The following is a 144,179-nucleotide window of genomic DNA, read 5'->3' on the forward strand; positions in this document are numbered from 1 at the left end:
ACAGAACTAGAACAAAACTAGAACAGAACTAGAACAGAACTAGAACAAAACTAGAACAGAACTAGAACAGAACTAGAACAGAACTAGAACAGAACTAGAACAGAACTAGAACAGAACTAGAACAGAACTAGAACAGAACTAGAACAGAACTAGAACAGAACTAGAACAGAACAGAACAGAACAGAACAGAACAGAACAGAACTAGAACTAGAACAGAACTAGAACAGAACTAGAACAGAACTAGAACAGAACTAGAACAGAGCTAGAACAGAACTAGAACAGAACTAGAACAGAACTAGAACAGAACTAGAACAGAACTAGAACAGAACTAGAACAGAACTAGAACAGAACTAGAACAGAACTAGAACAGAACTAGAACAGAACTAGAACAGAACTAGAACAGAACTAGAACAGAACTAGAACAGAACTAGAACAGAACTAGAACAGAACTAGAACAGAACTAGAACAGAACTAGAACAGAACTAGAACAGAACTAGAACAGAAACTAGAACAGAACTAGAACAGAACTAGAACAGAACTAGAACAGAACTAGAACAGAACTAGAACAGAACTAGAACAGAACTAGAACAAAACTAGAACAGAACTAGAACAGAACTAGAACAAAACTAGAACAGAACTAGAACAGAACTAGAACAGAACTAGAACAGAACTAGAACAGAACTAGAACAGAACTAGAACAGAACTAGAACAGAGCTAGAACAGAACTAGAACAGAACTAGAACAAACAGAACAGAACAGAACAGAACAGAACAGAACTAGAACTAGAACAGAACTAGAACAGAACTAGAACAGAACTAGAACAGAACTAGAACAGAGCTAGAACAGAACTAGAACAGAACTAGAACAGAACTAGAACAGAACTAGAAAGAACTAGAACAGAACTAGAACAGAACTAGAACAGAACTAGAACAGAACTAGAACAGAACAGAACTAAACAGAACTAGAACAGAACTAGAACAGAACTAGAACAGAACTAGAACAGAACTAGAACAGAACTAGAACAGAACTAGAACAGAACTAGAACAGAACTAGAACAGAACTAGAACAGAACTAGAACAGAACTAGAACAGAACTAGAACAGAACTAGAACACAACTAAACACAACTAGTACACAACTAGTACACAACTAGAACACAACTAGAACACAACTAGAACACAACTAGAACAGAACTAGAACAGAACTAGAACAGAACTAGAACAGAACTAAACAGAACAGAACTAGAACAGAACTAGAACAGAACTAGAACAGAACTAGAACAGAACTAGAACCGAAGTGGAACAGAGTTAGAACAGAACTAGAACAGAACTAGAACAGAACTAGAACAGAACTAGAACAGAACTAGAACAAACTAGAACAGAACTAGAACAGAACTAGAACAGAACTAGAACAGAACTAGAACAGAACTAGAACAGAACTAGAACAGAACTAGAACAGAACTAGAACAGAACTAGAACAGAACTAGAACAGACTAGAACAGAACTAGAACAGAACTAGAACAGAACTAGAACAGAACTAGAACAGAACTAGAACAGACTAGAACACAACTAGTACAGAACTAGAACAGAACTAGAACAGAACTAGAACAAACCTAGAACATAACTTGAACTAAACTTCATCTTTACTATAACTGAATCTAAAATTGAAGTAGAACTATACTTGTATTGATCCAGAACGGATTACGAATTTAATTTGAATTGATTCCGAAATCACGTTTTCATTACTCATTAGATAATGATGTAAATTTTAAACAGCAGCTAAACTGATGAATTGGCAAATAATGTCAACATTCATGCCAGGCACTTCACTGGTTACTAATTTGGTTGTTAATTTATTAACATGTTTTTTTTTTTTTTTGTTTCTTTTTAAAACAGGACTGGATTTCGTGACTGGCTACATGACTTTTAAAAATTTATGTGTATTAGCGTATAGGTGATATTTAAGGCCTTAGTAACCAGTTGAATGGTTACTTGTCAATTCGTTGCTTATGGGAATACAATTTTTTTATTTTAGTAATATTTAACACTTTTTCAATGAAATGATAAAATGTAAAAAATTTTCACTCACTTCCTTTTTGTATTTCTGAGAACAAAAATAAATATTATTTACAAGGAACTATGGTCATGGTAAATTTGAAGTTTCTAACTAAAATTGTCACTTGATTTTGACTCACCGCTAATAATTTCACCCTCAATTAACAAACTATTTTAATAAGAGAGGAAAAAAACTCAATTTTAATGAATGAATGTTGTTTGAACATTTAAAAGATAAATAAATCAATATTAAATTAAACACATTTCGCCTCTCTCTATAGATTCGGCCCATACAACTCAGTTATCTATGTCTCTGCAAATAAATGTGATGATCATAACCGATTAACAGACGTTAAATAACTGCTATAAAATGTATATCTCACTGATAATTGAAATTAGTATCACATTGACAACGGAGACAAACGGAGTCCTTAACATACGTCAAATAATTTAACAGTATTACAAAAAAAGCTTAATAATATATTTAAACAAAATGTTGAAAAAACTTTTCGTTTTGATTCTTAATGTTTGTCATTGGTCAATTCCAAACGGTGGAATGTGGCATCAAAGAAGTACCCTTAAATTGTGAATATGTGGATTATAAAGGAAAATGTGTTTATAAAAGTTCAACTCCTAAGCCAACTAAACCATTAGTGTTAAAACCTTACCCAAAGAAGGTACAGTTTACAAAAAAGAAATAGTTTAAAACAATTTCAAAACTAATTTTAATATTAATTCCTTTTTAGAAGCATATTTATCAATGAGTGATCGCAGTGGAAATTTGAAAACTGATGTTCCTGCTTTTTAATTTATTTATAAGATTTAAATTAAAAACTTAATTTATTTGTGAATATTTAAATATTTATTAAAAAATATGATGTTATTTTGCTAATTTTAAGCAACAAATATATTGGTTTTCCTAAATTTTCAATTTAAATCCTAGTTCTACAAAAGTTCAGTTCTAGTTCAGTTCTAATTCAGTTCTAGTTCAGTTCAAGTTCAGTTCTAGTTCAGTTCTAGTTCAGTTCTAGTTCAGTTCTAGTTCAGTTCTAGTTCAGTTCTAGTTCAGTTCTAGTTCAGTTCTAGTTCAGTTCTAGTTCAGTTCTAGTTCAGTTCTAGTTCAGTTCTAGTTCAGTTCTAGTTCAGTTCTAGTTCTGTTCTAGTTCTGTTCTAGTCTAGTCTATAGTCTAGTCTATAGTCTAGTCTATAGTCTAGTCTATAGTCTAGTCTATAGTCTAGTCTATAGTCTAGTCTATAGTCTAGTCTATAGTCTAGTCTATAGTCTAGTCTATAGTCTAGTCTATAGTCTAGTCTATAGTCTAGTCTATAGTCTAGTCTATAGTCTAGTCTATAGTCTAGTCTATAGTCTAGTCTATAGTCTAGTCTATAGTCTATAGTCTAGTCTATAGTCTAGTCTATAGTCTAGTCTATAGTCTAGTCTATAGTCTAGTCTATAGTCTAGTCTATAGTCTAGTCTATAGTCTAGTCTATAGTCTAGTCTATAGTCTAGTCTATAGTCTAGTCTATAGTCTAGTCTATAGTCTAGTCTATAGTCTAGTCTATAGTCTAGTCTATAGTCTAGTCTATAGTCTAGTCTATAGTCTAGTCTATAGTCTAGTCTATAGTCTAGTCTATAGTCTAGTCTAGTCTATAAGTCTAGTCTATAGTCTAGTCTATAGTCTATAGTCTAGTCTATAGTCTAGTCTATAGTCTAGTCTATAGTCTAGTCTATAGTCTAGTCTATAGTCTAGTCTATAGTCTAGTCTATAGTCTAGTCTATAGTCTAGTCTATAGTCTAGTCTATAGTCTAGTCTATAGTATAGTCTATAGTCTAGTCTATAGTCTAGTCTATAGTCTAGTCTATAGTCTAGTCTATAGTCTAGTCTATAGTATAGTCTAGTCTATAGTCTAGTCTATAGTCTAGTCTATAGTCTAGTCTATAGTCTAGTCTATAGTCTAGTCTATAGTCTAGTCTATAGTCTAGTCTATAGTCTAGTCTATAGTCTAGTCTATAGTCTAGTCTATAGTCTAGTCTATAGTCTAGTCTATAGTCTAGTCTATAGTCTAGTCTATAGTCTAGTCTATAGTCTAGTCTATAGTCTAGTCTATAGTCTAGTCTATGGTCTAGTCTATAGTCTAGTCTATAGTCTAGTCTATAGTCTAGTCTATAGTCTAGTCTATAGTCTAGTCTATAGTCTAGTCTATAGTCTAGTCTATAGTCTAGTCTATAGTCTAGTCTATAGTCTAGTCTATAGTCTAGTCTATAGTCTAGTCTATAGTCTAGTCTATGGTCTAGTCTATAGTCTAGTCTATAGTCTAGTCTATAGTCTAGTCTATAGTCTAGTCTATAGTCTAGTCTATAGTCTAGTCTATAGTCTAGATAGTCTAGTCTATAGTCTAATCTATAGTCTAGTCTATAGTCTAGTCTATGGTCTAGTCTATAGTCTAGTCTATAGTCTAGTCAATAGTCTAGTCAATAGTCTAGTCTATAGTCTAGTCTATAGTTTAGTCTATAGTATAGTCTATAGTCTAGTCTATAGTCTAGTCTATAGTCTAGTCTATAGTCTAGTCTATAGTCTAGTCTATAGTCTAGTCTATAGTCTAGTCTATAGTCTAGTCTATAGTCTAGTCTATAGTCTAGTCTATAGTCTAGTCTATAGTCTAGTCTATAGTCTAGTCTATAGTCTAGTCTATAGTCTAGTCTATAGTCTAGTCTATAGTCTAGTCTATAGTCTAGTCTATAGTCTAGTCTATAGTCTAGTCTATAGTCTAGTCTATAGTCTAGTCTATAGTCTAGTCTATAGTCTAGTCTATATCGTCTATAGTCTAGTCTATAGTCTAGTCTATAGTCTAGTCTATAGTCAGTCTAGTCTCTAGTCTATAGTCTAGTCTATAGTCTAGTCTATAGTCTAGTCTATAGTCTAGTCCATAGTCTAGTCTATAGTCTAGTCTAGTCTATAGTCTATAGTCTATAGTCTAAAGTCTATAGTCTATAGTCTATAGTCTAGTCTAGTCTATAGTCTAGTCTATAGTCTAGTCTAGTCTATAGTCTAGTCTATAGTCTAGTCTATAGTCTAGTCTATAGTCTAGTCTATAGTCTAGTCTATAGTCTAGTCTATAGTCTAGTCTATAGTCTAGTCTATAGTCTAGTCTATAGTCTAGTCTATAGTCTAGTCTATAGTCTAGTCTATAGTCTAGTCTATAGTCTAGTCTATAGTCTAGTCTATAGTCTAGTCTAGTCTAGTCTATAGTCTAGTCTATAGTCTAGTCTATAGTCTAGTCTATAGTCTAGTCTATAGTCTAGTCTATAGTCTAGTCTATAGTATAGTCTATAGTCTAGTCTATAGTCTAGTCTATAGTATAGTCTATAGTATAGTCTATAGTCTAGTCTATAGTCTAGTCTATAGTCTAGTCTATAGTAGTCTATAGTCTAGTCTATAGTCTAGTCTATAGTCTAGTCTATAGTCTAGTCTATAGTCTAGTATATAGTCTAGTCTATAGTCTAGTCTATAGTCTAGTCTATAGTCTAGTCTATAGTCTAGTCTATAGTCTAGTCTATAGTCTAGTCTATAGTCTAGTCTATAGTCTAGTCTATAGTCTAGTCTATAGTCTAGTCTAGTAGTCTATAGTCTAGTCTAGTCTATAGTCTAGTCTAGTCTATAGTCTATAGTCTAGTCTATAGTCTAGTCTATAGTCTAGTCTATAGTCTAGTCTATAGTCTAGTCTATAGTCTAGTCTATAGTCTAGTCTATAGTCTAGTCTATAGTCTAGTCTATAGTCTAGTCTATAGTCTAGTCTATAGTCTAGTCTATAGTCTAGTCTATAGTCTAGTCTATAGTCTAGTCTATAGTCTAGTCTATAGTCTAGTCTATAGTCTAGTCTATAGTCTAGTCTATAGTCTAGTCTATAGTCTAGTCTATAGTCTAGTCTATAGTCTAGTCTATAGTCTAGTCTATAGTCTAGTCTATAGTCACGTCTATAGTCTAGTCTATAGTCTAGTCTATAGTCTAGTCTATAGTCACGTCTATAGTCTAGTCTATAGTCTAGTCTACAGTCTAGTCTATAGTCTAGTCTATAGTCTAGTCTATAGTCACGTCGTGATAGTACACTATCAACTAGTGGCCCCACGAATACCTCCCCGTCTCAGGTATTCGTGGGGCCACTAGTTGATAGTGTACTATCACTTAGTCCTATAAAAAAAAAAAAAAAACTATAGACTAGACTATAGACTAGACTATAGAGAGACTATAGACTAGACTATAGACTAGACTATAGACTAGACTATAGACTAGACTATAGACTAGACTATAGACGTGACTATAGACTAGACTATAGACTAGACTATAGACTAGACTATAGACTAGACTATAGACTAGACTATAGACGTGACTATAGACTAGACTATAGACTATAGACTAGTCTAGTCTATAGTCTAGTCTATAGTCTAGTCTATAGTCTGGTCTATAGTCTAGTCTATAGTCTAGTCTATAGTCTAGTAAATAGTCTAGTATATAGTCTAGTACATAGTCTAGTCTATAGTCTACTCTATAGTGTAGTCTATAGTCTATTCTATAGTCTAGTCTATAGTCTAGTCTATAGTCTGGTCTATAGTCTAGTCTATAGTCTAGTCTATAGTCTAGTCTATAGTCTAGTCTATAGTCTAGTCTATAGTCTAGTCTATAGTCTAGTCTATAGTCTAGTCTATAGTCTAGTCTATAGTCTAGTCTATAGTCTAGTCTATAGTCTAGTCTATAGTCACGTCTATAGTCTAGTCTATAGTCTAGTCTATAGTCTAGTCTATAGTCTAGTCTATAGTCTAGTCTATAGTCTAGTCTATAGTATAGTCTATAGTATAGTCTAGTCTAGTCTATAGTCTAGTCTATAGTATAGTCTATAGTCTAGTCTATAGTCTAGTCTATAGTCTAGTCTATAGTCTAGTCTATAGTCTAGTCTAGTCTATAGTCTAGTCTATAGTCTAGTCTATAGTCTAGTATATAGTCTAGTCTATAGTCTAGTCTATAGTCTAGTCTATAGTCTAGTCTATAGTCACGTCTATAGTCACGTCTATAGTCTAGTCTATAGTCTAGTCTATAGTCTAGTCTATAGTCTAGTATATAGTCTAGTCTATAGTCACGTCTATAGTCTAGTCTATAGTCTAGTCTGTAGTCTAGTCTATAGTCTAGTCTATAGTCACGTCTATAGTCTAGTCTTAGTCTAGTCTATAGTCTAGTCTATAGTCTAGTCTATAGTCTAGTCTATAGTCTAGTCTATAGTCTAGTCTATAGTCTAGTCTATAGTCTAGTCTATAGTCTAGTCTATAGTCTAGTCTATAGTCTAGTCTATAGTCTAGTCTATAGTCTAGTCTATAGTCTAGTCTATAGTCTAGTCTATAGTCTAGTCTATAGTCTAGTCTATAGTCTAGTCTATAGTCTAGTCTATAGTCTAGTCTATAGTCTAGTCTATAGTCTAGTCTATAGTCTAGTCTATAGTCTAGTCTATAGTCTAGTCTATAGTCTAGTCTATAGTCTAGTCTATAGTCTAGTCTATAGTCTAGTCTATAGTCTAGTCTATAGTCACGTCTATAGTCTAGTCTATAGTCTAGTCTATAGTCTAGTCTATAGTCTAGTCTATAGTCTAGTCTATAGTCTAGTCTATAGTCACGTCTATAGTCTAGTCTAGTAGTCTATAGTCTAGTCATAGTCTAGTCTATAGTCTAGTCTATAGTCTAGTCTATAGTCTAGTCTATAGTCTAGTCTATAGTCTAGTCTATAGTCTAGTCTATAGTCTAGTCTATAGTCTAGTCTATAGTCTAGTCTATAGTCACGTCTATAGTCTAGTCTATAGTCTAGTCTATAGTCTAGTCTATAGTCTAGTCTATAGTCTAGTCTATAGTCTAGTCTATAGTCACGTCTATAGTCTAGTCTATAGTCTAGTCTATAGTCTAGTCTATAGTCTAGTCTATAGTCTAGTCTATAGTCTAGTCTATAGTTAGTCTATAGTCTAGTCTATAGTCTAGTCTATAGTCTAGTCTATAGTCTAGTCTATAGTCTGGTCTATAGTCTAGTCTATAGTCTAGTCTATAGTCTAGTATATAGTCTAGTATATAGTCTAGTATATAGTCTAGTCTATAGTCTAGTCTATAGTCTAGTCTATAGTGTAGTCTATAGTCTATTCTATAGTCTAGTCTATAGTCTAGTCTATAGTCTGGTCTATAGTCTAGTCTATAGTCTAGTCTATAGTCTAGTCTATAGTCTAGTCTATAGTCTAGTCTATAGTCTAGTCTATAGTCTAGTCTATAGTCTAGTCTATAGTCACGTCTATAGTCTAGTCTATAGTCTAGTCTATAGTCTAGTCTATAGTCTAGTCTATAGTCTAGTCTATAGTCTAGTCTATAGTAGTCTATAGTATAGTCTATAGTCTAGTCTATAGTCTAGTCTATAGTATAGTCTAGTCTAGTCTATAGTCTAGTCTATAGTCTAGTCTATAGTCTAGTCTATAGTCTAGTCTATAGGCTAGTCTATAGTCTAGTATATAGTCTAGTCTATAGTCTAGTCTATAGTCTAGTCTATAGTCTAGTCTATAGTCTAGTCTATAGTCTAGTCTAGTCTATAGTCTATAGTCTAGTCTAGTCTAGTCTATAGTCTAGTCTATAGTCTAGTCTATAGTCTAGTCTATAGTCTAGTCTATCTAGTCTATAGTCTAGTCTATAGTCTAGTCTAGTCTAGTCTATAGTCTAGTCTATAGTCTAGTCTATAGTCTAGTCTATAGTCTAGTCTATAGTCACGTCTATAGTCACGTCTATAGTCTAGTCTATAGTCTAGTCTATAGTCTAGTCTATAGTCTAGTCTATAGTCACGTCTAGTCTAGTCTATAGTCTAGTCTATAGTCTAGTCTATAGTCTAGTCTATAGTCTAATCTATAGTCTAGTCTATAGTCTAGTCTATAGTCACGTCTATAGTCTAGTCTATAGTCTAGTCTATAGTCTAGTCTATAGTCTAGTCTATAGTCTAGTCTATAGTCTAGTCTATAGTCTAGTCTATAGTCTAGTCTATAGTCTAGTCTATAGTCTAGTCTATAGTCTAGTCTATAGTCTAGTCTATAGTCTAGTCTATAGTCTAGTCTATAGTCTAGTCTATAGTCTAGTCTATAGTATAGTCTATAGTCTAGTCTATAGTCTAGTCTATAGTCTAGTCTATAGTCTAGTCTATAGTCTAGTCTATAGTCTAGTCTATAGTCTAGTCTATAGTCTAGTCTATAGTCTAGTCTAGTCTAGTCTATAGTCTAGTCTATAGTCTAGTCTATAGTCTAGTCTATAGTCTAGTCTATAGTCTAGTCTATAGTCTATAGTCTAGTCTATAGTCTAGTCTAGTCTATAGTCTAGTCTAGTCTATAGTCTAGTCTATAGTCTAGTCTATAGTCTAGTCTATAGTCTAGTCTATAGTCTAGTCTATAGTCTAGTCTATAGTCTAGTCTATAGTCACGTCTATAGTCACGTCTATAGTCTAGTCTATAGTCTAGTCTATAGTCTAGTCTATAGTCTAGTCTATAGTCACGTCTATAGTCTAGTCTATAGTCTAGTCTATAGTCTAGTCTATAGTCTAGTCTATAGTCTAGTCTATAGTCTAGTCTATAGTCACGTCTATAGTCTAGTCTATAGTCTAGTCTATAGTCTAGTCTATAGTCTAGTCTATAGTCTAGTCTATAGTCTAGTCTATAGTCTAGTCTATAGTCTAGTCTATAGTCTAGTCTATAGTCTAGTCTATAGTCTGGTCTATAGTTTAGTCTATAGTCTAGTCTATAGTCTAGTCTATAGTCTAGTCTATAGTCTAGTCTATAGTCTAGTCTATAGTCTAGTCTATAGTCTAGTCTATAGTCTAGTCTATAGTCTAGTCTATAGTCTAGTCTACAGTCTAGTCTATAGTCTAGTCTATAGTCTAGTCTATAGTCTAGTCTATAGTCTAGTCTATAGTCTAGTCTATAGTCTAGTCTATAGTCTAGCCTATAGTCTAGTCTATAGTCTAGTCTATAGTCTAGTCTATAGTCTAGCCTATAGTCTAGTCTATAGTCTAGTCTATAGTCTAGTCTATAGTCTAGCCTATAGTCTAGTCTATAGTCTAGTCTATAGTCTAGTCTATAGTCTAGCCTATAGTCTAGTCTATAGTCTAGTCTATAGTCTAGTCTATAGTCTAGTCTATAGTCTATATAGTCTAGTCTATAGTCTAGTCTATAGTCTAGTCTATAGTCTAGTCTATAGTCTAGTCTATAGTCTAGTCTATAGTCTAGTCTATAGTCTAGTCTATAGTCTAGTCTATAGTCTAGTCTATAGTCTAGTCTATAGTCTAGTCTATAGTCTAGTCTATAGTCTAGTCTATAGTCTAGTCTATAGTCTAGTCTATAGTCTAGTCTATAGTCTAGTCTATAGTCTAGTCTATAGTCTAGTCTATAGTCTAGTCTATAGTCTAGTCTATAGTCTAGTCTATAGTCTAGTCTATAGTCTAGTCTATAGTCTAGTCTATAGTCTAGTCTATAGTCTAGTCTATAGTCTAGTCTATAGTCTAGTCTATAGTCTAGTCTTAGTCTAGTCTATAGTCTAGTCTATAGTCTAGTCTATAGTCTAGTCTATAGTCTAGTCTATAGTCTAGTCTATAGTCTAGTCTATAGTCTAGTCTATAGTCTAGTCTATAGTCTAGTCTATAGTCTAGTCTATAGTCTAGTCTATAGTCTAGTCTATAGTCTAGTCTATAGTCTAGTCTATAGTCTAGTCTATAGTCTAGTCTATAGTCTAGTCTATAGTCTAGTCTATAGTCACGTCTATAGTCTAGTCTATAGTCTAGTCTATAGTCTAGTCTATAGTCTAGTCTATAGTCTAGTCTATAGTCTAGTCTATAGTCTAGTCTATAGTCTAGTCTATAGTCTAGTCTATAGTCTAGTCTATAGTCTAGTCTATAGTCTAGTCTATAGTCTAGTCTATAGTCTAGTCTATAGTCTAGTCTATAGTCTAGTCTATAGTCTAGTCTATAGTCTAGTCTATAGTCTAGTCTATAGTCTAGTCTATAGTCTAGTCTATAGTCTAGTCTATAGTCTAGTCTATAGTCTAGTCTATAGTCTAGTCTATAGTCTAGTCTATAGTCTAGTCTATAGTCTAGTCTATAGTCTAGTCTATAGTCTAGTCTATAGTCTAGTCTATAGTCTAGTCTATAGTCTAGTCTATAGTCTAGTCTATAGTCTAGTCTATAGTCTAGTCTATAGTCTAGTCTATAGTCTAGTCTATAGTCTAGTCTATAGTCTAGTCTATAGTCTAGTCTATAGTCTAGTCTATAGTCTAGTCTATAGTCTAGTCTAGTCTAGTCTATAGTTAGTCTATAGTCTAGTCTATAGTCTAGTCTATAGTCTAGTCTATAGTCTAGTCTATAGTCTAGTCTATAGTTAGTCTAGTTAGTCTAGTCTATAGTCTAGTTATAGTCTAGTCTATGTTCTAGTCTATAGTCTAGTATATAGTTCTAGTCTATAGTCTAGTCTATAGTCTAGTCTATAGTCACCTCCTAATGTCTAGTCTATAGGTCTATTCTATAGTCTATAGTCTATGTCTAGGTCTATAGTCCTAGTCCTATAGTCTAGTCTATATCTAGTCTATAGTCTAGTTATAGTCCTAGTCTATAGTCTAGTCTGTCTATAGTCTAGTCTATAGTCTAGTCTATAGTCTAGTCTATAGTCTAGTCTATAGTCTAGTCTATAGTCTAGTCTATAGTCTATCTATGTCTAGTCTATAGGTCTAGTCTATAGTCTAGTCTATAGTCTAGTCTATAGTCTAGTCTATAGTCTAGTCTATAGTCTAGTCTATAGTCTAGGTCTATAGTCTAGTCTATAGTCTAGTCTATAGTCTAGTCTATAGTCTAGTCTATAGGTCTAGTCTATAGTCTAGTCTATAGTCTAGTCTATAGTCTAGTCTATAGTCTAGTCTATAGTCTATAGTCTAGTCTATAGTCTAGTCTATAGTCTATCGTATAGTCTAGTCATATAGTCTAGTCTAGTAGTCTGTCTTATCGTCTAGTAGTCGAGTCTATAGTCTAGTCTATAGTCTAGTCTATAGTCTAGTCTATAGTCTAGTCTATAGTCTAGTCTATAGTCTAGTCTATAGTCTAGTTATAGTCTAGTCTAGTCTAGTCTATAGTCTAGTCTATAGTCTAGTCTATAGTATAGTCTTATAGTCTGTCTAGAGTCTAGTCTATAGTCTAGTCTATAGTCTAGTCTATAGTCTAGTCTATAGTCTAGTCTATAGTCTAGTCCTATTAGTCTAGTCTATAGGTCTAGTCTATAGTCTAGTCTATAGTCTAGTCTTATAGTCTAGTCTATAGTCTAGTTCTATAGTCTAGTCTATAGTCTAGTCTATAGTCTAGTCTATAGTCTAGTCTAATAGTTAGTCTATAGTCTAGTCTATAGTCTAGTCTATAGTCTAGTCTATAGTCTAGTCTATAGTCTAGTCTATAATCTATTCTATAGTCTAGTCTGTAGTCTAGTCTATAGCATAGTCTATAGTCTAGTCTATAGTCTAGTCTATAGTCTAGTTATAGTCTAGTCTATAGTCCTAATCTATAGTCTAGTCAATAGTCTAGTCTATAGTCTAGTTTATAGTCTATACTCTAGTCTATAGTCTAGTCTGTAGTCTACCTTTAGGAATAAGATTTAAATTCCGTTTTTGAGTTTGTTGTGTTAAAATTCCTTTTAAGTTTTCCATTTTATTGCTTAACTTGTTTGCATTTCACCTGTCGTGAGGATTGTTATTGTTTTTTATTGAGATTCCTGTTTTTATCAAACATTGCCTTTATTTGTTATTGTCACATTTTTTCCAGTATCTCATACCATCTCCCTCTCTGTTAATTAGCAGGATATTGTTTTTGTTTCAGCTGTTTATTTAGGTTGGGCAGTTTTGTTTTAGTTTTTATGCTTCTTCATAACAAGTGGTTGTTGTTATTATTACTCAGAGTTGTGTACCTGATTTTTCGTATTAAACAACTGTGAGCGCAAAAGTTGAGTGATTTAATAAAGTTGTTGTAAACTGTAATTGCAACTAAATATTCCAAACAATTGAGAGTAGTTTTTACAAGACATTTATTTATGTTTTTGTTGTTGCTGTTGTAGGATTTTAATCATTTAAATTTGACTTTAAAAGGCCTGGAATTATTTGCTGTTTCTTTGTTGCTTGTTAGGGATTCTATACACTTTTGGTATAAATCGTGAACATTTTCATTTTCAAGTATTTATTTTTATAAACTAGTGATGGTATTGTTTTTTTAATGACAATATAGTAAAATTGTTCTACATTTTATTTACTTTAATAAGGAAAATTATTTTTGTCAACTTAACAAAACTTTGTACGTATATTTACATCTCTTTTACTTAAACAATATCGGAAAATTACATTGTTTACATCAGTTGTGTTTTGGTTTTTGTCTTTGCTAACCATATAACAGCTTAAGGGTTAATTGAAATTTAATACTGGTAATGCTGAATACTTCTGAATACCCGATGTAAAAGTAATTGTTCTGACATGTACTGACGCAAACACTCACATTATCGAGAAGTTTTCTTTTACTTTACACGAGATTAACTCGTTCTTTTACCATTTTGAACTTGCATCATCCAGACGTGTCTTAATTAATATTCGAAACCAAAGATATAAGTAATTTTTAGTGTCCAAAAATAATATCAGGTTATATAGTTTTATTCCAAAGATCAAATTAAGTGTCTTCCAACCATAATTTAAACCGAAGTATCAACCAAAATTATCCGAAGGTAATATTTTGTTACTGATTATTTATGTGATTTAATTAACATTACAAATCCCGTATAGTGAAGTGATCTTAACCTAAAATTAAGGGACACACGTGGACACGTAGCCTATTAAGGCTCCCAATGATATGGTCTTCACGATATATCTTTTAAAGTAATTGAAAACTTCGTATAAATTTAATTTAAAAGAAAGCTTCAGAAGATCAAGATTATACCTGACTCTAAATAAACTATCCCTGATAGATGAGTAGAAAGTGGAAGTATAATTTCCACCAGAACTGTGTTGATATTTACGCATTTAATAAACTGAGAATTGGACAAAACACGCATTATGACGTCATGAATGAATGGGTATATGCTTAGTCTACAATAAATATAAGAATACAGAGGAAAACACACAAAGTCATAAAATCGAAATTTGGAAAAAGGGTACCAAAATAATTTAACACTAACCGTACCAACTGAAACAATTCTCTACAACTAAATCTGTACTTCAATTCAATCACCAAACCAGAGTCTGAATTATACGAACATATTGTATTTCTTCCCAAATTCATAAGATCATCTATTTCCAGTAAAACTTATATAATACCTATTTGAAATCCGCTTGTAGTACGTGCATATTAGATGTAATTTGATTACACTACATTTTAAAAGTAAAATTCCTTAATAACATTTGATATAAAACTCATATTTGAAATCATGCACATACAACAATACATGTATTTAGTTATAATTAGCTATAGTCAATAAGTAATGTAAATAAGTCTGGTATGGTATGTATAATTAAGTTAACCCGTATTTTTTATTATTAACTGTTATACTTCTTAATATTTACTTAGAAATATGCAACAAATTACTTTTCTCCAGCCCCAATAGTATAAAAACAACTGGATGCAGATGTTCGAGAGGCCTCTACGTCATCAAACCAGTAAAACTTCAAACATATATGATGTAAGTTGTAAGTCCCAACAACAACAAATTTTTAAACTTTGGTGAGTGATCAAAAGTAATTATTTATTTATTTTACATGTTTGCATATTTCTTCTTTATTATTAGTATAAACAAAAGCAACAACAAAACATAATTATTTTGTTTGAATTTATTTTTATTAACTTTTATTGATTCCTCACAGAGAGAACCTTTAATGATTTCTTTTGCTAAAATTATATTTTGTTTTTGCTTTTGATAAGACTATTCTAATTATTTCTTTAGGGAAAATTAACCCTTTAGGGCATAGCTTAGTATATTTAAGATCTAGTTAAGATTAAAATTTACTTAATCCCAATGAAGTAATAATTTTTTTTTTTTTAATAATTTCCGTACAATTGTACTCATGTAACTTAAAGATTCTATTACATACATTTTTTAATGGTATAATGTACTGTTTATATAAGTCAGTTTTTTATGAATATTCAGATACATAATAGTTTCTACCTATATATTTTTCCAATTTTGTTTAATATTTAATGAATAAAATTTCATCTACTATGAATTGCTAAAAGTCTATTTCAATTGAGGAATTATACTAACTAACATGAAGGCTACTTAACTTCGATACTCTCACCTAAAAGGGGTAATCTTAGTAAAATGAAAAGTGTGTAGGTTACCATAGGAGTACCATAGGTAATTTTGGGTGGGAAAAATGCACTTCGAGCGACTTAACATCTTGTCTCTCTTAAAGATTGGATTTATATTAAAATGTTGAATATTTGTAATGATTGCTCAATAATTTGTGGTATTTATTAAATGGCATGAGACATTTTTCTATGTTTACACGTTATTGTAAAATTTGGTGTAAGAACCACACCACAGCCGACAGAGCTAGTCGATGGAACACCAGCATGCCGCCGACGCTAGATTTTACAGTTTAGTTTCAAATCGTTGAAATGAATCTACGCGTAACATGCTATGTTGCGGTAATATTTTGAGAAGTGATGAGTGTTTGACAAGATGCGTGGAATGAATTTATACTCATTAGAAATGATATCGTGGGTGGATTTTAAATTTCTTTAAATATAAACAATTGATACTTTTTATATTTTTTTTTAATAAAAAGAGGAGTTATTTTATAAAATGTTTATATAATTTTCATATTGGTTATATTAATAATATTTTTTGTTATATTGAAAGAAAATATATTTTTAATATTTAATAATAAATTTATAAATTAATTATAAGATTAATAAGAATTTTGTGCACAATCGATTAAAAAATATGACTCTTTATCTAGACTGTAATAAACTTTTATTTTTTAAAAATTTCTTATAAATTTTAAATGTTTCATTGACTATTATAATCGCGTATCACGTTTTCTTCACAAATTTCACATTATTCATCAAAAATTATCAAGAACAGACAAAATGGCGCCATTATTTTGTCTTTATTAAATTAAATTTACTTTTCAAATTATGATGCGTCATTTCAAAAACACAGTTTTTGAAATTCTCAAAAATCAGCATTATTCACTATGGAATTAAAAAAAAGCAAAAAACAAAATTAACATTTGCTAGTGACATTTTTATTGATTTATCTAACTGTCAAAGTAAATAAAATGTAATATATTATTTTATTTTAATTAAATATTTTTTATTTGTATTTTATTGTTCTTAAAAAATGAGATTTATTTTAAAAATGTTTTTATCTTAATTAAAAGTTGTTTGTAAATCGATTTATTTTTAACTAGAACAGAACTAGAACAGAACTAGAACTAGAACAGAACTAGAACAGAACTAGAACAGAACTAGAACAGAACTAGAACAGAACTAGAACAGAACTAGAACAGAACTAGAACAGAATAGAACAGAACTAGAACAGAACTAGAACAGAACTAGAACAGAACTAGAACAGAACTAGAACAGAACTAGAAGAACTAGAACAGAACTAGAACAGAACTAGAACAGAACTAGAACAGAACTAGAACAGAACTAGAACAGAACTAGAACAGAACTAGAACTAGAACAGAACTAGAACAGAACTAGAACAGAACTAGAACAGAACTAGAACAGAACTAAAACAGAACTAGAACAGAACTAGAACAGAACTAGAACAGAACTAAAACAGAACTAAAACAGAACTAGAACAGAACTAAAACAGAACTAGAACAGAACTAGAACAGAACTAGAACAGAACTAGAACAGAACTAGAACAGAACTAGAACAGAACTAGAACAGAACTAGAACAGAACTAGAACAGAACTAGAACAGAACTAGAACAGAACTAGAACAAACTAAAACAGAACTAAAACAGAACTAAAACAGAACTAAAACAGAACTAAAACAGAACTAGAACAGAACTAGAACAGAACTAGAACAAACTAGAACAGAACAGAACTAGAACAGAACTCAGAACTAGAACAGAACTAGAACTAGAACAGAACTAGAACAGAACTAGAACAGAACTAGAACAGAACTAGAACAGAACTAGAACAGAACTAGAACAGAACTAGAACAGAACTAGAACAGAACTAGAACAGAACTAGAACTAGAACAGAACTAAAACAGAACTAGAACAGAACTAGAACAGAACTAGAACAGAACTAGAACAGAACTAGAACAGAACTAGAACAGAACTAGAACAGAACTATAACGGAACTAGAACAGAACTAAAACAGAACTAAAACAGAACTAAAACAGAATTAAAACAGATCTAGAAAAGAACTAGAAATCCGATTCATTTTAAAATCTCTTAAGCTTGAACCCAAATATTTTGAAAATTTGTTTAAAATCCCATATTTATTAAAATTTCTTTAGAAAATTTTAACAAATTAAATTTATTTAAAAATAATAGGTAATAATAATAATTTTACCAACTAATTAAACATTTGTCACTGTTATTCATTAATTATTTAACCAAGCCGCTAAAGTATTGTAAATATGATATTTTTCCTATATTAATTAAATATTTTTAATTTGCAATTAATTGTTCTTAAAAAATTTGACATTTTTTCTAAAGAAAAAACATGTTATTTTTTTTTCTTTAATTACCTCGCCAATTAATCTAGAAGCAATAAAAATTCCAATTGTTTACATTTCAAAATACTACACCACGTTTTTCTCACTGTATAATTACGGTATAATTTGTATTGTTACCCTCACAATCATAAATTTACTCAAAACAAATTTAACAAATTCCACAAAAACAATAACAATTCCCTAAATCAAATGAGTAAATTCGAACAATAACAACATTATTAAACGTGCTTTCAATAGAAGTGATTACTATTAATCCAAAAAAGCAAAAACACCAATGTAAACAACATTCTAACACCATTTCACTCATAAACTTATCTCAACTCTCAGAGTTCAAAACAAAGAGAAACAATCACACATACATAAAGTAACAGAAACAGGTACTTGCAGTATGTACTATGTAATAATAACAACAACCTGTTAAACAATTAACGGTATTATGAAAAAACAATAACAAAAACTTACTAAAACTAAATTAACACCAAAACAAAAAAATTACTTTTACAAAATAACAGTATAACAGTTCGTACACAACAGCTGGCATATTAACAGTGAACAAATGCAATGTAAACAATGTTAAGTAGATCTACATTGAAAAGGTAAATAATAAAACATTGCAAAAGTACAATGGAAAACAGACATGGTAAATTCAGTCTAGTCTATAGCCTAGACCATAGCTAATATAATAAAGAATCAAAAACAAATTATTCTTGTTATTACAAATCACTAACCTTTTTCTTTTGTTGTTTTAATAATGATATTCTCCCGTTTGTATTTCCTTGCATACAAAAACAATATTTCCATTTGGCATCGCATACATATTTACATACTTGCTTATCCACCAACTCTTTTTCTTTAACTTTTTTTCATCATTTTTTACACTTTTTCGCCTCAGACTTTTTTTCAAACAATTTGTTTCTTTCCAAATTCTCCCACCACCCTCTATGATTAACACTTTCTCATCACTTAACAAAACGAATGGCAAGACAAAAGAAAACAAGCGACCGGCGCTCGGCCTAAGAAAATTGCATTGGGTTTTTGGCAAATTTTAAAATACTTTTTTAAACTAATAATTTAACAATTTTTATAAACATTTTTTCATAACGGTATTAATAAACAATATGCAACAAACATATGTAAATATTAACAATTAATTAACGCTTTAGATTAATCGAAACAGGACTATTAGCAATAAACAACCGAACACTTTAGAAATTTATAGCAACTAAAGAGGAATGGAAAAAACTAAAGCAACAAATGGTTATAGAAATTGTCATTGTTGTTGTTATTGTTATTATTAGTACTCCATTTAAAGAGCAAATGTCTAATAACAATAACAACAACTGCAACAAGTGATAAATACTTTTTTGTTATTGTTCCCTTTCATTAGTTTTCTTATTATTTCTAAAGTGTTTGGTTGTTTAGGGTTAGTGATATTGTTTAAATTAAGCTAAAACATTAATTAATTGTTAATAATAAAATAATTTTGTTGTATAATATTAAACAAATGTTAATTTATATCATTATATAAAAATATTTATGGAAAAAGTTTTAGAAATTAGTGAGAAAAGTATTAGAAAATTTCGTTTTGTTAAGTAATGAAAAAGCGCTAATCAAAGTGGGTATTGGGAGAATTTGGAAAGAAAAAATTGTTTGAAATAAGTCTTAAGGGAAAATGTATGAAAAATAATGAAAAAAGTTAAAGAAACAGAGTTGGGTATGCATGAATGTGTAAACTATAGTCTAGTCTATAGGTTAGTCTTGTCTATAGTCTATAGGTTAGTCTAGTCTATAGTCTATTCCATAGTCTATTCCATAGTCTAGTCTAGTCTAGTCTAGTCTATAGTCTAGTCTATAGTCTAGTCTATAGTCTAGTCTATAGTCTAGTCTATAGTCTAGTCTATAGTCTAGTCTATAGTCTAGTCTATAGTCTAGTCTATAGTAGTCTATAGTCTAGTCTATAGGCTAGTCTATAGTCTAGTCTAATAGTCTAGGTCTATAGTCTAGTCTATAGTCTAGTCTATAGTCTAGTCATTAGTCTAGTCTATAGTCTAGTCTATAGTCTAGTCTATAGTCTAGTCTATAGTCTAGTCTATAGTCTAGTCTATAGTCTAGTCTATAGTCTAGTCCTATAGTCTAGTCTATAGTCTAGTCTATAGTCCTAGTCTATAGTCTAGTCTATAGTCTAGTCTATAGTCTAGTCTATAGTCTAGTCTATAGTCTAGTCTATAGTCTAGTCTATAGTCTAGTCTATAGTCTAGTCTATAGTCTAGTCTATAGTCTAGTCTATAGTCTAGTCTATAGTCTAGTCTATAGTCTAGTCTATAGTCTAGTCTATAGTCTAGTCTATAGTCTAGTCTATAGTCTAGTCTATAGTCTAGTCTATAGTCTAGTCTATAGTCTAGTCTATAGTCTAGTCTATAGTCTAGTCTATAGTCTAGTCTATAGTCTAGTCTATAGTCTAGTCTATAGTCTAGTCTATAGTCTAGTCTATAGTCTAGTCTATAGTCTAGTCTATAGTCTAGTCTATAGTCTAGTCTATAGTCTAGTCTATAGTCTAGTCTATAGTCTAGTCTATAGTCTAGTCTATAGTCTAGTCTTAGTCTAGTCTATAGTCTAGTCTATAGTCTAGTCTATAGTCTAGTCTATAGTCTAGTCTATAGTCTAGTCTATAGTCTAGTCTATAGTCTAGTCTATAGTCTAGTCTATAGTCTAGTCTATAGTCTAGTCTATAGTCTAGTCTATAATCTAGTATATAATCTAGTCTATAGTCTAGTCTATAGTCTAGTCTATAGTCTAGTCTATAGTCTAGTCTATAGTCTAGTCTATAGTCCAGTCTATAGTCTAGTCTATAGTCTAGTCTATAGTCTAGTCTATAGTCTAGTCTATAGTCTAGTCTATAGTCTAGTCTATAGTCTAGTCTATAGTCTATTCCATAGTCTAGTCTACAGTCGAATCTATAGTCTAGTCTATAGTCTAGTCTATAGTCTAGTCTATAGTCTAGTCTAGTCTATAGTCTAGTCTATAGTCTAGTCTATAGTCTAGTCTATAGTCTAGTCTATAGTCTAGTCCATAGTCTAGTCTATAGTCTAGTCTATAGTCTAGTCTATAATCTAGTCTATAGTCTAGTATATAGTCTAGTCTATAGTCTAGTCTATAGTCTACTCTATAGTCTAGTCTATAGTCTAGTCTATAGTCTAGTCTATAGTCTAGTCTATAGTCTAGTCTATAGTCTAGTCTATAGTCTAGTCTATAGTCTAGTCTATAGTCTAGTCTATAGTCTAGTCTATAGTCTAGTCTATAGTCTAGTCTATAGTCTAGTCTATAGTCTAGTCTATAGTCTAGTCTATAGTCTAGTCTATAGTCTAGTCTATAGTCTAGTCTATAGTCTAGTCTATAGTCTTCTATAGTCTATAGTCTAGTCTATAGTCTAGTCTATAGTCTAGTCTATAGTCTAGTCTATAGTCTAGTCTATAGTCTAGTCTATAGTCTAGTCTATAGTCTAGTCTATAGTCTAGTCTATAGTCTAGTCTATAGTCTAGTCTATAGTCTAGTCTATAGTCTAGTCTATAGTCTAGTCTATAGTCTAGTCTATAGTCTAGTCTATAGTCTAGTCTATAGTCTAGTCTATAGTCTAGTCTATAGTCTAGTCTATAGTCTAGTCTATAGTCTAGTCTGTAGTCTAGTCTATAGTCTAGTCTATAGTCTAGTCTATAGTCTAGTCTACAGTCTAGTCTATAGTCTAGTCTATAGTCTAGTCTATAGTCTAGTCTATAGTCTAGTCTATAGTCTAGTCTATAGTCTAGTCTACAGTCTAGTCTATAGTCTAGTCTATAGTCTAGTCTATAGTCTAGTCTATAGTCTAGTCTATAGTCTAGTCTATAGTCTAGTCTATAGTCTAGTCTATAGTCTAGTCTATAGTCTAGTCTATAGTCTAGTCTATAGTCTAGTCTATAGTCTAGTCTATAGTCTAGTCTATAGTCTAGTCTATAGTCTAGTCTATAGTCTAGTCTATAGTCTAGTCTATAGTATAGTCTATAGTCTAGTCTATAGTCTAGTCTATAGTCTAGTCTACAGTCTAGTTTATAGTCTATTCTAGTCTAGTCTATATTCTAGTCTAGTCTGTAGTCTAGTGGAAAATTAATTTAGTATTTAAAACTTCAAAAGTACTATTTTCGTATAAATATTCAAAATTTCAATTTTCCATGCCTGATGTAATGTTAAGTATAATAACAGTAGAAAAGTTAAAATGAATTTTAACAAAAGAAATTTTAAGTTCAAACTAATTTTAATCCATATTCTAACTTAAATACATACAATTAATATAAATAATATTTATTTAACAAAAAAGCTAACAAATTATTAACTTACTCTTTACTTAAACTCCTTTTTATTTATCTTTTAAGCATTACTTTACTTATCTCACATAAACAATCAACTATTAAGCCTGATTTATTAAATAAATCTTAAATACAACTTGTATTTTTTATAAAAATTATTAATTAAACATTTTAATTTATTTGCTTCTTAAAGCTTAACTATGCTTTAAACTAAACTATTTATTTATCCATATTTCCTGTTACTTTTTTAGACAAAATCTTTATTAATAAGAAAATTAGCAACATTCTTTGATTTATTGTTTAAAAACACAACTATTATTTGTTTGTTGTTGTCTTCTATATATTGTTTTTGCTTTTTGACTTGGCAAATACACCTCTTTTTTCTTGGCATTCTAAAGATACAGGTTTGTTTATGTGAATTATTAAACCTAACAGTGTTAACATAATAGCGGCCAAAGAAAATGGAAATGAGGGAAAAAAGCACCAATATAAAAATAATTTTCTAAAAATCGAGTTCAGTTCTAGTTCAGTTCTAGTTCAGTTCTATTTCAGTTCTAGTTCAGTTCTAGTTCAGTAGTTCAGTTCTAGTTCAGTTCTAGTTCAGTTAGTTCAGTTCTAGTTCAGTTCTAGTTCAGTTCTATATCAGTTCTAGTTCAGTTCTAGTTCAGTTCTAGTTCAGTTCTAGTTCAGTTCTAGTTCAGTTCTAGTTCAGTTCTAGTTCAGTTCTAGTTCAGTTCTAGTTCAGTTCTAGTTCAGTTCTTGTTCAGTTCTAGTTCAGTTCTAGTTCAGTTCTAGTTCAGTTCTAGTTCAGTTCTAGTTCAGTTCTAGTTCAGTTCTAGTTCAGTTCTAGTTCAGTTCTAGTTCAGTTCTAGTTCAGTTCTAGTTCAGTTCTAGTTCAGTTCTAGTTCAGTTCTAGTTCAGTTCTAGTTCAGTTCTAGTTCAGTTCTAGTTCAGTTCTAGTTCAGTTCTAGTTCAGTTCTAGTTCAGTTCTAGTTCAGTTCTAGTTCAGTTCTAGTTCAGTTCTAGTTCAGTTCTAGTTCAGTTCTAGTTCAGTTCTAGTTCAGTTCTAGTTCAGTTCTAGTTCAGTTCTAGTTCAGTTCTAGTTCAGTTCTAGTTCAGTTCTAGTTCAGTTCTAGTTCAGTTCAGATTCTAGTTCAGTTCTAGTTCAGTTCTAGTTCAATTCTAGTTCAGTTCTAGTAGTTCTAGTTCAGTTCTAGTTCAGTTCTAGTTCATTCTAGTTCAGTTCTAGTTCACATTTAGTTCAGTTCTAGTTCACTTTAAGTTCAGTTCTAGTTCAGTTCTAGTTCAGTTCTAGTTCAGTTCTAGTTCAGTTCTAGTTCAGTTCTAGTTCAGTTCTAGTTCAGTTCTAGTTCAGTTCTAGTTCAGTTCTAGTTCAATTCTAGTTCAGTTCTAGTTTAGTTCTAGTTCAGTTCTAGTTCAGTTCTAGTTCAGTTCTAGTTCAGTTCTAGTTCAGTTCTAGTTCAGTTTCTAGTTCAGTTCTAGTTCAGTTCTAGTTCAGTTCTAGTTCAGTTCTAGTTCAGTTCTAGTTCAGTTCTAGTTCAGTTCTAGTTCAGTTCTAGTTCAGTTCTAGTTCAGTTCTAGTTCAGTTCTAGTTCATTTCCAGTACAGTTCTAGTTCTAGTTCTGTTCTAGTTCTGTTCTAGTTCTGTTCTAGTTCTGTTCTAGTTCTGTTCTAGTTCTGTTCTAGTTCAGTTCTGTTCTAGTTCTGTTTATTCGAAATTATTGGCGTTTTAATCTCTCAAATAAATAAAAAACCCGCTCAAGTGATTAACACTACACTTAGCGTTCATTCAACTTCTTTAAGCTGCTGCCGCTGTCGCAAATGCTGCTCTTTCTGCTGCCTGTCTTTGTTGACCATCCAATCATTATACCTGTCTTACCTTTTAGTTGTTAACTGAGCGCCATGCCGAAGACGTCACTAACAGATAGATACCAAACATCAACGCTTAAAACGATCAAGCCATAATTTATTTAGTCAAAGATTTGTTATTGTACAACTGTGTGTGTGTGTGATCGTGGTAATTTCAAAAAAAAAGAAGTGTAGACAATTTCATAAGAAGTCTGTCAAAGAAAAATTAAACATTTAAGAAGATTTTACTACTAAGTAAACATTACGTGAAAGAAAAAAATGTACCGATCATGACCCAGTGATCTACAAAAGAAAAGAAAATTTTTAAATAAGAGATTTTTTTTGAAGAATCACTATGGAAAGTGTTCTAATACAAAGTAATATAGATGATAGGCCTAATGATCATATAGAACATTTAAAATGTGGTGAAGTTTTTACTTGGCAATGTGCTGGAGAATCTTATGCGGTAGAATGTAAACTCTGTGACGATCATCCGTTATGTCCACTCTCAGAATTTCCACAACACATGGAGATATGGCATACAGATTGGCAGCAGGATCTTGAAATAGATAAGGAGCCTAACGAAGACCTTCACAATACAGATGACGATGATGAAGAAGATCAATTTTTTAATTATGAAGATCATAATGATGATCAAGCCTTATCATTTACCACTGAAGATAGTGGCTGTTTATTTGAGTCAGACGATAATTTTCAACAAAATGAAAGAGTGTTAAACGTTGATCCAATAAACAACAAAGAAGAAATTCTAGAACCGTTTGAACAGGTATTAATAGAACAAGAAAACAACAATTGCCCTAATGAAGATTCTATACAAATTAGAGAAGATCTTAATGCCGCAGAAGAATGTTTAAACGAAGTAAACAAACAGGTAGCAGAGGTGTTAGCAGCTGTAACTGAGAGCGAGCAAAGGTCAAATTTTAATATAAACAAAACATTGAACGAAAGAAAATGTAAACAAAAAGATCTTGCTAATGAATTAGCAGAAAAAGAGAGAGACTATGGAAATTTACCAAAAATAACAGAGAGTAAAAGAGAACTAAATGTAAAAGAAACAAATGTTGCAAAAGAAAATGATAATGTTGAGAAAGTAACAAACAAATTTAAAAATTCTAGAAGAATTTTAAAGAATATAAAAGAAATTGAAGAAAATTTAGAGGAATTAAGTGGAAATGAAACAAGTGAAGAAAAATATCAAGAATTTACGATTAACGAAATAAATCTAGGTGAAAATGAAACGGAAATAACAAAATTTGAAAGTGAAACAAATGAAAATGAAACAGATGTTTTAAAAAATTTGCAAAAATTACAAAATTCTTTAAAAATTTGTAAGAGAACTAGAAAATCTAAAAGAAATGTCAAAGAAAATAAAGAATCAACGAATGAATTGAAAGAAATTAAAGAAACAGCAATAGGAATAAGTGAAAATGAAACAAATGAACTCGGAAACATTGAGATTATAGAATCTAAAAGAAATTTAAAAGAAAATGTAACAAAAATAAAAAATGTTAAAAAAATTAGCAGAAAATCAAAGAAACCAATAGAAAATGACGCCGGAATTAGTGAAAATGAAACAATTGTTATTGAAAACTTTAAAACAAATAGAAAAACTAAAAAATCTTTAAGGAATTTTACAGAAAATTTAATAAACCGAAAAGATTTAAAAGAAAATTACAAAGAATTAAGAAAACTAAGAGATTATGAAACAGAAACAATTGAAAATGAAACAGTAACAAGTGAAAATGAAACAGAAAAAAGTGAAAATGGAAAAATTAAAAAATGTATAAGAAATTTTAAAGAAAATATAAGAAAATCTAGAGCTTTAGAGGAATTAAAAGAAAAATTAATAGAAACAAGTGAGAATGAAACAGCAATAAAAAATGAGGGAAACAATAAAAATTCTCAAAAAAATTTTAAAGAAAATTCAATAAAATCAAAAGATTTCAAAGAAAATGTAAGAAAACTCACAAACTCGCATAAACTAATAGAAAATGAAACAGAAACAAGTGAAATTGAAACAGTAATAAGTGAAAATGATACAATAACTAGTGAAAATGAAAGCGAAACTTCAACTAAAGCAAATGATCTCAAATACAGTACAAATTCTAACAAATTAACATTTTTCGATAATTCCTTTAAAAATACTCAAGATAATTTTAAAAATATACGAAATTTTTCTATAAATTTAAGAAAAAATTTGAAATATTTACAAGAATTACAAGAAAAGAAAGCAAAACCAAGAAGAAACCATAAAAAATTCGAAGAAATCGGACATAGTACAAGATACAAGAGAAAACTTATAGGAAATCAAGAGAAATTAAGAAAAGAGGAACGACACGAATTGAAACAGGTGGAATCTATTAGCAGAGACAGAAATGAAAGAGAATTTTTACAAAAATTTACAAAATTAGATAAAATTACACAAAATGTAACACAAAAATCTTGCAAAACTAGATCGAGCAAAAGAAATTTAAGAAATTGTTCCAGAGAGTTTTCAGAAGAGGAACAAGGAGAAAGAGGATTACGTGATTTGTATAAGAAAGTAATTAAGCTTCAAGAGAGTTTTGAAAATTATACAAAATCTTCCCGATTTCCGAAAACAAATGTCACAAGAACTAGAAAATCTAAAATGAAATTAAACCACGAGCAACTGTTCACGCAAAGTGATTTGAGTATTGAAGAGAGTAGTTCAGATTGTTCTAGAGAAACTAAGAGAAAACTTCAAAATTATGAAAGTGAATTAGAGGAGTTAGATTTAAGTTCCTTTGAAGCTCTAAAACAAACTAAGGAGCCGCTTAAAAAACCCACCAGACATGGATACCGATCAAGTAAAAGAAGACTAACAACATTAAATGAAGATCTTACGCCCAACAAGAGAACAAGAAGAGAAAGTTCCAGCGAAACATCTGACATTTCAGAGGAGATATCTTCTAACAACTCTGTAAAGGAAGGAGTTAATAAAACTGCAAAACAGACTTTGGTAACCCAATTTTTTAAGAATGAAAATGTTAAAACTAAAGTTTCAGTTAGTCCTACTTCCATGGATATAACCGACACCTGCTCTCTTAATTCCTTTAATTCTTCACCAGACTACGCTTCCAGTAAAGACAACTCTTCGCCTACACCCTTGTCTCCTTTCTCCCCCAAAACTGAGGACGAACATTTTGAATTCTGTGGACCCAAGAGAGAGCAACTAAACAAACATCATATTGAACATTTAATCAAACTCTATCAGGAACATCCCCGCCTCTGGGAACAAGCCCATCCGGAATTCTGTGAACCTGAACTTTGTCGCAAATCCTGGCAACAGATCACCGATCAATGGAATGCAATTTGTCAACGTAAATTCACAACTGCTGAAGTACGCATACGTTTGGGCACTCTTTGTCAAAGATATGTACAAGAAAGAGAACGTCTTGCTTTAGAGGGAGAACTAGATGAGTTTACCAAATTCCCCCACTATGAACAAATGCAATTCCTGGAGCAGCAAGAGTCTCTGCAAAAGAGAACTGAGTTGCTGGAGCAACAAAATGAGAAGATCTTGAAAATTTATCAACTATTTCCTCTACTCTGGCACATCAACTCTTATAAAGTGCGCCAAAGCAAAGAGCGAGCCGAGGCTTTTGAGAACATTAGCCAGTCTTTGAAATTATCAGGTTTACACTTATCCTCCCAGGCGGTTCAGAAACGCATACGTTCTCTTAGGAAATGTTATCGTTTAGAGAAAATACGCTTCCTTAATGCTCAAGTAGAGCAAACACCCTTCGAGTCCAACTTTTGCCATTATGAGAGAATGAAATTTTTACACCAGCACATCGAACCTTTTAGGTGTCGCATATGTGGTAGAATATTTGAGAATTTATCACGATTCCGTGAGCATTTGGAAGAGGAAAATCATGGTGATGTACTGCAGGAGGACTGTGAAAGTGAGCGGGAAGACGATGAGAAGGAAAAAGACAAGATTGTAAAAAATTTGGGGGATATATTAGAATCAGAAAATTCTCCTGCTTCGTTGGAATTAGAAATTTCTTCAGATGTTTTACAAACTTTTACTCCCCTGTCCACTAGCCCATTACCTAATGAGGAACCTGTCACTACTGTAAACCTGGATACTGCACCCACAATCCAGGAAGTTATTATATTTCCTCCGCCCACCCCCGCCGCATCCTTTGTAGATTCTTTAAATCTGGAAAATCAACTCATGGAGGAAATAATGGAAAATGTTAGCAATGAGAGTAGTTTTTCTCAAAAATCTTTGGATCAGGTAAGTCTCAGACGTCTATTTTAACTCTAAAAACTTTAATAATGCCTTTTTGATTCTAAAAAAAAACTTAACAGTACATAAACTCGGTTACCAATTCAGAAGAGTTGAGTTCAAATGGTGATAACATAGAAGAAACTATATCTTCTGAAGTAATGGATATTGCAATAGAGGATTTAAGCGATAATAATATTATAATCATGGAACCTATAGCCTCTGATATTTTTGAAGTAGGAAATCCTATAGTTTGCAATGAAACCTTGAAGGTAAAAGATCAATCTTTTGAGGTTTCCAGTACAGTAACAAATGCTGAAGAAATGTTATCAGGATCTCAGGAAATACAGCTAGAATCCACGGAAACTGTAAGTATTTAACATTTTCAACAATATTCGATATATTACTGAGATTTTTTTTGTAAAGAAAATAAAATATCTCCCTCCCTTTTCAGTCCTCCTTACCCTCTCCCCTAGTGGTTAATGTTCCATGTAATGACTTTTCTCTCGATCTCAACTTAAACTCACCGCCTTACGAAATTCTCAATCCAAACTCCAACGATTCTGATAATGAGCTGCACTCCTCAGGGGATATATCCACCCTACCCCTGCCCGATCAGGAAATCCGTAAAATGATTGCTTTATATCGTAAATATCCTCAGATTTGGAATCCAAATCATTTGGATTATAATTCACGTAACCTAAGACGTCAGGCCTGGTGTCAACTTACTAAAGAATTTAGCGTAGCAGTGGGTAAACAGTTCTCTTGGCGTACTTTGCATCGCAAGTTGACGGATTATGCCAAATACTATAAGAAATTGATAACGGAACAGGAGAACTATGAGGAATTGGAGAATAAGTGGGCTTTCTATGAGGATTTCAAGTTTTTGGATGATGTGGTAAGTGAATTATACAAAATCTTTATAAATTTGTAGACTATATAGTCTATCTATAGTCCAGTCTATGGACTAGTATATAGTCTAGTCTAAAGTCTAGTCTATAGTCTAAAGTCTAGTCTAAAGACTAGTCTATAGTCTAGTCTAGTCTAGTCTAGTCTAGTCTATAGTCTAGTCTAGTCTATAGTCTAGTCTAGTCTATAGTCTATAGTCTAGTCTAGTCTATAGTCTAGTCTAGTCTAGTCTATAGTCTAGTCTAGTCTATAGTCTAGTCTAGTCTATAGTCTAGTCTAGTCTAGTCTATAGTCTAGTCTAGTCTAGTCTAGTCTATAGTCTAGTCTAGTCTATAGTCTAGTCTAAAGTCTAGTCTATAGTCTAGTCTAGTCTATAGTAAAGTCCAGTCTATAGTAAAGTCTAGTCTATAGTAAATTCTAATCTAGTCTATAGTCTAGTCTATAGTCTAGTCTATAGTCTAGTCTATAGTCTAGTCTATAGTCTAGTCTTGTCTATAGTCTAGTCTATAGTCTAGTCTTGCCTATAGTCTAGTCTATAGTCTAGTCTATAGTCTAGTCTATAGTCTAGTCTATAGTCTAGTCTATAGTAGTCTATAGTCTATAGTCTAGTCTATAGTCTAGTCTATAGTCTAGTCTATAGTCTAGTCTATAGTCTAGTCTAAGTCTAGTCTATAGTCTAGTCTATAGTCTAGTCTATAGTTCTAGTCTATAGTCTAGTCTATAGTCTAGTCTATAGTCTAGTCTATAGTCTAGTCTATAGTCTAGTCTATAGTCTAGTCTATAGTCTAGTCTATAGTCTAGTCTATAGTCTAGTCTATAGTCTAGTCTATAGTCTAGTCTATAGTCTAGTCTATAGTCTAGTCTATAGTCTAGTCTATAGTCTAGTCTATAGTCTAGTCTATAGTCTAGTCTATAGTCTAGTCTATAGTCTAGTCTATAGTCTAGTCTATAGTCTAGTCTAGTCTATAGTCTAGTCTATAGTCTAGTCTAGTCTATAGTCTAGTCTATAGTCTAGTCTATAGTCTAGTCTATAGTCTAGTCTATAGTCTAGTCTATAGTCTAGTCTATAGTCTAGTCTATAGTCTAGTCTATAGTCCTAGTCTATAGTCTAGTCTATAGTCTAGTCTATAGTCTATTCTATAGTCTATTCTATAGTCTATTCTATAGTCTAGTCTATAGTCTAGTCTATAGTCTAGTCTATAGTCTAGTCTATAGTCTAGTCTATAGTCTAGTCTATAGTCTAGTCTATAGTCTAGTCTATAGTCTAGTCTATAGTCTAGTCTATAGTCTAGTCTATAGTCTAGTCTATAGTCTAGTCTATAGTCTAGTCTATAGTCGTCTATTCTAGTCTATAGTCTAGTCTATAGTCTAGTCTATAGTCTAGTCTATAGTCTAGTCTATAGTCTAGTCTATAGTCTAGTCTATAGTCTAGTCTATAGTCTAGTCTATAGTCTAGTCTATAGTCTAGTCTATAGTCTAGTCTATAGTCTAGTCTATAGTCTAGTCTATAGTCTAGTCTATAGTCTAGTCTATAGTCTAGTCTATAGTCTAGTCTATAGTCTAGTCTATAGTCTAGTCTATAGTCTAGTCTATAGTCTAGTCTATAGTCTAGTCTATAGTCTAGTCTATAGTCTAGTCTATAGTCTAGTCTATAGTCTAGTCTATAGTCCTAGTCTATAGTCTAGTCTAGTAGTCTAGTCTATAGTCTAGTCTATAGTCTAGTCTATAGTCTAGTCTATAGTCTAGTCTATAGTCTAGTCTATAGTCTAGTCTATAGTCTAGTCTATAGTCTAGTCTATAGTCTAGTCTATAGTCTAGTCTATAGTCTAGTCTATAGTCTAGTCTATAGTCTAGTCTATAGTCTAGTCTATAGTCTAGTCTATAGTCTAGTCTATAGTCTAGTCTATAGTCTAGTCTATAGTCTAGTCTATAGTCTAGTCTATAGTCTAGTCTATAGTCTAGTCTATAGTCTAGTCTATAGTCTAGTCTATAGTCTAGTCTATAGTCTAGTCTTTAGTCTAGTCTTTAGTCTAGTCTTTAGTCTAGTCTTTAGTCTAGTCTTTAGTCTAGTCTTTAGTCTAGTCGTTAGTCTAGTCTATAGTCTAGTCTGTAGTCTAGTCTATAGTCTAGGCTATAGTCAAGTCTATAGTCTAGTCTATAGCCTAGTCTATAGCCTAGTCTATAGTCTAGTCTATAGCCTAGTCTATAGTCTAGTCTTTAGTCTAGTCTTTAGTCTAGTCTTTAGTCTAGTCTATAGTCTAGTCTATTGTCTAGTCTATATTCTGGAAAATAGTTCTAAAATTTAAAAGAAACAGGTTTATTTAACAAAATTTCTTTAATGTTTTAACAGCTCGTTGTCCATGACGAACTACAGCGCAGTGTCCATCATCGTGATAACAATTTCAAAATCATTAAAATCTACGAAACCCTACCCCAACTGTGGAACATAAAACATCCCGATTATAGTAAACGTTCCAGCAAACAGCGGCTCATCGAACTAATGTGCAATCGTTTGCAAGAGGAATACAATCTCCAACTGACAACAGAACGTTTAAAAAATCGTCTTATAGAACTACGGGCCCAGTATAGAACAGCGAAAAAGCAACGCTTGAAATGTGAAAAGAATCAACAAACTTTTACAACCGATTTGGAGTTTTATGAAGCTTTCAAGTTTCTCGATCCCCACATAGATCCCTTTATATGTGAGAAATGCGGAAAGGAATTTAAAAAATTAACCGATTATAATCAGCACATAAAGAGGGAACATGAAAAGTCAATTAAAGAGAAACCAGCTCCTCTAACCCTGTTACCTCTGGAACCGGGTGTAGATAAAAATTTACAAAATATTTGCCACATCTGCGGCATTAAGTTTAGTACCCGCAGTAATCTAGTGCATCATGTTAGACGTCATGAGGGCGTACGCAACTATGAATGTCCCATGTGTCCGAAGAAGTTTTTTGCCTCCCATCCACTCAAAGTGCATATTAGGTCCCACACCAAAGAATGCCCTTATACTTGTGAAAAATGTGGCATGTCTTTTGTTAGTGCTAGTAAACTGAATCAACATGTTAAGAGACATTTAGATCGAAAAGACTATCAATGTGATTATTGTCCTAAACGATTTTTTACGGGCTTTGAAAAGAACCGCCACGAAAGGAGACATTTAAATATTAGAGATAAAGTGTGTCCCATTTGTGGAAAAACATTTGTAGTGGGTTCTTCGTATTATGCTCACATGATGCTGCACAATGATACGAAACGTTTTGAATGTGGGATTTGTAAAATGAAATTTGCCCAATATGCGGGTCTGTATAAACATAAAAAGAAATATCATCCGACGTAAGACGATTAAAGGGGAGATTTATCGGTTTTTTAAACTATAGTTTGACTTGTAAACTGACCCATAATCCGGTCTGAAGTTAGTAAATTTATGGTCTATAAGTAGTCTATAGTCTTGTCTATACTTTGGTCTCTAATCTATTAGTAATTGGTTTGAAAGCCTTCTTTTTCTGTTGTTAAAAAAATAGGAACTTTCGAACCAAAATTGCAATTCTTCAAAATTTTTTGTATTTTAAGAAAATTATTTATAATGTTAAGATAAATTTTACATTAATTAATTGTTAATAAATGTGCAATAAATACAAAATATTAATAAATATAAATATTAAACAATTCGTTCTTTTTCTTAAGGAATCTAGACAGAGTTTTGTTTTAAAAAAGTTTGTCTAGACTCTAGACCGAAAGAAGAAAGTTTGATTAAAACTCTGTTCAGTTTTAGTTCTAGTCCAGATCACATCTAGTTTCGGTTCCAGTTCACACCTAGTTCAGTTCTTGTTCCGGTCTAGTTCAGTTCTAGTTCAGTTCTAGTTCAGTTCTAGTTCAGTTCTAGTTCAGTTCTAGTTCAGCTCTAGTTCGGTTCTAGTTCAGTTCTAGTTCAGTTCTAGTTCAGTTCTAGTTCAGTTCTAGTTCAGTTCTTGTTCAGTTCTAGTTCAGTTCTAGTTCAGTTCTAGTTCAGTTCTAGTTCAGTTCTAGTTCAGTTCTAGTTCAGTTCTAGTTCAGTTCTAGTTCAGTTCTAGTTCAGTTCTAGTTTAGTTCTTGTTCAGTTCTAGTTCAGTTCTAGTTCAGTTCTACGTTCAGTTCTAGTTCAGTTCTACTTTCAGTTCTAGTTCAGTTCTAGTCAGTTTCTAGTTCAGTTACTAGTTCAGTTCTAGTTCAGTTCTACTTCAGTTCAGTTCTAGTTCAGTTCTTCAGTTCAGTTCTAGTTCAGTTCTAGTTCTGTTCTAGTTCAGTTCTAGTTCAGTTCTAGTTCAGATTTTAGTTCAGTTCTAGTTCAGTTCTAGTTCAGTTCTAGTTCAGTTCTAGTTCAGTTCTAGTTCAGTTCTAGTTCAGTTCTAGTTCAGTTCTAGTCAGCTCTAGTTTCAGTTCTCGTTCAGTTCTAGTTCAGTTCTAGTTCAGTTCTAGTTCAGTTCTAGTTCATGTTCTAGTTCAGTTCTAGTTCAGTTCTAGTTCAGTTCTAGTTCAGTTCTAGTTCAGTTCTAGTCAGTTCTAGTTCAGTTCTAGTTCAGTTCTAGTTCAGTTCTAGTTCAGTTCTAGTTCAGTTCTAGTTCAGTTCTAGGTCAGTTCTGTTCAGTTCTAGTTCAGTTCTAGTTCAGTTCTAGTTCAGTTCTAGTTCAGTCTAGTTCAGTTCTAGTCAGTCTAGTTCAGTTCTAGTTCAGTTCTAGTTCAGTTCTAGTTCAGTTCTAGTTCAGTTCTAGTTCAGTTCTAGTTCAGCTCTAGTTCGTTCTAGTTCAGTTCTAGTTCAGTTCTAGTTCAGTTCTAGTTCAGTTCTAGTTCAGTTCTTGTTCAGTTCTAGTTCAGTTCTAGTTCAGTTCTAGTTCAGTTCTAGTTCAGTTCTAGTTCAGTTCTAGTTCAGTTCTAGTTCAGTTCTAGTTCAGTTCTAGTTCAGTTCTAGTTCAGTTCTAGTTCAGTTCTAGTTTAGTTCTTGTTCAGTTCTAGTTCAGTTCTAGTTCAGTTCTAGTTCAGTTCTACTTCAGTTCTAGTTCAGTTCTAGTTCAGTTCTAGTTCAGTTCTACTTCAGTTCAGTTCTAGTTCAGTTCTGCTTCAGTTCAGTTCTAGTTCAGTTCTAGTTCTGTTCTAGTTCAGTTCTAGTTCAGTTCTAGTTCAGTTTTAGTTCAGTTCTAGTTCAGTTCTAGTTCAGTTCTAGTTCAGTTCTAGTTCAGTTCTAGTTCAGTTCTAGTTCAGTTCTAGTTCAGTTCTAGTTCAGTTCTAGTTCAGTTCTAGTTCAGCTCTAGTTCAGTTCTAGTTCAGTTCTAGTTCAGTTCTAGTTCTAGTTCAGTTCTAGTTCAGTTCTAGTTCAGTTCTAGTTCAGTTTCTAGTTCTGTTCTAGTTCTGTCTAGTTCATTCTAGTTCAGTTCTAGTCAGTTCTAGTAGTTCTAGTTCAGTTCTAGTCAGTTCTAGTTCAGTTCTAGTTCAGTTCTAGTTCAGTTCTAGTTCAGTTCTAGTTCAGTTCTAGTTCAGTTCTAGTTCAGTTCTAGTTCAGTTCTAGTTCAGTTCTAGTTCAGTTCTAGTTCAGTTCTAGTTCAGTTCTAGTTCAGTTCTAGTTCAGTTCTAGTTCAGTTCTAGTTCAGTTCTAGTTCAGTTCTAGTTCAGTTCTAGTTCAGTTCTAGTTCAGTTCTAGTTCAGTTCTAGTTCAGTTCTAGTTCAGTTCTAGTTCAGTTCTAGTTAGTTCTAGTTCTAGTTCTAGTCAGTTTCTAGTTTCAGCATTTAGTTCAGTTCTAGTTCACTTCTAGTTCAGTTCTAGTTCGCAGTCTAGTTCAGTTCTAGTTCAGTTCTAGTCAGTTCTAGTTCAGTTCTAGTTCAGTTCTATTCAGTTCTAGTTCAGTTCTAGTTCAGTTCTAGTTCAGTTCTACGTTCAGTTCTAGTTCAGTTCTAGTTCAGTTCTAGTTCAGTTCTAGTGCAGTCTAGTTCAGTTCTAGTCCAGTTCTAGTCAGTTCTACTTCAGTTCGTTCTAGTTCAGTTCTAGTCAGTTCTAGTTCAGTTCTAGTTTAGTTCTAGTTCAGTTCTAGTTCGCATTTAGTTCAGTTCTAGTTCACTTTAGTTCAGTTCTAGTTCCGTTCTAGTTCAGTTTCTAGTCACTTAGTTCAGTCAGTGCTTAGTTCAGTTCTAGTCAGTTCTAGTTCAGTCTAGTTCAGTTCTAGTTTTAGTTCAGTTCTAGTTCAGTTCTAGTTCAGTTCTAGTTCAGTTCTAGTTCAGTTCTAGTTGTTAGTTCTAGTTCTAGTCAGTTCTAGTTCGATTTAGTTCAGTTCTAGTTCACTTTAAGTTCAGTTCTAGTTCCGTTCTAGTTCAGTTCTAGTTCAGTTCTAGTTCAGTTCTAGTTCAGTTCTAGTTTCAGTTCTACTTCAGTTCTAGTTCAGTTCTAGTTCAGTTCTAGTTCAGTTCTAGTTCAGTTCTAGTTCAGTTCTAGTTCAGTTCTAGTTCAGTCTAGTTCAGTTCTAGTTCAGTTCTAGTTCTAGTTCAGTTCTACTTCAGTTCAGTTCTAGTTCAGTTCTAGTTCAGTTCTAGTTCACATTTAGTTCAGTTCTAGTTCAGTTCTAGTTCCGTTCTAGTTCAGTTCTAGTTCAGTTCTAGTTCAGTTCTACTTCAGTTCAGTTTTTAGTTCAGTTCTAGTTCTAGTTCTAGTTCAGTTTTAGTTCAGTTCTAGTTCAGTTCGAGTTCAGTTCTAGTTCAGTTCTAGTTCAGTTCTAGTTCAGTTCTAGTTTAGTTCTAGTTCAGTTCTAGTTCAGTTCTAGTTCAGTTCTAGTTCTAGTTCAGTTCTAGATCAGTTCTAGTTCAGTTCTAGTTCAGTTCTAGTTCAGTTCTAGGGCAGTTTTAGTTCTAGTTCAGTTCAGGTTCAGTTTAGATTCAGATTCTTTCGCTATTTCTCTCCGGAGTGACATTTTCCTTTCTTCCACTAATTAAAATCACTTTTCATTACTTTCCTTTTATAATTTAATTTGTATTTTATTTTATTGTTTAAAAATACTTATTTTTTACCAATTTTCTTTTTTGCGTTTAGTGTAATATTTAAAGGTAAACATTTTTTTAAAAAATATCCTTAATTAATTTGCTTAAACAAACAACGTTACATTAAAAATGTTTGCAGAAACACCTTTAAAAAAAGACCTAATTTCATTTGGAAAAGCGTTTCTGTTGCCTCAGACGATAGATATCATTTGCTGGTGGTGCAGGAGCGGGTGTTTCTTCATCACTGTCATCACCGCCGGGCAGCATGCGTCGACGTTTTACACCCGATCCGCCTGAAGTGTCACCCGTCAAAGAGCTTTCGTCAACAATCCAGTGAACAGATTTGGCTAAATCAAAGATTTTGATATCGCAACCAGGATCACCGGAGGGTAAGGGAGCAGCTGAAAAGAAAATAAAAGTTTTTCTAAATTGTTCTGTTTTTATGGGATTTAAACTTACCATCTGTTAATTTTATACGATTAAATATGTCAAACAACATTTCAATGGAAACAAATGGCCCTCTAAAGCATAAGGGAGGTGGCAAAGAAGCACACAAAGCCGCCAAGGCGGGTGGTTGAGGAAAAGTGCCACCCGCTAGGGGATGTGCGCCGGGATATGCATTTGCCTTGGGCTTGAAGGGTATGTATTGACCAAAATCTGGCTTTGGCAGTTGCACAGCTGGTTCAGACTCTGGTTCTTCCTTGATGGCAGCCGCTGCTGCGTTACCAGGACCCGCAGCCAGTTTATTGGTGGTAATACCCACATTCTATTAAAACAATAAACATTTTCCATATATATTTTTCATCTCTCTTAAGCACACTTACCTCTGTATAACCTATAGATCTTAATTCCACTGTTGTACAGGGATATAAATCCAAAAACTTATAACGATCCACCAATTGGGCAGTTTCCTTACCCTCATATTCTTTAAGCTAGAAAAAAAGTAATAAAAATAAAGAAAACTTTTCTCTTTTTTCAACAACTTATACCCACATTTTCCAACACAGCACTTCTCCGTCTCTCCACCTTTACAATACTCGATAGGTCACCAATATTCGATTCAAATTCCAAAAATCTATTCCAAACATTAACACTCAATTGTGGCGTTAGACCACCCGATGATAACACCCGTTCAAACAACACCCTGGTGTTGTTATCTTCATTCAGATGCGATAAATAGTCTATATAACACATGACATATTCCGGGCTGCCACCAAAACGTTTTAAACCCAATTCGAATATACGAAAGGCAATATCTTTATCTTTCGAACAGTAGTATTCCATGAGGGCAGCCGCCACAAAGACATGATAACGAGAACGTATGTCTTCACGGGCCTTTTTGAAAATAGCACGGGCAGACTTGATGCCTTCAGCACGGCGAGCAAATTTCATATACTGGACATAGGCCTGAAGGTAAAAAGAAAATTAAAAAAAGTTTCTACAGAAAAGTCTGTCTAGAACGAAAACTGAACTGGAACTGAACTAGAACTGAACTAGAACTGAACTAGAACTGAACTAGAACTGAACTAAAACTGAACTAGAACTGAACTAGAACTGAACTAGAACTGAACTAGAACTGAACTAGAACTGAACTAGAACTGAACTAGAACTGATGTAGAACTGAACTAGAACTGAACTAGAACTGAACTAGAACTGAACTAGAACTGAACTAGAACTGAACTAGAACTGAACTAGAACTGAACTAGAACTGAACTAGAACTGAACTAGAACTGAACTAGAACTGAACTAGAACTGAACTAGAACTGAACTAGAACTGAACTAGAACTGAACTAGAACTGAACTAGAACTGAACTAGAACTGAACTAGAACTGAACTAGAACTGAACTAGAACTGAACTAGAACTGAACTAGAACTGAACTAGAACTGAACTAGAACTGAACTAGAACTGAACTAGAACTGAACTAGAACTGAACTAGAACTGAACTAGAACTGAACTAGAACTGAACTAGAACTGAACTAGAACTGAACTAGAACTGAACTAGAACTGAACTAGAACTGAACTAGAACTGAACTAGAACTGAACTAGAACTGAACTAGAACTGAACTAGAACTGAACTAGAACTGAACTAGAACTGAACTAGAACTGAACTAGAACTGAACTAGAACTGAACTAGAACTGAACTAGAACTGAACTAGAACTAGAACTGAACTAGAACTAGAACTGAACTAGAACTGAACTAGAACTGAACTAGAACTGAACTAGAACTGAACTAGAACTGAACTAGAACTGAACTAGAACTGAACTAGAACTGAACTAGAACTGAACTAGAACTGAACTAGAACTGAACTAGAACTGAACTAGAACTGAACTAGAACTGAACTAGAACTGAACTAGAACTGAACTAGAACTGAACTAGAACTGAACTAGAACTAAACTAGAACTGAACTAGAACTGAACTAGAACTGAACTAGAACTGAACTAGAACTGAACTAGAACTGAACTAGAACTGAACTAGAACTGAACTAGAACTGAACTAGAACTGAACTAGAACTGAACTAGAACTGAACTAGAACTGAACTAGAACTGAACTAGAACTGAACTAGAACTGAACTAGAACTGAACTAGAACTGAACTAGAACTGAACTAGAACTGAACTAGAACTGAACTAAAACTGAACTAGAACTGAACAGAATGCATTTTCGAGTCCGTTAGGGCTTCAAGTTTTGAAGAAATCGAATATGGGAATTCTTACAAAGATTTTCTATCCCATTGCATTCAATTTATAGTGATTTAGATCAAAGTTTACCAGCTTTTTCAGTGGCTTGTAAAGTTTTCTTTAAAAAATTTTATCTAGTGTGAGGTGTTCCTTAGAAAAAAAATTAAAAATTTGTATTTTCCACTTACCAATGTTGGATCTATATCCGGTATGGATAAAAACTTATTATACATAGCATGTACTTTATCATATTTCATGCGTCCTTCCTCAAAATCAGCATAAGCAAAATACAACAAAGAATTCTTATTTAAAACACCATTAATGGAACGTTCCAAGATATTGGCACATTCATCGCCAAAGATTTTGGCCGCTTGGGTATCCTAAATTAATAGAAAAAGAAATATAAAGAAGAAATAAGTAAAATTTTGATACATTTTATAAAAAAGAGGAATATTTTTAAAGAATTTGATACAAATAAGAAAAAATACACATTAATAAACATGATGTCAACATAAGCATCAAAGAAATTGCATTTTTTAAGGGAAATAATAAAAATTTTAATCGAAATAAGTTTTGCTCTTAATTGAAAATAATTTTTGGAAACATTTTTTTTTAGATTTCGTAATGCAAGTTCTTTAATACAAATAGACATTCGTTTTGCATGAAATAAAAAGATCCATTTGTTTTAAGTGTTTTTAAGCTAATAAGAGTTTTTAGAAACTCTAAATTTATTAACACATTTATCAAGCAGTTGATCAATAGGCTGTTGTTGTTTTTCACTTCATTGAGTATAAACTGAAATGGAGAAATTTTATGATAGAAAAACACTATACGCACGCCTTTATCTGCCAAAGCTTTAGAACTTTGATCTAAAAATTGTGCTGCTTGATGCCAAACAGCCGGATGGTGAGTTAGCACTAGCAAACATTGCTCAGTGGCAAACATAACACGTCGGGTAATGAGGGCAGTATCTTCAGTTCTCAAAGGATTGGATTTTTCAAAAGCAATGAATTTTTTCCATAGTTCAACCTAGAAAGCAAAAACATTTAAAATTTTCTTTAGGGAATTACAAAAGTTTGTTAAAAACCTGTTTAACTTCCTCTTTGGCTAGGGTGGGTGGTATAGCGGGTAAATTGCGGTTCAAGCCCTTGGTAATATTCTCCAATTCCTTGGCCACTCTTCGCGCATTCATGTAATCTCTATTTTTTAAGGAATAAATATAAATTTTACAATTTGTTTTATTTTCTCTTTAAATTTGAACTTACTTAGATCTTTCCAAGCTCATCTTCTCGGATATAATGGGATTAATGTTATGCTCAAAGGCTATATAATCTTTCCATAATATTTCTATGCCTACAATGGGTGTAATGACCGCCTTTTGATAGACTCTGCGTACAGCAGTGATTTTTTGATTTTCTGCATAACTGCCCACTGCCTCCACACTGCGCAAGAAAGAAATATAATCCTGCCATATAGAGAATGAATGTAAATCCATGCCTATCTTTTCCAAAGCAAAATCATAAGCCTGGGCCAGTTTTTCTCTAAACAAGAACAACACTTGTTAATATTGCTTTTCTAACTAAAGCAAAACTAATAATTTTCTACTCACTTGTGCGTACTCAAACCCGCCTTAGTTTCCTTAACATAGGTCAAGTATAATTTCCATAAATCTATATTTAAAATCTTCACCAAGGAGCGCTGAAACAACTTTTCCACTTTTTCAAAATTGCGTCCTTTCATTTCCTGTTCTATGTAAATCTTCCAATAACGTGCGGTGGTGGGAAATACATTAACCAAAGATTCATATAAAGTGCGCACCTCATTGACCGGTCGCGTCTGAGCCTCACGCAGCAAGGTGGACCAAGACTCTATATCATAAGGGCGCATTTCCACCACTTGTTGGGCGCGCACTAAGCGCTCGTGGCCCCATTCCTTATATATAAAAAGAAAATTAATTAATATTTGTTAATCAAAACCAATTTTATCTATATTTTTCTACTTACAATATCAATTTTTATTTGATCTCTTACTGACATGTTGGCTGTTTCTTACTTTACCGGATTTTTACTATATTTTTATAAATTGCAGTATATTTTTGATAAATTTATATAGTAAACTTAATCTATTTTCCTTTTTATATATTTTTTTGTTTAAAAAAACTAATTTAATTATATATTTTTGTAAAAAAAAAGCCGCTTTTGTAAATTTACGGCGTTATGTTGGAGAAAAAAATTAATTGCAAATGTCAAAACCACCTTTTGTCAAAGGAAACTTCAAAAGTTTACAGAGATGCCATATTAATTAGTAAAGAAAGTCAAAGTCGCTAGAAATTTTTAACGCCGTTATATTTGTGTGGCGAAACAGATAAAATTGAAGTTTAGCTGTAAATTAAATGATTTTATTTAATTTTTTGGAACTTTCGTTAAATAAAATAACGAATTAGGGTGATAAATGATTTTATAATAAATTTAAGGCTATTTGGTAATGTTTTCTGTAGAAAAGTCTTCATAAAAGTTTTTAAAAAAGCTATATAAATTTATATTTTCTTTACAAAAGTTTCACTATATAGGATTCTTACAGAAATAACACAAATCTTTAAAAAAGTCTTGAGAGTATTTTCTAGTGTATATGTAGTAGGGTTCTATAGTTGAAACGAAAAGTCGACTTTTCGACTTTTTTCATTTAAATAAAAGTCGACTTTTATACTATAAGTATTTTCGACTATAAGTATTTTATAAATTGTCGACTTTTCGACTTTTTCGACTTTTTTCGACTTTTTCCGACTTTTTTCGACTTTTTGACTATTTTCGACTTCTTTCTACTTTTTTCCGACTATTTTTTGACTTTTTTCGAGTTTTTCCGACTATTTTAGAGTTTTTGACTTTTTTAAAATTTTTGACTATTTTTGACTTGTTTCTACAATTTTCGACTTTTCGACTTTTTTCGACTTTCTTCGACTTTTTTCGACTTATCGACTTTTTTCGACTTTTCGACTTTTTTCGACTTTCTTCGACTTTTTTCGACTTATCGACTTTTTTCGACTTATCGACTTTTTTCGACTTATCGACTTTTTTCGACTTTTCGGCTTTTTTCGACTTTTATTCACAAAGTCGACTTTTCGACTTTTTTCACAGACGATAGTCGAGTTATCGACTTTTTTGGAACAAAATAGTCGACTTCGACTTTTTTCGACAAAAAGTCGATTGTTCGATTATTCGAAAGTCGATTTATAGAACCCTAATATGTAGATAGTTTTTTAAGATTATTTCTCTACAAAAGTTGAAAAAAGTATCAATTTATTATATTTTCCATTGATTTTTTTTGTATTTTATTAAAGGTATTTTTAGACTACAATACTGAGTATTAATACTTGTCAAAAATGTTTGTATCATAATACAATTTACTAGTCTAAATATAATTTGTAATTTGATTTTCAAAAATATTACTGATTTTTTTGGCATACGGTCGGTATTCATAAATTTTTTAAAACAATTCAAAAACTTTTTATTTTCAAACGTATTCGGGATGTATTTTATAAATACAATAAAAAACAAACAAAAATTGTAAAATACATTAAAAATAAGAACGAAAAGTGCATAAATAATTGAAAATTGAAGTGTGTTAATACTCAGTATTGTAGTCTGAAAATACCTTAAACATTAAAAAATATTTTTTTTTAACATTTCGCTTTAAATCAAAATAAAAATTACCGTTAAATTGTTTAATCAACATCTGTCATCTCAATTTTTCTTAGTATTTAACAATTTCTCAGTGTATTTGACACACAGCTGTTGGCATAAATGGCCTTGTAAACGTCACTTTTTTGACAATGAATCAGTGTGGAGAGAAGAAGAAGCTGTTTATAAAGAAAAAAATCTGTATTGACGAACGAAAAACTGGAAAAATTACGATAAAAACCACGAAAAATAAGAAATTTTGGTGAAATTTTTACTCGAACAGGTCTGCTAATATGGCAGACAAATTTTCCTATCAAAGGACCGTGCAAAGTTTAGCACGAGTGCTAGCACAGATAAAACCAACGCCCTGGGAAAAGGTAAGGAAAAAAATTTTGCGTTGTTTTTTTTTCTGGTTGAGACTTATGGGGCCATCAATTATAAGATATTGACTTTTCAACTGCTTTATGGCGTTAATGGAATTTGACCTTGTTGTAATGTTTGTTATTATTTTTTAGGTGCAAGCTTTGTTTCGCTATTGCCCTCAAGAAAATGCTGCCGGGGTGTTTTGTTTAGATTCTCGTTCCCAAGATGCAGTCATAGCCTTGGGTCTCTACTTCCTGGAGAGTGGTTGTCAACATGAAGAACGTATTGTACCCTATTTACTGAGATTGGCCAAGTGTTTGCCTAAAGCTGTTTGGGTGGATGATGGCAAATGGAGTAAAAGTGATAGTAAGTTATTGTTTTTGTTGTTGGAAGATGATTAATGCGAATTTATTAATAAGTCATTTCTTGGGTTTATTAATATTCAAGGTGTAAAGTTTATTTTTATTAAGAAAATTTACTTTCATTAGTTCAAAAATTCCTAAATTTTAATTAAATTGTTTTTAAGTTTGGGTAATCTCAAACATATGTATGGCTTCCTTAAGTATTTTATATTAGTAGCTAAATTTTGTATTCTAATAAGAATTAAAAAACCAAATTTTAATTTCCTTTTCTTACATTTTCTTTTCTCTTTTAGGAATCCCCTCTGCCGAAAAGTTTAGTTTCTGCTTGAACACTTTGCTCTCTGATATTGTGGTAAAATGTCCTGATTTAAGGGAAGAAATCATACTAAATCAAGTGGAAACTTTAGGTGCTTTAGCCAATATCATCAAATCGAGCAAAGAAAGCAGTTCTGCACCACCACCCATTATATTATGCAAAGCTACAGTACCTTTGCTTTTCGGTTTGGCTAGATCCATGGGTCGCTATGCCTCACAGGAACCTCCTCTACTCTGTCGCATTTATCCCAGAGAAGAAATGCCAGTTGTTCGGCCTAATTCACGTGAGGGTGGTAGTTATAGCTCCAGTGAACGTCTGGCTTTTACACAATTTCGTCCCATTATACCGCGCTCCATGTCGGGCAGCTTAAGCCAGGATTCCAATGAAATACGCATGCGTCAGATATCGGTTATAGCCAATTTGAATAAACAAAAACCTCAACTACACACCTATTTCTCGGTGCCCTATGATCCTCGCACCCATTTTTTTACACGCTATGGTTCCAGTTTCAATCAATTTCCCAATATGCGTGTCACTGATACTCCCACGAAAACCCAGAAACCAGTAACAATGCCTCCTTTTCCCATACAACATCTGCAGACCATTTTTTCGGTGGCGAAGAAACTCCTAACCAAAGAAACTCTTGAACATTTAGATGAACAAGCCAGTGATATCTTTGCTTTACATCAGATTAAGGGTTATTGTTATAAAAGTTTTTCGGAAACTTTAAATCTAGTATTGGTTACTTTGCTAAGAGAAATTCTACAGCATCAAATCGATTTGCCTGCCCCCTTTACCAAAGATGTGCAGGAGTTTGTTAAACGTTTATTCCTTAATGGTCAAACGGAATTGCAAAATAAACAACAAGATCAAGAACGTGAAAAACGAGAAGAGAATGGCATTCCCGTAGTCAATAAATATAAAGTAAATGTTATGGCCAATGCCGCCTGTGTGGATTTATTAGTTTGGGCCATACGAGATGAGACCGGTAAGTTGTTGTTTTAGTATTTTTCTTTAGATTTTTGGATTTTAGCTTTAATAATAACTTTTTAAGTAGTTTCTAGTTTTAGTTTTATCCAGTAGTTTTTTTATTATGATCTAAATTTATGTTTTGGTTTTTTTTTAATTTTTTTCTCAATTTTCAGTTGATGAGGAGTACAATGTACCTTCATTGCAGTATGCTTTATCTTATATAATACAAAGAGGTTTAGTTTTTTTGTTTAATTGTTTTGTTGGTTTAATTTTTTTATTTTAAATTATTGTTTATTTTGTATGCAAAATTTTTTCTTTAAATGTTTAAATTTTTCATCTTTCAATGTTTCTTTGTCTGGACAAATTTTTCTAAAGAAAACTCTTTCGAGACAAACATTTCTGAAGACAACTCTAACCGTTTTCATGTTTCTTTCTATTTGTTCTTCCTCCTTGGATCTGTAGAATATTTCCTTTTTTGTATATTTTGTTGTGATTTTAAGATTTCTATAAGTTTTTGTCATAAATCTTTGTAAAAATTCATATTTTTCACGACTTGTGTTGATCCAGGATATGAAACATTTTGTTAAACTAGTAAAAAGACTTGACTGTAGACTAGACTAGACTATAGTCTAACTATAGACTATAGACTAGACTATAGACTAGACTATAGACTAGACTATAGACTAGACTATAGACTAGACTATAGACTAGACTATAGACTAGACTATAGACTAGACTATAGACTAGACTATATACTAGACTATAGACTAGACTATAGTCTAGTCTATAGACTAGATAATAGACTAATCTATAGACTAGACTATAGACTAAACTCTAGACTAGACTATAAACTAGACTAGAGAACTAGAACTGAACTAGAACTGAACTAGACTGAACTAGAACTGAACTAGAACTGAACTAGAACTGAACTAGAACTGAATCTAGAACTGAACTAGAACTGAACTAGAACTGGAACTAGAACTGAACTAGAACTGAACTAGAACTGAACTAGAACTGAACTAGAACTGACTAGACAACTGAACTAGAACTGAACTAGAACAACTAGAACAACTAGACCTGAACTAGAACTGAACTAGAACTGAACTAGAACTGAACTAGAACTGAACTAGAACTGAACTAGAACTGAACTAGAACTGAACTAGAACTGAACTAGAACTGAACTAGAACTGAACTAGACTGAACGAACTGAACTAGAACTGAACTAGAACTGAACTGAACTAGAACTGAACTAGAACTGAACTAGAACTGAACTAGAACTGAACTAGAACTGAACTAGAACTGACTGAACTAGAACTGAACTAGAACTGAACTAGAACTGAACTAGAACTAGAACTGAACTAGAACTGAACTAGAACTGAACTAGAACTGAACTAGAACTAGAACTGAACTAGAACTGAAACTAGAACTGAACTAGAACTGAACTAGAACTGAACTAGAACTGAACTAGAACTGAACTAGAACTGAACTAGAACTGAACTAGAACTGAACTAGAACTGAACTACTAACTAGAACTGAACTAGAACTGAACTAGAACTGAACTAGAACTGAACTAGAACTAACTAGAACTGAACTAGAACTAGAACTGAACTAGAACTGAACTAGAACTGAACTAGAACTGAACTAGACTGAACTAGAACTAAGAACTGAACTAGAACTGAACTAGAACTGAACTAGAACTGAACTAGAAACTGAACTAGAACTGAACTAGAACTGAACTAGAACTGAACTAGAACTGAACTAGAACTGAACTAGAACTGAACTAGAACTGAACTAGAACTGAACTAGAACTGAACTAGAACTGAACTAGAACTGAACTAGAACTGAACTAGAACCGAACTAGAACTGAACTAGAACTGAACTAGAACTGAACTAGAACTGAACTAGAACTGAACTAGAACTGAACTAGAACTGAACTAGAACTGAACTAGAACTGAACTAGAACTGAACTAGAACTGAACTAGAACTGAACTAGAACTGAACTAGAACTGAACCAGAACGGAACTAGAACTGAACTGAACTAGAACTAGAACTGAACTAGACTATAGACTAAACTGTAGACAAGGCTATAAACTAGACTAGAGACTAGACTATAGACTAGATTATAGACTAGACTATACTATAGACTAGACTATAGACTAGACTATAGACTAGACTATAGACTAGACTATAGACTAGACTATAGACTAGACTATAGACTAGACTATAGACTAGACTATAGACTAGACTATAGACTAGACTATAGACTAGACTATAGACTAGACTATAGACTAGACTATAGACTAGACTATAGACTAGACTATAGACTAGACTATAGACTAGACTATAGACTAGACTATAGACTAGACTATAGACTAGACTATAGACTAGACTATAGACTAGACTATAGACTAGACTATAGACTAGACTATAGACTAGAACTATAGACTAGACTATAGACTAGACTATAGACTAGACTATAGACTAGACGATAGACTAGAACTATAGACTAGACTATAGACTAGACTATCAGACTAGATTCTATAGACTAGACTATAAGACAGACTATAGACCTAGACGATATACTAGACCTATAGACTAGAAACTATAGACTAGACTATAGACTAGACGATAGACGAGACTATAGACTAGAACTATAGAACTAGACTATAGACTAGACTATAGACTAGACTATAGACTAGACTATAGACTAGACTATAGACTAGACTAATAGACTAGACTATAGATAGACAATAGACTAACTAGAACTACGACTAGATAACTAGACTAGAGACTAACTAGAGACGACTATAGACTAGACTATAGACAGACGAGAGACTATACGACTAGACTATACGAAACTAGACGATAGACTTAGACTATAGACTAGACTATAGACTAAGCATAGACTAGACTATAGACTATAGACTAGAGACTAGACTAGACTACAGACTAGACTATAGACTAGGCTATAGACTAGACTATAGACTAGACTTTAGACTAGACTATAGACTAGACTATAGACTAGACTATAGCTTAGACTATAGACTAGACTATAGCTTAGACTATAGACACTAGACTATAGACTAAACTATAGACTAGACTATAGACTAGACTATAGACTATATTATAGACTAGACTATAGACTAAACTATAGCCTAGACTATAGACTAAACTATAGACTAGACTATAGACTAAACTATAGACTAGACTTTAGACTAGACTACAGACTAGACTGTAGACTAGACTATAGACTAGACTATAGACTAGACTATAGACTAGACTATAGACTAGACTATAGACTAGACTACAGACTAGACTATAGACTAGACTATAGACTAGACTATAGACTAGACTACAGACTAGACTATAGACTAGACTATAGACTAGACTATAGACTAGACTACAGACTAGACTATAGACTAGACTATAGACTAGACTATAGACGAGACTATAGACTAGACTATAGACGAGACTATAGACTAGACTATAGACTAGACTATAGACTATACTATAGACTAGACTATAGACTAGACTATAGACTAGACTATAGACTAGACTATGAACTAGACTACAGACTAACTATAACTAGACTATAAACTAGACTATAGACTAGACTATGGACTAGACTATAGACTAGACTATAGACTAGACTATAGACTAGACTATAGACTAGACTATAGACTAGACTATAGACTAGACTATAGACTAGACTATAGACTAGACTATAGACTAGACTATAGACTAGACTATAGACTAGACTATAGACTAGACTATAGACTAGAACTAGACTATAGACTAGACTATAGACTAGACTATAGACTAGACTATAGACTAGACTATAGACTAGACTATAGACTAGACTATAGACTAGACTATAGACTAGACTATAGACTAGACTATAGACTAGACTATAGACTAGACTATAGACTAGACTATAGACTAGACTATAGACTAGACTATAGACTAGACTATAGACTAGACTATAGACTAGACTATAGACTAGACTATAGACTAGACTATAGACTAGACTATAGACTAGACTATAGACTAGACTATAGACTAGACTATAGACTAGACTATAGACTAGACTATAGACTAGACTATAGACTAGACTATAGACTAGACTATAGACTAGACTATAGACTAGACTATAGACTAGACTATAGACTAGACTATAGACTAGACTATAGACTAGACTATAGACTAGACTATAGACTAGACTATAGACTAGACTATAGACTAGACTATAGACTAGACTATAGACTAGACTATAGACTAGATTATAGACTAGACTATAGACTAGACTATAGACTAGACTATAGACTACAATATAGGCTAGACTATAGACTAATTCCATTTTTCAACTTTAAATTTCTGCGTACTAGTTTTTGTATAAACAATTAGCCTTTAGATGTATAAATATTTCAAACAATCCGATTTACTGGAACTTGTCTTTGTTCTTCGATTTTCATTTTGTTTAAAACTCACTTTTGTTTTACCCCTCATCATGTTTGGAATGATTTTTTTGCTATGCCTCCTCTCAAAACTCCCAGTTTTATATATTCTCAAATAAATCTTTACTCTACCACATTTTTATTAATTTTATTTAAATTTCTTTCCCTTTTCCTGCTGCTCACACCAGAGGCCGATAAACTATGTGGTCGTCTCTCACAAAAACTTAACTCTCAACTTTCACACAAAATCGTTATGGATCATATGCCTTTACTAATGGTCTGTCTAGAGGGTCTAGGCAAATTGGCACAGAAATTTCCCAATATTGCTAATACATCAATATCTTATTTAAGAGATTTTCTAGTTGATCCCAGTCAAATACTGGCCAAACTACATGCTCACTCACAGCAACTAATGGCTTTGCAGAAAAAGGAAAAAGAAGTGACCCCCTTTAAGATTGTCGTGCAAAATAGTGAATCCCGTTCGACGGTGGATATATTTGGTGAAAGTAAGAAATATGCACCTTTAAGGACAGGACAAGCTGCCTTTGAGGCTTTACGAGATGCAGCCATAGAAAACTTGAGTATAGCTTTGCGAGCAGCACAACCAGTAGATCAATTTTGTGTACCCGCATTGGTGGCCAATGTATCAAATCGTTTATTTACCGCCGAAAAACATGAATCGTGAGAGCTTTTTAAATAAGAAACAAAATGGAATCAAATACTAAATTCATTAAATTTACAGAGAATCCACCTTGGTTAGCTTGAACATTATAGTCATGTTGGGACATGTGGCGGTCGCCTTAAAGGATACCTCTAAAACTACCCAAAATATTCTACAGTTCTTTATACAACGTTTTTGCAAAGTCCCCTCCGAACAGAATGCCCTAATTGTCGATCAATTGGGCTGTATGATCATCTCCCAGTGTGAGACGCATGTCTTTGAGGAGATTATGAAAATGTTTTCACGCGTTACCGTACAATCGGCTTCGCTGGCCTATACCTCGGATCCGGAGCACCGCAAACAATTCTTTAGTGTTTCGGATGCTGTAGTCAATGCTCTGGGTAATATTGCGGCCAATATACAAGGTGACGACGAGAAATTAGAACTATTGGGCAAGCTGCTCGAACTCTTTGTACAAATCGGCCTTGAGGGAGAGCGTTCCTATGACAACACGCCTGGGGCGCCCAAGGCCAGCTCTAGTGCCGGCCATTTAGGTATGTTAATACCGGTAATTGCTGTACTATTGCGACGCCTGCCGCCCATAAAAAATCCTCGTTTGCGTTTGCACAAACTATTCAAAGATTTTTGGGTTTACTGTGTAGTCATGGGTTTTACAAACGCTCGTCTCTGGTCACCCGAGTGGTATATGGGAGTTCAGCAAATTGCAGCCAAGTCGCCACTATTGATATCTCAAACTACCCACAAATCCGATATGCGTGAGCTAAATTATACATCGGCCATTAAAAGTGATTCGGTTAGTTTGAATGAATTGCGCACTCAAATATTATTATTGCTGGAGCATCCTACAGCCGAGGTAACAGCCTGTATAAATAAATTAACCTTTGCTCAATGCACGTATCTATTGAGTGTTTATTGGTTGGAAATGTTGCGTGTGGAGAATGCCGAAGAGCCCAGTTTGGAGCCGATTTTGACGTATTTGTGTGATCCGGCTTTGCAAAAAGATAAATCGGGCATTTGGCAGTGTGTGAAATGGTGGGTATTTCATATTAAGCAACCTGTAAAGATTTTCCTTTTATTTCTATATTTACAGTGTGGCCGATCAAGTATTCGAGAAATTCCGCAATGTTTTATTTACTCGTGATGAAATTCGCGAAAAGGTCTTGGAATCCCAGGCCACTCTACTGTTGGTGTATTTTAATCATATACACAAACAAATACAAGTGGTAGCCGATCAATATCTTTCTCAACTGGTGGATAAATTTCCTCATTTATTATGGAATCGCCGTGTTCTTTGGTGCATGCTGGATATTTTGCAATTACTAGCCTTTTCTTTGACTTTGGATCCCAATGAAGAGACACCCACTCTAAGGGTTGTCTCCACCCCCTATACTCTACAATTAATGGATTCTCTACCCGCTCGTGAAGGACGTCTCAAGGATTTTGCTGACCGTTGCCAGGGCATAGTCAACGAAGCCATGAAATGGGCTCCCCGTTCCACTAAATCCCATTTGCAAGAATATCCCAATCAAATACCCACCCAAGTATTGGCTCATCATAGTGGCTTGGCATTAGCATTTGATTCTGTAGTTAGTACGAATACCTTCTATCCCAATGCTTTACCTTCCATTAGTAAGCGTCCCAATTGTGTACGCTCGGATACTCCCCGTTTTGTGTCCGTCTTATGTTTACGCAGTAAATATGCTGGTGAGATATCGGGTCTTCTATCGGTGCTAAGTGAAGAGGAAAAAGCCGGACTAGCTGATCGTTTGGTTAAGGATGTTTGGGATGCCTGTAAGGAGAAAAGTGATGCTAGACATCGTGGCGCATTGTGGAGAGCTACGGCATATTTGATTATATGCTCGGATATCAATCGTAAACTTTTACATGCTGTGGGTAAGTTTGGGATGAAAGGAGTCTAGACTATAGAACTGAACTAGACTATAGAACTGAACTAGAACTGAACTAGAACTAGAACTGACTAGAACTGAACTAGAACTGAACTAGAACTGAACTAGAACTGAACTAGAACTGAACTAGAACTGAACTAGAACTGAACTAGAACTGAACTAGAACTGAACTAGAACTGAACTAGAACTGAACTAGAACTGAACTAGAACTGAACTAGAACTGACTAGAACTGAACTAGAACTGAACTAGAACTGAACTAGAAACTGAACTAGAACTGAACTAGAACTGAACTAGAACTGAACTAGAACTGTACTAGAACTGAACTAGAACTGAACTAGAACTGAACTAGAACTGAACTAGAACTGAACTAGAACTGAACTAGAACTGAACTAGAACTGAACTAGAACTGAACTAGAACTGAACTAGAACTGAACTAGAACTGAACTAGAACTGAACTAGAACTGAACTAGAACTGAACTAGAACTGAACTAGAACTGAACTAGAACTGAACTAGAACTGAACTAGAACTGAACTAGAACTGAACTAGAACTGAACTAGAACTGAACTAGAACTGAACTAGAACTGAACTAGAACTGAACTAGAACAGAACTAGAACTGAACTAGAACTGAACTAGAACTGAACTAGAACTGAACTAGAACTGACTAGAACTGAACTAGAACTGAACTAGAACTGAACTAGAACTGAACTAGAACTGACTAGAACTGAACTAGAACTGAACTAGAACTGAACTAGAACTGAACTAGAACTGATACTAGAACTGAACTAGAACTGAACTAGAACTGAACGAGAACTGAACTAGAACTGAACTAGAAACTGAACTAAACTGAACTATAACTGAACTAGAACTGAACTAGAACTGAACTAGAACTGAACTAGACTGAACTAAGACTGAACTAGAACTGAACTAGAACTGAACTAGAACTGAACTAGAACTGAACTAGAACTGAACTAGAACTGAACTAGAACTGAACTAGAACTGAACTAGAACTGAACTAGAACTGGAACTAGAACTGAACTAGAACTGAACTAGAACTGAACTAGAACTGAGACTAGAACTGACAACTAAAACTGAACTAGAACTGAACTAAACGAACTAGAACTGAACGAACTAGAACTAACTGAACTAGAACTGAACTAGAACTGAACTAGAACTGAACTAGAACTGAACTAGAACTGAACTAGAACTGAACTAGAACTGAACTAGAACTGAACTAGAACTGAACTAGAACGAACTAGAACTGAACTAGAACTGAACTAGAACTGAACTAGAACTGACTAGACTGAACTAGAACTGAACTAGAACTGAACTAGAACTGAACTAGAACTGAACTAGAACTGAACTAGAACTGAACTAGAACTAGACTAGAACTGAACTAGAACTGACTAAACTGAACTAGAACTGACTAGAACTGAACTAGAACTGAACTAGAACTGAACTAGAACTGAACTAGAACTGAACTAGAACTGAACTAGAACTGAACTAGAACTGAACTAGAACTGAACTAGAACTGAACTAGAACTGAACTAGAACTGACTAGAAACTGAACTAGAACGTGAACTAGAACTGAACTAGAACTGAACTAGAACTGAACTAGAACTGAACTAGAACTGAACTAGAACTGAACTAGAACTGAACTAGAACTGAACTAGAACTGAACTAGAACTGAACTAGAACTGAACTAGAACTGAACTAGAACTGACTAAACTGAACTAGAACGGAACTAGAACTGAACTAGAACCTGAACTAAACTGACTAGAACTGAACTAGAACTGAACAGAACTGAACTAGAACTGAACTAGAACTGAACTAGAACTGACTAGAACTGAACTAGAACTTGAACTAGAACTGAACTAGAACTGAACTAGAACTGAACTAGAACTGAACTAGAAGAACTGAGAACCTAGAACTGAACTAGAACTGAACTAGAACTGAACTAGAACTGAACGAAACTGAACCTACGAACGGAACAGAACTGAACCAGAACCTAGAACTGAACTAGAAGCTGAACTAGAACTGAACTAGAACTGAACTAGAACTGACTAAGAACTGACTAGAACTGAACTAGAACTGAACACTAGAACTGAACTAAGAACTGAACTAGAAACTGAACTAGAACTGACTAGAACTGAACTAGAACTGAACTAGAACTGAACTAGAACTGAACTAGAACTGAACTAGAACTGAAACTAGAACTGAACTAGAACTGAAACTAGAACTAGTAACTAGAACTAGAACGAACTAGAACTGAAACTAGAACTGAACTAGAACTGGAACTAGAACTGAACTAGAACTGAATTAAACTGAACTAGAACTGAACTAGAACTGAACTAGAACGAACTAGAACTGAACTAGAACTGAACTAGAACTGAACTAGAACTGAACTAGAACTGAACTAGAACTGAACTAGAACTGAACTAGAACTGAACTAGAACTGAACTAGAACTGAACTAGAACTGAACTAGAACTGAACTAGAACTGAACTAGAACTGAACTAGAACTGAACTAGAACAGAACTGAACTAGAACTGAACTAGAACTGAACTAGAACTGAACTAGAACTGAACTAGAACTGAACTAGAACTGAACTAGAACTGAACTAGAACTGAACTAGAACTGAACTAGAACTGAACTAGAACTGAACTAGAACTGAACTAGAACTGAACTAGAACTGAACTAGAACTGAACTAGAACTGAACTAGAACTGAACTAGAACTGAACTAGAACTGAACTAGAACTGAACTAGAACTGAACTAGAACTGAACTAGAACTGAACTAGAACTGAACTAGAACTGAACTAGAACTGAACTAGAACTGAACTAGAACTGAACTAGAACTGAACTAGAACTGAACTAGAACTGAACTAGAACTGAACTAGAACTGAACTAGAACTGAACTAGAACTGGACCAGAACTGAACCAGAACTGAACTAGAACTGAACTAGAACTGAACTAGAACTGAACTAGAACTGAACTAGAACTGAACTAGAACTGAACTAGAACTGAACTAGAACTGAACTAGAACTGAACTAGAACTGAACTAGAACTGAACTAGAACTGAACTAGAACTGAACTAGAACTGAACTAGAACTGAACTAGAACTGAACTAGAACTGAACTAGAACTGAACTAGAACTGAACTAGAACTGAACTAGAACTGAACTAGAACTGAAGAACTAGAACTGAACTAGAACTGAACTAGAACTGAACTAGAACTGAACTAGAACTGAACTAGAACTGAACTAGAACTGAACTAGAACTGAACTAGAACTGAACTAGAACTGAACTAGAACTGAACTAGAACTGAACTAGAACTGAACTAGAACTGAACTAGAACTGAACTAGAACTGAACTGAACTAGAACTGAACTAGAACTGAACTAGAACTGAACTAGAACTGAACTAGAACTAGAACTGACTAGAACTGAACTAGAACTGAACTAGAACTGAACTAGAACTGAACTAGAACTGAACTAGAACTGAACTAGAACTGAACTAGAACTGTACCAGAACTGAACTAGAACTGAACTAGAACTGAACTAGAACTGAACTAGAAATGAACTAAAATTGAACTATATCCAAAAATTACCTTTGTTTTCTAATTGCTTAGCCACCTCCCAAGTGGAACTATTTACCGAATTGGCCATGGAGACTGCTGTCGAGTGTTGGCAATGGGTTTTAACTGCTCGCCAAGATTTAGAGTTATGCTTCATACAAGAAATGGTCTCGGCCTGGCAGACTACATTCGAAAGAAAATTGGTTTATTCGCAGAAGAGGGTGAAATTACCAGCCCTTTGGCTGCCTATGAAGGATGTAAATTGGTGCCCAAACCCATTTTGATTTCGCCACATCTTATCTGGCTGCAATTACTCGCCGAAATGGTTGACACCGCCAAATACTGTAATCGTGATAAAGTGGAAATGTTTTGTCTACTACTGCATCGTTGTCTACCCATAGCCAAGAATAGCAAACAAAATAGACAAGTCGCCACCATAGGCTGTCGTTTTAAGCTACTGCAATGTGGCTTGTCTCTGCTGCAGGGTAATACCATACCCAAATCTTTGGCTCGAAATATTTTAAGAGAACGTATTTACAGCAATGCTTTGGATTATTTCTGTGGTCCTCCTACTTGCCCCAATCAGGGTAAGGAACAGTTGCTAGATGACATTTTGATTTTATTGAAATTCTGGCAAACCATGCGCAGTGAAAAGAAGCACTTGGTAACCTCAGAAGTGGGTGATTATGACATACCCTCAGCTACACCCAATCATATGCTGACAGTAAATAAAAACCCAGAAACAGCTTCTCTTATTAGCACCGGAGAAATGGGTAGATCTTCCTCGATAGCAGGGGGAGGGGGTGGAGGTTGGTATAATACTATACCACACTCGACATCGACTTTATCCAAAAGATCGAATCGTTCCAAACGTTTGCCTTACCAAAAGGATTCTTATGATAAGGATTACATGAAGAAACGTAATTTGATTTTGGAGTTATTGGCGGTGGAAATAGAATTCTTGATTACTTGGTACAATCCGAATAGTCTACCCGATTTGGCCATACCAGGCGAGGAGCAAATCACCGAATGGCGCAATCGTCCTTATAAGGTTAATGTCTGGCGTGATTATGCCCGTTTGGCCTGGAATTATAATCCTGCTTTAGCCGTCTTCCTACCCTCACGCATTAAGAATGCCGATTCCATTGAAGAAGAAGTGACACGTTTGGTATGTTCTGATCCCATAGCGGTATGTGAAATACCCGAGGCTCTTAAATATCTAGCCACAACCAAGAATTTACTACAAGAAAGTCCCGATTTAATGTACATACTCGCCTGGTCTCCAGTCAATCCCATACAAGCACTCTCCTACTTTTCACGTCAATATCCTTCTCATCCCTTAACGGCTCAGTATGCCGTCAAGACTTTAAATTCCTATCCGGCAGAATCAGTTTTACCTTACATTCCACAACTGGTACAAGCTTTACGGCACGACACTATGGGCTATGTCTCTGAGCTCATTAAGAACATTTCCAAGAGATCACAAATTGTTGCCCATCAGTTGATTTGGAATATGCAAACGAACATGTACATGGATGAAGATCAACTGCATAAGGATCCTTATCTCTATGACGCCCTCGAAGCTTTAAGTCAAAATATTATATCCTCCTTTTCGGGTGCGGCTAAACGTTTCTATGAACGTGAATTTGATTTCTTTGGCAAGATAACCGCGGTATCGGGTGAAATACGTTCTTATCCCAAAGGACCCGAACGTAAAAATGCATGTTTGGCGGCTTTAAGTAGGATTAAAGTGCAATCGGGTTGTTATTTACCCTCCAATCCAGAGGCTATGGTATTGGATATTGACTATAATAGTGGTACTCCCATGCAGAGTGCTGCCAAGGCTCCCTATTTGGCCAGATTCCGTGTCTACAGATGCGGCATAACAGAGTTGGAAACTAGAGCCATGGAGGTGTCTAATAATCCGGTAAGAAGCTCTTGATATACATAAGTTAAAAAAGACAAATGTTTTAAATTTTATATATTTGTGTTCTTGTAGAACTCCCAAGAAGACGCCAAAATGACTTTGGGTGTAGAATCCTGGCAGGCGGCCATTTTCAAAGTGGGTGATGATGTACGTCAGGATATGCTGGCTTTGCAAGTGATAACTATTTTCAAAAATATATTCCAACAAGTGGGTTTAGATCTTTTCCGTTTCCCTATCGTGTGGTGGCTACAGCTCCAGGGTAAGTAAAAGAAACAAAGTTTTCTTTAGAAAAGTTCTAGTTCAGTTCTAGTTCTGTTCTAGTCCTGTTCTAGTTCTGTTCTAGTTCTGTTCTAGTTCAGTTCTAGTTCAGTTCTAGTTCAGTTCTAGTTCAGTTCTAGTTCAGTTCTAGTTCAGTTCTAGTTCAGTTCTAGTTCAGTTCTAGTTCAGTTCTAGTTCAGTTCTAGTTCAGTTCTAGTTCAGTTCTAGTTCAGTTCTAGTTCAGTTCTAGTTCAGTTCTAGTTCAGTTCTAGTTCAGTTCTAGTTCTGTTCTAGTTCAGTTCTAGTTGAGTTCTAGTTAAGTTCTAGTTGAGTTCTAGTTCAGTTCTAGTTCAGTTCTAGTTGAGTTCTAGTTCAGTTCTAGTTGAGTTCTAGTTCAGTTCTAGTTCAGTTCTAGTTCAGTTCTAGTTCGGTTCTAGTTCTGTTCTAGTTCTGTTCTAGTTCTGTTCTAGATCTGTTCTAGTTCTGTTCTAGTTCTGTTCTAGTTCTGTTCTAGTTCTGTTCTAGTTCTGTTCTAGTTCTGTTCTAGTTCAGTTCTAGTTCTGTTCTAGTTCTGTTTTAGTTCTGTTCTAGTTCTGTTCTAGATCTATTCTAGTTCTGTACTAGTCCTGTTCCAGTTCTGTTCTTGTTCTGTTCTAGTTCTGTTCTAGTTCTGTTCTAGTTCTGTTCTAGTTCTGTTCTAGTTCTGTTCTTGTTCTGTTCTAGTTCTGTTCTAGTTCTAGTTCTGTTCTAGTTCTGTTCTAGTTCTGTTCTAGTTCTGTTCTAGTTCTGTTCTAGTTCTGTTCTAGTTCTGTTCTAGTTCTGTTCTAGTTCTGTTCTAGTTCTGTTCTAGTTCTGTTCTAGTTCTGTTCTAGTTCTGTTCTAGTTCTGTTCTAGTTCTGTTCTAGTTCTGTTCTAGTTCTGTTCTAGTTCTGTTCTAGTTCTGTTCTAGTTCTGTTCTAGTTCTGTTCTAGTTCTGTTCTAGTTCTGTTCTAGTTCTGTTCTAGTTCTGTTCTAGTTCTGTTCTAGTTCTGTTCTAGTTCTGTTCTAGTTCTGTTCTGTTCTAGTTCTGTTCTAGTTCTGTTCTAGTTCTGTTCTGTTCTAGTTCTGTTCTAGTTCTGTTCTAGTTCTGTTCTAGTTCTGTTCTAGTTCTGTTCTAGTTCTGTTCTAGTTCTGTTCTAGTTCTGTTCTAGTTCTGTTCTAGTTCTGTTCTAGTTCTGTTTTAGTTCTGTTTTAGTTCTGTTTTAGTTCTGTTCTAGTTCTGTTCTAGTTCTGTTCTAGTTCTGTTCTAGTTCTGTTCTAGTTCTGTTCTAGTTCTGTTCTAGTTCTATTCTAGTTCTGTTCTAGTTCTGTTCTAGTTCTGTTCTAGTTCTGTTCTAGTTCTGTTCTAGTTCTGTTCTAGTTCTGTTCTAGTTCTGTTCTAGTTCAGTTCTAGTTCTGTTCTAGTTCAGTTCTAGTTCAGTTCTAGTTCTGTTTAATTTCTGTTCTAGTTCTATTCTAGTTCTGTTCTAGTTTTGTTCTAGTTCTGTTCTAGTTCTGTTCTAGTTCTGTTCTAGTTCTGTTCTAGTTCAGTTCTAGTTCAGTTCTAGTTCAGTTTTAGTTCAGTTCTAGTTCAGTCTAGTTCTAGTTCAGTTCTAGTTCAGTTCCAGTTCATTTCTAGTTCAGTTCTAGTTCAGTTCTAGTTCAGTTCTAGTTCAGTTCTAGTTCAGTTCTAGTTCAGTTCTAGTTCAGTTCTAATTCTGTTCTAATTCTGTTCTAGTTCTGTTCTAGTTCAGTTCTAGTTCAGTTCTAGTTCAGTTCTAGTTCAGTTCTAGTTCTGTTCTAGTTCAGTTCTAGTTCAGTTCTAGTTCTGTTTAATTTCTGTTCTAGTTCTGTTCTAGTTCTGTTCTAGTTTTGTTCTAGTTCTGTTCTAGTTCTGTTCTAGTTCTGTTCTAGTTCAGTTCTAGTTCAGTTTTAGTTCAGTTCTAGTTCAGTCTAGTTCTAGTTCAGTTCTAGTTCAGTTCCAGTTCATTTCTAGTTCAGTTCTAGTTCAGTTCTAGTTCAGTTCTAGTTCAGTTCTAGTTCAGTTCTAATTCTGTTCTAATTCTGTTCTAGTTCTGTTCTAGTTCAGTTCTAGTTCAGTTCTAGTTCAGTTCTAGTTCAGTTCTAGTTCAGTTCTAGTTCAGTTCTAGTTCAGTTCTAGTTCAGTTCTAGTTCAGTTCTAGTTCAGTTATAGTTCAGTTCTAGTTCAGTTCTAGTTCAGTTCTAGTTCAGTTCTAGTTCAGTTCTAGTTCAGTTCTAGTTCAGTTCTAGTTCAGTTCTAGTTCAGTTCTAGATCAGTTAAAGCTCTATTCTAATACTGTTCTAGTTCTGTTGTATTCCTGCTCTAGTTCTGTTATAGTTCAGTTTTTGCCAGAAAATTTAATGTTTTCTTCTTTCCAGTGCGGTGTTATTGAATGTGTGCCAAATGCCAAATCACGCGATCAATTGGGTCGTCAAACCGATTCCGGCTTATACGAATATTTCCTGCATCAATATGGTGATGAAAGTTCCCGTGAATTCCAAGCTGCTCGCGCCAATTTCGTTAAATCAATGGCTGCCTATTCCTTAATAGGCTACTTACTACAAATCAAAGATCGTCATAATGGCAATATAATGATAGATAAAGATGGTCATATTATACACATAGGTAAAGAACATTTTTTTTAAACAATGATAATGAAATTACATTTTTTTGGTTTTTTTATTTTGCAGATTTTGGTTTCATGTTTGAGTCATCACCGGGCGGCAACATTGGCTTCGAACCCGATATGAAACTAACCGATGAAATGGTTATGATTATGGGTGGCAAAATGGAGGCACCCGCTTTCAAATGGTTCTGTGAATTGTGTGTACAGGCCTTCTTAGCCGTACGACCCTATCAGGATGCTATTGTTTCTCTGGTCTCCCTAATGTTGGACACTGGCTTGCCCTGCTTTAGAGGACAAACTATTAACTTACTGAAACAACGATTTGTTTCAACGAAAAATAATAAAGAGGCAGCAGCTCATATGCTCGCCGTTATACGTAATTCTTATCAAAATTTCCGTACACGCACCTACGATATGATACAATACTATCAAAATCAAATACCCTACTAAATAGTGAAACCAAAAAAATTATATATAACCGTATCAGTATTTTGTTAAATGGATACTGTTAGAAGTTTTGGTTTTAAGAACATTTTTCTGTCCTTTTTTTTTAGAAAAAAATGAGGTGCTTATGAATTTTTCTTATATTTAATTAAATTTTTTATTGACCTTTTGCTTATTATATTTGTGTTTAATATAAGTTTTTTTGTTTTTGTATTTAATATTAAAAAAAATATTTGAAAAATATTTCTGTTTAGTTTAAGTGTAGTTTGTTCCACTAAAAAAACATACTTTTAGTTTAAATCCTATAATTATTGTTGTATTTATTCTTTATGGTGTAATTTTTAATTCTAAAAAAATATGAATATGAATTTTAAATAAAACTTAATAATGTTATAGTTGAAAAGAATTGCTGAAATTATTGAAATTATTCTAAAATTTTGAGGTTAGTTTGCAATAAAAATTTCTTCAGTTTAGAATTTTAATAAAATTTGGAAAATTTCTAATATTTTTATAAACAATATTATAACAAATTTGACATTTTAAAATCATGTTCGAAAATTCGAACTTAATTCCGAAATTCCAAAGCCTTGCGTAAAACGATTTTAAAACGGTTCTAATCATTAATTTGAAAGATTTTTTTGTGTAAAAGCAAATTTGAACAAATTTTTCGAATTTCGAACATAAAATTTTTCATTAATTTTGACTTAATTTTTGATAGCAAATAACAATAAATTACTTTTATTGAGAAAAATAATGAAATTTGTGCATTTTCAGCCATGTTCGAAAATTCGAACTTAATTTCGAAATTCCAAAAACTAGCTTAAATTGTTATTTTATAAATGTAGAATTCAAATACAATAACAATTTTTATATTTTTACAATATTTCCCTTATTTTTTGATTTTCGAACATAGAAATATTTAAATTGCGAATAAAATTTTTAACTTTTAAATAAGAAATTGCATAACATTAATAAAATTTACTTTTTATGGGTAAAAATTTCAATTTTAATACATTTAAGCCATGTTCGAAAATTCGAACTTAATTTCGAAATTCTAAAATCCTGCTCGAAATGTTGCTTTGAGGCTAAAGAATGTAAATCAAAACTTTTTTCATGTTTTAACCACCATTTTTCCACATTTATCGATTTTCGAACATAGAAATTTTGTAATTTCGAATAAAAAAATGTTATTTTTAAATAGATTTTAAATAGTTTTTAACTAAAATCTTATTTCCCAAACAAAAATTTATGATTTTGAGCCTTTTAGCTTATGTTCGAAAATTCGAACTTAATTTCGAAATTCTAAAATCCTGCTCAAAATGTTACTTTAAGGCTAAAGAATGTAAATCAAAACTTTTTTCATGTTTCAACCACCATTTTTCCACACTTATAGATTTTCGAACATAGAAATTTTGTAACTTCGAATAAAAAAATGTTATTTTTAAACAGATTTTAAATAGTTTTTAACTAAAATCTTATTTCCCAAACAAAAAATTCTAATTTTGAGCCTTTTAGCTTATGTTCGAAAATTCGAACTTAATTTCGAAATTTCAAAATCCTGCTCAAAATGTAGCTTTAAATGTAAAGAATATAAATCAAAAATTTTTCCATATCTTTAGCAACATTTTCCCACATTTTTCGATTTTCGAACATAAAATTTTTTTAATTTCGAATTAAAAATTTCTAATTTTAAAAAGAATTTTAATAGTTTTTAACAGAAATCTATCTACGCAAGCAAAAAAGTGAGATTTAGAGCATTTTAGCTTATGTTCGAAAATTCGAACTTAATTTCGAAATTTCAAAATCCTGCTCAAAATGTTGCTTTAAATGTAAAGAATATAAATCAAAGCTTTTTCCATATGTTTAGCAACATTTTCCCACATTTTTCGATTTTCGAACATAAATTTTTTTATTTTCGAATTAAAAATTTCTAATTTTAAAAAGAATTTTAATAGTTTTTAACAGAAATCTGTCTACGCAAGCAAAAAAGAGAGCTTTTGAGCATTTTTGTTAATGTTCGAAAATTCGAACTTAATTTCGAAATTTAAATTCGAAATATTGAAGTTATTGAAATAAAACACATTTTCTTTTCTTTTGTTTCTTTGTTGCTTTATTATTTTTAATATTTTATTTTTTTTTTTGTTCGGTTTCTTTATTGCATTTTATCGTTTTGTTGAAATTTTAATTAAAATTAACTTAAAAAATAATTAAAAACAAATTAAACAACTAAATTACTTTTAAATAAAATTTACAACTTTGTTGTGTGTGTTTTTGAGTAGAGTGAGAGAGAAAGATTTATAAGGAATAGACATCAAATAGGACATTTTACAATAACAACATTTAAACTAAATGTTAACAATCATTTTCACGTTGGTTATTAGCAGTGTAGGTGGCAAATAAAAGATTATAGGAGGGGAAATTGCAACATTGCATATCGGCTCTTTGCCACTGGCTATAGCTGGTCGTCTCCAGCTCACGCATGGTGGCATAAGCTTCGGAAGATTTATTGGCAAATATGGTTATAATAAACTTAGCGGGTAAAAAGGTGGCCAAAACACGTTGTATCAATTCGGCATAATTGGCCATAGAAACATTCGATTCGAAGCTAACATAGGAGAATTCCTTTTCGGGGGTAATGTGTATGGTCATATATTCCCCCAGCTGGTTAATACCATTCATGGAATAGCCACAGGGCTCGAATAGGAAATCATCTATAACCATATCGGGTAAAATCTCATGGATTTTGGATTTTACCGTGGCTTCCTTGCCATCCTGGCAGCAGAGTTTGGTGAATACCTGCATTACCTGGGGATCTAGGTTTTCCATTAAAATTTCTATAGTTTGATCGGGTTCCGAGTGATGTTTACCCTCCACTTTTGGCAACTCTATTAATTCGCCCTTTAGCTCACGCTCCGGCTGGCTTAAGGTATACAGATACCAACAATCCTTATTGATTTGACCCAAACAATAGGTTTGGCCACCCTCAAAGATGCTATCCAAGAATTTAACTTCCTCACAGAACATTCGATGCGGCAATAGCTGCAATTCGGGGCGAGCAAAGTTTTTGCGTGAATAAAAGAAATCGGAAATTTCTACAAAACCCATTTCGGCTGCCATTTTCATTAAGGGTTTCAAACAATTCAAGGGGGTGGTAGTGCCACAGGTTTTTAAAATCCATCTCCTTTTCGACACAAACATACTGGATTCACTTAAAACATAAGCATCCACTTCGGAATTTTTGGTAAAACTTATTATTTCACATTTTACTGCCTTCAGCTTCTCGTCCCACACCTCCTTAGTTATCCTTCTCAAATCGGCCTCATCATCCATGGGAGGCTGCTTAAACCAAACCTCCACCAGCTTTTCTACTCCTTCAAAATAATGTTGTGTATTCTCACCCATTGTCTATATACTGGACTGCCGTTTAGCTATACGTCTATCACCAACTACTAGTTATCTCTTAATGAAATCTTGTCTTAGAACTTCCTCTTTGATTTGGTGTTGTTGCCTACACACACACGTGTTGTTTTTTATTAATAATTTTGTGTAATAATCTATTATCAGCTAAGCTTTCTTGTCTTTTTTCAATAATTTCGTCTAATTTTGTTTATATTTTTACAAGAATTTGTCATGTTTTATTGGGGCCTCCAAGTTTTTCTTTATCTGCTAACATTTAGTTGTTATATTTGTTGTTTTTTTCTTTTTAGTTTGCAAATAGTTTTGTTTTTCTGCTTGTAGGTCGTCTGCTGCTGCCCTCAACCGTTTTTACACAATAATTTGATAAGAATTCATTAATTTTTTTGTTTATTTTTTTGGGGGCCCCAGCAGAACATCTGTAAATTGAAAATATTGTGAAATTTTCTTACAGCAATGTTGTTAGCCACAAACTTGGCAGCACTTTTTTGACAGTACCTTTGAATGTTTATGTTTTTGTTTGAAAACTCAGTAACGGTTGTTTGTCATATATAAAGTAAATAGTTGCCAGATGACATTTCTTTATACATAATATTAATATTATGCAGTTTTTTTAATTTAAGGTAAACAATTTAATAATTTTATGCCAACACTTGTAAAATTTGCACTGTTTTCTAAAATTTTTAATATTTTTCATATACAATTAAATGTTACTGACGAAAACTTGCAATCTTTTTAATGAAAACTTACTTATAATACAAACATTCCACCTACACCCCTTTTACTTAAAATACTAAATTTATGTCAAAAGCTTTTAAAATTTTAGTTGCAAAACGTTTGTTAAAATAAATGTGGTAAATTCTATTACGGAATTTTGAAAATAATTTAAATTACATTAATTTGTTGATTTCTTCTTAAATTTCCTATGAATTTAACAAATTTCTAGCGATTTTTTACTTATTCAGCTAGTTTTTATAGGAAAGAGTTGGCAGCATTGGTTTACACCACAGCTGAATAGTAAACTTTAGGGTTCTATAGTTGAAACGAAAAGTCGACTTTTCGACTTTTCGACTTTTTGCATTTAGTTAAAAGTCGACTTTTCGACCTTTCGACTTTTTCCATTTTATGAAAAGTCGATTTTTCGACTTTTCGACCTTTTTCATTTATTTAAAAGTCGACTTTTAGACTTTTCGACTTTTAGTATTATATAAATGGTCGACTTTTCGACTTTTTCCGACTTTTTTCGACTTTTTCCGACTTTTTTCGACTTTTTTCGACTTTTCGACTTTTTTCGACTTTTCGACTTTTTTCGACTTTTTCCGACTTTTTTCAACTTTTCGACTTTTTCCGACTTTTCGACTTTTCGATTTTTTACGATTTTTTGACTATTTTCGACTTATTTCGACTTTTTTTCGACTTTTTTCGACTATTTTTTACTTTTTTCGAGTTTTTCCGACTATTTTAGAGTTTTTGACCTCTTTTCCACTTTTTTAAAATTTTCGACTTTTCGACTTTTTTCGACTTTTCGACTTTTTCCGACTTTTTCCGACTTTTTTCGACTTTTCGACTTTTTTCGACTTTTTTCGACTTTTCGACTTTTTTCGACTTTTCGACTTTTTTCGACTTTCCGACTTTTCGACTTTTTTCGACTTTTATTTACAAAGTCGACTTTTCGACTTTTTTCATAGACGATAGTCGAGTTATCGACTTTTTTGGAACAAAATAGTCGACTTCGACTTTTCGACTTTTTTCGACAAAAAGTCGATTGTTCGATTATTCGAAAGTCGATTTATAGAACCCTAGTAAACTTGATTAAAGTAGTGTTGACAAATAATGACACTTAAGAGTAATCATACAATTTCTAAAGGTATTCGTAATGAAAAAAATAGCTTTTAGTCCATTTTTATATATATTAAGGACCATAAAAGAAAATCGTGCACAAATTTCTATTGCAAAATATTATTAAAGTAGTTTGCATTTTAAATAACATTAAAATAATATTTTTTGTTAGGGAATACCTGCAAAAGTACACAATTACTTTACAACCAATTATTCAACAGTTTGGCAACACTTAACAAAAAATCCTCTCACTATCAGTGTATGCGTGCCAGTGCGGTAGTGGAAAGAAGAAAAAAATTATAATTTTTGTACAACGTCGTCCATCGTTCGTCGTCAGTATATAAAAAAATATTGCAGAAAAATTTGGTGTTTCTAAGCTTAATCAATAAAAGAAAATAAACAAATTAATTAAGGCCCCTAAAACGGCAACGCGCAGCTCGCTGATTACAAAAAAAGTAAACGGTAATTGTTGAAAAAGTTTTTTTTTTTTAAAAATCTAAACGCAAATATCCAAAAATTATTCTAACATACAGAATGAAAAATTTCTAAAGATTTTTTCTACATTTCTACGTGCGAGAAGGTGATGGCTGCCTTTTTTCTACCAAAAAAAGTTACACATATATAGATGAAGAAAAAAAATTATACATATACATTGCTGAAAAAAAGAGAGAGAGAGTGAGAAAGCTGCAAATAGAGTACATGAAAAAACAAAGTGTGAGACAAAGAGCCGCTATTATTAAAAACTAAAGAAAAACGGAATAGGGAATTAAAAGAAAAAATCGAACAAACGTTCAAAAAAAGTGACAAATCGAATAAAACGAAACGAAAAGAAAAACTTGACAAAACCAGGAAGAACAAGCAGCAGCAAAATTTATTACAGAAGTGAAAAAATTTTTATACGTGAAATTGTGTGAAGTTAAAGAAAAAAAATCAAAAAAGTGCAACTTAAAGCAAATTAATATAAAAGAAATTTAAGCAAAAGGTAAAAACTTAAAAAAGTTAAAGTTTTAAAGCCAAAAAAGTAGAAACCAAAGGTGGTGGTAAAAAACAAGTGAAAAAAAATTATACAAACGAATGGAAACTTAAAATGAAATTATGAAATCTAAAGCCAGGTTTTTGTGAAAAAAATTAATTTAAATATTTTAAAACAAAAGGAAAAAGTAATCATAAAGGGTGAGCTTTTTAAGTGAGAAAAAAATAGAAAGAATTATTCATTAAATGAAAACTAAATGTATAAGAATTTTTTCCATAATTTTTTTTTTTTGCCAAAAAATATCCTTGAAAATTTTCTATAGTGAAAGAGGAGAAAAAAAAACGCTTCAAGAGAGACGTATGATTTTGTAGGAAAAGAAAAAACATTTCTTTACTTAATATAGAAAAACAAGTAAGAGTGAAAGGGATAGCTAGAGACTAAATAAATTAAAGGAAAATGTGTTATAATGTTAAACAAAAATACAACTCTGTATAACAATTAGACTTTGGCACTTGTGTGTTTTTGTGTGTTGTTTTTAGCAAGTGTATGTCACCAACAGTGTTGGCAATTTCTTTTTATCATTTATAACCGCTAGAAAACGTCAAATTTAATCAATAGCGATACAATTAGTATTTTACCAAAAACTAAGACTAGACTAGAATATATACTAGATTATAGACTAGAATATATTTTAGACTATTAACTAGACTATAATCCATTAAATATTAGACTACACTATAGACCAAGCTATATACTAGACTATACACTAGATTATAGACTGGACTTATAGACTAGGCTATAGACAAGACCAGAAATCTTCAGTTTTCCGTTAACCGCTAAAATGTGTTTTTTCTGCAATATCCTGCTGGGAAAAACGTTAAATTGGCAACAGTGTTTTAAAATAAAGCAAAGAAGAAAAGAAATGAAACCAAGTGAGAAATGAAACAATTTAAAAGAAATATTAAAAGAGAAGTTAATACAAATCAGTTAAATTATTTAATATAAAAGTTTATTAAAAGATATTTATTACAAATAACTTAATCGTAAGAAAATTTTACTAAATGAAGCCATTTTTATTACTTTTCTGTGTGCTGCTTTTTCTTCTGTCAGCGTTGCTTTATTTGGGTATTTTCTGTTTCTACCAACAAAATTTGTTCCCTTTTTACTTTTATTGCGTCTTAATTTTTTTTATATTTGTGCTAATTTTTAATCTATCCATAATTTGTTGCTAGTTTTGGTGTTAAAAAACTAATAAACTAATTTTTTACAAAATTTTAATATTTTTAATTATAAAAAGTTTGTGTGTGTGTGCTTTTTCTACTTTTAAACAAATTCTTTTAATTCTGTTTTCTGTTGTAATTGTTCTTAGTGCAACAGAGATGACTGCTGTTAATAATTGTTATTAACTGTTATAAAATTGTTTTTGTATGCAAACTGCTGTCATTTTTTTTCCACTAATTTGTCATACAAATTTGTTATAATCTTGAGTTTAATCATAAATGTAATAAAAAAAATTAAATATTCTTTTAAATTATTGAACAATTATAAATTCTTAAATAAAGTTTAAAAAGTTAAGTGTTTTAGTAAAGTGATAATTATTGTAAAGGTCTAATAAAAGTCGACTTTCGGTTAATAATACGAGTCTAATGTAAAGCTGAGAACAGCGTCACTAGAAAATCTAGCAAAGAAAAACACTAGGTAACAATTTTATAGGTCAAAATCATTTATAAAACATAGCTATAACAAATTTAGTTAAATATATTCCTTTTCCAACTAACCCGTCACTTTTCACATTGGAACTCTCAGCTTTAACTAGGCAATGTGTGAAATCACCCACCCACACTGCTGCTAGGCGGAATACAATTGCCCGTTTCCTTTTGTATTTCACTTAAGAACACTTTATTTCGTTACTTTAGTATTTCTTTCTTAATAATTTTGCAGTTTTTATGGAAAATTTTGCTTTTAATATCCCAGCTGTTCCAGTCTTAGTCAATGCCACTAGAAAATCTCGCCAGAAAAACAATAAGGAACAATTATATAAGCTAATAACAATACTTGAACATGTTGCAATTTTTCTTAAGACTTTTCCTTCCTTAACTAACACATCACCTCCCACTGCGGGACTCTCAGCTCAAAGTTTTGTGTGAAATTTAACTTTCCCTCTGGCGCTAGATGAAGAAAACAGCTGTATACTTCCTTCTGTATCCCACTACCTTAAAATGTTATAATTTTGTTATTATTGTACTCCTTTCTTAATATTTTTTCCACATTTTCTAAACTTTCTTTACATTTCACTTTTAACAGGATTCTTTTTTAATTAGTAGCACATTTTCACACGTTACCTTATTTATTGTTTACTTGTTATGGGGTTTCTTAACAAATTAATATTTAAATCAATATGGCGTATTGCAATTTTATTTAACTATTTTTTTTTTTCTAATCTTATCAATAAATTAACTTTTCCGCTTTTTTTTTATTTGTATGTTAAGCTAATAGACTACCGGGCGTTGCTAGCAATAAAAAAATTAGTTAAATGTTATATATTTCTATAAAAGTAGGGAGTGTAGGTGTTATTATAGGGAATAATAGGGATCTCATGTTTGTTTTTATGTAAAGAAAATAGGTAGTTTATGGATTGATATATAGAAAGGTCTATAGATTAAAGAAAGTAAAAGTCTATAGACTTGAGTAATGACCAGAATATAGAGTGGTCTAAAGACTAGACTATAGAGTGGTCTAAAGACTAGACTATAGAGTAGTCTATAGACTAGACTATAGATTAGTCTATAGACTAGACTATAGAGTAGTCTATACTCTCTAGACTATAGTCTATAGACTAGACTATAGATTAGTCTTTAGACTGGACTATAGATTAGTCCTTAGACTATACTATAGATTAGTCTTTAGACTAGACTATAGAGTAGTCTATAGACTAGAGTAGGCTAAAGACTAGACTAGACCATAGAGCAGTCTATAGACTAGAGTAGGCTAAAGACTAGACTAGACTATAGAGTGGTCTATAGGCTAGACTATATAGTAGTCTATAGACTATAGAGTAGCCTATAGACTATACTATAGGATAGTCTATAGACTAGACTACAGAGTAGTCTATAGACTAGACTATAGAGTAATTTATAGAGTAGACTATAGATTAGTCTATTGAAAGACTATAGAGTAGTTTATAGACTACAGAGTAGTCTATAGACTAGACTATAGAGTAGTCTATAGACTAGACTATAGAGTAGTCTATAGACTAGACTATAGAGTAGTCTATAGACTAGACTATAGAGTAGTCTATAGACTAGACTATAGGGTAGTCTATAGACTAGACTATAGAGTAGTCTATAGACTAGACTATAGAGTAGTCTATAGACTAGACTATAGAGTAGTCTATAGACTAGACTATAGAGTAATCTATAGACTAGACTATAGAGTAGTCTATAGACAAGACTATAGAGTAGTATCTATACAAGACTGGAGCTTTCTTTAGAAACCTTTTGTGGTTTGCAATATTTATCTTTAATATAATCTATAAATTTTCCGAAAATAACCTTTTCCTACAACATCAGCTGACATACATTTCTTTTCATTTCATTGATTTCTTAGCCTAACAATTGCGTGTTTTAGGACAATAAATATACTTTTCTTTTAACATTTAATCAATAGTTTTTGTTACAAAGAATATAAAAAAGTCAAAAATATTATAGTTAAACATTAAAAACAAAAAGTTTTCATTAAATACAAATACATATATTACAAGGAAAATATCACATAACCCAAAGGCTAAAAAAGTAAGTTCTAGTAGAAGCAAACAATTTTAATTAAAACTCGTAAGGTTAGAGTTAGTTAGAAATAAAGTTAGTTAGAAATAATGTTAGTTTACTAAAACAAAATTTAATATCAAGTACAATTTTTTTATAAAAATAGAAAAATTTAATAAAATTTTAGAAACTTTTCTAAAATTTCTATAATAGTTGTTTAGTTCAACAGGTATTACTTTCATGCAACTAAAATCTAGTTTAAAACTTTTAAATTTTGCTTTAAACAACTAACACATATAACACTCTCTCTATGTTTATATTGATTTATATAAAAAAACCCTGGTTAGGTTTTCATAAAAACCCTTTTAGGCTTCCTAACCATAACCTTTACTCTTGCAATTAGTATATTTTTTCCTTATTGCACTGTTAGTTGTTGCTATTTTCTGCTATAGTTATAGTTATTTTACCCTTTGGCAAGTTTGTTACAAAAAATATGGTTTGATTCCTTTCCTTTTCTACTTTTTTTGTATTCTTAAAAAAAAGTTAATTGAATTTTATTGTTTCACACGAGTTTGACGTTGACAACACAACTAGTAGCAGAAATCTAGTAGAAAAATTCAAAAAAAAAAACCCTATTAAATTTAGATTTCTATAGCGAGAGGTTGTATTATTTGCTTTTTTCTTCACACATTTTTCAATATTATAGGATTCACAGAAAAACTCAATTGTTTTGTTGAAACAAAATGACGTAGTTTGCAGCAAGTGTTTTTAACACAAAAAAAACTTTTTTTAACGAAAACTTAAAACTGTTACAAACAAAACTATGCAATCAAATGTAAGCAATAAATATGCTTAAATAAAAATTCTTGACAAAAATGCAAATAACTTTTTTTTGTAAGGGGTATCTTTTGCATTTAAACTTTAAATAAATAATTTAAATAAAAAAGCTTTACACATGTTTATAAAATTAATAGATTCTTTTATTATATAAAAGAAATTTAATAAATTTTATATTTATTGTAATATTATTAAAGGGAATCCCTTTAATTTTAAGGTTTTATTATCTTACAACACTTTTTTTCTTTCAGTTTTCTTTACAACTGTATAATTTTCTTGTCATTCAGCTGTCTTTAACATATATTTAAATTATTATCCTTCCTGTTAGTTTGTTGTTGTTGTTGTTCTTTATATGTAATCATCGCTTTAGATTTCTTTTTAGTCCTTTTCTTTACATTATCTGTCTTAAAACGCCCACATATTTTGTAATCTTATTTACTTGTCATCTTATGATCTCAATTATTTAAATATAAAGTATTGAAAAGAGACTCACACTACCGTAATGTATAGAGCAAAGAAGAGGCAATAAAGCAAATTTTCATGGGGTTGCATAGGCTAGACTGTAGACTAGACTAGACTATAGACTATAGACTAGACTATAGACTAGACTATAGACTAGACTATAGACTAGACTATATACTAGACTATAGACTAAACGATAGACTAACTATAGACTAGACTATAGACTAGACTATAGACTAGACTATAGACTAGACTATAGACTAGACTATAGACTAGACTATAGACAGACTATAGACTAACTGTAGACTACACTATAGACTAGACTATAGACTAGACTATAGACTAGACTATAGAATAGACTATAGACTAGACTATATAGACTATATAGACTAGACTATAGGCTAGACTATAGACTAGACTATAGACTAGACTATAGACTAGACTATAGACTAGACTATAGACTAGACTATAGACTAGACTATAGACTAGACTATAGACTAGACTATAGACTAGACTATAGACTAGACTATAGACTAGACTATAGACTAGACTATAGACTAGACTATAGACTAGACTATAGACTAGACTATAGACTAGACTATAGACTAGACTATAGACTAGACTATAGACTGGACTATAGACTAGACTATAGACTAGACTATAGACTAGACTATAGACTAGACTATAGACTAGACTATAGACTAGACTATAGACTAGACTATAGACTAGACTATAGACTAGACTATAGACTAGACTATAGACTAGACTATAGACTAGACTATAGACTAGACTATAGACTAGACTATAGACTAGACTATAGACTAGACTATAGACTAGACTATAGACTAGACTATAGACTAGACTATAGACTAGACTATAGACTAGACTATAGACTAGACTATAGACTAGACTATAGACTAAACTATAGACTATACTATATTCTAGACTATAATATAGTCTAGACTATAATATAGACTAGATTACAGACTAGACTATAGACTAGATCATAGACTAGACTATAATCCAGGCAATAGTATAGACAATAGTCCGGTCTATAGTCTAATCTGTAGTCTAGTCGATAGTCTTGTCTATAGCCTAAACTGTAGTATAGTCTACATTATAATTTAGTCATATTTCAAACTATTCAGTAATTCAATTTATTATAGAAATTCCTGTAAAATTCTTCTCCCTTTTTCTTCCCTCGATAACATTTTTTCTTTGCTGTAATTAATATATTATACAATTTATTTGCCCAACACAAAAATTTCTTCATAATAGTTATTTGCCATTTAATGTATTGTAATTTAATGTGAGTTTATTTTCGGTCTTCATTTTATATCAAGTAAATTTCGCTTTAAATTACTTTAGAGTAGTGCCTTAGTTATAATTTCACTCCCCACATGTTCATCATGAGCATGCGCTAATCATTAAATATAATTTCTTCTTCTTCTGCTGCTGCTACTGTAACTAAGAGGGTTTCATTTCTTTTTTTTTATAGGTTTATATTATTAATATATTACATTTTTTCCTTTCCTTACATTTCAAACTGTAACTGCAGGAAAATGTATGTTAAGAAAATACCCACCAGAAAAAGAGAGAAAAAAAAAACTGTTTAAAACGCATACATTCGCACACTAAATGACTGAAAGACTGACATGTCATATGTCAAAATGACATGTTGTTTTTGTTAGTTGCAGTATGAAAAGAAAAACACATTCTTTTAGATGTTTAAAATATAAGTATCAAAGTAAATTATAGTAAAATGTTTTAAGTTTTAAATTTAATTTAGTTTTTGCTTTATTTTTTATTAAGAAATCAATAGAAAATGCCTTAAAGTATGCAGTATATTTGAGTATACTTGTAGGTATTGCTTGTGCCTAAAAGTATGCCACATATAAAAATTGTGTTTATAGATAAGCACAAGAAATATGATGACAAAACGATAAAGTGTCATCATTATTTATTTCGTTTTTAAAAAGAAAACTTTAAGTGTATTAAGGGAGAGGTTCTACAAATAGATTTTCTTAGAAGAAATTTTATTATAAATTTAAACACCTAAAAGTAGGCTAATAGGTTAAATAATTGTTAGTAGAAAGAGTTAAGTTTATTCCCCTCTAACAACTTAGCTTTTAAAGTTTTATTATTCATTTTAGTCTTTTTCAAATCGTGACTATAATGAAAGTTTGGCTGTTATTTTCTATTACGTTTAAGCACTTAAATTATTTAATTATTCACCATTTTATTTAATGATGATGCAAGTCTTATACTGTTTTATACCTCCTCCCCTTCTACTTTGATTTAGGTTTTTTTAGTTTTCATCATTGAGTCTTAATTCTTTTTAAACAATTAACTGAAATGTGAACAATTTGTTTTGTCTACGAAAGGTAATAACCATTAAAAGTATCCAATTTTTAATTAAAGTCTTGTTATAATATAAATAATAAATATTTTACAAGTTAATACATTTTTAGAGAAATTTAATAATGATTTGGCCAGTAAAGCAAAGTATCTTTAGAAATGTTCCAGTTCAGTTCTAGTTCAGTTCTAGTTCAGTTCTAGTTCTAATTCAGTTCTAATTCAGTTCTAGTTCAGTTCTAGTTCAGTTCTAGTTCAGTTCTAGTTCAGTTCTAGTTCAGTTCTAGTTCAGTTCTAGTTCAGTTCTAGTTCAGTTCTAGTTCAGTTCTAGTTCTAGTTCAGTTCTAGTTCAGTTCAGTTCTAGTTCAGTTCTAGTTCAGTTCTAGTTCAGTTCTAGTTCAGTTCTAGTTCAGTTCTAGTTCAGTTCTAGTTCAGTTCTAGTTCAGTTCTAGTTCAGTTCTAGTTCAGTTCTAGTTCAGTTCTAGTTCAGTTCTAGTTCAGTTCTAGTTCAGTTCTAGTTCAGTTCTAGTTCAGTTCTAGTTCAGTTCTAGTTCAGTTCTAGTTCAGTTCTAGTTCAGTTCTAGTTCAGTTCTAGTTCAGTTCTAGTTCAGTTCTAGTTCAGTTCTAGTTCAGTTCTAGTTCAGTTCTAGTTCAGTTCTAGTTCAGTTCTAGTTCAGTTCTAGTTCAGTTCTAGTTCAGTTCTAGTTCAGTTCTAGTTCAGTTCTAGTTCAGTTCTAGTTCTAGTTCAGTTCTAGTTCAGTTCTAGTTCAGTTCTAGTTCAGTTCTAGTTCAGTTCTAGTTCAGTTCTAGTTCAGTTCTAGTTCAGTTCTAGTTCAGTTCTAGTTCAGTTCTAGTTCAGTTCTAGTTCAGTTCTAGTTCAGTTCTAGTTCAGTTCTTGTTCAGTTCTAGTTCAGTTCTAGTTCAGTTCTAGTTCAGTTCTAGTTTAGTTCTAGTTCAGTTCTAGTTCAGTTCTAGTTCAGTTCTAGTTCAGGTCTAGTTCAGTTCTAGTTCAGTTCTAGTTCAGTTCTAATTCAGTTCTAGTTCAGTTCTAGTTCAGTTCTAGTTCAGTTCTAGTTCAGTTCTACTTCAGTTCTACTTCAGTTCTACTTCAGTTCTAGTTCAGTTCTAGTTCAGTTCTAGTTCAGTTCTACTTCAGTTCTAGTTCAGTTCTAGTTCAGTCCTAGTTTAGTTCTAGTTCAGTTCTAGTTCAGTTCTAGTTCAGTTCTAGTTCAGTTCTAGTTCAGTTCTAGTTCAGTTCTAGTTCAGTTCTAGTTCAGTTCTAGTTCAGTTCTAGTTCAGTTCTAATTCAGTTCTAGTTCAGTTCAGTTCTAGTTCAGTTCTAGTTCAGTTCTAGTTCAGTTCTAGTTCAGTTCTAGTTCAGTTCTAGTTCAGTTCTAGTTCAGTTCTAGTTCAGTTCTAGTTCAGTTCTAGTTCAGTTCTATTTCAGTTCTAGTTCAGTTCTAGTTCAGTTCTAGTTCAGTTCTAGTTCAGTTCTAGTTCAGTTCTAGTTCAGTTCTAGTTCAGTTCTAGTTCAGTTCTAGTTCAGTTCTAGTTCAGTTCTAGTTCAGTTCTAGTTCAGTTCTAGTTCAGTTCTAGTTCAGTTCTAGTTCAGTTCTAGTTCAGTTCTTGTTCAGTTCTAGTTCAGTTCTAGTTCAGTTCTAGTTCAGTTCTAGTTCAGGTCTAGTTCAGTTCTAGTTCAGTTCTAGTTCAGTTCTAATTCAGTTCTAGTTCAGTTCTAGTTCAGTTCTAGTTCAGTTCTAGTTCAGTTTCTACTTCAGTTCTACTTCAGTTCTAGTTTAGTTCTAGTTCAGTTCTAGTTCAGTTCTACTTCAGTTCTAGTTCAGTTCTAGTTCTAGTTCTTTTCTAGTTCTGTTCTAGTTCAGTTCTAGTTCAGTTCTAGTTCTAGTTCAGTTCTAGTTCAGTTCTAGTTCAGTTCTAGTTCAGTTCTAGTTCAGTTCTAGTTCAGTTCTAATTCAGTTCTAGTTCAGTTCTAGTTCAGTTCTAGTTCAGTTCTAGTTCAGTTCTAGTTCAGTTCTAGTTCAGTTCTAGTTCAGTTCTAGTTCAGTTCTAGTTCAGTTCTAGTTCAGTTCTAGTTCAGTTCTAGTTCAGTTCTAGTTCAGTTCTAGTTCAGTTCTAGTTCAGTTCTAGTTCAGTTCTAGTTCAGTTCTAGTTCAGTTCTAGTTCAGTTCTAGTTCAGTTCTAGTTCAGTTCTAGTTCAGTTCTAGTTCAGTTCTAGTTCAGTTCTAGTTCAGTTCTAGTTCAGTTCTAGTTCAGTTCGAGTTCAGTTCGAGTTCTGTTCTAGTTCTAGTTCTGTTCTAGTTCTGTTCGATTTGTATTTTAGTTTTGTTCTCGTCCTGTTATAGTTGAGTTTCAGTTCTAACTCAACGATGTTCAACGAAAATTTTATAGTCCTGTCTATAACCCACTCCATATTCTAGCCTATTGAGTAATTTAATGCGCAGTGGTTCTTTTATTTAATAAATTTAAAGCCTATTTTTAGGCTTCTTTTTATAGCTTTTATTGAACCCTTTTGCTATTGTTAGCATTGATAGAGCATTTCTTATTTTAATCTTTTAAATTGTATTTTTAGTTTTCCGTTTTCTTTCTATTCTTGTTCTTTTTGGTAAAATTCGGGTTCTCAGTATTGTTGAGCCAACAAAGACTTTCTGCTGAAATCACACTTGATTTATATTTTCTAAGAACTTTACTTATTAATGATTATTTGGCAAGAATTATTTTTTGGAATTTTATTAATATTGAGGTAGGAGTTAAGGGAATTCCTATTAATATTATACAAGAAAGTGATGTCTACTTACAAAAGTAAATGGTTTTGTTTTGTAAAATTTATTTGAGAGATTTGTATAGTTTTTGTTTTTAAGATTTTAAAGTATTTGTTTAAGTTGTCTACTTTTAGGTGCTTATAAATATAGCTTTTAATTGCCTACATTTAGGCTTTACTTTATAGCAATTTACTTTAATGTTTATACATTCTTTTATTTTCCTTTGTCTTTTGGTCTTTTTTTTTCTTAACTTACTCTACTCTATTTAACCGTGTTGTGCTTTGAACAATGGAGGTCACAATGACGACTTTATGTCTCCTAAACAATGACGTCAATTACGTCATCAATATGTATGAGAATTTAAGTAAAAAACTTCTTACTCTTTTTTATAAAATTACAAAAAAAACTATCTCATTATAGAGAGTTATAAAAACTTAAACTTTAAAGTTTTTATAACTCTCTAGTTAAATTTTTGTTTAAATATGGCAACAATAAAGAGATTTTTGTTACTGTTTTTTTTTTTTGTTTTTTTTTTTTTTGTGGGGGAAAAAAGAGTTTTTCTTCTATTTTATTACTCTTTTATACTGCTGCCTCCAACTGCTAGCTCTGCTTCTTCAAATTCAAACAATTTTTCCAAACTCATTGTCGTTTTCATGTTAGTAGTTGTCTTGGTTTCCCTACAAACTGCTGTATAACACAATCATATAAAGATGGAAAAAAAGAAAATTTTGAAAAAAATGTGTTAAAAGAAAAAAGTTTAAATAATAAAAAAAATATTTATAAAAAAAATTTTTGGTGAAATAAATTGTTTATAAAATTATAAATAAAAATTTAATTTAAAAATTAAACTAAATAATAGTTTTTAACTCATAATGGATTGTAACTCATAAAAGTATTAAATAATCACGAAAAAACAGTGAATTTTGTATAAATTTTCTTTTGTATTACAAAAAAGTTTAAGTTTTAAATTAATTTCCAAGAAAATTTTTATATTTCTTATTCATTTTAAAGGTAATTTCTTTAAAATTTGTTTAAATAATTTCATTTGATTTTTTTTTTCTTAAAAAATTTTTCTTGCATATAATATGAATTTTCCTATACTCTTATTGTTAATTGGAAAATTCAATTTTTCTATGACTTTTAACGCTTCTGCGCTTTAACCAACTATTAAACAATAAGTTTCTCTCTCAAGCACAGCTGTTATTGTTATTTTCTCTTCGTACACTCACTCTTTATAACAGTTATTATCCTGTTAATCACCTATGCTCTTCAATTACTTTCTACTCTTTTAAACCTTAAAAGCTCTTTTTTTATTATTATTCTTCTTAAACCAACAAAAAAACCTATATATTGCAAATTCATACAAAATTCCAAAAAAAAAAAAAAAAAAAAAAAACAACAAAAATTTCTATCTAAAATTGTGTCATTGTCATGCTCAAATTATAACAACAACTAAAACACATTTCATTTTAGTGCAAGTGTACTTTACAATCATCCTTTATTTTTTTTTTTGTAAATAAATTTTATAATCTTTTACATGTTGCCAACAAACTCTTGTTTGGTATCCTTATAGGCCTATAAAGCCCTTTTTAAATCTTTTCTTTTTTTTTTTGTATTCAAACTAAATTGTGTTTTATCTCAAAAAGGATATGAATCAAAAAAGGATACCAAACAAGATTAAGTTCTAAGTAAATATAGATATACAAATTTTTGTTTGTATGTGACCATATTTAACCTGTCCCAGTTTGAAAGAGGTCAAGCGGTAATTTAAATTATTACAATCAGAACTTTTACTTAACATCTTTAAATCTTTAGTATAATATTCAAAAATTTTTTTAAGGCGTGACTTGAATATAAGAAACTTTCTTTAAGGAAAACTGTTAGCGAACTTAAAGCTAAGTTCTATTACAGTTATAGTTGAAATCTAGTTTAATGCTAGTTTAGTTGTAGTTGAGATCTAGTTCTAAACTAGTTCTGTTTTAGTTTAGTTCTTGAACAGTTCTAATTTGGCTCTAGTTCAGTTCTAGTTTAGTTCTAGTTCAGCTCTAGTTCAGTTCTAGTTCAGTTCTAGTTCAGTTCTAGTTCAGTTCTAGTTCAGTTCTAGTTCAGTTCTAGTTCAGTTCTAGGTCAGTTCTATTTCAGTTCTAGTTCAGTTCTAGTTCAGTTCTAGTTCTGTTCTAGTTCTAGAAATCTAGTTTAATGCTAGTTTAGTTGTAGTTGAGATCTAGTTTAATGCTAGTTTAGTTGTAGTTGAGATCTAGTTCTAATATAGTTCTGTTTTAGTTTAGTTCTTGAACAGTTCTAATTTGGCTCTAGTTCAGTTATAGTTTAGTTCCAGTTCAGTTCTAGTTTAGTTCTAGTTCAGTTCTAGTTCAGTTCTAGTTCAGTTCTAGTTCAGTTCTAGTTCAGTTCTAGTTCAGTTCAAGTTCAGTTCTAGTTCAGTTCTAGTTCAGTTCTAGTTCAGTTCTAGTTCAGTTCTAGTTCAGTTCTAGTTCAGTTCTAGTTCAGTTCTAGTTCAGTTCTAGGTCAGTTCTATTTCAGTTCTAGTTCAGTTCTAGTTCAGTTCTAGTTCAGTTCTAGTTCAGTTCTAGTTCAGTTCTAGTTCTGTTCTAGTTCTAGAAATCTAGTTTAATGCTAGTTTAGTTGTAGTTGAGATCTAGTTTAATGCTAGTTTAGTTGTAGTTGAGATCTAGTTCTAATATAGTTCTGTTTTAGTTTAGTTCTTGAACAGTTCTAATTTGGCTCTAGTTCAGTTATAGTTTAGTTCCAGTTCAGTTCTAATTTAGTTCTAGTTCAGTTCTAGTTCAGTTCTAGTTCAGTTCTAGTTCAGTTCTAGTTCAGTTCTAGTTCTGTTCTAGTTCTAGAAATCTAGTTTAATGCTAGTTTAGTTGTAGTTGAGATCTAGTTCTAATATAGTTCTGTTTTAGTTTAGTTCTTGAACAGTTCTAATTTGGCTCTAGTTCAGTTCTAGTTTAGTTCCAGTTCAGTTCTAGTTTAGTTCTAGTTCAGTTCTAGGTCAGTTCTAGTTCAGTTCTAGTTCAGTTCAATTCTAGTTCAGTTCTAGTTCAGTTCTAGTTCAGTTCTAGTTCAGTTCTAGTTCAGTTCTAGTTCAGTTCTAGTTCAGTTCTAGTTCAGTTCTAGTTCAGTTCTAGTTCAGTTCTAGTTCAGTTCTAGTTCAGTTCTAGTTCAGTTCTAGTTCAGTTCTAGTTCAGTTCTAGTTCAGTTCTAGTTCAGTTCTAGTTCAGTTCTAGTTCAGTTCTAGTTCAGTTCTAGTTCAGTTCTAGTTCAGTTCTAGTTCAGTTCTAGTTCAGTTCTAGTTCAGTTCTAGTTCAGTTCTAGTTCAGTTCTAGTTCAGTTCTAGTTCAGTTCTAGTTCAGTTCTAGTTCAGTTCTAGTTCAGTTCTAGTTCAGTTCTAGTTCAGTTCTAGTTCAGTTCTAGTTCAGTTCTAGTTCAGTTCTAGTTCAGTTCTAGTTCAGTTCTAGTTCAGTTCTAGTTCAGTTCTAGTTCAGTTCTAGTTCAGTTCTAGTTCAGTTCTAGTTCAGTTCTAGTTCAGTTCAGTTCTGTTCTAGTTCAGTTCTAGTTCAGTTCTAGTTCAGTTCTAGTTCAGTTCTAGTTCAGTTCTAGTTCAGTTTTAGTTCAGTTCTAGTTCAGTTCTAGTTCAGTTCTAGTTCAGTTCTAGTTCAGTTCTAGTTCTGTTCTATTACTGTTCTAGTTCTGTTTTAGTTCTGTTTTAGTTCTGTTCTAGTTCTGTTCTAGTTCTGTTCTAGTTCTGTTCTAGTTCTGTTCTAGTTCTGTTCTAGTTCTGTTCTAGTTCTGTTCTAGTTCTAGTTCTGTTCTAGTTCTGTTCTAGTTCTAGTTCTGTTCTAGTTCTGTTCTAGTTCTGTTCTAGTTCTGTTCTAGTTCTGTTCTAGTTCTGTTCTAGTTCTGTTCTAGTTCTGTTCTAGTTCTGTTCTAGTTCTGTTCTAGTTCTGTTCTAGTTCTGTTCTAGTTCTGTTCTAGTTCTGTTCTAGTTCTGTTCTAGTTCTGTTCTAGTTCTGTTCTATTCTGTTCTGTTCTAGTTATGTTCTAGTTCTGTTCTAGTTCTAGTTCTGTTCTAGTTCTGTTCTAGTTCAGTTCTAGTTCAGTTCTAGTTCAGTTCTAGTTTAGTTCTAGTTCAGTTCTAGTTCAGTTCTACTTCAGTTCTAGTTCAGTTCTAATTCAGTTCTAGTTCAGTTCTAGTTCAGTTCTAGTTCAGTTCTAGTTCAGTTCCAGTTCAGTTCTACTTCAGTTCTAATTCAATTCTAGGTCAGAACTAATTCAGTTCAATTCTATTTCAGTTCTAGTTCAGTTTAGTTTAGTTTTACTTCAACTCTAGTTCAGTTTTAGTTTAGTTCTACTTCAACTGTAGTTTAGTTCTAGTTCAGTTCTAGATCAGTTCAAGTTAAGTTCTTGTTCTGAAAAGATGATTGTGACGTACTTAATTTATTTCTAAATTGTTTTTAAGAAATTATCTTCAAATTTTTTCCTACTATTAAAGGAAATTGTTAAGATTGCAATACCTTTGTTAGTGTTAATTAAGCCGCTAAAGGGGAGTTACGGAGTTACCCTTCAATGATTATTAATGTAATCGTTAAAAAAAGTAAAATATAATATTACAAACACCATTACTTTTTTGTATTTAAAAATTTAATAGTATTAATTTTATTTCCTATCAGTTTATTGGCATTTAAAGCAATTAGCAACAACGACAATTGCACATTTCTATGCAACACCTGCTGTAATGGGAAATTTTTGTAAAAAAAAAAACTAAAGAAAAAAGTGAGAGTACAAGGGGGTTTTTTCAAATAGATTTAGAAAATAAATTTAAAAAATATATATTTAGTTGTTTTTCTAGTAGCTATATAATTTAATTTATTATATTACGTATAAATTTCCTTTTTTTGTTTTATAAAAATAGCCTTATATTGTTGTTTGCCTTTTGTTACAAATAGGCAGTAAAAGTGATTTATGTCCTGCGCCTAAATGTATACTAAACAGTTGAGGAAAAATAGCTTATACTAACAAAGTATATACAAAGTAGTTTATATTCTATGTTAAAGTTCTATTATTTTGGTAAAATATGAACTTTAAGCAAATGTTGTTTAGTTTAGCTGTTTGTTTTTCATAGTTTTATTTTTTGGCAACAAATGTAACTAAAGTTTGCCAACAATTTTAAATACAACAAGAAAAAAGAAAGGAAATTAAAGTGCCTCATAATGTTATAAACCCCAACGTCTTATACCACCACCAGTACCAGCAACATCTTCAACAACAACTATATACATGGGTTCTACTCATCTTTTAACAAAAATTAAAAAAAAAAGTGTTGTGAACAAAAAACCGATTAACAAAAACAATTCCGTATAAAAAATAGCGTCTAATTGTCTCATTGTTTTAAAAAAGTGACTGTGTATTCTTTAAAATAATTTAAATAAAATTTTAAACTGCAGCTGATTTTTACTTTTTAGTGTTTAGAATAACGTGATTGATTATAAAACACATAAAAAATAGAAATAAAATGTTTTTTTGTACAAAAATGTGACTCAATAACAAAAGTATTTAGAAAGAATTTACAGACAAGATTTCATAAATAGCACAACAACGAAAATAAACTTTTCTGAAGAAAACTTTCTGGGAATTGAAGCAACTTTTCTTCTGAAATAATTCAGTTCTAGTTTAGTTCAGTTCTAGTTCAGTTCTAGTTCAGTTCTAGTTCAGTTCTAGTTCAGTTCTAGTTCAGTTCTAGTTCAGTTCTAGTTCAGTTCTAGTTCAGTTCTAGTTCAGTTCTAGTTCAGTTCTAGTTCAGTTCTAGTTCAGTTCTAGTTCAGTTCTAGTTCAGTTCTAGTTCAGTTCTAGTTCAGTTCTAGTTCAGTTCTAGTTCAGTTCTAGTTCAGTTCTAGTTCAGTTCTAGTTCAGTTCTAGTTCAGTTCTAGTTCAGTTCTAGTTCAGTTCTAGTTCAGTTCTAGTTCAGTTCTAGTTCAGTTCTAGTTCAGTTCTAGTTCAGCTCTAGTTCAGTTCTAGTTCTAGTTCAGTTCTAGTTCAGTTCTAGTTCAGTTCTAGTTCAGTTCTAGTTCAGTTCTTGTTCAGTTCTAGTTCAGTTCTAGTTCAGTTCTAGTTCAGTTCTAGGTCAGTTCTAGTTCAGTTCTAGTTCAGTTCTAGTTCTGTTCTAGTTCAGTTCTTGTTCAGTTCTAGTTCAGTTCTAGTTCAGTTCTAGTTCAGTTCAGTTCTAGTTCAGCTCTAGTTCAGCTCTAGTTCAGTTCTAGTTCAGTTCTAGTTCAGTTCTAGTTCAGTTCTAGTTCAGTTCTAGTTCAGTTCTAGTTCAGTTCTAGTTCAGTTCTAGTTCAGTTCTAGTTCAGTTCAGTTCTAGTTCAGTTCTAGTTCAGTTCTAGTTCAGTTCTAGTTCAGTTCTAGTTCAGTTCTAGTTCCAGTCCTAGTTCCAGTTCTGTTCTAGTTCAGTTCTAGTAGTCTAGTCAGTTCTAGTTCAGTTCTAGTTCAGTTCTAGTTCAGTTCTAGTTCAGTTCTAGTTAGTTCTAGTTCAGTTCTAGTTCAGTTCTAGTTCAGTTCTAGTTCAGTTCTGTTCAGTTCTAGTTCAGTTCTTAGTTCAGTTCTAGTTAGTTCTAGTTCAGTTTTAGTTCAGTTCTAGTTCTGTTCTAGTTCAGTTCTAGTTCAGTTCTGTTCAGTTCTAGTTCAGTTCTAGTTCAGTTCAGTTCTAGTTCAGCTCTAGTTCAGCTCTAGTTCAGCTCTAGTTCAGTTCTAGTTCAGTTCTAGTTCAGTTCTAGTTCAGTTCTAGTTCAGTTCTAGTTCTAGTTCAGTTCTAGTTCAGTTCAGTTTTAGTTCAGTTCTAGTTCAGTTCTAGTTCAGTTCTAGTTCAGTTCTAGTTCAGTTCTAGTTCAGTTCTAGTTCCAGTTCTAGTTCCAGTTCTGTTCTAGTTCAGTTCTAGTTCAGTTCTAGTTCAGTTCTAGTTCAGTTCTAGTTCAGTTCTAGTTCGTTCTAGTTCAGTTCTAGTTCTAGTTCTAGTTCAGTTCTAGTTCAGTTCTAGTTCAGTTCTAGTTCAGTTCTAGTTCAGTTCTAGTTCAGTTCTAGTTCAGTTCTAGTTCAGTTCTAGTTCAGTTCTAGTTCAGTTCTAGTTCAGTTCTAGTTCAGTTCTAGTTCAGTTCTAGTTCAGTTCTAGTTCAGTTCTAGTTCAGTTCTAGTTCAGTTCTAGTTCAGTTCTAGTTCAGTTCTAGTTCAGTTCTAGTTCTGTTCCAGTTCTGTTCTAGTTCTGTTCTAGTTCTGTTCTAGTTCTGCTTTAGTTCTGTTCTAGTTCTTTTCTAGTTCTGTTCTAGTTCTGTTCTAGTTTTCTTCTAGTTCTGTTCTAGTACTGTTCTAATTCTGCTCTAGTTCTGCTCCAAACTACATGTAAAGAAAACAAATTTTCTGAAGAAATTTTTTTTCATTTTTTTATAATTTTTTCGAAAAATTTAAAATTTTCCTAAAATTTAATTCTTTTGCTTTATTTTTGCTTTATTTTTCTTTACAGATTTGTAAACAACAATAAAAAGTAAAATTGCATTTTATTTCTTCGATTGTTTTGCTTTCCTTAACATCTCCAACAACAACAACAATAATAAAACGTTATTAAACATAAAAAAAGAATAAAATCTTTTATTTTTTTTCTACATGCTGTGCTGTACTGCTGCTGTCTGTCTGTCACCAGTGTTATTAATATAAATGAAAAAAAGCTCTAAAAGAAATATTTTAAACAAATTTAAAAGAAATGTTTTAAAATAATGTAAATATTAAAACAAAATACAAATTGTTTTTTTAGGCTAAATAATTTCTAAAAAGAAAAAATCTAAAATATTTATAAGATTTTCAAAAAAACACAAAAAAACTAAACAATTTTTTGTTAAATGAGCCTAAAATACAAAAACATCCAACAACAAAAAAAACGTCTTCGCTTTAAAACATTACAATTTACTATAATAAATTAGAAAAAACATAAACGTGCAATCATTTAGTAAAAAAAAAAACTAATAAAAAAACGTAGTTAAAGCAGAAAAATCATATAACTGGAAATTTTTTGGAAATGAAAATGTAAGTTTTTATTTTAAACTATTATTAATCTATTTTTAGTTAGTAAATATTTATAAGTCTGCAAATTTTTTGTTTGGGTTTCTCAAGCATGCACTATTAATTACTTTCTTTAGATAAAACTGCAAAATATTAATTGTTTAAATTAGCAGACTTAAATTACAATTTAATTAAGGTATTTAAACTCATAAACTATCAAATTTTGTAAAAAAAAGTTGCCAGACTATATAGAGGCAGAAGATAGATAGATAGATAGTAGATAGCTAGATAGATAGAAGTAGATAGATAGATAGATAGCGATAGATAGATAGATAGATAGCTAGATAGATAGATAGATAGATAGATAGATAGATAGATAGATAGATTAGTAGATAGATAGATAGATAGATAGATAGATAGATAGATAGATAGATAGATAGATAATTAGATAGATAGATAGATAGATAGATAGATAGATAGATAGATAGATAGATAGATAGATAGATAGACTATACTATATACTAGACTATAGGCTAGACTATAGACTAGACTATAGACTGGACTATAGACAAGACTATAGACTAGACCATAGACTAGACTATAAACTAGACTATAAACTAGACTATAGACTAGACTATAGACTAGACTATAGACTAGACTATAGACTAGACTATAGACTAGACTATAGACTAGACTATAGACTAGACTATAGACTAGACTATAGACTAGACTATAGACTAGACTATAGACTAGACTATAGACTAGACTATAGACTAGACTAAAGACTAGACTATAGACTAGACTATAGACTAGACTATAGACTAGACTATAGACTAGACTATAGACTAGACTATAGGCTAGACTACAGACTAGACTATAGACTAGACTATAGACTAGACTATAGATTAGACTATATACTAGACTAGACTATAGACTAGACTATAGACTAGACTATAGACTAGACTATAGACTAGACTATAGACTAGACTATAGACTAGACTATAGACTAGACTATAGACTAGACTATAGACTAGACTATAGACTAGACTATAGACTAGACTATAGACTAGACTATAGACTAGACTATAGACTAGACTATAGACTAGACTATAGACTAGACTATAGACTAGACTATAGACTAGACTATAGACTAGACTATAGACTAGACTATAGACTAGACTATAGACTAGACTATAGACTAGACTATAGACTAGACTATAGACTAGACTATAGACTAGACTATAGACTAGACTATAGACTAGACTATAGACTAGACTATAGACTAGACTATAGACTAGACTATAGACTAGACTATAGACTAGACTATAGACTAGACTATAGACTAGACTATAGACTATAGACTAGACTATAGACTAGACTATAGACTAGACTATAGACTAGACTATAGACTAGACTATAGACTAGACTATAGACTAGACTATAGACTAGACTATAGACTAGACTATAGACTAGACTATAGACTAGACTATAGACTAGACTATAGACTAGACTATAGACTAGACTATAGACTAGACTATAGACTAGACTATAGACTAGACTATAGACTAGACTATAGACTAGACTATAGACTAGACTATAGACTAGACTATAGACTAGACTATAGACTAGACTATAGACTAGACTATAGACTAGACTATAGACTAGACTATAGACTAGACTATAGACTAGACTATAGACTAGACTATAGACTAGACTATAGACTAGACTATAGACTAGACTATAGACTAGACTATAGACTAGACTATAGACTAGACTATAGACTAGACTATAGACTAAACTATAGACTAGACTATAGACTAGACTATAGACTAGAGTATAGACTAGACTATAGACTAGACTATAGACTAGACTATAGACTAGACTATAGACTAGACTATAGACTAGACTATAGAACTGGCTATAGACTGGATTGACTAAACTATTGACTAGATTATAGACAGACTGTGAACTAGACAATAGACTCGACTATAGGCTAGACTATAGACTAGACTGATAGACTAGACTATAGACTAGACTATAGACTAGACTATAGACTAGACTATAGACTAGACTATAGACTAGACTATAGACTAGACTATAGACTAGACTATAGACTTGACTATAGACTAGACTATAGACTAGACTATAGACTAGACTATAGACTAGACTATAGACTAGACTATAGAACGGGCTATAGACTAGACTAGACTATAGACTAGACTATAGACTAGACCTATAGACTAGACTATAGACTAGACGATAGACTAGACTATAGACTAGACTATAGACTAGACTATAGACTAGACCTATAGACTAGACTATAGACTAGACTATAGACTAGACTATAGACTAGACTATAGACTAAGACTATAGACTAGACTATAGACTAGACTATAGATAGACTACTAGACTATAGACTAGACTATAGACTAGACTATAGACTAGACTATAGACTAGACTATAGACTAGACTATAGACTGGACTATTGACTAGATTATAGACTAGACTGTGAACTAGACAATAGACTCGACTATAGACTAGACTATAGACTAGACTATAGACTAGACTATAGACTAGACTATAGACTAGACTATAGACTAGACTATAGACTAGACTATAGACTAGACTATAGACTAGACTATAGACTAGACTATAGACTAGACTATAGACTAGACTATAGACTAGACTATAGACTAGACTATAGACTAGACTATAGACTAGACTATAGACTAGACTATAGACTAGACTATAGACTAGACTATAGACTAGACTATAGATTGAGACTCGACTATAGACTAGATTATAGACTAGACTATAGACTAGATTATAGACTAGACTATAGACTAGACTATAGACTAGACTATAGACTAGACTATAGACTAGACTATAGACTAGACTATAGACTAGACTATAGACTAGACTATAGACTAGACTATAGACTAGACTATAGACTAGACTATAGACTAGACTATAGACTACCTAGACTAGACTAGACTAGACTATAGACTAGACTATAGACTAGACTATAGACTATGACTATAGACTAGACTATAGACTAGACTATAGACTAGACTATAGCTAGACTATAGACTACTATAGACTAGACTATAGACTACATATAGACTAGACTATAGACTAGACTATAGACTACATTATAGACTACACTATAGACTAGACTATAGACTGGATTGACTAAACTATTGACTAGATTATAGACAAGACTGTGAAACTAGACAATAGACTCGACTATAGGCTAGACTATAGACTAGACTAGACTAGACTATAGACTAGACTATAGACTAGACTATAGACTAGACTATAGACTAGACTATAGACTAGACTATAGACTAGACTATAGACTAGACTATAGACTAGACTATAGTACTAGACTAGACTATAGACTAAACTATAGACTAAACTATAGACTAGACTATAGATTAAGACTCGACTATAGACTAGATTATAGACTACACTATTGAGTATCCTATAGATTAGAATATAGACCAGACTATAGTTTGGAATTTAGCCTAGACTATAGGCTAGATTATAGACTGGACCATAGTGCGGACTATATACTGGATAATGTACTAGGCTATTGATTAGACTTTTTAGAAAAGTTGCTTGTTTTGCAAGCAAGTTTCCTTTAGAAAACTTTTTATGCTTCCTTGTTAATTATTCTAAAATTTATAACTTTTAATTTTGTTATTGTAAAAATTTTTAAAGCAAAACCAAACCACAAAATAAAAAAAAAACTCCTTAAATTATGCAAATATTTTAGGTGTTTGTCTTATTTTATAAGTTCTAATGATAATAACAACAATAACAATCTATATAAAACTTAATTATATTTTAAAAGATTAATATAAATGTAAATTTTCCTATACTCTATTAAATTATATATTTTGCCGTTTTCTTTTCCTTGCAGCTTTTAAATTTCAACAAGAAAACTTTTCAAATTAAATTTGAGTCAAAAAGAAAATAAAAAAATAATAATTTTAACGGTTTTTTGTTACTAAACATTTAAATATAAAAATTTTAATTTGAAATATTAAAAAGACAAAACTCGTCCCCCTTTAAACGAAAGTGAAAACAATAAACTTTTTGGCTTTAATACTAAACTAAAAAAAACACCTAAAATTTCCTAAATTGATTAAGAAAGTAGAAAAAAAAACGCCAAGGAATCATCATCAACAACAAACCGCAACAACAACCATAAACCACCACACAAACAACAACTCAAATTAGAATTATTTTTCTTTCCCCCGGTGTTATAATAAAAAGCAGCCAACACGCAGGCATCAGGCGGCATTGATAAACCTTCAAAAGACACCACTGCATTAGGAGTCGCAGTCGACGACGCGGACGACGATATGAGTGGGCGTCCAAGGACAACCTCATTCGCTGAGGGCAATAAGCAGTCACCAAATTTAGTATTGGGAGGCGTTAAAACAAGCAGTAAGTCAGCAATTTTGTTTATGTTCTTTCTACTTTATTTCTCTATGTGTAATTGAAAATACTTTAAAGAAAATACAAGAGTGATATAATCAGTTAGTTGTTTTGAAAAGTCTGGCTTATGGTGAAGTCTACAAACTGGCCTATAGTCGAGTCTGTAGTGTAGTCTTTAGACTAGGCTATAGGCTAGTGTGGTTTATAGTACAGTTTATACTCTTGTTTATAGTTCATTCTATAGTCTAGTCTATTGACTAATCTATAGTCTAGACTATAATCTAGTCTATAGTATGGTCTAGAGTCTAGTCTTGCTAGTAAGGCAAAAAAGTTTTCTTTAAAAAAATTCCTTGTAATTCCAGCAATTCTTCCAATTTAAACGCAAAATATATGGAAATTAAACAACGAATAAAACCAATACTAATATGCAAAACAAATCCCAGGGCTGTATAAATGAAAATATTAAAATATTAGGTCAGCTTTCAATATTTCCCCATAGCTCACTTTACTATAACGTAAACTATAAAAAAACATTTTTCCAACTCTGCCTCCAGTGTCTTGCGTGTGTATGTGTATAAAGTACAAAAATAAATTGCACGCAATTTTTTTTATAATTTTCTTGTTGTTTTTGTTTATTACCATGCAAACAAAACAACAAATATAATATACAAAACACATACTCACTCACACATATGCTCGCATTAAGAACTGCACGAGTCAAAATCATGCAATAAAAATAAATTTAACATAAACAACAAAAACAAAAATGAATTATAATGAAAAATTTGCGAACAAAATACGTGAAAGAAACTTATACGTCTTTTGATCGTTTTATTCATTTTTTTCTAACGGAAACTTGCTTGGGGATCCAAGCAACGTACTAACCATTTTCTGCTAACGGAAACTTGCTTGGGGTCCAAGTAACTTTTCTAGACTAGACTATAGATTAGGCTAGACTATAGACTCGTCTATAGATTAGGCTAGACTATAGACTAGACTATAGACTAGACTATAGACTAGACTATAGACTAGACTATAGACTAGACTATAGACTAGACTATAGACTAGACTATAGACTAGACTATAGACTAGACTATAGACTAGACTATAGACTAGACTATAGACTAGACTATAGACTAGACTATAGACTAGACTATAGACTAGACTATAGACTAGACTATAGACTAGACTATAGACTAGACTATAGACTAGACTATAGACTAGACTATAGACTAGACTATAGACTAGACTATAGACTAGACTATAGACTAGACTATAGGCTAGACTATAGACTAGACTATAGACTAGACTATAGACTAGACTATAGACTAGACTATAGACTAGACTATAGACTAGACTATAGACTATAGACTAGACTTTATACTAGACTATAGACTAGACTATACTAGACTATAGACTAGACTAGACTATAGACTAGACTATAGACTAGACTAGACTACTATAGACTAGACTATAGACTAGACTATAGACTAGACTATAGACTAGACTATAGACTAGACTATAGACTAGACTATAGACTAGACTAGACTAGACTATAGACTAGACTATAGACTAGACTAGACTATAGACTAGACTAGACTAGACTATAGCCTAGACTATGGACTAGACTATAGACTAGACTATGGACTAGACTATAGACTAGACTATAGACTAGACCATGATACAACCATAGAAAGGTAGAATCAGTAGGGAGAGTTGTCAATTCTCTGCCTTGTTAAGTCAAACAAAAAAGAATTATAAAGAGAAAAACTTAAAAATCTTCAAATGAAAACCACGAAAAATACCATGAAATGATTCTTGAACGGCACACGCAAACAGCATTCCACACTTCTGTATCCTGTTTTTGATTTTTATTGGTTTTACAATCTTTTTGATTCAAATTATTCAATTTTATTTTCTTAACAAAAATTTTTCAATAATTTTTATTTGATGTTTTTCTTTATATTTTTTAATTTTCTTTTTTGTGACAATTCAAGGCATGTAAAATTGAGAACGTATTTTTCTACTGATTCTACCTTATTATTGTTTTATTATGGACTAGACTATATACTAGACTATATACTAGACTATAGACTAGACTATAGACTAGACTATAGACTAGACTATAGACTAGACTATAGACTAGACTATAGACTGGACTATAGACTAGACTATAGTCTAGTCTATAGTCAAGTCTATAGTCTAGTCTAGTCTATAGTCTAGTCTATAGTCTAGTATATAGACTGGACTATAGACTAGACTATAGACTAAACTATAGACTAGACTATTGACTAGACTATAGACTAGACTATAGACTAGACTATAGACTAGACTATAGACTAGACTATAGACTAGACTATAGACTAGACTATAGACTAGACTATAGACTAGACTATAGACTAGACTATAGACTAGACTATAGACTAGACTATAGACTAGACTATAGACTAGACTATAGACTAGACTATAGACTAGACTATAGACTAGACTATAGACTAGACTATAGACTAGACTATAGACTAGACTATAGACTAGACTATAGACTAGACTATAGACTAGACTATAGACTAGACTATAGACTAGACTATAGACTAGACTATAGACTAGACTATAGACTAGACTATAGACTAGACTATAGACTAGACTATAGACTAGACTATAGACTAGACTATAGACTAGACTATAGACTAGACTATAGACTAGACTATAGACTAGACTATAGACTAGACTATAGACTAGACTATAGACTAGACTATAGACTAGACTATAGACTAGACTATAGACTAGACTATAGACTAGACTATAGACTAGACTAGACTAGACTATAGACTAGACTAGACTAGACTAGACTATAGACTAGACTATAGACTAGACTATAGACTAGACTATAGACTGGACTATAGACTAGACTATAGACTAGACTATAGACTTGACTATAGACTAGACTATAGACTTGACTATAGACTAGACTATAGACTAGACTATAGAGTAGACTATAGACTAGACTATAGACTAGACTATAAACTAGACTATAGACTAGACTATAGACTAGACTATAGACTAGACTATAAACTAGACTATAGACTAGACTATAGACTAGACTATAGACTAGACTATAGACTAGACTATAGACTAGACTATAGACTAGACTATAGACTAGACTATAGACTAGACTATAGACTAGACTATAGACTAGACTATAGACTAGACTATAGACTAGACTATAGACTAGACTATAGACTAGACTATAGACTAGACTATAGACTAGACTATAGACTAGACTATAGACTAGACTATAGACTAGACTATAGACTAGACTATAGACTAGACTATAGACTAGACTATAGACTAGACTATAGACTAGACTATAGACTAGACTATAGACTATAGACTTGACTATAGACTTGACTATAGACTAGACTATAGACTAGACTATAGACTTGACTATAGACTAGACTATAGACTAGACTATAGACTAGACTATAGACTAGACTATAGACTAGACTATAGACTAGAATATAGACTAGACTATAGACTAGACTATAGACTAGACTATAGACTAGACTATGGACTAGACTATAGACTAGACCAACGGTTCCCAAATGGGGGTCCGCGGACCCCTAGTGGTCCGTAGTAAAATCCTAGGGGGTCCGCGAAGACGAACGAAAAAACATGAATAAACAATATTCATTTATATGTATGTACAAATATCTCCAATTTTTGTGCAATAATCCTAAATTTTTTGGTGTTTTTTTGAATTTTATTTTTTCGGTTGTTTATCAGGAAGAAGCTAGGCCGTACAAATTTTATTGTATAACTTTTATAAAATAAAGTATTGCGTGATTTTGATACTGGTATTCCGGAGTATGAAGTTCAATTCAAAGACAAGCTTATTATAGATTTAAGTTTATCAAATTGTAAGCAAAAGTGTTCTTGTTTGAAAGGACTAAAATTATATATTTTCAAAACAGAGGTGACTCTTTTTGCATCTCTTTATAAATATTCCAATCCGACGTGATACACAGATTTTAACTTGATTTTGTCGACCAATACATATTATTAAATTAACATCAGAAAATCCATAGCGTTTCGCGTAAATATGTAGCCAAAAACCATGAAGTAAAATAATTCGTTGGTATTTTAAAATTCAAATTTAAGTTCCAAATTCACAGTACTTTAACAAAGAGCTCAAATCATATATTATGCGGATAACGCATTCCGCAACAACATAGAACAAGTCCAACTTTCTTATATTATTTTCCCGAAAACTTAGCTCACTTACTCAGTTCACCCTTTGCAATCGCAACAAATTTTTGAAACGTGACTCCTTAAGCACATGTGACAATATTTGATAAAGAAACCTTTTCGCTACCTTGAAGAAAAATGAACATGAAAGATCTCACGATCATAAAATTAAACATCATGTTAACATATCAACAAAGAAGTCATTCTATCTTCAAAACATGCAATTGAAAACCTATCTGAAATATTATATATTCTCAATGTACGGGAAAAAAAATATGTATGGGGGTCCGCGAAATTAAATAAGCTCTTCAAGGGGTCCGCGAAGTAAAAATCTGTGGGAACCGCTGGACTAGACTATAGACTAGACTATAGACTAGACTATAGACTAGACTATAGACTAGACTATAGACTAGACTATAGACTAGACTATAGACTAGACTATAGACTAGACTATAGACTAGACTATAGACTAGACTATAGACTAGACTATAGACTAGACTATAGACTAGACTATAGACTAGACTATAGACTAGACTATAGACTAGACTATAGACTAGACTATAGTCTAGACTATAGACTAGACTATAGTCTAGACTATAGACTAGACTATAGTCTAGACTATAGACTAGACTATAGTCTATACTAGACTAGACTAGAATATAGACTATAGACTAGACTAGACTATAGACTAGACTATATACTAGACTATAGACTAGACTATAGACTAGACTATAGACTAGACTATAGACTAGACTAGACTAGACTATAGACTAGACTAGACTATAGACTAGACTATAGACTAGACTAGACTATAGACTAGACTAGACTAGACTAGACTAGACTAGACTAGACTAGACTAGACTAGACTAGACTAGACTAGACTAGACTATAGACTAGACTAGACTATAGACTAGACTAGACTATAGACTAGACTAGACTAGACTAGACTAGACTAGACTAGACTAGACTATAGACTAGACTAGACTAGACTAGACTAGACTATAGGCTTGACTATAGGCTAGACTATAGACTAGACTAGACTAGACTATAGGCTTGACTATAGGCTAGACTATAGACTAGACTATAGACTAGACTATAGGCTTGACTATAGGCTAGACTATAGACTAGACTATAGACTAGACTATAGACTAGACTATAGACTAGACTATAGACTAGACTATAGACTAGACTATAGACTAGACTACAGACTCGACTATAGACTAGACTAGACTATAGACTAGACTATAGACTAGACTATAGACTAGACTATAGACTAGACTATAGACTAGACTATAGACTAGACTATAGACTAGACTATAGACTAGACTATAGACTAGACTATAGACTAGACTATAGACTAGACTATAGACTAGACTATAGACTAGACTATAGACTAGACTATAGACTAGACTATAGACTAGACTATAGACTAGACTATAGACTAGACTATAGTCTATAGTCTTTTCTATTGTCTAATCTCTATAGTCCAGTTTGATTTTTCTTTTTATTACTTTTTGGTTATTTTTTATTAATATTTTTTACCACAACTTTATTAAAATTTTCTTCAGATAAAAAAAAACTTATTAAAAACAACCGACGACGACCTCCTTTAAACAAGTTGAACTTGTGTATTTTGAATTTTTCATTGATTTTTAGTTATTTATTTTCTACTTTACATAAAATTTTTCTTTCTAAATTGTTTTTTTTTTATACTTTATTATTCTATTCTCTATAATAATATTTATAGTTATTAGTTGTGTGTAGGGTACTCACTTCTAAGTTCGCTCTCTTGCTCATTTATGATAATTTTTTTTTAGTTTTTTTTTTTGTTTTTTTTTTTTTTCTTTGACGTTTGGCCTAAAGTTTATGATTTCGTTACTTATGTTGTTGCCCTTTTTGTAATAGCAAGTAATGTCTAGTTTGATTTGTAAGTTAAAGAAAATCGCTAGAAATTTTGTTTTGTTTTGGAAAGTAAGAAAATTTTTGTATAAAACTTTTAGGTTGAGTTCTAATTAAAGCTTAAAGGGTTTAAAAGTTTGATAAAGTTTTTATGTTAAGAAACGCTAAGTTTTTTTTATGAAATTGCCACAGTTGGCTACACTTTTTGCTCCCCTTTTTTGTAGTAGTAGCCAACCAATGTATTCAACTCTGAGCAAAAATACACATAGAGAAAAAACAAATTGTTTTTGTGTTATTTTTTTGTTGTTTTTATGCCTGCTCTTTGATTTTTTTTATTTTTTTTGTTTCTCAAATGTGTTTGCTCGGTTTTTTGTCGAATTTCTTTGAACAATTTTCAGTTTTATTAATTGTGAACGACGTGCAGTTTAAAAAAAGAAACGCGCCTCTTTTTTTTCTTACTCTATGGTTGTTTTTTTTTTCTTCTAACGATTTTTGTTAAAATTTTATTTTAGAACAAAAAGAAAAATTTTCAAAAATTTCTGTTGAATGAAAGAAAATTTTAAATTTTATGATTTCTGTTTTTTTTTTATTAAAGAAATATTTTTAGCTAATTTTAAATTTATATAAAATTTAGCAAAGTAATTGTGCACCTGTGTGTTTTATAGCAAAATTGTGACGTTTTTTTAAAAGAAATTTTATAAAAGTTATAGCAAAAAGCGAATTTGTAAAACAAAGTGGAAGAGTTGTAAAGTTTGAAAGAAAATGTTTTATTAAAATTTTAAATTTTAAAAAGTTTTTTTTTTAACAAATAAAGGAAAAAAGTTAAACAAATTATTTACAGTTTTTTTTAACAAAAAAATTTTTTAAAATCTCATGCAGTTTTTATATAATTTATTAACACATTATGCTGGTTAATCGTGGATCCATTAGTGAAGAAGGTATTTTTCTTTAAAAATTTAACAAATTTTTTACTTTTATTAAAAAAAAACTATAATTATTAAATAAGTCCGTGTGGTCGCTTTTTTTTTACCCAAAAAAAACTAATTTTAAAATGTCCTCTCTTACTCTCCACCTCTCTCTCTCTCTTTGTCATTGATTTTGTTTTCAATATTTGATCAATTCTTAAGAGTTTTGTTTTTGTTTCTTTAAACATTTAAAGAGCGTAAGAGGAAGTGTGAGAGTGTTTGTCAAATTGTTATTTCTTTTTTTGTTATTAAATGAAATTTGAAAAACATGTGTTTGCTTTGAAAGAATGACATTTACATTTTTTGTTCATTTTGTTGTTGTTGTTTTTTTACTTTCATTAAAAGACTTTTTGACATGCAATTTCCGTAATTTTTTTTTTCATAAAAAAACAAATGAAATTAATAAAAAAAAACAATAAAATATAAATGTAAAAGAAAATTTAATCATTAAGTCATAAACCGAGTTAAAAACAGTGATTTATAAAAGTAAACATACAATTTTTTAAGAAATTTAGGAAGTTGCTTTAAGGAATTTAAAAAAATTATGATTTCTTTACATAAAACTTATTAAAAACAAGTTTTTATGAACATTTGCTAAAAAATTTTCAAATTCCCTTTGTGGGTATTTAAAATGTTCTTTAGGGAATTTGAAAAAATCTCTGGAAATCAAAATTTTGTAACATAAATTACAAATTAAGTCTCTTAGAATACATTTGCGTTAAAATTTTTTCATTTTATGAATTCCCAATTTCATATAACAAAATCCCCACTTTGGGTATTTAAGCAAAATTAAATTTTTTTATAAATAAAATAACCTACAAAGCTTTCCCTTTAAATTTTTTATAAAATTTTGAAGAAATTTAGCTAATTCCCTTTGTGGATATTTTAAAACTCCTTTTGGGAATTTGAAAAATTCTCGGGAAATCCAAATTTTCTAACACAAATTAGAGCTCAAGACTCTTAGCATATATTTTCATTAAAATTTTTTCATTTTATGAATTCCCAATTTCATATTACAAAATCCCCACTATAGGGATTTTAGCTAAAATTAATTTGTAAGCATACAAAATAATGTTTAATAAATTCTACATGATTTTTATGAGTTTTTATGGAATTTTTCTAAATTCCCATTTTGGGTATTTAAAATCTCCTTTTGGGAATTTATATAAATGTCTGGAATTAGAAATTTTTTAACACAAATTATAGCTTAAGTCTTAAGGAATACATTTTTGTTAAAATTGTTACTTTGTATGAATTCCCAATTTCATATTACACAATCCCCACTTTAGGGATTTTAGCTAAAATAAATTTTTAAGCATACAATTAATGTTTAATGTATTCTATATGATTTTGTATGACTTGTTATGAGTTTTTATTAAATTTTTCTAAATTCCCATTTTGGGTATTTAAAATCTCCTTTTGGGAATTTAAAAAAATGTCTGGAATTAGAAATTTTTTAACACATATTATAGCTTAAGGAATACATTTTCGTTAAAATACATTTTTGTTAAAATTGTTACTTTTTATGAATTCCCAATGTCATATAACAAAATCCCCACTTTGGGCATTTTAGCTAAAATTAATATTTAAGCATAAAAAATAATGTTTAACGGTTTCTATATGATTTTGTATAACTTTTTATAAGTTTTTTATTAAATTTTTCTAAATTCCCATTTTGGGTATTTAAAATCTCCTTTTGGGAATTTAAAAAAATGTCTGGAATTAGAAATTTTTTAACACAAATTATAGCTTAAGGCTTAAGGAATACATTTTCGTTAAAATTGTTAATTTGTATGAATTCCCAATCTCATATAACAAAATCCCCACTTTAGGTATTTTAGCTAAAATTTATTTTTAAGCATAAAATTAATGTTTAAAGTATTCTATATGATTCTGTATTACTTTTTATGCGTTTTTATGGAATTTTTCTAAATTCCCATTTTGGGTATTTAAAATCTCCTTTGGGGAATTTATATAAATGTCTGGAATTATAAATTTTTTAACACAAATTATAGCTTAAGGCTTAAGGAATACATTTTTGTTAAAATTGTTACTTTGTATGAATTCCCAATCTCATATAACAAAATCCCCACTTTAGGGATTTTAGCTAAAATTAATTTTTAAGCATAAAATTAATGTTTAATGTATTCTATATGATTATGTATTACTTTTTATGCGTTTTTATTAAATTTTTCAAATTCCCATTTTGGGTATTTAAAATCTCCTTTTGGGAATTTATAAAAATGTCTGGAATTAGAATTTTTTTAACACAAATTATTGCTAAAGTGTTTTAGAATACAATTTCGTTAAATTTTTTTCATTTTATGAATTCCCAATGTCATATAACAAAATCCCCACTTTAGGGATTTTAGCTAAAATTAATATTTAAGCATAAGAAATAATGTTTAATGGTTTTTATATGATTTTGTATGACTTGTTATGAGTTTTTATTAAATTTTTTTAAATTCCCATTTTGGGTATTTAAAATCTCCTTTTGGGAATTTAAAAAAATGTCTGGAATTAGAAATTTTTTAACACAAATTATAGCTTAAGGCTAAAGGAATACATTTTCGTTAAAATTGTTACTTTTTATAAATTCACAATCTCATATAACAAAATCCCCACTTTTTATCAGTTTTTATTAAATTTTTCTAAATTCCCATTTTGGGTATTTAAAATCTCCTTTTGGGAATTTATGAAAATGTCTGGAACTAGAAATTTTTTAACACAAATTATAGCTTAAGGAATACATTTTTGTTTAAATTTTTACTTTGTATGAATTCCCAATTTCATATAACAAAATCCCTACTTTGGGCATTTCAGCTAAAATTAATATTTAAGCATAAAAATAATGTTTAACGGTTTCTATATGATTTTGTATAACTTTTTATCAGTTTTTATTAAATTGTTCTAAATTCCCATTTTGGGTATTTAAAATCTCCTTTTGGGAATTTAAAAAAATGTCTGGAATTAGAAATTTTTTAACACATATTATAGCTTAAGGAATACATTTTCGTTAAAATACATTTTTGTTAAAATTGTTACTTTTTATGAATTCCCAATGTCATATAACAAAATCCCCTCTTTAGGGATTTTAGCTAAAATAAATATTTAGGCATTTCAGCAAAAATTAATATTTAAGCTTAAAAAATAATGTTTAATGTTTTCTATATGATTTTGTATAACTTTTTATCAGTTTTTATTAAATTTTTCTAAATTCCCATTTTGGGTATTTAAAATATCCTTTTGGGAATATAAAAAATGCCTGGAATTAGAAATTTTTTAACACAAATTATAGCTTAAGGCTTAAGGAATACATTTTTGTTAAAATTGTTACTTTTTATGAATTCCCAATCTCATATAACAAAATCCCCACTTTGGGCATTTTAGCTAAAATTAATATTTAAGCATAAAAAATAATGTTTAATAAATTCTACATGATTTTTAGGAGTTTTTAAGCAATTATTCTAAATCCCCATTTTGGGTATTTAAAATCTCCTTTTGGGAATTTATAAAAATGTCTGGAATTAGAAATTTTTTAACACAAATTATTGCTAAAGTGTTGTAGAATACAATTTCGTTAAATTTTTTTCATTTTATGAATTCCCAATGTCATAACAAAATCCCTACTTTAGGGATTTTAGCTAAAATTAATATTTAAGCATAAGAAATAATGTTTAATGGTTTTTATATGATTTTGTATGACTTGTTATGAGTTTTTATTAAATTTTTCTAAATTCCCATTTTGGGTACTTAAAATCTCCTTTTGGGAATTTAAAAAAAGGCTGGAACAAGAAATTTTTTAACACAAATTATAGCTTAAGGCTTAAGCAGTACATTTTCGTTAAAATTGTTACTTTGTATGAATTGCCAATCTCATATAACAAAATCCCCACTTTAGGGATTTTAGCTAAAATTAATATTTAAGCATAAAAATAATGTTTAACGGTTTCTATATGATTTTGTATAACTTTTTATCAGTTTTTATTAAATTTTTCTAAATTCCCATTATGGGTATTTAAAATCTCCTTTTGGGAATTTAAAAAAATGTCTGGAATTAGAAATTTTTTAACACAAATTATTGCTAAAGTGTTGTAGAATACAATTTCGTTAACATTTTTTCATTTTATGAATTCCCAATTTCCTTAACAAAATCCCCACTTTAGGGATTTTAGCTAAAATTAATTTTTAAGCATAAAATTAATGTTTAATGTATTCTATATGATTTTGTATGACTTGTTATGAGTTTTTATTAAATTTTTCTAAATTCCCATTTTGGGTATTTAAAAACTCCTTTTGGGAGTTTATAAAAATGCCTTGAATTAGAAATTTTCTAACACAAATTATAGCTTATGGTTAGAAGAATACATTTTCGTTAAAATGTTTACTTTATATGAATTCCCAATTTCATATTACAAAATCCCCACTTTAGGGATTATAGCTAAAATTAATTTTTAAGCTTAAAAAATAATGTTTAATGTCTGGAAAAAATATGTCTGGAATTAGAAATTTTTTAACACAAATTATAGCTTAAGGCTTAAGGAATAAATTTTCGTTAAAATTTTTTAATTTTATAAATTCCCAATTTCCTTAACAAAAATCCCCACTTTAGGAATTTCTTTAAAAATGTATATTATTGTAAATTAAACGATTCTTTAAGATAATTTATAGATTTTGATATCAATCTTCACTTGAAAAGTGCTTAAAATTTTATGTGTTACAATAAGTTTTCAATATTTTGTTTAAAAAATTTTCTTTTTAAATTTTTGTCTTTTTCCAAAATAACAGCTGTTTTATTTATTTATTACTTTTTCCAAATAAAACCTTGAATTTTCCATAACGTATGTGGTAGAAATTAAACAAAATTTTATAAGAATAAAGAAATTATTTATTATAAACAATTTGCTTTCAATGCATTTTGACAATAACAAATTTTCAATACACACCTTGATAATGTTTACTTTAATGAAAAAAAGTGTGGAGAGTTTTATAACAAATTAATGCAAATTTTGATAATTTCTTTAAATTTGTAGTATTTTTTACTAAATGCACAAAATTTTACTTTTTTTTTTTAAATTGTATGTGAAAAAAAAAATACTTTATTATTATTAGACCAAATATTTCAATTCAAAACCTAAAAACTGTTTTCAATAAATTTGGCTTTGAGCCAAAAATTAAAATAAAATTATCGACAATAAAAATATAGAATTGTGTTTTTTTCTTTTCAAGAAAATTTTAGCATAAATTAGAACAAAAATGTTGGCCAAGAGCATTGAAACAATAAAAACAACAATAAAAAAAGTACTCATTTTGAAAAATACTTTTAACATATTTAATAAATTTTATAATAAACTGTCAATTATGAAAAACTAAAAATGAAATTTTTCAAAAAAACAAATTTTTAACAAACAAAATTTAAGAGTAAATTGTGGTAAAAGTGAAAAAGAGGAACAAAAGAGAGAGATTATTATTTTGCTCATGACGCCAACAAATGAAAGTTCGATTTTGTTTTTTTTTTAAACAGATTTTCTTAGGAGATGATGACAAATTTTAAAAAGAATTTCACATTCTAAAAATATTTGTCAAAAATAAAAAATTCCACAAAAAAAAGAAAAAAAAATCTAAAGTGGGGATTTTGTTACATGAAAATAGGAATTCATACAAAGTAAAAATTTTAACGAAAATGTATTCTACCGGCCTTTAGCTATAATTTCTGTTGGAAAATTTCTTATTCCAGCCATTTTTATAAATTCCCAAAAGGAGATTGAAAATACCCAAAATGGGAATTTAGAAAAATTTAATAAAAACTCATAAAAATCTAATAGAATTTATTCAACATAATTTTTTAGACTTAAAAATTAATTTTAGCTAAAATCCCTAAAGTGGGGATTTTGTTATATGATATTGGGAATTACTAAAATGTAAAAATTTTAACGAAAATGTATTGTTCCAGCCTTAAGCTATAATTTGTGTTAAAAAATTTCTAATTCCAGGCATTTTTATAAATTCCCAAAAGGAATTTTTAAATACCCAAAATAGGAATTTAAAAGAATTGCTTAAAAACTGTTAAAAATCATATAAAAAATATTTTAAATAATTTTTTTATAAATAAAAATTAATTTTATCTTAAATCCCTTAAGTGGGGATTTTGTTATATGAAATTGGGAATTCATAAAATGTAAAAATTTCAACGAAAATGTATTGTACCAGCCTTAAGCTATAATTTCTGTTGGAAAATTTCTAATTCCAGCCATTTTTATAAATTCCCAAAAGGAGATTGAAAATACCCAAAATGGGAATTTAGAAAAATTTAATAAAAACTCATAAAAATCTTATAGAATTTATTAATCATAATTTTTTAGGCTTAACCATTAATTTTAGCTTAAATTCCTAAATTGGGGATTTTGTTATATGATATTGGGAATTCCTAAAATGTAAAAATTTTAACGAAAATGTATTGTACCAGCCTTAAGCTATAATTTGTGTTAAAAAATTTCTAATTCCAGGCATTTTTATAAATTCCCAAAAGGAATTTTTAAATACCCAAAATAGGAATTTAAAAGAATTGCTTAAAAACTGTTAAAAATCATATAAAAAATATTTTACATAATTTTTTTATAAATAAAAATAAATTTTAGCTTAAATCCCTTAAGTGGGAATTTTGTTATACGAAATTGGGAATTCATTAAATGTGTTTTACCAACCTTATGCTATAATTTGTGTTTAAAAATTTTTAATTCCAGGCATTTTTATAAATTCCCAAAAGGAATTTTTAAATACCCAAAATTGGAATTTAAAAAAATTGCTTAAAAACTCTTAAAAATCATATAAAAAATATTTTACATAATTTTTTTATAAATAAAAATAAATTTTAGTTTAAATCCCTAAAATGGGGATTTTGTTATACGAAATTGGGAATTCATAAAATGTAAAAATTTTAACAAAAATGTATTCTACCAGCCTTAAGCTATAATTTGTGTTAAAAAATTTCTAATTCCAGGCATTTTTATAAATTCCCAAAAGGAGTTTTTAAATACACAAAATGGGAATTTTAAAAAATTGCTTAAAAACTCAAAAAAATACTTTACATTATTTTTTACAAATCAAAATTAATTTTAGCTAAAATCCCTAAAGTGGGGATTTTGTTATATGAAATTGGGAATTTATAAAATATAAAAATTTTAACGAAATTGTTTTCCTCGAATCTTTAGATAAGATTTGTATTATAAAATTTCTAATTCCAGACATTTTAATAAATTCCCAAAAGGAGTTTTAAAATATCCAAAAATGCCAATTTATAATGATTGTCATTAAAAGTTTATAAAAATAGGTAAATAATATATTCTTGTTTTTATTTTACTAAAAAGATTTAATTTTCTTGTTCAATTACTATTGTTTGTCAAGTTTTATATGAATTCCTACAATATTTTTTGAAATACCCAATAGGGGAACTTTGCATAATAATTTGCTGAAGATTTTGTGTGTTTTTATTAATATTACAACTTAATTTAGGTGTTAAAAGTATATTTCCCCAAACTAATAACATTTGTCCCTCTCCCGCTGCCCATTTAACCACAATTGTTATTATTACTTCCTCCCTACAGTATGGCAAGCTTTAATTACAAAAGGAAATTTGGGAAAATGATAAATAATCATACTCCCCTTTAACCCTCCCCCTTCACACACAGCTTTAAATAACTGCAAATACTCTGTTATTATTCATTCTCTCCCATTCCCTCACACTCCGTTTATGTTTTATCGTCAGGCTTGGAAAATTCAGTACTTTAGTAATTTTTGATATCGAAAAATACTGCGTTACCCCTACAACATTTTTGTTACTCTATTTAACTTATAAAGTTTTGATTAGTAGTCTATAGTCTAGTCTATAGTCTAGTCTTTAGTCTAGTCTTTAGTCTAGTCTTTAGTCTAGTCTTTAGTCTAGTCTTTAGTCTAGTCTTTAGTCTAGTCTTTAGTCTTGTCTATAGTCTAGTCTATAGTCTAGTCTATAGTCTAGTCTATAGTCTAGTCTATAGTCTAGTCTGTAGTCTAGTCTGTAGTCTAGTCTATAGTCTAGTCTATGGTCTAGTCTATAGTCTAGTCTATAGTCTCGTCTATAGTCTAGTCTATAGTCTAGTCTATAGTCTAGTCTATAGTCTAGTCTATAGTCTAGTCTATAGTCTAGTCTATAGTCTAGTCTATAGTCTAGTCTATAGTCTAGTCTATAGTCTAGTCTATAGTCTAGTCTATAGTCTAGTCTATAGTCTAGTCTATAGTCTAGTCTATAGTCTAGTCTATAGTCTAGTCTATAGTCTAGTCTATAGTCTAGTCTATAGTCTAGTCTATAGTCTAGTCTATAGTCTAGTCTATAGTCTAGTCTATAGTCTAGTCTATAGTCTAGTCTATAGTCTAGTCTATAGTCTAGTCTATAGTCTAGTCTATAGTCTAGTCTATAGTCTAGTCTATAGTCTAGTCTATAGTCTAGTCTATAGTCTAGTCTATAGTCTAGTCTATAGTCTAGTCTATAGTCTAGTCTATAGTCTAGTCTATAGTCTAGTCTATAGTCTAGTCTATAGTCTAGTCTATAGTCTAGTCTATAGTCTAGTCTATAGTCTAGTCTATAGTCTAGTCTATAGTCTAGTCTATAGTCTAGTCTATAGTCTAGTCTATAGTCTAGTCTGTAGTCTAGTCTATAGTCTAGTCTATAGTCTAGTCTATAGTCTAGTCTATAGTCTAGTCTATAGTCTAGTCTATAGTCTAGTCTATAGTCTAGTCTATAGTCTATAGTCTAGTCTATAGTCTAGTCTATAGTCTAGTCTATAGTCTAGTCTATAGTCTAGTCTATAGTCTAGTCTATAGGCTAGTCTATAGGCTAGTCTATAGTCTAGTCTATAGTCTAGTCTAGTCTATAGTCTAGTCTATAGTCTAGTCTATAGTCTAGTCTATAGTCTAGTCTATAGTCTATTCTATAGTCTAGTCTATAGTCTGGTTTATAGTCTAGTCTATAGTCTAGTTTATAGTCTAGTCTATAGTCTATTCTATAGTCTAGTCTATAGTCTAGTCTATAGTCTATTCTATGGTCTAGGCTATGGTCTAGTCTTTAGTCTAGTCTTTAGTCTAGTCTATAGTCTAGTCTTTAGTCTAGTCTATAGTCTAGTCTTTAGTCTAATCTATAGTCTAGTCTTTAGTCCAGTCTATAGTTTAGTCTATAGTCTAGTCTATAGTCTAGTCTATAGTCTTGTCTATAGTCTTGTCTATAGTCGAGTCTATAATCGAGTCTATAGTCTAGTCTGTGGTCTAGTCTTTAATCTAGTCTATAGTCTAGTCTATAGTCTAGTCTATAGTCTAGTTTATAGTCTAGTTTATAGTCTAGTCTATAGTCTAGTTTATAGTCTAGTCTATAGTTTTATGTATAGTCTAGTCTATATAGCCTTAACTATAGTCTAGTCTATAGTCTTGTCTATAGTCTAGCCTATAGACTATAGTAGCATTTCAAAGTTTCAATTTTCCATTCCTGTTACTCATCCTTTTTTGTAATGGCTGCCAAGGAAAATTTGCATGCGTTTAAATTAGTGTGTGTGTGTGTCCGTTTGTGTTGTGACAAACAATAAATCAAGCCATAATTTTAACGTTTTCTTGTTGTTGTTGTTTTTGTTTTATTTTTAATTTACATTATTTTTTTGGTGTAATTTTGGTTTTCGAGTTATGTGGGTCAATAACTTGATGCTTGGTTAAATATAAATAACATGGGGCAACACTAATAATCACAGCACAACGAAAAAAACAACAACAATAACCTCGTCAAACCCCACACATGTATTTGACATTATAAATGACACAATAAAACGGTCAATGTTGCCAATTTCGTTGTTTTTTTTTGTCTTGCTTTCTTTCTACTTTTTTGCGTTTGTTCTTTTTCAGCAGGAAAAGCGTGTGTCAACAACAATAAAATGGGTTTGTTGCTGAAAAAGGTGGTGGAGGTGAAAAACTGTATTGTATTGAATATGTTTTAATACAATTTGCGTCAGTTATTTTTAACATTTAAAGAGCAATATGTTCATTTGAAAAGCTTTATACATATTTGTGTTATTTATATATTAATTTTGTGTGTGAAAAATAAAAACGTCACCCACCTCAAAAATAATGAAAAAAAAAAACAAAGAATTGAAAAAACAAGACACAATGACACTTTAAAAATAACAAAAATGACATATGCCGCGCAGCTAGCCACATGATTAAAAAAAATAAAATAAAATGTTTAGTCATTAAATAAATATAAAAGAACAACAACAAAATTTTCAAAAAAGGGGGTAAATTTCTTTGAAAATAAAATTATAAAAATAAATTACTTTATGGAAAGTTGTGTGTTTTTATAAAAATTTCAAAATTTTCTTAAATTTTTCACTTCCCCACTTTTTTAAATTTTGTTAAAAATACATTTTATATATGAAAAACTAGCAAAATATCAATTTCCTTCACTTTTCTACAAATTTTTGTCAAATATCACAAATTCCCATTTTGGGCATTTTAAATCTCCTATTGGGAATTTTTAAAAATGACTGGATTAAGAAATTTTCTAACACAAATTGTAGCTTAAGTTTGGTAGAAAACATTTTCGTTAAAATTTTTTACTTTGTATGAATTCCTATTTTCATTTAACAAAATCCCCACTTTAAAAACTTTAGCTAAAATTAATTTTTATGCTTAAAAAAATAATGTAAAGTATTTTCTATGTGAGTTTTAGGAGTTTTTATTCAATTTTGCTTAAATTCCGATTTTGGGTATTTAAAATCTCCTTTTGGGAATTTATAAAAATGCCTGGATTAAGAAATTTTCTAACGCAAATTATAGCTAAAGGCTAGCGAAATACAGTTATGGTAAGATTTTTCATTTTTATAAATTCCCAATTTCATATAACAACATCCCCACTTTAGGAATTTAAGAAAAACTATAGTTTTTGCTAAATAAAATCTCCTGTAAACGTTTCCCTTTAATTTGTTATAACATTTTGTAGAAATTCTGCAAATTCCCATTTTGGGCATTTAAAAACTCCTTTTAGGAATTTATAAAAATGCCTAGAATAAGAAATTTTCTAACACAAATTGTAGCTTAAGGTTAGTAGAATACATTTTCGTTAAAATTTTAACTTTTTATGAATTCCCAATTTCATAATACAATATCCCCACTTTATGGATTTAAGTTAAGATTAATTTTTATGCCTTAAAAAATAATGTAAAGTATTTTCTATGTGATTTTTAGGAATTTGTATGCAATTTCTTTAAATTCCCATTTTGGGTATTTTAAATCTTCTTTTGGGAATTTATAAAAACGCCTGGAATAGGAAATTTGCTATCACAAATTGTAGCTTATGGCTAGTAGAATATATTTCTGGTAGAATTTTTCCATTTTATGAATTCCCAATTTCATAATACAAAATCCCCTGATTATGAATTTTAGCAAAAATTTGCCAAATATTAGTTTTATTTCTAAAAAAAGGTTTCTTTATAATTTTGTGGTAAAATTTCTATATTTTTCTTTATATTTCATCAATTTAAATAGTTTTTCTTTTTTAATATTTCAAGGATTTTTAATTTACAAATTCTGCAAAAAATATTGACTTGACCCCTTTTTTCTATTTATTTAACATAAAATCTGCCGTCAAACATTTTTATTTAAATTTCTATGTGGTTGTGATGACTACAACATCATCTGCCTCAGCAACATCATCATCATCTGGTCAACAGTCAGCCTGCCAATTCAATATCAATGTGTAAAAATTGATAAATCACGTTCGAAATTAATGATGAGTGAAAAAGAAAATACAAAACATGAAAAAGAACGAAATTGCTTTGACACCTAAACACAAAAACAAAGTATAATTGAAATAAAAAATAAATGACTAATGGCAGAATGTTTAAAGTAAAAAGATTATTTTTTGCACCATTTTGTTCAAAAACAAGTTAAAATTTTATAACAAAAAGTTGTTTTTTGTTAATTATAATTTTTTGTAATAAAAAAGTAATTTTCTTTAGAGAAATTTGCTTAAAACGGCAATTAATTTGATTAAATATAAGAAAAAGCAAAAGAAACACTAAACAAACTACCAGATTTAACTAAAACCACACATATTCCATATGGCAACACTATATAATCAAGCTGTCACTACCAAATCCTCGTTACTTGTTTAAGAAATGAACAAACCAAAACAATAATAAAGCCCCACACAATCACACACACTTATAAATAGAGATGTAAGCATACATTTTTTTCACTCTCATATGTAAATGAGTTTTTAGTTCATATCATTTGCTTTACTCTCTTTTTCTTTTTATTTGATTGATTGTTTGTTATTCATTAAAGTGTCAAACAATAAATTGTGAAAAAATGTGCAAAATATAGAAAATCAATTTTTATTGTCAAGTGGTTGACTTGTTGAAATATGTAAGTCATAAAAAACGGCAGTGATTATTAATGGAATTTCATGGACTGTGGACTGGAGTGTAGAATATAAACTAAACAAACTATGGACTAGACTATAGACTAGAATTTAAACTACTCTATTGACAAGACTATAAACTAGATTATAGACTATACTATAGACTACACTATATACTAGATTATAGATTAGACTATAGACTAGACTATAGACTAGACTATAAACTAGACTAGACTATAGACTACACTATAGACTAGACTATAGACTAGACTATAGACTAGACTATAGACTAGACTAGACTAGACTATAGACTAGACTATAGACTAGACTATAGACTAGACTATAGACTAGACTATAGACTAGACTATAGACTAGACTATAGACTAGACTATAGACTAGACTATAGACTAGACTATACTAGACTAGACTATAGACTAGACTATAGACTAGACTAGACTAGACTAGACTATAGACTAGACTATAGACTAGACTATAGACTAGACTAGACTAGACTATAGACTAGACTATAGACTAGACTAGGACTATAGACTAGACTATAGACTAGACTATAGACTAGACTATAGACTAGACTAGACTAGACTAATAGACTAGACATAGACTAGACTATAGACTAGACTATAGACTAGACTATAGACTAGACTATAGACTAGACTATAGACTAGACTATAGACTAGACTAGACTATAGACTAGACTATAGACTAGACTATAGACTAGACTATAGACTAGACTATAGACTAGACTATAGACTAGACTATAGACTAGACTATAGACTAGACTATAGACTAGACTATAGACTAGACTATAGACTAGACTATAGACTAGACTATAGACTAGACTATAGACTAGACTATAGACTAGACTATAGACTAGACTATAGACTAGACTATAGACTAAGACTATAGACTAGACTATAGACTAGACTATAGACTAGACTATAGACTAGACTATAGACTAGACTATAGACTAGACTATAGACTAGACTATAGACTAGACTAGACTATAGACTAGACTATAGACTAGACTAACTAGACTAGACTATAGACTAGACTATAGACCAGACTACAGACTAGACTATAGACTAGACTATAGACTAGACTATAGACTAGACTATAGACTAGACTATAGACTAGACTATAGACTAGACTATAGACTAGACTATAGACTAGACTATAGACTAGACTATAGACTAGACTATAGACTAGACTATAGACTGGACTATAGACTAGACTATAGACTAGACTATAGACTAGACTACTAGACTAGACTATAGACTAGACTATAGACTAGACTATAGACTAGACTATAGACTAGGACTATAGACTAGACTATAGACTAGACTATAGATTAGACTATAGACTAGACTATAGACTAGACTCGACTAAAGACTAGATATAGACTACCCTATCGAGTTGCCTATAGACAAGACTATAGACTAGACCATTCTGGATTATAGAATAATCTATAGTCTGGACTATCGAATAGTCTATAATCTGCACTATAGAATAGTCTGTAATCTGCACTATAGAATAGTCTATAGTCTGGACTATAGAATAGTCTATAGTCTGGACTACAGAATAATCTATATTCTGGACTATAGAATAATCTATAGTCTGGACTATAGAATAGTCTATAGTCTGGACTATAGAATAGTCTATAGTCTGGACTATAGAATTGTCTATAGTCTGGACTATAGAATAGTCTATAATCTGCACTATAGAATAGTCTGTAATCTGCACTATAGAATAGTCTATAGTCTGGACTATAGAATAGTCTATAGTCTGGACTACAGAATAATCTATATTCTGGACTATAGAATAATCTATAGTCTGGACTATAGAATAGTCTATAGTCTGGACTATAGAATAGTCTATAGTCTGGACTATAGAATAGTATATAGTCTGGACTATAGAATAGTTTATAGTCTGTACTATAGAGTAGTCTACAGTCTGGATTATAGAATAATCTATAGTCTGGACTATAGAATAATCTATAATCTGGAATATAGAATAATCTATAATCTGGACTATAGTCTGCACTATAGAATAGTCTACAGTCTGGACTATAGAATAATCTATAGTCTGGAATATAGAATAGTAGTTTGGACTATAGAATAGTCTATAGTCTGGGCTATAGAATAGTCTATAGTCTGGACTATAGAATAGTCTATAGTCTGGACTAAGTCTATAGTCTGGACTATAGAATAGTCTATAGTGTGGACTGTAGAATAGGCAATAGTCTGGTCTATGGAATAGTTTATAGTCTGGACTATAGAATAGTCTATAGTCTGGACTATAGAATAGTCTATAGTCTGGACTATAGAATAGTCTATAGTCTGGACTATAGAATAGTCTATAGTCTGGACTATAGAATAGTCTATAGTCTGGACTATAGAATAGTCTATAGTCTGGACTATAGAATAGTCTATAGTCTGGACTATAGAATAGTCTATAGTCTGGACTATAGAATAGTCTATAGTCTGGACTATAGAATAGTCTATAGTCTGGACTATAGAATAGTCTATAGTCTGGACTATAGAATAGTCTATAGTCTGGACTATAGAAGAGTCTATAGTCTGGACTATAGAAGAGTCTATAGTCTGGACTATAGAAGAGTCTATAGTCTGGACTATAGAAGAGTCTATAGTCTGGACTATAGAAGAGTCTATAGTCTGGACTATAGAAGAGTCTATAGTCTGGACTATAAAAGAGTCTATAGTCTGGACTATAGAATAGTCTATAGTCTGCACTGAAGAATAATCTAGAGTCTGGTATAGAATAGCTTATGCAATGGTGTATAGAATAGTCCATTTTGTCTAGTGCAGATTTACATATATAAACTTATATTTTCTTTAAAATTTTTCTTAAAATTATGTTTTCTCTTTTAAAAATGTTTGTAAATTTTATACTAATTCTTTTGTTTATCTTTCTTTCTAGGTAAGTGTTTCTTTTTTTATTAAATTTTATTATTCTCTTCCGTAAGTTATGTACCGGTAAGTTTATTTTGAAAAAAAATTAAAAATTGCTAAATAAAATTACGGAAAAATTTGTGAAAATTGTTTAAAAGAAACTCACTCTGTCGGTTATTAAAAACCTTTAAAACAGAGTTTTACTTCTTATGGATTTATTATTAAAACAAATTAACAGTAATGATTGTGTGTTTATCTTTAATAATTCATTAAAACAACAACAACATATACACACCCCCATTCGAAAATTACAGCAATAACAACAAAGTGAATGTGTTGTAAGAGAAAAAGCTTTTTCTTTTCTTCTATACACTGGGTTTGGTTGGTTAGCTGATGTACGTGTGAGTGAGTTTGTTTACTAAAGAGTTTGGGTGTTTATATTTAAATGTAGTACAATCAGTGAGGTATATTTTTAGGATGTAATAATTAAAACGTTAATTTTAAAGTTTAGTCAAGGGAAGATAATTAAAGTAAACGTTAAATTTAAAAAGTAATTTAAAAGAAAATTAAAGAAATTTAAAGTAAATTTGAAAGGAAAATGTTTATAAAAGTTAAAGTAAAATAAATTTTAGAGAAAAATGTTTAATTAATGGAAAAAATATTGAGAAAATTTAAAGGGAAAGGGAAATTTGATAACTTTTTTTATGAACTTCAAAAGAGTTGTTTTTTGTTTTTTCAGTTCATTAACTTTGCAACTGTTTTTGTTCAGATTTAGGTTCATTGCTTTTTATTACTACCTGTAATTTAGCTTTTGTTTAAAGTTGCTCTTGAAAAGTCTCGTAATTTTATCATAAATTATTAAAAAAATTTATGTATTTTTTTAACATTTTATTAATGCCAGGCAATATTGAAATTAAAATGAAAGGTTAAAAGAAATAAACAACAAATTGCTTTAAAAATAACTTAAAAAAAGCAAAAAGCTCTAAAATGAAAAAACGCTAAAATGTATTATTACAACTTGAAAAGAGAAGAAATATCTCCATGTTCTGAGATAAATGAAATATTCAAAGAAAATTACAAATTTTGCAAGATTTTCCCCATATTTTCTAAAAAGCACCAAATTGGAAAAAACGCTAAAATTTTTATCTACTACTTGAAAGTTCTTAAATAACTATAAAACAAAAACGGTTAAATGTAAAATTTTTACTTAAAATGTAAAGAAGTTTTTTTTATTGCCACGAAAAACTAAAATTTTAAGAAAAACTATACAAATTTATAGTATTTCATTGATTTTTCTAAAAAGCACTAAAATGAAAAAATCACCTAAGTACATGTTTTGTTTTCAAAGTAAAAAGAAAAAGATAAAATTATTTAAATAATAATGAAATTTTCCAAAAAAATATTAAAAATCGCCAATAAAAAAAAAAGAAAAAAAAAAATAGCTTAAATAAAAAATCTTCAAAATAAAATAAAAAACGCCTATTATTAAGATATATACTTAATAATCACAATAAAAATAACATTTTGTAAAAAAAACTAAAAATCGCTAAATTGACTAAAATCGCTGAAATAAAAATTTTGTTAAAATAATTTTCAATACAAAAGTTTATAAGAAAAATGTGTAATTACTAATTGTTAAATTTCTACAATAAAAATAAATTTTTTATGAATTTCTCAAAAAATCGCTCATTTGAAAAAAGCACCAAAATAAAAAAATTAAAATGTCCTTATTTTATAAAAACTTAAGTTCAATGAAGTTGTTATAAACGAAACGAACGTTTTAAACTATAAAATCTTTAAAAATTTGATTGTTCAAGCGATTTTTTCTTAAAAAGCACCAAATTGAACAATTCACTAGAATGAACTTAACATTTTAAATTATAAGGAAAATAACAATTTCTATGATAAAATTGAAATTTTTATAAATTTCTCAAAAAATCGCTCATTTGAAAAAAAAAAACGCTAAAATAAAAAACAGAAAGTTTTCTTTATTTTCTAAAACCAAAAGTTTAATGAAATTGTTAATAAACAGAATAAACATGTAAAACTAGAAAATCTGCAAAAATTTGATTGTTCAAGCGGTTTCTTCTTAAAAAGCACCAAATTGAACAATTAACTAGAATGAACTTTTGATGGAAAAGTAAAAAATTTTAAAAATAATATTAAAAAATTTGAAAATTTTACTATTTTTAGAGTTCTCTGTAAAATATGTAAATTAAAAAAAAAACGCTTAAATAAAAAAACGCTAGAATGACATTTTTTTTACTTAAGTGTATAAAAATTAAAAAATTTTAAGCAAATAATCAATTATACAATTTTGTGCATAATTTTATAACGAAAAAGGAAAACTTTGAAAAATCGCTTAAATTAAAAACGCTAAAATAGAAATTTTATTTGATCAAAAGTAAACAAAATTTTGGAAATTTAAAAGATAATAATAAACACATTTAAAATTTAATAATTTTAGGTAAAATTTTCTTTAAAAAAGTAAAATTTAAAAAAGCGCTTAAATAAAAAATCATTAAAATAGAAATTTTCATGGTTGAAGTGTATCAGAAATGTAAAAATTTTTAATGATTTATACGAATTAAACATTTTTGTGTAATTTTTTCCACAAAAAAAGCAATATTAGAAAAATCGCTTAAATAAAAAACGCTACAATGTACATTTTAGTTGATCGAAATTATAAGGAATTTTTAAAATTTTAAATAAAATAATAAAAACATTTAAAATTTCATTATTTTAAGCATTTTTTTCTTTAAAAACTAAAAATTTTAAAAAGCGCTTAAATAAAAAATCGCTAAAATGTACATTTTTTTAATTGAAGGTAGTTATTTAAAAGAAAGTAACAAATTTGTTAAATTTTTTCATGAAAAAAAAGGAAAATTAAAAAAAATCGCTTAAATAAAAAATCACCAGAATGAAATTTTTCTTGCATTATTTTTTATTAATTTTACAATTTGTTTAAATTTTTTTAGGTGTTTTTTTTTTAAACCAGACATTTGGTCTCATTTTTTATGTTTTATTTTATTGTTATTTTTGCAATCTATATTATTATTAATTGTTTTTATTGACATTTCATGTTGTTGTCATTATATGTATTATACTTATGAAATTGTCCATGCTAAACTAATTGTCTATTCTCAACATTGTTAACCGGAAATCACGTTTTTTATTCATAATACGTATTTTGTTACTGTTGCTGCCAACAGCTGAACAAAGATAACGACACACAAGTTGTAGGCGCCTTAAATTCTCTAAAACTAAGTGTTGTTTTAATTAATGTGTGAGTGTGTGTGTTTGTTGTATAAAGATTAAAATGAGTGATTAATAGAATATGTTAAATAATAGGTTCAAAGGTTAATTATGATTTTTGAATGAAATCTTTTTGAAGTTTAATTAAATTTGGTGGGAAAATATTAAAATTATTTTAAATTTTCTTGATTAGGTGATAATTACAAATTTAAACTAAAAATCGCTTAAATAAAAGATCGCTAGATTGAACATATTCTTGGCAGAAATGTATGAAAAATTTTAAAATTTTACAGAAAATGTTAAGTTAAACATTTTTTTCTATAAAGAAAGTAAAATTGCAAAAAGCGCTTAAATAAAAAGACGCTAGAATAAAATTTTTTTTATTTTAATGTTTTAAAATGTTTGAAATACTACTATTTAAATATATTTTCTATAAAAAAGAAAATTTAAAAAAATCGCTAGAATGATAATTTTTTCTCAACCAATTTTCTAAAAAGTTGAAAAATAACAAAAACATTTAAAGCACGAGTCTTTTAAGTCATTTTTTTCTAAAAATTAAAAATTAAAATGTAAAAAACGCTTAAATGAAAAATCGCTATAATGATAATTTTCTTGCAAGAAAAGCAAATGTACACAAGACATTTTCAAGAAAGCACAAATGAGATATTTTTTTTTAATTTTACTCTACTTAAAAAGTTAATCTTTCAAAAAATCGCCTAAATAAAAAATCGCTATAATGAAAAATTACTTGGTTCCAAATGTTATAAAAACTTAAAAAGTTAGTAATAGATTAATGTTCGATAATTTTAAGTAAGTTTTTCTATAAAAATAATTAAAATTAAAAAAAGCTCTTAAACAAAAAATCGCTAAAATTAAAATTTTCTTGAATGAAAAGTAAATGTATAATAGAAATATTAAAGAAATCAACAAATGAGACAATTTTGTGTAATTTTTTCCCTATAAGAAATGTAAAATTAAAAAATCGCTTAAGAAGAAAAATCGCTAAACACAAGATTTCGCTTAAATAAAAAGTCCCTAAAACTGGTATTTTCTTAGAGAAAATACAAAAACATTTTTGAAAGCAACAAATTTGAATAGTAAAAGTTATTCTTTCTATAAAAATTTTAAAATTTAAAAAAACGCTAAAATAAAAAATCGCTAGAATGAACAATTTCTTTAATAAAATGTTTTAAAAAGTTGTAAAATGAAAAAGAGATTTTAATTTCCACTATTTTAGTTAATTTTTTCTATAAAGAAATTAAAATTAAAAAAAACGCTTAAATGAAAAATCGCTAGAATCAACATTTTATTAGAGAAATTTCAAATAAAATTTAGAACCTTAAAAGTAAAGTACAAATTCCAATATTAAAAGTAATTTTTTTCGTAAAAAATTGAGAAATAAAGAAAAATCACTGAATTAAAAAATCGCTTAAATAAAAAAATCAGTTCAATTAAATTTTTTTTAAGGAAAATTAAACAAAATTACTTGCTTCATTTAAAAAAATATTTGAATTTAAAAAAATCGCTTAAATAAGAAATCACTTTAACAAAAAATCGCTAAAAAGAAAACTGTTTATAAGCATATTTAAAAAAAAAATTATTTAATTTTAAAAGAAAATATCAAAATTTTTGTAAAATTTCTTCATTTGGTTTTATTTTGTAGTATTTTTTCCATAAAAATTCAATAAAAAGTCGCTTCATTAAAAAAATCGTCTAAATAATAAAGTAAGTGTTGCCATAAAAACCAATAAAAATCGGTTGAATTAAAAAAAATCGCCTAAATAACAAATCTCTTAAATAAAACATTTTGAAAGCTAATTAATAATAATTATAATATATAATAATCATAATAATTAAATTTGAAAAAAAATCGCTTAAATAAAAAAAATCACTAAAATAAAAAAATGCTTAAACAAAAAATTTTTAATTTAAAAAATTTGTTTATATGAAAATTATACGAAAATTAATTAAACAAAATTACTTAATTTTTAAGGAAAAATAATTGAAAAATTAAATAAAATATCACTAAAATTAAGAAAACTGAAAAAATTATTATGTTTTAAAAGAAATTATGAAATAATTCTTAAAATTTCTATATTTGGCTTTATGTTGAAGTAAATTTTGCCATAAAAACCAATAAAAAACGGTTGAATTAAAAAATCGCTTAAATAACAAATCTCTTAAATTTAATATTTTATATAATGAAATTGAAACAAAATTACTTCTTTTGAAAAGAATATAATTAATTTTGAAAAAAATTGCTTAAATAAAAAATCACCATAATAAAAAAAAAAAAACGCTTAAATAAACAATTTTTTAGGAAGAAAAATTTTTTTATAGGAAAAAGTTACGAAAATTATTATTAACAAAATAACTTCATTTTGAAGGAAAAATAATTGAATTTCAAAAATCGCTTAAATTAAAAATCACTAAAATAAGGAAAACTGAAGAAAATTATAAAATTTTAAAATAAAATTCTTAAAATTTCTTTATTTGGTTTTGTTTAAAAGTAATTTTCTAAAAAAAAAAAAAAAATAATAAAAATCGGTTGAATTAAAAAAATCGTTTAAATAAAAAAACGCCTAAATAAAAATTACTTAAATGAAATCTCTCTTTTATAGAAAATTAAACAAAATTACTTCTTTTTAAAAGAAAATAATTAAATTTGAAAAAATCGCTTAATAAAAAATCACTAAAATAAAAAATCGCTTAAACAACAAAAATTTTTTTTATTAAAAAAGTTGTTTTTAAGAATAATTAAAAAATAATTATATAATTTTTAAAGAAAATTTTAAATTTTTTCTTTAAAATCTCTTTATTTGGTTTTATTGAAACTTTTGTTTAAGAAAGAAACGCTTAATTGACATTACTGTTGCTATTTATTGCTATTATTTCTATGGGATTTTATTCACTTGTTTTTGTAACATAATTTTTTTAGTTTTTTTTTTTTTGCTTTGTGTTACTACCAATCAAATGCTCTAATAAATTTTTGTTTTGGTGGTCTACCTACCTACCAACCTCGTCATCATCAACTTCGACGTGGTCTCGTAATTTAATATTTCCTAGTCTTTTTTTATGTTGTTGTTGTTTTCTTAAAAACTTTATTATTTAAGGTGTTAATTACCTTTAAAATAATATAATTCATGTTTTTTTTTGAATGTAAATCTAATATAAAACTAAGAGAGTTAAAACAAAAGAGAGAGAGAGGGGAGAGAGAAACTAAGCTTTGAATTAAACCGTTTTTTTGCTTTGTTTTTAAGCTAAGCTCCCCATTTTAAGGGGGGATCTAGAAGGAAAAGAAGCAGGTGTTTTGTTGAATGAAGAGAGGGAGAGAGTGGCAACTGTGTTTTCGTTTTAAAACTAACTCCCTTATAGGGAGAGGAGGGGGCTGTTGCCCCTTTATAAACTACCTCCCTGTTTGAGCTTCTTTTTTGTTGTTGTACTTTTTTGCCATCTTAACACGCCAACATATGTTGTACTTTTTCGTTATTGTTGCTGTTAATGCATAAAACATTTTTTGTACTTGTTTTGTTGTTGTTTTTCATTTTATTTCAAAAGAGTGATGGCAATAGTTTAAAGTGGAGAAGAGAGTAAAACATACTCCATCCATTTAACAGCAGCAGCACCAGCAGCTCCCCAATTATGTGTATTTTTTGTTGTTAGTTTATTGCTGAACGTTTAACCAAGCGCACCGACGACACAACAAACATTTCAAATCGATAAACTTTTTTTTAAACAATTTTATTTTTTTGTTTAAAACTTGACTACTTTTTTTTATTCAAAATTTCTAAACAAAACGTTATCAGTTTTTGTTGTTGTTCTTTTTTTTTAGAAATTTAAATATTAACGTTTCAAAAGTGAATGTGAATTTTGTTAAAAACGTTAGAAAGAGAAGGAGCAGTAAAGTAACAACAAAAAAATGTATGAAAAAGAAAGAGAAAGAAAAGAGAAAGAAAAGAGAAGTGTTAATTAAAAGAATTTTAAAAAAAACTTCTTTTAAAGTGAAATAAAACAAAAATTTTTAACAAAATTTTAATAAATTTCAAGAAGATTAAAAAAAAAAATATTAACAAAATTTTAAGAAAATTTAACAAATCATTTTTAATTAAATTTAAAATAATAATTTTAAAATAATAAAAAAATTTCAAAAAAATCTAAATTTAAGAAAAAATAATAATAAATTCTCTCTACTAAAGTGTGTCTTTAAGCAAATGTGCTGAAAATTTCATAAATTGTTTTAGTTTTTTTTTTTGTTTTCTTAACTGCAGCTTAATTTAAACCTTGCTTTAATCTAAATATCCCTAAATTGAAGGCTTAAGAAATAAAGCTTAATATGGCATCTCTATAAAAGGCGCCTATATTGTTTTATATCAACGTAAAAAGCTTTGACCAATTTAATATCTACCAGACAAGTAGTAAGTTTTACTTGAAAATATTTAAATCTTTCTTAAACATTTTTAAAAAATACATTTATTTGAAATTAAAAGACTAAACTTTAGGCAAAACTTTAAGATAAACTTTAAGCTATTGACTAAAATGTTGACTAATCTTGAGGCTTAACCTTAGACTTAATATCTGGCAAACTTTAAGCTTAACTTTAGACTTAACTTTAGACTTAACTTAAGACTCAACCGTAGACTAAACTTTAGCCTAATCTTAGGCTAAACTTTAGCCTTAACTTTAGTATAAACTTAAGAGTAAACTTTAGGCTAAACTTTAGACTAAACTTTAGGCTTAACTTTAGACTAAACTTTTGGCTAAACTTTAGACTAAACTTTAGTATAAACTTAAGACTAAACTTAAGGCTAACCTTTAGGCTAAATTTTGGTCTAAACTTTAGGCTAATCTTAGGCTTAACTTTATGGTAAACTTTAGGCTAAACTTAATTTAAATTTTAGGCTCAACTTTAGTCTAAACTTTAGGCTAAACATTAGGCTCAACTTTAGTCTAAACTTTAGGATAAACTTTGGTCTAAACTTTAGGCTCAACTTTAGTCTAAACTTTAGGCTAAACATTAGGCTCAACTTTAGGCTAAACATTAGGCTCAACTTTAGGCTAAAGATTAGGCTAAACATTAGGCTCAACTTTAGTCTAAACTTTAGGCTAAACTTTATTCTAAACCTTATACTAAACTTTAGACTGAACTTTAGTATAAACTTTAGTATAAATTTAAGATTTAACTTTAGGCTAAATTTAATCTAAATTTTAGCCTCAACTTTAGTCTAAACTTTAGGCTTAACATTAGGCTCAACTTTAGTCTAAACTTTGGGCTAAACTTTGGGCTGAATTTTTAGTTAAACTCTAGTCCACACTTTAGTCTAAACTTAGGGTAAACTTTAGCCCAAACTTTATGCTAAACTTTTATTTAAAATTTAGACTAAACTTTAGTCTAAATTCTAAGCTAAGCTTTAGACTAAATTTAAAGCTAAAATTTAGACTAAACATACGTGTAAACTTTAGTCTGATCATTAGGCTAAATATTAGTCTAAACTTTAGGCTAAACTTTAGTCTAAATTTTAGACTAAACTTTAGGCTAAACTTTAGACTAAACATTAAGCTAAAATATGGACAAAACTTTACACTAAACTTAATCTAAACTATAGGCTAAACTTAGTCTAGACTTTATACTAAACTTTAGATTAAACTTTAGACTAAACGTTGTGCTAAACTTTAGACTAAATTTTGCACTAACTATGGACTACACTTTAGACTAAACTTTAGACTAAACTTTAGACTAAACTTTAGACTAAACTTTAGACTAAACTTTATGCTAAACTTTATGCTAAACTTTGTACTAAACTTTAGCCTAAAATTTGGAATATACTTTAGACTAAACTTAGGCTTAACTTTAGGTTAAACAGAAGACTAAACATTAGCCAAAATGTTAGGTTAAACTTCAATCTAAATTATAGGCTAAACTTTTGGTTAAAGCTAAACTTTAGACTAAACTTTACACTTATCTTTAGTTTAAACTTTAGTCTAAACTTAATCTAATCTTTAGATTCTACTTTATGCCAAACTTTAGGCTAAACTATAGGATAAACTTTAGTCTAAACTATAGGCTAACCTTTAGTCTAAACTTAAAAAAAACTTTATGCTATCTTTGGTCTAAACTTTGGACTAAACTTTAGACTAAATTTTAGGCTTTAGAAAAACTTTAGACAAACATTAGTCTAAACTATAGGTTAAACTTTAGACTAAACTTTAGTCTGCACTATAGTTTAAACTTTAGGCTAAACTTTAGACTAAACTTAAGTCTAAACTTTAGAATAAACTTTAGGCTAAACTTTAGTCTAGACTTTAGGCTAAACTCTAGACTAAACTTTAGGCTAAACTTTAGTCTAGACTTTAGGCTAAACTCTAGACAAACATTAGTTTAAACTTTTGTATAAACATTAGACTTAAATTCAGCCTTAATAATAAACTAAACTTTAGTCTAAAGTTTAAACTAAAAATAAACTATAGTGTACACTATACTTTAATCCATAGTTTAAATAAAAATTTAGTCTAAAAAGTTGAGGCTAAACATTAGCCTGAAGTTTAGTCTAAACATAAATCTATTTATTGCAAAATTCAATTCAACTTCAAATATATACTAAATATATACCAAAACGTCCACTTACACATTTCCTCATATTTTCCATTAATTTTTCTTCTTTTTTAATGCAAAAAACAACCAAATACCATTCTCTGTTTATTATTATTTCTCTTCTAAACAAAAAATTTCATCATTCGCCCGAAATTTTTATCAATGGAAAATTTTTGTTGCAAAAATCACCCAAAATTTTGCATCTCTTTCTCTCTTTAAAAAGCCAAGTGTTTTTCAAACTTAAAATAAAGTGGCTTTTTTGCTGTTAACTTGTTTTATTTTAAGCGTTTTTTTTGTTTTGTTTTACTTTTTCTTTAATAACACACACGCGTTAACCATTTTATTTTTATTGTTATAACTCTACTTTTTTTAAAACTCTTGCACTCAAAAGATCGTTTTAATAAGTTTGAATTTGAAAACAAATTTGACTCATTTATATGAGTCACTTTTTTTTACGGCTGCGCGTGCGCCTTGAATTTTTTGAAGCTTTTAACTTTTACCCCTTTTTTAAAAATGGTATGTATTTTTTTATTGTTGTGTTTTGAACACAAATCTTTTTTTTTCTACTGAAGGCATCCCCAAACCTCTCTCCCCAGCCTGAGTTTATTAAAAGAGTATGATTAATCTTTTACTTTGGATGACAAAGGAGGGGGGAAAGAAAGGAAAGGGGAGCGAGTTTTAAAAGAGAGTTTAAAGACTTTCTTTCATATGTTTTTGGTATGATGAAATTCTTTAAAAATAATTCCATCAACTGTTACAAAAAAACAAACTTTCAAGTTTAAACTTTAAGTTAAAGATCATGAACTTTATTATAAAGAGAAGTTAAGTTTTATGATTTGTACTAAGGTTTATACTTTAGACTAAAGTTTAGTCTATCGTTTAGACTAAAGTTTAGTCTATTTATTTACATTAGTATAGACTAATGTTTAGTCTATAGAATAGACTAAAGTTTAGTCTATAGAATAGACTAAAGTTTAGTCTATAGAATAGACTAAAGTTTAGTCTATAGAATAGACTAAAGTTTAGTCTATAGAATAGACTAAAGTTTAGTCTATAGAATAGACTAAAGTTTAGTCTATAGAATAGACTAAAGTTTAGTCTATAGAATAGACTAAAGTTTAGTCTATAGAATAGACTAAAGTTTAGTCTATAGAATAGACTAAAGTTTAGTCTATAGAATAGACTAAAGTTTAGTCTATAGAATAGACTAAAGTTTAGTCTATAGAATAGACTAAAGTTTAGTCTATAGAATAGACTAAAGTTTAGTCTATAGAATAGACTAAAGTTTAGTCTATAGAATAGACTAAAGTTTAGTCTATAGAATAGACTAAAGTTTAGTCTATAGAATAGACTAAAGTTTAGTCTATAGAATAGACTAAAGTTTAGTCTATAGAATAGACTAAAGTTTAGTCTATAGAATAGACTAAAGTTTAGTCTATAGAATAGACTAAAGTTTAGTCTATAGAATAGACTAAAGTTTAGTCTATAGAATAGACTAAAGTTTAGTCTATAGAATAGACTAAAGTTTAGTCTATAGAATAGACTAAAGTTTAGTCTATAGAATAGACTAAAGTTTAGTCTATAGAATAGACTAAAGTTTAGTCTATAGAATAGACTAAAGTTTAGTCTATAGAATAGACTAAAGTTTAGTCTATAGAATAGACTAAAGTTTAGTCTATAGAATAGACTAAAGTTTAGTCTATAGAATAGACTAAAGTTTAGTCTATAGAATAGACTAAAGTTTAGTCTATAGAATAGACTAAAGTTTAGTCTATAGAATAGACTAAAGTTTAGTCTATAGAATAGACTAAAGTTTAGTCTATAGAATAGACTAAAGTTTAGTCTATAGAATAGACTAAAGTTTAGTCTATAGAATAGACTAAAGTTTAGTCTATAGAATAGACTAAAGTTTAGTCTATAGAATAGACTAAAGTTTAGTCTATAGAATAGACTAAAGTTTAGTCTATAGAATAGACTAAAGTTTAGTCTATAGAATAGACTAAAGTTTAGTCTATAGAATAGACTAAAGTTTAGTCTATAGAATAGACTAAAGTTTAGTCTATAGTTAAGACTAAAGTTTAGTCTATAGAATAGACTATAGAATAGACTAGTTTAGTCTATAGTTAAGACTAAAGTTTAGTCTATAGAATAGACTATAGAATAGACTAGTTTAGTCTATAGAATAGACTAAAGTTTAGTCTATAGAATAGACTAAAGTTTAGTCTATAGAATAGACTAAAGTTTAGTCTATAGAATAGACTAAAGTTTAGTCTATAGAATAGACTAAAGTTTAGTCTATTAGACTAAGTTAGTCTATAGAATAGACTAAAGTTTAGTCTATAGAATAGACTAAAGTTTAGTCTATAGTTAAGACTAAAGTTTAGTATATAGTTAAGACTAAAGTTTAGTCTATAGTTAAGACTAAAGTTTAGTCTATAGTTTAGACTAAAGTTTAGTCTATAGTTTAGACTACAGTTTAGAGCAAAGTTTAATATATAAGTCTAATGTTTGGCCCAAGTTTAGTCTATAGCTTAGACCAAATGTTAGTCTATAACTTAGTCTATTGTTTAGAGTAAAGTTTAGTCTATAGTTTGGACTAAAGTTTAGATTATGGTTTAAACTAAAGTGTAGTTTAGACAAATGTTTAGTCTACAGTTTAGACTAAAGTTTAGTCTAGAGTTGAGACTAAGGTTTAGTCTATAGTTTAGACTAAAGTTTGGCCTTTAGTCTAACCTATAGTTAAACTTAAGTTTAGTCTAAAGTTTAGATTAAAACTGAATCTATAGTTTAGGCTAAAGTTTAATATATAAACTAGACTAGTTGGAGAGGTCAATGGCACCAACATTATGACATTTCTTACTTTCTTTTCAATCTTTATTCAGTTCAAAAAAATTAACACTTTTCAAATTAACACTTTTCACACAGAATAAGAAGACATTTTTCTTAGAAATTGTATAAAATTGTTATGTTTATGTATTTCCCATGAATTGACACATTTTAAATGAAATGAATTTTTATTTAATTTTTTTTTTTTTTGTTGAAAGAACATGTTGCAATTTATAACAAAATTATTTGCAGCCTTTAATCTAAAAAAAATCTAATAAACCGCAATATTTACTCATGAATTTGTTTAAACAATTGTTTTATGCTCCCCTTTAGCAAAATTTTTTCTACACACGATCCCCCCAAATAAAAGTTAAATGGTATTTTTAGTTTCTCTCTCTCCGGCTCTCTTATTTTCAGTATTTTTATGCTATTTTAAGCTAAGGCCATTTTTGTTGGTATTTCACTTTACTTTATACGTAATGTGCTGGTGTTTAGGTTAAACTCCCCCTGACCCCCCTTAAGATCCCCTCATTTGGCAACCATTTTTTTTTGTGGGTTTCAATTTTTAATTTATTTTTGCCATGATTTTTTTTATCAATGTTTATGTATGTGTGTGTTTATGTTTTTTTTTTGCGTGGTTCTTCTTCTTCTTGTTAGGTTATTATCGTTTATGTAGGCTCTCATTGAAATGCGTACTCTCGTACTCGTAGTTTTTTTTTTCTGTATTTATTGTAATTGCTAGTTGTTGTAACCACAATTGTGCCCCGCACATTCTTGTTATAATTCCTTTACTACGTGTGTTTCTTTTTTTTTTTTTTTTTGTCTATTTCATGGACATTGTCCTCTAGTATTATAATTTAGTCCGCAAGTTTTAGCATTTTTTATTGGTTTTTCTCTTTTACGTTTCTTTTGATCTTTAATGGCTCCAAATTGCGAGTGCGTGTGTGTTTGTAGCTGGCAATTTAAGCGCCATACTTATACAACAACAAGTATTTTTATTCACTATAAGTTCTCACTCTCTCTCTGTAGCTCCCTCTCTTTCACATTGTTTAAAATTGGATATATGATTTGTTTGGGATGAAAAATCAATCAGTGTGATACAATTAGCGGTTTTAAGGGGAAACAATAACCGCTAGAATATAGAAAAATTTATAATTTTTAGGTTTAAATTTAGTCTATAGTTTAAATTAAAGTTTAGTCTATAGTTTAGACTAAAGTTTAGTCTGTAGTTTAAACTAAAGTCTAGGCTATAGTTACACTAAATTTTAGGCTAATGTTTAGACTAAAGTTTAGTCTGTAGTGTAGACTAAAATTTAGTCTATAGTTTAGACTAGAGATTAGACTAAAGTTTAGTCTGTAGTGTAGACTAAAGTTTAGTCTGTAGTGTAGACTAAAGTTTAGTCTATAGTGTAGACTAAAGTTTAGTCTATAGTTTAGACTAGAGATTAGTCTATAGCTTAGACAAAAGTTTAGTCTTAGTATGGATCATAGTTTAGACTAAAGTTCAATCTATAGATTAGACTAAAATCTCGTCTAGTTTAGTCTATAGATTAGACTAATGTTTAGTCTATAGTTTAGACCAAAGGTTTGTCAGTAGTTTAGACTAATGTTAAGTCTGTAGTTTAGACTAAAGTTTAGTCTAGACTAAATTTTAGTCTATAGTTTAGACTAAAGTTTAGTTTATATTTTAGACTAAAGTTTAGTCTATAGTTTAGATTAAAGATTAATCTATAGTTTAGTCTAAACTTTAGACTATTGTTTAGACTAAAGTTTTGTAATAGGTTGGACTAAAGTTTAGTCTATAGTTTAGACTAAAGTTAAGTCTATAGTTTAGACCAAAGTTTAGTCAATAGTTTAGACTAAAGTTTAGTCTATAGTTTAGACTAAAGTTTAGTTTATATGTAGTTTAGACTAAAGTTTAGTCTATAGTTTAGACTAAAGTTTATTCTATAGTTTCGACTAAAGTACAGTCTATAGTTTAGACTAAAGTTAAGTGTACAGTTTAAACTAAAGTTTAGTGTACAGTTTAGACTAAAGTTCAATCCACAGTTTAGTCTATAGCTTAGACTAAAATTTAGACTATAGTTTAGATTAAAGTGTAGTCTATAGTTAAGACTAAAGTCTATAATTTAGGCTAAAGTTTAGTCTATAGTTTAGACTAAAGTTTTGTCTATAGTTTAGACTAAAGTTTAGTCTATAGTTTAGACTAAAATCTCGTCTATTTTAGTCTATAGATTAGACTAAAGTTTAGTCTATACTTTAGTCTATACTTTAGTTTATAATTTAGACTGAAGTTTCGGGTAAATTTAGACTAAAGTTTAATATATGTTTAGTCTAGTTTAGACTAAAGTTGAGTCTATAGTTTCGACTAAAGTTTTGTGTATAGTTTAGGCTAAAGTTTAGTCCATAGCTTAGACTAAAATTTAGACTATAGTTTAGATTAAAGTTTAGTCTATAGTTTAGAGTAAAGTTTAGTCTATAGTTTAGAATAAAGTTTAGACTAAAGTTTAGTCTATAGTTTAGACTATGGTTTACACTATAGTTTAGTTTTGACTAAAGTTTAGTCTATAGTTTTGATTAAAGATTAGTCTAAAATTTAGGCTATAGTTTCCACTAAATTTGGACTAAAGTTAAGTCTATAGTTTAGACTAACGAATGTACTGTAGTTTAGACTGAACTTTAGTCTATTGTTTTGACTAAAGTTTAGTCTATAGTTTAGACTAATGTTTACTATATAGTTTAGACTAAAGTTTAGTCTATAGTTTAGACTACAGTTTAGTCTATAGTTTAGACTAAAGTTTGGTCTGTAGTTTAGTCTAAAGTTCAATCTATAGTTTAGACTAAAGTTTAGTCTAAAGTAGACTAAATTTTAGTCTATAGTTCAGTCTATAGTTTAGGCTTATGTTTAGTCCATAGTTTAGACTTCAGCTTTCCATCCCTGCCTTCTTACACACCTTTTTTGACATATTTTTGTTGCTCTTTTCTATGCTGTATCTTCAAATTCCTCTCATGTTAATCGGTAAGAGTAGTCTGCCCCTTCCTTCCACCCTCTTTCCCCACTAACTGGTTTTCTTTAGTTTTAAATTGGAAAAAAATTTTTGCCAATTTATTAATAGCTTCTTTTTGAGAGGGGACTGTCTATCTAACTTGTTGTTGACTATTTTAGAATTTTTAAATAAAAAAATTCATTGATTAGTTGTTACCTACATAGACGAAAAGACAGACACTTGTGTTTAGAAAAATTTTGAGCAATTTTTTCTTTGCTGTGTTGCTTCTTCTTTGGGATTTTTGTACTGACCTGACTTCTTTTTTATTAACTCGGTAGTTGGTTACTCTCTGTTTTCTTAAAACTCAAACATCTCCCCTTTTTGGAGTCGTTTTTTGTTGGTTTTGTATAGTTGTTGTAGGTTGCTTATTTTATGATTTAAAATGTGATTTTTTTTATGTTGTAGCTGTGTTTTGTTGTTATTTTTATATGTTTTGCTTTTTTCTCATGTACATACATATTTATGTTGTCCTTAGTTGTTGTTGTTGTTATTGGCAAGACATGTGTGTTGGCAATAACAAAATCTATAGAATTCACACAGCATAAATCGAAAAACTGGCCCCAGTCATTTTGTTGTTCTAGCACCGGCCCCCTCAACGCCTCTTTGTCTGAGCATGTAGCCAGTTGAACTGTTTCAAACCAGCACCGCTTTACGTTTTCGTTTCGCAGACATGTGACGTTTTAATGGAAAATTCCCAAAGTTTTGTGTGTGTTCTTTTTTGGTATGTGCGTTTTTTTTAGTTGTTGTAGTTTTTGTTGTTTGTTTAATGTTGTTGCATTTAGTGCAAAAAATAAATTTTATAAAATAAGACAGTCGTCTTTTATTTGTTGTAGGAATTTTTGTTTAAATTAAAAAAGAAGAAATTAAACTAATATTTAGACTATTACTTAGACTAAAGTTTGGACTAAAATTTTGTCTAAACTTTAGACTAAAGTTTTGACTATAGTCTAAACTATAGACAAAACTTTAGTCTATAGTTTAGATCAAAGTTTTGTTTATAGTTTGGACTAAACTTTTGTTTATAGTTTAGACTAAAGCTTAGTCTATAGTTTAGACTTAAGTTTATTTCATAGTTTAGATAAAAGTTTAGTCTATAGTTTAGTCAAAAGTTTAGTCTATAGTATATAGTTTAGACTAAAGTTTATTCTATAGTTTAGACTGAAGTTTAGTCTATAGTTTAGACTTAAGTTTAGTCTATAGTTTAGACTTAAGTTTAGTCTATAGTTTAGACTAAAGTTTAGTCTATAGTTTAGACTATAGTTTAGACTAAAGTTTAGTCTATAGTTTAGACTATAGTTTAGACTAAAGTTTAGTCTATAGTTTAGACTAAAGTTTAGTCTATAGTTTAGACTAAAGTTTAGTCTATAGTTTAGACGAAAGTTTAGTCTATAGTTAAGACCATTGTTTAGTCAAAAGTGTAGACTAAAGTTTAGTCTATAGTTTAGACTAAAGTTTAGTCTATAGTTTAGACTAATGTTAAGTGTATAGTTTAGACCAAAGTTTAGTCTATAGTTTAGACTAAAGTTTAGTCTATAGTTTGGACTACAGTTTAGTCTATAGTTTAGACTAAAGTTTAGTCTATAGTTTAGACTAAAGTTTAGTCTATAGTTTAGACTATTGTTTAGTCTATAATTTAGACTTAAGTTTAGTCTATAGTTTAGACTAATGTTTAGTAGTTTAGACTAAAGTTTAGTACATAGTTTAGACTAAAGATTAGTCTATAGTTTAGACTAATGTTTAGTACTTTAGACTAAAGTTCAGTACATAGTTTAGACTAAAGTTTAGTCTATAGTTTAGACTAAAATTTAGTCTATAGTTTAGTCTAAATTTTAGTCTATAGTTTAGACTAAAGTTTAGTCGATAGTGTAGACTAAAGTTTAGTCTATAGTTTAGACCAAAGTTTAGTCCATAGTTTAGACTAAAGTTTAGTGTATAGTTTAGACTAAAGTTTAGTCTATAGGTTGGATTAAAGATTAGTCTATAGTTTAGACTAAAGTTTAGTCTATAGTTTAGTCTAAATTTAGTCTATAGTTTAGTCTAAAGTTTAGTCTATAGTTTAGTTTAAAGTTTAGTCTATAGTTTAGACTCTAGTTTAGACGAAAGCTTAGTCTATAGTTTAACTAAAGTTTAGGCTATAGATTAAATTAAAGTTTAATCTATAGTTTTCTTTTCAATAATTTTTATATTGTTTTCATTAGTACCAATATTTAAATAAATAATTTGTTTATAATTGATGATTATAGGGATTTGAGATAAGGCAATCTGGTCTGTTTTCTTCTAAAAAAAACAAATGACGTGTTAAATGACTTTTCGATTTTGTATAAAGTTAAACTGATTAAAAAACAAAGAAAAAAAACAATTTTTGAAAAACAGATTGATGTATAAATTTTGCAAGTATTTGTTTAGAAAAATTTGTTAATAAATTATTAAAATTTGCAAGTAATTGTTAAAAAATGTATTTTTAAATTTATTAAAGAATTTAAGTTTATTACAACTTTTAGTATTTTTTTTGTTTAACAAAAGGTTTTTAAAAGGTGTTTTTATTAATAAAACATTTCGTGTGGCTATTGTTTACATATATTTAAAATTAGTAATTATATTAAACAAATTAAATTATTTATTTAATTAAAACAATAGAAAAAAGTTTAGTAGTTATTAAATAAATATTTAATAAATAATAATAATAGAATTTCAAAGAAGTTTTTTTTATATAAAAAAAATGTTAATAATTTCCGCCCCTTAGGAAAACTAAACAGAAAACAATATAAAAATTAAATATAAATTTTATTGAATTATTAATTAGCATGACTAAACACGTCATCATCAACAACAACACTCATTTGAAGAAGCGTAACGATTGTATTAATTTTTTTTTCTAAAATTAAGGCTAAATCCAACAACAACAACAAAAACTAATTTATAAATATTTATTTTAAAATACCTACTAAAGAAAGAAAACAAAACCATAAACTAACTACACTGACCAACTCTTTAACTACATACATACAAACGTACACTTTATACATACAAATGTGTTGTATTTAATTTACAAACTGGCCGTAATTTTTAGTTTAAAAATAAGTCAGACATTTACATTTCTAATAAAGTTTAGGCTTAACCATCAAGAAATGTATTATTTTACATGAAAAAATCTATTGTTTACTTAGTGTAAACAATAGAAAATCTTAAAAATAACTTCAATTAAACTAAAATTTCTTTGTTTTACATAAAGATTCAAATAAATTCTAATTGTTTACATTATTTACATGATGTAAAGTATGCGTAAACAATTGTAAATGTCCATAAAAATCAGAAACAAAACAAATTTATTTATTTTACCTATAAATTCAAGTAATATGCAATTGTTTACATTTTTTACACAATGTAAACAATAGGTAAACAATGCGAAATTTACATACAAACCTCAAAGTAACTTAATTTCTTTAATTTACTTAATAATTCAAGTAAAAATCAATTGTTTACATTCTATACACAATGTCAACAATAGGTAAACAATGCAAAATTTACATACAAACTTCCAAGTAACTTAATTTCTATATTTTAGATAAAAATTCTAGTAAAAAACAATTGTTTACATTCTTTACACAATGTAAACAATAGGTAAACAATGCGAAATTTTCATACAAAGCTCCAACTAACTTAATTTTTTTAATTTACCTAATAATTCAAATAAAAATCAATTGTTTACATTTTTTACACAATGTCAACAATGGGTTAACAATGCAAAATTTACAAACAAACCTCCAAAGAACTTAATTTCTATATATTACAAAAAAAAATTTAGTAAAATGCAATTGTTTACATTTTTTACACAATGTCAACAATAGGTAAACAATACGAAATCTGCATACAAACTTCCACGTAACTTAATTTCTATATTTTACATAAAAATTCAAGTAAAATGCAATTGTTTACATTTTTTACACAATGTAAACAATATGTAAACAATGTGAAATTTACATGCAAACCTCCAAGTAACTTAATTTCTACATTTTACATACAAATTCAAGTAAAATGCAATTGTTTACATTATTTACACAATGTCAACAATAGGTAAACAATTGAAATTTTCCATACAAATCGTTCTAATGCAATAGAAACGATTCTATTACTTTTGTAATGTATTTTACTAAGAAAATCCTTCGGAATTTAATTGTTTACATTTTTTACATGGTGTAAACAATTGAAAATTTGTGGTAAAATGTAATAGAAATGGTTATATTACTTTTGTAATGTATTTTACTAAGAAAATCCTTGGAAATTTAATTGTTTACATATTTTACACGGTGTAAACAATAGGTAAACAATGTAAAATTGGGGCTAATTTCAAAGGAAATGATTATTATTTTACTCTTGTAAAATATTATACTAAAAAATCCTTAAAAAATAATTGTTTGCATTTGTATACATGATGTAAACAATAGGTAAACAATTGAAAATTTTGGTAAAGTGTAATAGAAACAATTATTTTATCTTTGTAACATATTTTACAAAGAAAATTCTAGAAAATTTAATTGTTTACATTTTTTACATGATGTAAACAATATGTAAACAATTGAAAATTAGGGTAATATTTTAATGAAATGCTTGTCATTGTAACGTATTTTACAAAGAAAATCCTTAAAAAAATAATTGTTTACATTTTTTACATGATGTAAACAAAAGGTAAACAATCGATTATTAGGGTAAAACTTTAATGAAATGCTTATATTATCTTTGAAACGTATTTTACAAAGAAAATTCTAGAAAATGTAGTTGTTTACATTGTTGACATGGTGTAAACAATGTATAAATAGGGTAAAATATTAAAGAAATGATTACTTTACTTTAAAAACACATTTTACTAAGAAAATTGCATAAAATTTTATTGTTTACATTGTTGACATGGTTTAAACAATAGGTAAACAATGTATAAATAAGGTTAAATGCTAGATAAATAGTTATTTTACTTTAACATTACATTTTACCAAGAAAATTACATAAAATTTAATTGTTTACATTGTTGACATGATGTAAACAATAGGTAAACAATGTATAAATAAGGTAAAATGCTAGATAAATAGTTATTTTACTTTAACATTACATTTTACCAAGAAAATTACATAAAATTTAATTATTTACATTGTTGACATGATGTAAACAATAGGTAAACAATGTATAAATAAGGTAAAATGCTAGATGAATAATTATTTGACTTCAATATCACATTTTACTAAGAAAAATTCCAGAAAATTTAATTGTTTACATTTTTGACATGATGTAAACAATAGGTAAACTATTCTAAATCATGAAAATTATTAAACAAAAGTTATAAAAACAATTAAATATCTCTCAAAAAACTTGAAAATTTTCATGTAATTTGTATTTCTTTGGCATATTTGAGTTTCAATTTATAAAACAATAACAAAGTTCATTTACATGATTTAACATTTTTGTATTTTTAATTATCGGTTTCAAAGTAAAGTAAAATGCTTTTAAGGCGGAAGTTCAATACGCTTGAGAAACAAATTATAAAACGTGTGAACCCAATAACGAAAAAAACTGCTAAATCTTTTGATTTTTTTGACAGCAATTTTAATTTAAATTGTATGTATTTAAGATTTATTACAAGTTCATTCACTTTTTACCAAAAAAAAAAATAATTTATTTTCAGATAAACAATTAATTTGTTTTTTTGAGATTTTTTTAATACTAAATAAATGAAAATTCTTTAAATTTTAACCTTGTCCAATCTCTTTAAAACAAAACAAAAAAAAAAAAACTCAATTGGATTTTTCTTTTCATTTTTATGACGTAAAAGTGACTTAAACCTTAAAACCTTTTTTTATCCATAAAAAGAAGTACGTGATAAAATGTTTGTTGTTATTATTATTGTGGGTTTGAAACCTCAAAACAATGACTAATAATTATACAAGAAATAAAAAAAACTGACGAAATTCCTACATAATAAAAACTCAGCCAAGCATTATAATATCAAATAGAGAGAAAAAATACCAACTGTAACTTAAAGCTTAATGACCAAATAAACCATACAACCGAAAAATGGAATTATATCACTTGGAAATACACACACACAGTTAAACAAAATTTTATTCTAAAAAACCCTCATTAACTATTGAAATTTTATAATAAAATCCCAATTTTTATAGAATTTTTAGAATTTTTTATTACTTGACCATTTTAACATACGTTTTCTTGCAATTGAAAACATTTTGAACTTTGGCAACATTGCCTAAATACTTAAATCTTACAAAATAAGACTAAACATTTAAAATTTTTCAAAAAATTTTACCGAGAAATGTTCCCTAAGCTTTAAGAAGTCCGAATATCAACATTTTAACAAAATTTGAAATTTGGCAACATAGCATAAAAATTTTAAATTATTGGAATATGGCACTAATATCAACTTTTTCAATAATTTTTATGCTGCCCAATGATTCTCTAGCACTAAAACTACATATTTCAGACACTTTAGCACATATTGAAATTTGGCAACATGGCTTAAATATTTAATAATTGTATAATATTTAAAATGTATAACAAATTTTCAGTGCAACATATACCTTAAGCCTTAACTAAACAAAATTTCCGAATTTTAACGATTTTTGAAATTTGGCAACATAGCATAAATATTCAAAATTATTGAAATATGGCTCTAATATCAATATTTTTAATAATTTTGTGCTGCCGAATAATTCTCCAGTATTAATACTACATATTTGAGCGACTTTAGTACATCTTGAATTTTGGCAACATGGCTTAAATATTGAAAAAAATTAATAATATTTAAAATTTATAACAAATTTTTAGTGCAAAAAATTCCTCAAGCCTCAACAAAACAAAATTTCCACTTTTTACAAATTTTGGAAATTTGGCAACATAGCATAGATTTTTAAAATTATTGAAATATGGCACTAATATCATTTTTTTTAATAATTTTATGCTGCCGAATAATTCTCCAGCATTAAATCTATATATTTGGGCACTTTAGTATAGCTTGAAATTTGGCAACATGGCTTAAATATTTAAACATTTTATAATATATAAAATTTTAAAAAAAATTTTCAGTGCAACATATACCTTAAGCCTTAACTAAACAAAATTTCCACATTTTAACAATTTTTGAAATTTGTCAACATAGCATAAATATTCAAAATTATTGAATTATGGCGCTAATATCAATATTCTTAATAATTTTATGCTGCCGAATAATTCTCTAGCATTAAAGCTATACATTTGAGTTCATTTAGCACATATTGAAATTTGGCAACATGGCGTAAATATTATAAAACTTAGAAATATTGCGTTTATGGATATTTCTTTAACAAGTTTTTAGTGTAAAACATTCCTTAAGCCTTAAATAAACAAAATTTTCACATTTTAACAATTTTTGAAATTTGGCAACCTCGCTTAAAATTTTTAATTCTTAAAAATAGCTTATTTAAGCCATGATTGTGCATCAATTTATAAATATTCTTATAAAACAAGAAAAAAACTTACATAATTTGGTTTATTGGTGAAATTTGAAATTTGGCAACATAGCTTAAATATTTAAAATTACTGTAAAGTCTACCATTTATAAATAAATCTTGTTTAAAAATATTTTCCAAGTGTAAAAATATTAAAATTTTGAGATTTTAATAAAATTTGAAAATTGGCAACGGCGCTTAAAAATTTCAATTATTAGAAGTAGCTGATTTAAATCATATTTTTTAATACACTTGTAGCTAATATTACAAAACAAGAAAAAACTTACATCATTTGGTGTTTTTGATGAAATTTGAAATTTGGCAACATTGCCTAAATATTGAAATTATAAGAATTATTATAATTTTTCTTATAAATTTAACAATATCTTTTATGTATAAAAGTTTATGTATAGATATCTCATAATTTTATAATTTGGCAACATACCATTGCAATTTTACACTTTCTTTAGTTTGGTCACCCACCCAGATTTGAATTTTTATTTGAAATTATGACTTTCTTTGGTTGTAAAGAAAACAACAATTTCCTTTTTATGATGAAGACTGTTGAAGTCTAACCATAAAAAAAATACATGACAAAGAAACTCCCATAGTGCGGGAAACATACATAAATAATTTATGTCTTTTTACTTGGCACACAGACCAAATAAACATAAAACTACTTTTAATTTTTAAACAATTTTACTTTTTTTTTGCTTAAATTACGCAGTTGAGTTTTGTGTTTTTTCTTCTGGAAAACAAGTAACACAATAATGACTTTTTTTCTATGAAATCAAAACAAAAAAAGAAAACGCGCAAAAATATTAACAATGTTTTGTAAACAACAAATTATGTTGTTTTGACTATTAATAATGGTTCAATAACATAAATATAAAGGTATTAAAACAATTTTTTAGATTCCAAGGGGAATTGGGGGGTTTAGAAAAGCAGAATAGACAACAAATTATGGTTGATTTTAAATTGTTTTTTTTTTTCTAAAGGCAAGTCAGTGACCTCATTATAAAAGAAAATAACGCAAAAATTTTGTTCACAATAAGTTATAAAGATTTACACTTAAGTTAAGTGGGGGCTAGGGTAGTCATTTACATTATTTACTGCTTAATAATATTGGAAATTGATTGATATTTTTGACAAAAACAGTTTATAATAAGACACAAAAAAGTCATTAAAATACGCCTTAAATTTTAAATGATTTCGATTGGAGGTCGTTTTAAAACAGAATGTTTTTAGAAAACAATATAAATGATTCATTTTATAATATTATAAACATATTTATAAACATTAAACATTTTGCCAAATTTTTTGTTTTTGGAAATTTTTAGAAAAGATGAATCAGTTTCTTGTATGTAATATAAACAATAATTTCTAATAATAAATAATTAAAATTATGTTGTTTAACTCAAATTTTATTAATTCAATACTTTTTCTATAAAATAATGACAAATAAATAGAAATTTCTAGAAATTTGCCAACATTGTAAAAAAATATTAAAGACACAAACCAAAATCTTCTAAAAATTTATTTTTTTTTAAATTTTTCAAAATTTTTCTCCAAAAATATAACAATTAATGTATTTCAAAAGAATTTCGTAATGGGTTTTCTCTAAGAAATATGGCAATTTTGTTAAGATTTATTCAAGACACAAACCAAAATTGTCTAAAACTTAAATATTTGCAAAAATATTCAATATTTTGTATTAGAAAATAGTAAAATTATTGGTTTACAAAGAAAATTTTATAATTTATTTAAGTTTTCCTCATGAAATGTGGCAACTTTGTTAAAATTTATTCAAGACACAAACCAAAATTGTCTAAAACTTAAATTTTTGCAGAAGTTTCAATGTGTTGTATTAGAAAGAGGAAAGAATATTGATATACAAAGAAAATTTTATAATTTTTATGAGTTTTCTTAAAGAAATATGGCAACTGTGTTAAGATTTATTCAAGACACAAACCAAAATTATCTAAAATTTAAATATTTGCAAAAGTTTCAATATTTTGTATTAAAAAGTTGTAAGAATATTGTTATACAAAGAAAATTTAATAATTTTTTCAAGATTCCTTCAAGAAATGTGTCACTTTTTTAAAAATTTATTCAAGACACAAACCAAAATTGTCTATAACTTAAATATTTGCAAAAATATTTAATATTCTATATTAGAAAGTGGATAAAATATTGATATACAAAGAAAATTTTATAATTTTTATGAGTTTTCTTCAAGAAATGTGGCAACTTTGTTAAGATTTATTCAAGACACAAACCAAAATTATCTAAAACTTAAATATTTGCAAAAGTTTCAATATTTTGTATTAGAAAATGGTAAAAATATTGATATACAAAGAAAATGTTATAATTTTTTGAAGTTTTCCTCAAGAAAAGTGGCAACTTTGTTATGATTTACTCAAGACACAAACCAAAATTTTCTAAAACCATAATATTTGCAAAAGTTTCAATGTTTTGTATTAGAAAGTGGAAAATATATTGATATACAATGAAAACTTTATAATTTTTTGGAGTATCCCTCAAGAAATGTGGCAACTTTGTTAAGATTTATTCAGGACAAAAACCAAAATTTTCTAAAACTTAAATATTTGTAGAATTGTCAATATTTTCTGTTAAAAGGTAGATAAATCAATGTTATTTAAGGCAATTTTATGGTTTTTCTTGAAGAAATTTGACAATTTTTTAAGATTTATTCAAGACACAAACCAAAAACGGCTAAAATTTTAAATATTTGCAGAAGTTTCTATATTTTCTGTTAAAAGGAAGATAATTTAAATTCTTTAGGGATATTTTGTAAAATTTTTGGGTTTTCTTTAAGAAATTTGAAAACATCGTAAAAATTTATCAAGGACACAAACCAAAATTATCTTAATATTAACCCCCTTATTCACAAACAAAATTTTTATTTTATAAACAGTTTATAAATTAGATTTTGTATGGAAATTTTGTTTTATAAACCTTTTATAAAATAAAAATGTTGTTTGTGAATAAGGGGGTAAATATTTTACAATCTTATAAAAAATTATCAAAGACACAAACCAAAATTATACAAATTTCAAATATTTAAAAAAACTTTGAATGGTTTTTGTTACAAAGTGGATAAATTTACGATATTCAAGGAAATTTTATAAATTTTATGATTTTTGTTTAAGAAATTTGTCATTTTTTAAAAAGTTATCAAAGACACAAACCAAATTTGTACAAATCAGAAATATTTGCAGAATTTTTAATATTTTGTATTAGATAATGGAGCAGTGTATGTTATTAAGGGAAATTGTATAAATTTAAATGCATTTTATCAATATATTTGTCAATTTCTTAAACTTTTATCCAAGACAAAAACCAAAAATGTGTAAAAATTTAAATATTCACAAAATTTTCAATATTTTCTATTAGAAAATCCATAAATTAAAGATATTCTAGGAATTTTTATACAAATTTTTAATTTTTAACAAATTTTTTGAAGAAAAATTTTTTAAAATTGTACAATTGTATCAAAGACACAAACCAAATTTGTACAAATCTTAAATATTTTTTGAATTATTTATTTTTTGTAATAGATAAATGATTATCAATTAAATTTTATAAATTTAAATGGTTTCCTTTACAAAAAATTGCTAATATTTCTGAACTTTATCAAAGACACAAACCAATATACTCTAAATAGGAAATATTAAGATTTCTAGTCATATTTTCTATTAGAAAATTTATAAATTTAATATATTCAAGGGGTTTCAAAAGTTTCTCTTTTAAATATTTGTCCACATTTTTAATATTTATCTAAGACACAAACCGTATTACAAACCCTTAATAACTCCAAAATCTGTCGAAATTTTGAGATAATTTGGATATAATGTAACACAGTAGCTAAAAATTCTTAAAAATTTCAATAAAAATAATCTTTAAACAATTACTTAATAGCCAATTCATTAACATTTTTGTTGTTTTTTTTTTCATTCATATCTGACCCTGATATTTATATACAATTTTAAACGCAATTATCTTACAAATCACGTTTAATTGATAAAAAAAATAATAAAACAAAACCATAATAACACTTTTTTTCTTTAACACCATATAAAGAATTATCTTATCGTTTCAAATAAATGACGTCATAAATAAATAAATGCTTATGCAATTTTTAGGCAGATATTTTTTACACTTATATCAACCATTATCTTTTAATAGGAATTAACAAAAACAAAAATAAACAATTATTGATTTCCATTTAATTTACAGCTTTACATTAATGGTTTTAACTGCACAAAAAATAAAAAAACTTCTGAAATTCAATCGAAAAATGCATTTAATGGCCACAAAATTAATTTTAAATGATTAATTTATGTCTTTTTTTAAATATAGACTGAATAATAGTTAAACAATGTTGCACAAATGACTTTGAAAATAACAATTTAAAGGCTTTTAAAAATTAATTAAACATTTACACAAAAACTATGATTTATTATAAAGTAAAGAAATTTTTAATAATATTTCTAAATTAAGGCCATGTTGCCAAATTTCAAATACCAGCAAAAAGTCCCAAATAACATAAATTATTTCATAATTAACCAAAATTAACAAAAATGTATTCAAAATTATAACTTTACTCAAGCTATAGCTAATAATTGAAATTTGTTGCAATGTTGCCAAATTTCAAAATTTGCTTAAATGTCAAAATTTTGATAGAATGTTAATAAGAAAATATTATTGAGTACAAATTTGCTATGAATTTTGATATTTTCCTGAATTTTAATATTTTTACCTTGTTGCCAAATTTCAAATTTCACCAAAAAGTCCAAATTATGTTAGTTCATTTCTTGGCCTGAGAGCAAAACTAAAAATTTATTAAAAATTGTCTTTTTTGGGCTATTTCTAAGTAAATGAAAAATTTTTGAAATGTTGCCAAATTTCAAATTTTGTTAAAAAGTTTAAATTATGATAGATTATCTCTTGAACTTTAAAAATATTAACAATTTATTAAAAATTAGTGCTTAATCAAACTTATTCTAAGTAAATGTAAACTTTTTGGCGATGTTGCCAAATTTCCAAATTAGCTTAAATGTCAAAATTTTAATGTACTTACACATTAAAAATATTCCTGACTAGGAATATGTTTAAAATTTTGAATTTTAAATAAATTTCAATATTTTTTGCAATGTTGCCAAATTTCAAATTTTGACAAAATGTCTAAATTAATGTGGTTTATATCTTAACTAATAAGAATAACTAAAAATTTATTCAAAATTATGTTTTTTATAGCTATTTTTTTAAAGTTGAAAATATTTTTGCGATGTTGCCAAATTTCAAAATTTTTTAAAATCTGTAAATTTGGATTTATTAGAGCTTTAGCAACATTTAAAACCCAAAATTTCATAAGAATTTTATGTTATAAACAGTATTTCGATTCATTTAGAAATTAAACCATGTTGCCAAATTTCAAATTTTGTTTTAAAGGATGGAAAATGTGGAACAAATTTAGAAGAACCATTAAGGGGTATAAAATTATTATTAATTATTAGATTACAGTAATATTACAATAGTTCTAAATTTTCATGCTATGTTGCCAAATTTCAAATTTAGTTAATAACGCTTAATAATGATTTGTTAAGACTTTAGAAAGATTTTAAAGTAAAAATTTTAAATTTTTTACAATAAAAAACTCCTGCAATCATTAATTTATTCTACCACAAATTTCATTGACATCTGTTCTGTTTGTTTTCTTGTAAATAATTTCCCCATTATTATACAATAACATATTTCTGTTTTCTGGTATTTGTTTACAAAAAAACCTTATTATCTGCGTTTATACAAATAAATTATAAATTCATAATTGATAATTATTTGTTTACTCTTACTAGTTTTTATGGGGAAAAAATAAACAATTTATTTATGGATATTTACTTGTTATTTATTCTATTATATATATATTACGTAGTAAAAATTTACAACATCTAATCATTTTTATTCCCACTTGGCAACCAATAACATAGACAGACAATGAGGGAGCGTTTGTAAATTTTATTTTAAAATGGGTCATAATTTATTGAACGATTTTATTTTTATAAATACAATATTTAACACTGCCGCCATTCATTTAGTAGTTTTTATTATTTTTTTTCGCCATTAATTATTTATGGTAATTTGCAATATGCATTGCAGTAGAAAAGAAAGAAATATGGGTGTATTTTTTTCAATTTATTATAAAATTATTTAAACAGGTGGTAAGAAGAAAATATTTGTGATGGTTTAAAGCAAAAAAAAAAATAAAGACAAATAATACGTCATTACAATATTGTCATATATTGTTTATTAAATGGCTTTTTTAACCCTTTAACTTCCAATATTTCTTTTAAATGCATATTTTTTTCTGTTGCCTGATTAATTTTTATTTAATCTTTATCCACAGTAACCTATAAATTTTTTAGAATTTTTTGACATTAAAAAATATTTAAAATCATAATTTTTAAGCGATTTTATTTACTATTTTCGATTTTTTTGCTATGTTGCCAAATTTCAAATTTAGTTCTAATTATGCAATAAATTTTTTTCTATTTTGTACTATTATTTACCATTAAAAAGTTTTAAAAAATCTTAATTTTCAAGCGACTTTTTAAGGATTTTCAAAATTTTTGCCATGTTGCCAAATTTCAAATTTTGTTAAAAGTTACCGAATTGTGTTATTAAAATATTCCAAGTGAAGTTCTAATTAAAATATTTTATTTTGGAGAGATATTTATAAGTTTTGCAAATTTTTAGCAGTGTTGCCAAATTTCAAATTTGTTTTAAGCTTTATAATATTAATCTTTGAAATTTTTAGAATTTTTTAACCATAAAAAAAAATTTTAAATCTTAACTTTTAAGCCATTTTGAGACGATTTTCAATATTTTTGCCATGTTGCCAAATTTCAAATTTTGTTTTAACTCGGTGGTAATAATAATTGGACTTGGGAGAGTAATTTGAGATTAACATTTTTTTAAAAATCTTAATTTTTGGGCGATTTTTAAAGGAGTTTACATATTTTTGCTATGTTGCCAAATTTCAAATTTTGTTAAAATTTGCGGAATTGTATTATTTATATATACCACATGAAGTTTTATTGAAAAATTTCTTTTTTGTTATATCTTTTGAAGTTTTTCGATATTTTTGGCGCTGTTGCCAAATTTCAAATTTTGCTTTAACTCGGTGGTAATAGTGTTTGGTGTTGAATAAGTAATTTTTGATAAAAATTTTTCCAAAAATCTTAATTTTTAGGCGATTTTTAAAGGATTTTATATAATTTTGCTATGTTGTCAATTTTCAAATTTTATTAAAATTGCAAAATTATGTTATTTAAGCTAAAAAGTAACATTTTGGTGTATGATTTTGTTAGAAAATATTGTTTTTGACTTATTTTTAAAAGGTTTTTTAGTGTTGGGCTAGGTTGCCAAATTTCAGATTTGTTGTAAATATTATAATATCAAGTTTTTTGTGTTTGCTGCTTTTAATGGTTTAATTTGTTTGTGTTTACTTACAAAAATGTAAACATTTTTTTAAAACCCGTTTTCTTTTTTCAATTGTTGTTTAAATTTTTAATTATTACTTTTGTGTTTTTAAACACGTGTTTGGATTGTTTTGTTGTTTAATAAATCATAATTTTAAAGAAAGTTTATTTTTGATTTAGTTTTAATTTTAATAAAGATTCTATAAGTGGTTTAGTAGTTCATTAATGGAAAGTTTATTGATATCTAAGGAATTTTTTTGAATGTATTCTTTATTAAGACTTTATTTAACATAGTGTTAATTGAGATAATTCGCAAGTTTCCTTTTTTTTGGTTGAAACTGGTTTAATTTTATTAATAAATATTTGTATATTAAATTTTAAACTTAATTTTTTTTGAAACTCAAGTTCATGACTCAAATTTAACCGGTTTTTTGGTCACGCTAGTCAGTCGGTTTTTTTTGAAAATTATAACTGAAATTTATGTTAATTTTAGACAAATTTACTTTTGATTAGACTTTATGTCTAAATAATATTTGATTTCTATATTATAAAATTCTAGAAAATTTTATAAAATTTTTTTTAATATTTAAATGGATTATGATGAATTACCGCAAATTTGTGGTTTTTTCTTAATAATATTTTTTTTTACTTCTTTTTGTTTACATTTCTGTTTTATGATTTCTGTCAAATTTTTGGTTTATTGCATCATTCTGATTATTATTGTATTGATGTTTTCACTCTCTATGAATTCATATGAATTGAAATTGAATTTCAAATTTATTTATTTTTTTGCTGGAATTGATTAGTTTTCATTATAAATTTATTGATTATTCCATATTACAGAAGGTCATTTAAATTCAAATGAACTTTTTAAATCTGATGAAATTATCATTTAGTCTAGACGTCATAGATTTGGTTGTACGTTTTTTTTTTTTTGGGTATTTTTTGTCTAACACACACTTCCTTCCATTCACTCAACACACACACAAACATCTTTTCAACTACCAACGTCAAACATTTTGACGTTTTTACTCTAACTTGGCTGGTTCTTCTTTCATCTCTCACACACATCTTTTTTTCAACATGTGATTAATAAATAATTCCTTCATATATATTTATTTTTTTCTTTCAAGAAAATAAAACACATTTTCTATTTATAAATTTATTTAAAAAAAAAGTAAAACATTTTTTTACTTAAATAAAACACATGACTAATAACAATTTGTTAAAATTAAGTTCATAATGAAATCCCTATTCTCGCTCTCTCTCTCTCTCTCTTTACACTCTTTCCTATGCACACACTTGCAGCCTTTTGTTGTAGTTTGAGAGTGTACAATCATAATATATCGTTTATTTATCTTTTGTTTGCTTCAATATTTCTCTTATAGTGTATTTTTTATTTTGTTAATTTTTTTGGTATTTTTTATTTGTTGTTGTTTTTCCTTATAGTGTTAATTTGTTTAAAAAATTGCATCATTCACTAGCAAAATAAAATGTGTAAATCATTTATTTACTTCTCACACAAAATCTATAAATTAAACAATTAATTTTATACAAAGAAACCAATAAAAATCAA

General features: G+C 29.5%; 4 protein-coding genes and 1 long non-coding RNA gene across 9 annotated transcripts; 3 read left to right on the forward strand and 2 right to left on the reverse strand.

Moving 5' to 3' along the window:
- The first annotated feature begins 13,321 nt into the window (after positions 1-13,321).
- Positions 13,322-32,855, forward strand: LOC119605390 (kinesin-related protein 4-like). Of its 5 annotated transcripts, none has more exons than XM_037958463.1 (8): positions 13,322-13,845; positions 13,904-14,618; positions 14,685-14,837; positions 22,405-22,557; positions 24,061-28,307; positions 28,382-28,666; positions 28,753-29,196; positions 31,558-32,855. In XM_037958463.1, exons 5-8 carry the CDS (start codon positions 24,378-24,380, stop codon positions 32,548-32,550), a joined length of 5,652 nt encoding a protein of 1,883 aa, XP_037814391.1. In that variant the 5' UTR covers positions 13,322-13,845; positions 13,904-14,618; positions 14,685-14,837; positions 22,405-22,557; positions 24,061-24,377; the 3' UTR covers positions 32,551-32,855. The 5 variants fall into 5 exon arrangements, with proteins under 5 accessions (XP_037814391.1, XP_037814392.1, XP_037814393.1 ...); XM_037958464.1 differs by having other exon boundaries at positions 13,904-14,471; positions 14,713-14,837; XM_037958465.1 differs by having other exon boundaries at positions 13,904-14,454; positions 14,713-14,837.
- Positions 32,856-36,180: 3,325 nt separating this feature from the next.
- On the reverse strand, positions 36,181-41,121 carry LOC119605394 (protein suppressor of forked). Its single transcript, XM_037958470.1, has 10 exons — positions 40,891-41,121; positions 40,497-40,819; positions 40,153-40,428; positions 39,975-40,086; positions 39,725-39,916; positions 39,076-39,267; positions 37,203-37,616; positions 37,034-37,141; positions 36,669-36,975; positions 36,181-36,610 (listed from the first exon to the last, which is right to left on the reverse strand). Exons 1-10 carry the CDS (start codon positions 40,921-40,923, stop codon positions 36,375-36,377), a joined length of 2,193 nt encoding a protein of 730 aa, XP_037814398.1. The 5' UTR covers positions 40,924-41,121; the 3' UTR covers positions 36,181-36,374.
- Positions 41,122-42,711: 1,590 nt separating this feature from the next.
- LOC119605396 (phosphatidylinositol 4-kinase alpha) lies at positions 42,712-60,894 on the forward strand. The gene is given in 13 exon segments (XM_037958472.1): positions 42,712-42,941; positions 43,080-43,293; positions 43,583-44,593; positions 44,751-44,810; positions 49,220-49,712; positions 49,774-50,745; positions 50,804-51,606; positions 55,248-55,391; positions 55,394-57,120; positions 57,193-57,343; positions 57,346-57,379; positions 59,796-60,043; positions 60,109-60,894. Coding segments are annotated over 13 exon segments (6,327 nt in total). The 5' UTR covers positions 42,712-42,857; the 3' UTR covers positions 60,495-60,894.
- Positions 60,895-62,621: 1,727 nt separating this feature from the next.
- Positions 62,622-64,335, reverse strand: LOC119605393 (S-adenosylmethionine decarboxylase proenzyme). The gene has a single exon (XM_037958468.1). It carries the CDS (start codon positions 63,888-63,890, stop codon positions 62,841-62,843), a length of 1,050 nt encoding a protein of 349 aa, XP_037814396.1. The 5' UTR covers positions 63,891-64,335; the 3' UTR covers positions 62,622-62,840.
- A 1,636-nt stretch (positions 64,336-65,971) lies between these two features.
- On the forward strand, positions 65,972-113,301 carry LOC119605389. The gene is made up of 4 exons (XR_005231582.1): positions 65,972-66,203; positions 84,447-85,003; positions 88,905-89,434; positions 111,923-113,301. It is a non-coding gene; the product is annotated as an uncharacterized LOC119605389 (long non-coding RNA).
- The last annotated feature ends 30,878 nt before the right edge of the window (positions 113,302-144,179 follow it).

This window comes from Lucilia sericata, unplaced genomic scaffold, assembly GCF_015586225.1.
Source record: "Lucilia sericata isolate MDLA Ls3-8-SP2 unplaced genomic scaffold, ASM1558622v1 Contig000481F_arrow, whole genome shotgun sequence".
NCBI classification, from domain to species: domain Eukaryota; kingdom Metazoa; phylum Arthropoda; class Insecta; order Diptera; family Calliphoridae; genus Lucilia; species Lucilia sericata.

Coding starts and splice junctions, on each gene's coding strand:
- LOC119605394 (XM_037958470.1), bottom strand. CDS start 40,923: ATGTCAGTAAGAGATCAAATAAAAATTGATATT. Junction 39,917..39,974: donor CCAAAGAGGAAGTTAAACAG/GTTTTTAACAAA, acceptor TTTGCTTTCTAG/GTTGAACTATGGAAAAAATT. Junction 37,142..37,202: donor GAAGTGCTGTGTTGGAAAAT/GTGGGTATAAGT, acceptor CTTTTTTTCTAG/CTTAAAGAATATGAGGGTAA.
- LOC119605390 (XM_037958462.1), top strand. CDS start 24,378: ATGGAAAGTGTTCTAATACAAAGTAATATAGATGATAGGCCTAATGAT. Junction 28,308..28,381: donor CTCAAAAATCTTTGGATCAG/GTAAGTCTCAGA, acceptor AAAACTTAACAG/TACATAAACTCGGTTACCAA. Junction 28,667..28,752: donor AGCTAGAATCCACGGAAACT/GTAAGTATTTAA, acceptor CTCCCTTTTCAG/TCCTCCTTACCCTCTCCCCT.
- LOC119605393 (XM_037958468.1), bottom strand. CDS start 63,890: ATGGGTGAGAATACACAACATTATTTTGAAGGAGTAGAAAAGCTGGTG.